The 144,179-nt window shown below is 38.5% G+C and overlaps 1 protein-coding gene across 1 annotated transcript in view; it reads right to left on the bottom strand.

Moving 5' to 3' along the window:
- The window catches only part of MTCH2 (mitochondrial carrier 2), a 1,452,460-nt gene extending 1,446,660 nt beyond the window's left edge, over nt 1-5,800 (bottom strand). The window contains exon 1 of the mRNA XM_044059351.1: nt 5,670-5,800. Within this exon, the coding sequence (XP_043915286.1) occupies nt 5,670-5,756 (87 nt within the window). The 5' untranslated portion in view covers nt 5,757-5,800. The remainder of the gene's footprint in view (nt 1-5,669) is intronic.
- Between the last annotated feature and the right edge of the window lie 138,379 nt (nt 5,801-144,179).

The following is a 144,179-nucleotide window of genomic DNA, read 5'->3' on the forward strand; positions in this document are numbered from 1 at the left end:
TCTAGGATTGGAGGGGAAAGGCTCCCATCAGGTGGCAGAGCTAGAAGGAGCTACAGAGGGGCTCTAATCCGGGAAAACAGGTTTCAGAATCATCACCCCCCCCCCTCCTCTCCATAAGCACTACCTCCGAGATGGAAGCCAGGGCTGAACTGTCCAATGCCGAGGCTCCAAGGAGCAGAGACGGGTCTGAAAACTTTGGAGTCAAATGCTGCACCTCTGATCCGACAGGCAGGGTTTGGATCTGAGAGCTCTCTGGATCAGAATGGACTGGAGGTCTCAGAGACAATGAAGAGGATTGCGACAAGGTCGTAATGGCATGGGAATACAAACAGAACTGTGGGGGGGTGACAGGAACAAGACAGAGAAAAAAGTTATTCAGTTATTAGTCAGAATAAGAGAAATGTAAAAGTTTCTCTTGTTTCCTTAGTTTATCTAAAACATAGCTTGAGAGAGATGGTAGACTACATCCAATAGCTAGAAGTGGCAAATGAGATCTGAAGTAATTTGGTAGGTGCCTTGTGAGTAAGGGAGAAGCTTGGGAGCTTTAACAATGGCAGAGTCGGATCCGACCGGCTGGATCCGAACCCACTTGTTGAGGATAGAATGAATATTGACATCAGATCAATGGTTAAGACTAGATATAACTTGTATAATAATTAATTAATATTTAGAGAAATTAAAAATAAGTTAGTACAATACAAACAGGAATTTCAACATGAAGTGGAAAAAAAAAACACTTATGACAAATTTACATAGACAGTCATAAGAGAGATACTGACTGAAGTAAGGAACCAAGTGAAGAAGGGGGAGCAACAAGATGCAAGGTGTGAATAGGTACTTGTTCATATTTAGAAACATTTTTTGCTTAAATTGTGCCATAATTCTTGAAGATAGAATGTTGCTGAGTGCTAGGTTCACACCTGCCTGGGACACAGTCAAAGTTCCATGATGTCTCTCTTCATATAGTCCAAGGAGCTATATTGCAAGTCGTGGACACAGGCACGAACTAGGACACAGTCGTACTTGCATTTGTTCAAGGACCAGAGTGCATGGATGATCAGATTCCTGGGACCACACAAGCAACCATCAATCTTCCCTTGCTCAGCCTGGTAAGAGATGCATCTGTATTGTCTTACAATGGAGTCACCTATAAATAGAAAGTTTGGTTGGGCAGATGCCTGCCTTACAGGCTCAGCATCTGTGACTTTGGGAATCCTTGTACTATGTGTTGAGCTAGGCTTAACTTGCAGTGTATGATGTGTATGCCTGTTTTGCATTTTGGAGATCTTTGAGGTTTAGGCAAGTAGAACCTCAGCATATGATGGGCTGTGTGTATTGTAATGGCCTTGGTAAGGTGTGGTGTATTGCTCACAATTTTGGTGTCCGAGTTTACCATGTGCATGATGTTTGCCTCCAAGGACATTAAAAATGTACATCACTCACATACTGTTACGTTGTTTTAGGAATTTAGGATATGATCATCACACAGCATAAGGCAATTCTTACAGTCTCAAGATAATCAAGCTGGCTACAGAAGTTGTGGGAAGTGGTGGCCCATGGTTTTGACAATAATGACCCGGTGGTGGAAGCAGGAATGACTATAACTGGAGTTTGGTTTGTTTAAGATACTGCTTGGGTGGACATTAGTAGTAAAGTGATTATGTCACATTATGAAAAAAATATTTGTCCCTAAATATGAACAAATACCTATTCATACCTTACATCTCTTTACTCCTCATTCTTCACTCATAGGAAGTTACGAGCCTATTGGCCTTGAGGCCCTTACACGCCTAGCCAAGAATTTAGTACATGTTCCAACAAATCAGCACCCTATGCCACTGTCCAGCAGGAACACAGGTGGAATCCCAGGGGTGTATTTTCTGTTCCCCATCCAGTTATTTGGTCAGGGGTGTACTGCAGCTATTTGAGCCTCAGATCTTGGTTTCTATGGCCGAATAGATTTTGCAGGTCTCTATGAGGAGAAAAGAATACCTGTGCAGAAAACCCATTCTAGACATCCAGTGGCAGCAATGCGCTGAGAGCACAGCACAGTGCAGATTTTTTCATAACTCAGGGCTCTGCATGCCTCTCAGAGTCTTGAGTAAAATACCTTGGATAAGGACAGCTCTGGGCAGATTACAGCAAACAAACTAGACAGGGATTCAATCTAAACCAAAAGTGAAGTTCTTTGACTTCAGAACCTGTTGCAAATCAACACTACCCTTTGTCCTATGACTCTGCACTACAGGTTAATGACCCCAGGTAGGTTTGAATTTCAGAAACTTTAACTGTTACAGTGGGGCAAGATAAAAAAAACTGTAATTAGTATGCAAACAGTGATGAGCAGCATTTTACTATATTAATGGGGATTTGTAAGGCTGTAACAATGTGGCAGTAGCAAATGTAACAAGCAAGGCACTGGGAATGCAGCATTAAATAGGCAGACTATACAACTCTAGCTGCAAAGCTGGAAGGGAAACAACTGTAGAAACACAAATTCTGCAGCAAAAATTAGAATACTGCTACTACTGCAATTCAACTACGTTCTAAGGCAACGGGTCAGGCAGATTTACCAATAACACTGCTTACGAAAAAATGCAAATCCTGCAGTAGTTCTCAATTTTCCCACACTAGCATGTAAAACTACGACAATGTTCCAGACAGAGTTCAAAAACAAAACAGATCTTTTACAAGTAATTCAACTAACAGAAGTGCAGTATGAAATATAAAAGATGCTCAGATCTTGCAGTAATTCACACTTTTTCACAACTGCAAAACTAGTTATAAGACTAAGGTCCCAGAACAAATTAAAAAAATATATAAAAGCAGATAACTTTTTGGCTAAAACACAGAAAAAGCACAAAAAAAAAACAGTATCAAAGTAGAATTGAAATTAATGCTTTTTTTCATCCCTTTTTGATTAAAGACTACTTTCTCAGAATTTAGGACTTTCCATGCTTCTCTGAGTTTGCGGGATTTTCATTTTACTATACATTTCTATACCAACTATTTATTAGCATGTAAACATAATAATATTGTCACTTTTGGATTACTATATTTTATTAAACCGCTTGCATCTCAGGCTACTGTGACCATCTAATGGTGGTGTGGGGTTAAAGAGGGATGTAGTTCCCCTCCCCAAGTGTATCTGCAAAGTCAATATTTTTAATTTATATATTTTTACATAACGGTTATTTGTATTACCAAGGCACCACGGGGGCATCCTGCACAAGCACAGTATGTGTTAGCTACACTGTCTAAAATATCCTGCTCATGCCAATAGCCAGATATCAAGGAGCATGCAAACACTGCGACATTAAAGACATTTAGCATCTAGGACCAGGGCTTGAATTTTAGGTTGAATGTTAGTGGCTTAAGGTTAGAGTTCTTAAATTGTGCATCCTCACTATACAAGAGAAGCTTGGTTATTAACACTACCTTTTTGGTACTTGCGTATTATTGCAACCACACTTTCTCACCAGCCCGTTGTTTGTATAACTGACTCCTTCCATGCTCCAGTTACACATTGCAGTTAGCAAATAATGGACTACGACTACAGTTACGGGCTTCTTCCATGTCATAAAATGCAATTTTTATTTCGTGCCCTCTTTCTGTCATCTTTTTATGGGGTAGAGTAATTCTAGCAAAGTGCCCGTGTTGCACACCTGAAATGCAGCAAATATATAACTGAAGTGAAATCGCTTTCTGACTTGCAGTGCAAATCTTTTAGTTTATTTCAGAAGTGACTTACTTCATACTTTTGATGTATTTCAGTTATATTTCTTATTGACGGGTCCTTCACAGTAAGCAACTATTGTTTACTGACATACTACTCCAGATGACTGCTCTAGGCATAGTATGAATGTGGGTTTCCTCAGTTTAAAGGGTACCCTGATTTACAGTCTCAATGGGAGTTGATTAGTAACGGTTATTACACTTTTTTAAAACCGGAATTGCAGAAGGAAAAACATTTCTAGTTAAATAGGATTATGTTCAGACGTTTTCAACAAACGCTTTCCTCAGTATAATCACAACCACCATCAACTGTCAAGCACATTGATTACACTGAAGGAGGCATTTGCCGAAACCGGTGTACGTTTATGTCAGACCATATTTGCAACGTGATTGCGATAATACACAAATACCACCTTTTCTAGTGGGAGTACTAGACACACACACACCTTTTACTTAATTTTCCACTTACTCCCATGAGTGGCATTCCAAAGAAAATTACAGAAACAAGCCATGCTTGGTCACTACAAGCAGCCAACACCATAGGACAGATGATTTGTACCTGCAAGGATTTCACTTTATTGTACACTTGTGTAATCTCAACTGTCATGCATGCAACACAATAAACTGTGCAAAATTATGCAGGGGTTATGGTTTTTACTTACACCCAAGATTTACCCCAGGAACAGACAGTACCATTCTAAATTCTGTGACTAAGACAGAAGGGAATTCACCAGTTCAAGTTCTTTTTTTTTAAACTTTGAACATCTGTGATCACCTTGTGCTACATGTATCCACTGCTATACTGTGCAGTTTGATATACTGGGTACAAAAAATCAGCATTATTTTTCTGTACCAAACTAACATTCAACCCTATGTATCCTTCTATCTTTTGTGGTGGGGATGTGCTATAAACAGAGCTTACATTTTTCTTAATTTACTGCAGAGATCAAATCTTTCTCATTTACTATAGCCTCAAGGGCAAAGTTCAACTAGTAATCTAGACTAAACAAAACTATCTAAACAAAATACACACAACATTTAAACTGCTAAAGAATCACTGAGGGCCAAGACTGAGCAGCTCTCAGAGTAAGTTATCCTACTTGTCCACAAATTCCAAATCTGCAACACACACTCATTCTACAATTCCATCTATTAACAAATGGGAAAACAGACTAAGAAAAAAAAATCACCTAGAACAAGGTAGGACCCCCCCCCCCCAAAAAAAAATAGTGCCTCAAATAGCACTCAAACAGATTTTGCTTGACACTGCAATAGTGAATGGCACAGGGAATACTGTCACCAGAAAATTTAGCTTTTTTAACTTTTAGAAGGATATCTTGCAAATCACTCCTTCAGTTTTTCTGCCTACTACTTAAAACATGTTGCTCGTGCAAAAGTCATGGTTCTGGCTCTGTGTTCAAAATAGTGGTATTTGGGGGATGAATTAATGCATTAAGACTTCCAACGTATAAGTCTCAAGGATCTTAAATACTACCTAATCTAATCCCCCGTCCATATATGCATGCAATATGTGGTGATCTTACTTAATGATTTAAAAAATGGACATTCTACTCCACTACACCATTATGTGGAAATACATTTATTTACACACCCCCCCCCCCCCCCGAATCCAACAGCATGGCTAAATTCCGTTACTTCATAATTGCAAAAAAGTTCGGTTGATGAATTAAAACGATTCAAATTTTTGAAAGTATGAAAAATCCAGTCAATAATATATTATCCCTCATAATGAGGTGCAATTCGGTGGCACGAGCAGAGGCATAAACATCAGAGACTGGTGGTCATTCCTTCATCTCAAATTCTATAAATTCCGTTTAAACTACCAGTCAACTCGTCATCCCATCAGAAATAGAGAAAGGGTAACATTCTGCTAGGAAGACGTAGGTTCATCTAGTCATGACCTAGTGCCATACCTGCACAAGCACCTTGACAAACATAAGAGGGTGGGAAACCACTGTGAGCGCTGAGCCCAGTAGGAGACTACCCGTCTCTGCCGACATGTTGAACCTGTTCCGCTCACGTGACCACCTCGCTGGGGTCACTATTCAAGGAGAAAGAGGGGTCACGTGATTGAGCTGATCGATGACGTCTTTGTTTTCAAATATGGTGGGAAGCATTAAATGACGTGTCTCATGTTTTTGTCTTCGTCCACAAAGAATGTGCTTTCGTTTTTTTTTTATCTTGTTAGTATTCTATAAAGTGGATTTAGTTCTGCTGCTTAAAATGTAAAAAAGATTGTGTGTATTACTCTTTTTATTGTGAAAAATAAGAAATTCGCCCAAGCAAACTTTTATTTTATTACAATTTGTTAGTCTGGATAGAACACCAATCCCAATTGACTATTTCAGGCTCAGCTTGGAAGACTACAGCAGATAAAAGATGTCAAAAGTTATTATTTTCAGATAGATGTATACATATCGATTGATGAACAATGAAGAATATTTTACATGGAAGAGACCAGTATAAATATAATTAAAAAGGCTGTCAGCATTCAAAGTCTTAAGTTGCATAATTGGAATCACTAACTACACAATAGGAAGAATGCAGAGTCCCTATAATCACAACTACGCTGGTAAAAGCTGCACTCTCTAAAGCCAAAAACAACATTCCAGGCTGCGTTTTACACGAACTTCAGAACAAACTGGCTCCCCATTTAAGCACTATGTTCAATAATAGCCTCGTATCAGAATTTGTGCCCACTGATGGCGCACAGCAACTGTTATCCCACTCCACAAAGGGGGAGCCACCACTGATCCTGGGAACTATCGACCTATGAGCCTGGTCTGCAAGGCCATGGAACTCATAAACAAAGACATTGGTAACCTCCAAAGTCTGGATCCCACCCAGTTTGGGTTTGTGAAAGGCAGATCATGCCTTCTGAACCTGATCGACTTCTTTGAGGCAGTCACCAAAGCCGTAGATGAGGGTAAGGTGGTTCACACAGCCTATCTTGACCTTGCCAAGGCTTTCAACACCATCCCACATTCTGGAATTGTAGCTAAACTCACTAAACTCGGTATAAATCCCTACGTCACAAGATAGGTTGCCAACTGACAAACACACACTGTAAAAGTTGCAGACTCCAAATCTGCCCTCAAAGCAGTGACAAGTGGAGTACCACAGGGTTCCGTCCTGGGACCTCTCCTGTTTGGTATCTACTTCTCTGAAGGACAGGCTAACACAGAAGGCCTCTGGCTAACGAAGTTCGTAGATGACTGCAAACTAGGAGCCTAGTCAAGTCCCCAAATGATGTAGACATCCTACAGAAGGGCTTCACTAAGACAGATGCCTGGTGTCAGAGCCATGGCCTCAAGCTCAATGCCAAAAAGTGCAGTGTCATCCCCTTTGGTAAAAACTCTGTGGCCATGAACTACCAAATAGGCAGCAATCTACTTAACAATGAATGTGTGATAAGAGACCTTGGGATCCAGGTGGACAGTAGTCTCTCCTTTGATAGTCACATCGCCACAGTAGTCAGGAAGACCTTCTACGTGGCACACCTCATCATAAAAGGATTCTCATCCAGGAAAAAAGAGGTCATTGTTCCCCTCTACTCGACACTCATTAGACCCATTATAGAGTACAACGCCCCTTTTGGAATGTACCTCACAAGACATCTGCAGCAGCTGGAAAGGCCACAGAAGTACCTCACAAAGAGGATTACTGGCCTCAAACAAATGCCCTACACTGACCGCCTCAAAAAACTCCAGCTTTACTCCATAGCATATTGCCTACTCCGTGGTGACCTCTGCCTAACATATAAAGCTATGTTAAACCCAGAGCTGTTGGACATGCTACACCTAAAGAAATACCAGTCCCTCCGAGCTACACACTCTAGAGACCTAAACCTTGTCACCACAATAAACAGGACATGCTGGAGGAATAGATTCCTGTCCCAGAGACTTCCCATACTCTGGAACAGGCTACCCATCTATGTCAAGCAAAGTTCTTCATTAGCACTCCAAGAAAAATCTTGATGAGTGGATGGGAAATAGGAAATACTCCCTGGGATCACTTCTATGTCTCTGCTGGACAGTGGCACAGGAAAATAACTTTCTTGGGTGGCGTAAGCCAGGGAACCTTGTTGGCTAGGCTTATGTAGGCCCTTGAGCCGATAGCCTAGTACCTACCTATGAACTGGTGTCTTGGAAGAGGGAAGGTAGAAAATATGGGAAGAAAGAACGCATTTTATTGGATTTGTCCATCTAGATTTAGTCAAAAAAAAAAGTTTTCAATGGAGACCCGGGTAGAAAAGCTTCCAACATGATTACAAACGTTTCTAAAAGGACATTCAGTAATATACACAAACATACTTACTAATGAGATTACATTTATGTGGAATAAAGTCAAACTATTACAATATAAAAGATACTTGTGCAATAGTAGACACTGAACATTTTAGTATTTGAAGAGGTGTATTAGTGGGTTTGTAAAACAGATACTAGGTCATGTAATTAGTGCTTGGAATTCAAAGAAATAGCAGCAAGGGAAGAAACTTGGTAGGGCAGAAGGCGATAATGAAGAACATTGGACTGAAACAGTATATCTGTGTGAAAGTTGTGTTATTGCAGAAATGTAGTTGTACACATGTATCCTACTGTCATAACATTTAAAATCACCATCGCTAAGACACTGTTTCAGTCCTCCAGTGTTCTCCATTATTGCCACCTGCTCTAGCCTTGTAAGTAAACAGGCACAGCTACAGAATTTGGACAGGAATTTCACACCCCTGAAAAGTAATGCAGTTAAGAAGGCATGCTGCACTCTAATGAAAGCAATAAAAAAGTTTAACAACATGAAACAATAAATTAAAAGACCACCACACACTTCTTATAAGCTGTTACACCAAGACAGTAACATAATCATACCCAGTATAAAAATGCTATCTCTCCACATATTTCCTACTTACCAAACAGTTTATGAAACTTGACATAGCTATCAAGTCCTCCATCTCCACACAGGAACACTACCCTTTAAAATGGGGAACAAATAGGAAAAATGTGGGACATTTAGTAAACTAACAACTACACATAGAATTCTCACAGCATTAACTGTTCCTTCACACTCACAAAAAGTTCACGAACTGATATGATTCAGTATTACTTGCCATAGATATTTATATAAACATTCTTAGCGATGATTGTATACCAGACACTTTCAATGTGGAACAACGTGCAAGATAGAAATTTTAAGACTCAAAATGAGCAGCGTTCCTCATAATGAAATACGGTTGCGGGTTGTGGTTGGTAGCCCCTGAAAGTAAACCTATTCTTCAAAATCTATACAAGCTAAAACTTCATCCCTTACCTACTCAACTGGCTTCCTTAATGAAGAGCTGTCACAAACAAAATATGTGATAAATAATCCTTACAAAAATATAAGCATCTTTTAGCAAACTATTACGTTTACAAAATACTGAAAATAATGTACTAAAATTAGTCCAGAAGTCACTGACTCCTGTATAAATTTAAATGATATGGGTTACCAGGATATCAACTAGCTTCCATGACATGCTTGGTGATAATGGAGAACACTGGACTGAGTGCAACCTGAGTTCATATTCATAGATGCAAGTTATGTTCAGTCCAGTGTTCTCCATTATTGCCAGGCAGAAAATGTTAATATTGTAGTTAAGAGGTGGTGTATAAAGCAGTTGCAATGATAATTATCTAAATGGCAATCATAAAGGTAAAATTAGAAGTACAGAGGTGGAAGTGAGCAGTACTGCAAAACTATGCATATGGCTGGAAGATGCTAGTAAAACTCTTCAGGTATTCATGAATACAGGTTGCAGGGCATAGGATTCTGAAAGAAGAGAAACCGATGATGTGGCAAGCTGAAGCGTTTCTTCCTGGGCCTCTGCTGAAACTAGGCTCTGTCCTAGTCTGACTTTCCTGGTCAAATAAACAAATGGCATTTATCCTGGAGATATACAGGACCATTTTGAAAAAAAAAATTCCCATTTCCCGCCTTTCTAAGCTAGAAAAGTCCAGTTTTCAGATATTTGCTGATACCTGGACTGTGTTTAAGCTTCTGTGTTGCCCATACCTTACTTGGATAGAAGGAAGTTTCTCTGTTCACCAGTGAGAGTGGGGAGCTTTGAACAGCCTACCTGTCCTTGGAGGAGTTGTTTCAGCCCAGAAATTGTAGTTTTATTGGCTATTTTGTGCGAATTTCTATCTCTTTCATCTTTCTGATATAAAAAATGCATTTGCGCAGGTTTGAGCATAGCGCAGCGGCAGTTAGCTAGGGTTAAACTATCCCAGGCTCCACAGAGTCTGCTCTTCAGTTTTTCCCTAAGTACTGGCCAGTTCTTCCAGTTTTAGCACTCAAATCAGCACTTTCAGACTAGCACTTGCTCTAAAACGTGACAGAAGCACTAATAAACTATAGTACTCGATCCCCAACATTTGTTTGAAGTAAACAGTCAAATTACTCTCCCCCACCAGCTTAACAAGAAAAAGTTCCTCAACCCATTCAGGCATGTCCAAGGGCCAGTTCCCAGTGTATTCTCCTGTTCACCTGATGAATCTGGACATCTTGAGGCAATGTCACAACTGCCTCATGTACACAGACAACCCTCTCCTCCTACCACATGACACCAAAATATGCAGGAGATGTACTTACACAGCCAAACTTGAGGCAAAGCTCTCTCCAGCCATGACTGGAATAGACAGTCAAGAGGAGAAGGTACCAACCTGCAACACCCCACTTACTACACATAGACCCACTGCAACTGCAAATCCACACATAGATACACAAAGACATACTCGGAGGCTCTAAATAAAAATCTGCGGAAACAACAGAGACCATCAAAGCAGACACGCAAGTAACCTCCACACACAAACACACCGCAACCAACACATAACCTCCAAAACCAGTGTGCCACACAACCACAGCCCATAAGGCATAACATCATTCCTAACACACTTGTAATAGGAGACTCCATAGTCAGGCACACTGATGTCCCACTCACCAAACTGGAGAAAGAAAAGGTTACTGCCAGCTGCTTGTCGGGTGCCAGAATCCGCCACATCACGCAGACACTCAGGACACTCCACAACAAGTACAAATATGACTCTGTCATTGTCCATGTTGGTGTGAATGACCTGAAACGTACCTCCATGGACAACATGAAAAGAGACATAGAAGAGCTTTCTGATCATGTAACCAAGGCAGGTATGACCCTAGCCCTGAGCAGCATCTTACCTTCACCAAGAATGATACCTCAGTACAAGGAAAAAATGATAAATTTCAACAATTGGCTAAGTTTCTGGTGTCATTCAAAGGGGATCCAGTATCTGTCTGCCTGGGATGACATGCTCGACAAGCCATGATGCTTCACCAAAGATGGCTTGCACCTGTCACCCCTGGGATTTAGGATACTGGCCAAGGCTCTTGCCACCCCCATAGTGCCTTTTTAAGGCAAGGCTCAAAAGACAAACCCACCACCGTAATAAGTACCAGTGACAAAAAACTGAGGGTAATGCTGCTCAATGCCAGGAGTTTAAACCTCAAAATGCACTCACTCAAGGCTCTTCTCAAAATGGAGAACATCGATATTTGTGCAGTAACTGAGACCTGGTTCAAGTTTCAAGAGAGCACCCCAGTGATTACAGGCTGCAACTCATACCACACATTTCGGCCACAAAACCTGGACCAAAACACCAAGGGAGAAGGCGTATCCGTATTCATCAAGGATAACCACACCTCCAGACTAGTTGCAAAGTATGATGCCTCAGAGATCATCCAAGTGCAACTGACAATGGACAAAACTTCAATCCAGATTGTAGCTTGCTATAGATCACCATCCCTGCCCCAAGACCCCCACTCTTCATTCCTTGAGGTACTGGAAAATAAGAGGCTCCAACCAAACACCCTAAAACTGGGTGATTTCAATTACCCAAACATCAACTGGGAAAACTACTCAAGTACTAATGCCTTTGCTCAATGCTTCCTGGAATATATTAACTCAAATGCCCTGGACCAGCTTATTAACACTCCCACAAGGGGCAACAATATACTGGACCTGGTCATCACCAACATGGGGGACAAGTGCTCCATACCCGAGGTAAATTCCTTGTTGATTAGATCAGACCATAAACTCATCACCCTCGATATCCACATACCACCCTCCCCCCTAAGGAAACCACAATGAAAAACTTGTCCAAAGCAAACTTTATGCTACTTAAGACGGAGGTGGCAAACTTCGTTACTCCCATACAGAATGACAGTTTGGTTGAATCTGCTGTAGCCTACACAAAAGCACTCTACAAGCACTTACATGAGTGCATGGACCATGCTATCCCGAACAAAACCAAGACCCATTCCTCCAAAAAAAGGAAACCAGTCTGGTGGACCCTGGCCATAAACAAACTCAATAATAGATGGAAGAAGTTATTACAAAAAGGAGTAAAAACCCAGGAATGGAGGAGCTCCTTGACCAACCTTAGCAAAAAGCTAAGATCCCTTATAAAATTCTAAGGCGAGCTTTGAAAGAAAAATCACAATGGATACCAAAGACAACCACAAAGCATTTTTTAGCTATGTCAAGAACCTAAATGGCAACTCTCAGATCTGCTCTGAGCTACAGCATAAAGGTTCAAAATTCACGGAACCAACTGATATTGCCAATATACTGGCAGATAGGTTCAGTGCAAACTTTACCCCACCCTCACCCCCTAAAGGGCCCATATCTATACCAGAAGATTGCGCTACCCCCCATAATCACAGACACCTAGGTGAAAATGGCACTTTCTAAAGCAAAAAACACAGCATCCATGGGACCAGACAGCATCCCAGCTGCATGTTACATGAACTCCAAAATTAACTAATCCCTCACCTAAATACCATGTTCAACAACAGCCTCACCTCAGGCTAGGTGCCCACTGAGTGGTGCATGGCAACATTGTCCCACTTCACAAGGGAGGAGCCACCACTGACCCTAGGAACTATCGCCCCATCAGCCAGACGAGCCTCTTATGCAAGGCCATGGAGTGCATCATCATGGAACTCATAAACAACAACATTGGGAACCTAAAAACCCTAGACCCTACCCAGTTTGGTTTCATAAAGGGCAGGTCATGCCTCCTAAACCTGGTTGACTTTTTCAAGACAGTCACCAAAGCAATCAATGAGGGAAAGGTGGTCCACACGGCATACCTTGACCTTGCAAAAGCCTTTGATACCATTCCCCACTCGGGAATTATAGACAAACTCACTAACCTAAATATAAACCCCCATGTTACAAGATGGGTTGCTAACTGGCTCACGGACAGCACCCATACAGTGAAAATAGGAAACGCTAGGTCCAATTCCAAACCTGTGACAAGTGGAGTACTCCAGGGCTCAGTCTTGGAACTTCTCCTGTTCGGTATTTACTTCCCTGAGGTACAAGCAAACACAGAGGGACTATGGCTAACAAAGTTCGCAGATGACTGCAAACTGGGTGCCATAACTGAGACTCCTGCTGACTTAGATATCCTTCAAAAGGGTCTCACTGAAACAGATACACAGTGCCAAAATCATGGCCTCAAGCTAAATACCAAAAAGTGCATTGTCATCCCCTTTGGGAAAAAACAAGTACCCACGAACTGCCACATAGGTGGCAGCTCACTTAACACGGAAAGTGTGATAAGAGACCTAGAGACCCAGGTGGATAGTAACCTCTCCTTCGATAACCACATCGCTAAAGTGGTTAAAAAATCCTTCTGCAATGCCCACCTCATCACAAAGGGGTTTGCATCTAGAAAAAAGGAAGTTATTGTCCCCCTCTACTCATCATTCATTAGACCCATTATTGAGTACAATGCCCCATTTGGGATGTACCTTACTAGATACCTGCAACAACTGGAGAGGCCTCAAAAATACCTCACCAAGAGGATAATAGGCCTAAAACAGATGCCCTATTCCACCAGACTAAAAAAACTTCAACTGTACTCAGTTGCATACCAGCTACTCAGAGGTGATCTCTGCCTGACATACAAGGCTATGTCAAACCCCGAATTGCTGGAAATGCTCCACCTAAGGAAAATCCAATCTTCCCAAGCTACATGCTCTAGGGACCTTAACCTGACCTCAACAATAAACAGGACTTGTTGGAGGGACAGATTCAAGTCCCACAGACTCCCCTTGCTCTGGAATAAGGTCCCCATACATGTGAGGCAGAGCTCCTCATTAGCGCTCTTCAAGAAGAATCTTGATGAATGGATGGGGAACAGGAAATTCACCCCGGGAATCATTTCTGTGGCCCTGCTCGACAGTGGTGCAGGTAACTAAACCACGCAGGAGGTGCAAGCCGAAACATTTTGGCTAGGCTTAATTATGCTCAAGGGCCAATAGCCTAGTACCTACCTATGAACCTTTGAACCAGATCCACTGATTTGATGGGGGAAGTTTTAGTTATGTTTTAAAAGAGTTTGCATTCTGAATGGATTTTACTGGTGGTGGGATGTGGTTCCATAGTTTATGTACACTCTTTGAATATAGAGTGTCACCTGCAGTATTAGATGATTCAGTTATAGTAATTAGTGATTTTTCCCTAAAATGTAGAATCCTATTGGGTGATTAATACTGTATGAAGTTGTTAAGGGCTGGGGAATTTTCTGACTTTTTGTATTGTAGCTAGCTAAGAGAGAGCTAGGTGGTGTACACAAGGAAATCATTTTATGTTGCACAACTTATAAGCAAGAGTATGGCATCCAGGTCCAAAAATGTCATTGTTCCATTGTACTCTGCCCTCATAAGACTGATCATTTAATACAGTGCCCTTTTTGGCATGTACCTGACCAAGCATATGCAACAACTGGAGTGTCCACAGAGGTTCCTCACAAAAAGAATGCATGGTTTAGAAAACAAGTCCTATGCAGACCACTTCAAAGCCTTGTTGCTGTTAGATATTATGAATTTAAGGCTAAAATTAATTATGTTCTAAATATGCTGAAAGAAAAAGCTTGCTTAAATGCAGAAACAGAGTTTAGTAATATGTGATCATACTAAATGACTGTGGCTTAAAAAAATAAGGAACTTGCTTATACACACATCAAGAAAGCTGAACTTCTTACAGACGTGACAAGAATGTAATCTGCTTTCACTGGACAACAGGACATGCTTTTCTAATCCACAAGGCGTTTCCTTGAAGACAGTTTACTTATCAGCATTTACAGAATCCACAAGGAATTTTCTTGAAGACAGTTTACAAGGCATTTTCTTGAAGACAGTTTACTTATCATCATTTGCACAAGAACAGATGTGTTAGCATTTGCGTCATCAATGAAGTATCTTTCCAAAACCAAGAGGGTGTGAGTTTAACTAAAATATGTATAAAAAGTCTGTATTAAATCTAGTTGTTAGGGGTATGGTAGGGATACATTTGGTGTCCTGAGGTAAATGTTATATCTCTCACATCATCTGTACTATATGAGAAGTAAAGTTGGAACAGTACTTTTAAGCTGAAACGTTTGTCCAGTTTGGTTTATTATAAAAGTTATTGGTTACTGCTCTTAAAGACAGAATCCAGCCAGCAAGACTGAGGGTCTTAAGAAGACTTCAAATCCCACAGCAAGAGCAAGCAGTAAGCAGCGGTGAGCAGAGAGAGAGAGCTCAATATAATTTTTCAATGCTCAAAATATATTTTTTCAATGGCGAGGCAGCTGAGTGACTAGCACCATATATTTTTTCAATGGCAAGCTAGCCTGCATCTGAACCTACACTCTGCATTCAACCACAGGGGGAGTGATGGTAAGCCCTGCAGAGGGTTACTTCAGTTAAATTGCAGTAACTAACATTTGTACGTATGTGTCAATTCTGAACAGAAGTATTCCAGTTTATGCAGCTTGCAGTAGTAAAGTTTTTTAGACATCTACATCCGGAGTGAGACAGAAGTTCCAGTCGCAGTGCCATAATTTCGCTAAAGAAAAGGGGGGTATCCACTAGCCCATCAGTCCACTGCCTGTTGTGCTTTCCCAGCTTCTCAAGTGACTTTGAAAAATTTCCAGCCATCTGCAACAACAGCCTGATCACCTCTTTTCTTGCTCGCTGGTAAGACTTTTTTCTATGTCACATTTTTTAGTATGGTTGCTATTTAGACAGTTTGGATGTTTAATTAGACAGTATGGATAGTAAATTGCAATGTTGGTATACACAGCACATTAGTAAATATAAAACCTTATTAGGGCAGGTTGATAGTAAGGCATTATGCAAATGTATTACAATATTTAACTGGTATCTCAAAGAAAACCATGTGAAATATGACAAATGTTTATTGTGTGATTCAACAAAAACTGCATTTTGTGTATTATGTCATAAAAAAGTATTACATGATGTTGCTAAAACAATAGACTGTGAAGACAGATCTGTTCATGATAAAGAATTAACTAAGGCTAAAGTGTTTTCATTATATTCAGATGTTAAACAGTTATGTCCTGTCCCCACATGTGAGTCAAATCAGTTACTGATAGAACCACTAGTACATTTTGTTACAAAAAAATGTAGTAAACTTCTAAAAAAGAGACACAATGTGTTCAGGAAGTTTAGGCAAGTTATACAAACATTTTTTCAAAAGTGCATAGGAGTTTCAGATTCAGCAGAACAGGTTCCTGAGACATATCAGGCAGACCATGAGGGGACTCTTAAACAACAGTTACAAGATGAAGAAAATAGATTAGCTGAACTGACAGAGACTGACTTCCTTCATACATTGGAAAAGAGTAGGAAACTACAGCTGATCTGTGCAAAAGAAATATATTTTATAATATGTTTGTGTTTTGAAAATGGTTAAGCTTACATGGTAGGATGATAGGATCTGACAAATCATTCTCAAATATTTTTAAAACTTCCATTCAATTAAAGCAATATATTTATCAGTACTAAGTAGAGCATATGACTGACATTCTCATAGCATAGTCAAAAGGTAAACAAAACAGTTCTTGTATATAAAAATTAAATAAAAATAGTTAATAAGAGTAATGATTTAAAGTCACAGGACTGACATGCATGTATTTTCTTTTTATACAACACACAAGAATATCAGGCAGACAACAGCAAATATAAATAATGTAAATATATAAATGTGTTTGTTAAGCTAATATCTATTTTTTTTTACATTTTTTTTATAATTGTATAGTAACACCACACCAAACAGTTAAAGTTCTGAATTTTAAAAAGAAATAAAATCACAGATGGTATTAGTCAAACAGTCTTTGTAAAATGAATGTCAGAACAGTTAAATAGTTAAATAAATAAATAAAAATACTGAAATCAAAAGTTAAAAAATATGTAAACTACTTTAGTTTGCATAGTTATGCAAATCACAAATATAATACTAAGTGTTTTATAACAGCATTTTACTAACAGATGATTAAAGGAAAAATGCTAAAAAGGGTTAACTGAAATAAAGCTAGCTCAGACCTTCCTAAACTGGATGAATAGTTACAGGAAATGTTGAAAAGATAAGATAAGAAACAAGACTGCTAGACAAGTGGCTTGAGTTTTTCTAAAAACTTATTATTTAAAACATAATTGTTAAAATGTTCACATGCAACACTATTTGGTAATTATAATAAAACATCACAATTGTGTATATATGTCACTGATAAAAAAAAAAAAAAAAAAAAAAAAAACTTGGTTACATCAAGTACAGCCAACAGATGGGTTATAGTATACATACAGTTTAAATAAAGTAGTCAGGAGGGTGCAAATAACTACTACTAGTAGAAGTAGACAGCAAAGGCAACAGAAAAGATGATCAAATCAGACAAAGGTCTATAGTTTGGTAACCTAATAAAATAAATGTATAACCAAAGTGTTGGGCTGGCATATAGCTGTCATTCTAGTTATTAAACACAGATTAAACCTGACAGGATAAGATATTTTACAAGTTGTTAATAGCTATCATAATGGTTATTGTATTGTTTAGTATTAAATTGTATTTACAACCTGTTAAACTGTAAAGTTATACAAGAGATGGTTTTAAAAAAAACAAGAGATGGCTTAAAATTGATTACAGCTATACAAGAGTAAAGATATGTAAAAAACTGAACAAGATTGGACACTATTTTTAATATGTTTTTGGCAAGACAATGTTGGTATAAAAAAGCATGAATATTTTTAATTGCTGAGTATGTAGTTTAAAATAACAGGACATATGCATTTGGTGCCAATTCCACTAGATATTTCTAAAGAGACATAAACATTTTCCAAGATTTTGCTTAATATTAATGCTATTAAATTTGTAAGATTAGACTAAATTTACTTTATAGTCTTTGTATGTACAAATACAGAAGAATTTAGTACAAATTAAATTAATGCCTAGCAATGAATATGTGTGAAAAACCATGTTTTAAAAAATTGGGTTCAGGACAGCTGCTAAATTGAAATGCATGAATAGCAAACAGACTGTGTAAATACATACTGAACAGAATACATTGTAATAAGTTTAAAAGTAATTTGTCAAGTTGTAATAACACTGGTTTTACCCCAGTAAAAGAATTGCTTTCAAATATTTATTATCTAAGCCCAGTTCAGTACTTTACCAAGATGTTAATGGGCAGTTCAAAGACATGAACACAATGTTATGGTTGAAATGACATTGAAACTGTATATTTTCAGTAGTGTATAAATGCTTGCAGTAGCACATGGTTCTTGTCACTAATAGTTAATTCAACAGTTGCAAGTTCTAAGTCATAAATTAAATTCTGTAATTGCAAAGGAATAAATTAATCAAATTAAACTAAAGCAGACACAGCTCATAACTGATAAAATAATTTCACAGAATGGTCTGCAAAAGAAAAAGTTGTTAAATACATTCAGTTTTGGTAGTAATACTTAATATCATTGTATTAACTATGTAAAATTGCATTTTGATCAAAAGAAGACTAAAAGTTTGTTTCTTGTGTTTTCTATATAATGTGATAAAAAATACATATCAGTATAAAATGTTTTGAGTATGTTTAAAAACAGAGGGAATTGTTAGATATTATGAATTTAAGGCTAAAATTAATTATGTTCTAAATATGCTGAAAGAAAAAGCTTGCTTAAATGCAGAAACAGAGTTTAGTAATATGTGATCAGCAACCATACTAAATGACTGTGGCTTAAAAAAATAAGGAACTTGCTTATAAGTGTATTACACACACATCAAGAAAGCTGAACTTCTTACAGATGTGACAAGAATGTAATCTGCTTTCACTGGACAACAGGACATGCTTTTCTAATCCACAAGGCGTTTCCTTGAAGACAGTTTACTTATCAGCATTTACAGAATCCACAAGGCATTTTCTTGAAGACAGTTTACAAGGTATTTTCTTGAAGACAGTTTACTTATCATCATTTGCACAAGAACAGATGTGTTAGCATTTGTGTCATCAATGAAGTATCTTTCCAAAAAAAAGAGGGTGTGAGTTTAACTAAAATATGTATAGTCTGTATTAAATCTAGTTGTTAGGGGTATGGTAGGGATATATTTGGTGTCCTGAGGTAAATGTTATATCTCTCACATCATCTGTACTATATGAGAAGTAAAGTTGGAACAGTACTTTTAAGCTGAAACGTTTGTCCAGTTTGGTTTATTATAAAAGTTATTGGTTACTGCTCTTAAAGACAGAATCCAGCCAGCAAGACTGAGGGTCTTAAGAAGACTTCAAATCCCACAGCAAGAGCAAGCAGTAAGCAGCAGAGAGAGAGAGCTCAATATAATTTTTCAGTTGCTATACTCATTCTTCTACAGACTGCTGAGATGCAGCCTATACCTGGTCTACAAAGTGTGCTCTGATACAGCTTTAATGGACTTGTTGCACATCCACAAACAGTATCAGAAACACCTGATTTTGGGACTTAAACCTCACCTGCAACATAAACAGGACATACTGGAGGGACTGGTATGGGTGTGAGAGGCTACACCGTCTCTAAAATAGAGTTCCCATCCAAGTTCTTCCCTGCCCTTATTCAAGTGAAACTTGGATCAGCGGATGGGGAATTCATACATTTACCACAAGTCCATACCTCTCATCTGTCCAGATTTTCACAGAATTTCCAGATTTTTGCCTCATATGTTTGGGCTGTTTCCTCCTAAAATTGTGGTTTTATGGCAAATCATTGAGGATTGAAGTCAGGAAATAATGACATACAGTTGAGTTTCAAACTTCATACCCACCAGAAAATACATGCTGATGCAAAACCTGTTATTCTGTCAACTTCCTATGTTTGTAAGAGCAATATTTAAAAAAAAAAGTCCCTATTCTTAGGGGGCCTTTGCACCCCCCCCCCAGTTATTTATGGCTTTGTCCAGATTTCTTGCTGTAAGAGGTTGAGAGGTATGCCCAGGTCTGGCACCTTTGTCTCTATTAGAGAGCGGAAGCTTATAAATGCTTGACCACTCTCATGCCTAAGTTCATATTTCCCCCTCCATAAAACCTAAGGGACCAATACCTTTCTAATATTTCTTGGAAAAGGGCTCTTTAAAGTTGTTAGCCTAAGTATTCTCCTTTGATCCTGTGTTGAAAGTTAAGGTTTTATTAATCAGTCCCTATACCTAGGTATTTGAAATGAATGATAGTTTCTAAGAGTAGTTGGTTGCTAAGCTGAATGATCCAGTCAGTGGGGATGGTGAAACAGTTTTTGTATGGTACTGAAGATGATAGATTTTGTCTTCTTGGAAATGAGTATAATTTTTTGAGTAGCCAGTTAGGAGAGAAAGATCTTCAAGTTTTGTTTTAATGGCAGATGGAGAAGGCTTGCCTCTGTAATGACCATGTCATCTGTGTATAGAATGATATTGAGCTGTGGGAGCCATGGTCAGGTGATTAATAAGTAGGGAGAAAATTAGAGGGATTCCCAGTGGGAGTGGGTGTGCATCAGGATTCAGATCTGAGCCCACTGCTGTTTATACTGGTGATGGATTACATTAGCAAACAAGTAGGAGGGAGCAGATCAACAAAGTTGCTATGTGCAGATGATGTGAAATTACAGGCAGACTCTGAGCAAGAACTTCAGCAAAGGCTGGGGAATGGAATGCAATACAAAAACTGAAGGCATAGTGGTAAAACTAAGTACATATATGACAGTTGCAATGGCAACAAATGGGGGAAATCAAAAGAAGCTGATAATTGAGATAGAAGAGAAATAGTGGAACAGGTTAACAGCTTCAAGTATCTGAGAGGGTTGTTTAAGGAGAAAGGAAGTCAGAATGAGGAGGTCAAAGCTAGAATCAGAGAGGCTATAGCCAACTGGCACAATGTGTTAGGGTAGTGTGTGACAGAAGAATGCCAAAGAAGCTGAAAAGTAAGGTGTATAAAATAGCGGTGTGACCAGTACTACTGTATGGTACAAAAACTTGGTGAAAGCAGAGCTATTGAGGAAGCCAGAGCTGATAGCAATGAAGTCCCTGAGATGTGTTGGAGGATGTATACTGTGGGACAGGCGAAGAAATGAGAACGTCAGCGTAGATGTCCAAGTAGCTCCAATTGCAGAGAAGGTCAACGAGAATAGATTACAGTAGTTTGGTCACATACGTAGGAAAGCAGAAGACAATTTGGTGAAGAAGATTTGGGACAGATAGGAAGAATACAAGAGGAAATGAGGAACTCCATCAAAGAGATAGAAGGACTGTATGAGAGAAGACCTTAGACAGTCAAGTATGACTGTCGAAGATGATAGGAGAGTGGGGTTGAACTGAGAGAGATGGCAATAGTTGACACAATACCCTAGCTTCTTGTAGAATATGGTAAAAATGGGGTTGTTGATGATGATGATGATGATGATGATGAAAAATAGAGGGAATAAGAGTATCTTTAAGGTTTTCCTTTGATTAGGGGTGGGGAATGAGGAAAGTAGGATCTAATTTAAACTTTAAAGCTTCTCCTGTCCAAAAACGTTTCTGGACCATGAAAGACAGTCATGGCTGATTCCAAACTAAGGGAGCTTAATATAATGTTTTATTTTATTTTATTTTACATTTGTTAACTGGGGCAGAGCATTGGTCTACTGGACTGTGTGCAGGCTCAACCCAGAAAATGATTTAAAGAAAAAAAAATCAAAGTTGTAGTTTACAGAGAAAAGGTTAGTAGTATAATTATCACCATAAATAGTGGTGGTAAGATATAAACAAGGTTACAATATGAAACATGGAGTTTGAGTTTGTGTTGCTGAATCACCAAATCAAAGGCTTTTGTCTGGTTTATGATGCTAGCATCTGTTAAAAAGTCCCTAGTCTATGTTCATAAGGATATCATTAGTGAAGGAGTATATGGCTGCCAGGGTACTACGGCCAACCCAGAAGCCATGCTGATGTGTGGAAACGGTACTGTATTTTTCTGTGTATTTTCTAAATTTGGTGAAGACTATTTTTTAAAAGATTTTACACAGAGCAGGTAGGATTAAAATTGGCCTAAAGTCATTAGACCCTTCAGGTTTTGATTGCTTAGGAATTGATTTTACTATGCTTTCTTCCTCAGTGTGGGCACTGTGCTAGAGGACAGATTATGGCTGCATAGATAGCAAGGGTCTATATTATGTTAATGAAAAGCCATTCCATCGAACAGCTTTTCATCGACCGTTAATAAGCAAAGTCCCATTCCAGCGAACAGCCAAATTAGCGCTGTAATGGGACTTCACGTTTTAGGGGTTGATGAAAAGCCGTTTGATAGAATGGCTTTTCTATAAGATAATATAGACCCGATAGCAAAGGGTGGGAAGTAAATGATCTTTGCATAGTACAATCAGCCACAGCAGAAGCTCATCTGAAACAGTGAGGACAATTGGTTTGATTGTTGTAATTTATTTATTTTTATTTTATTATTACTATTATTATTTTTTTTAAGTTGAAAATATTTTTTTCACCAGCAAAGGTCTACAGTTTGAGACAATATGTCTACAGGTGCAAGAATTTTTTAAATTCTTACATGTCGACATTTGTGTTAGATAACCAACTGAAGGTAAATCAATATTCTATATAGTTGTTATTATTCTCCTTAATGACTTGCATCCACAATCCTAGTCTCTGTCTCCAAAACTCCCCCATTATATCATCATCCTTTCCTACTTTGATATATAACCTGCTTGAATTATGTATATGAGATTTAATTGCATAGCTTTAAAACACCTTTTCAAATCAGGTAACTACAAATCACCTTGTTCTGTAGGCAGAATCATTTAATCCCACTTAACCCTTGCCATCTTCTCCTCCCAAATAAATTCCTTCAACTCTTTATAAATTGTCATTCTCAACATCTTCCTGGTTGATAAAAACATGATTTAACTTGAGTATAATACTATCTAATGTTGCAATACACAAAATATCACTGCATGCATGCTGATTAAACAAATGATTACAAACATAAATCCTCAAAACTAAACCAACTGCAAAACTAAACAAACAGTATCATTCTGTGACTGCTAACTCAAGTAAAAACAATAACAGATCACTAACAACGTCTGCACAGCTGTACTATGAGGGAAAAGGCATAAAGTGACCTAATGTATAGGGTTAGAGTTAAGGGCATGGATAAGGTAGGGTTAGGGTTACCACACATGTAAGGGTGGGCAAAAGGGCAAACCCCATTGAACTACCTTACTCACAGGTACTAATACTAATGCTACTCCTACCCTCAAAATTCAAAACTCCTCGAAAGAACATAAAATAAGAGTTTACACTTTATAGACCTTGTTCCTTCTCCTGACCATCACTGCTTAACACTAAAAAATGCAAATCTCTCTCTAGGAGGTTAGGGCCACTTCCATCCTGAATGCTAGGACATATAAATTATTAAATGATCATACTGTCTCCCACTTAAAAATCTCACCTCTCACTGAAGCAAATTTTGCTGTCTTAGAAATTCTGACCCTAACATCCTTATTAGGCTAACCATGTACCTTAACAATTTCTGAAAAAACATTCACAGAAATAGTACCTGAATACTGAAAAAATATCCCTCAGGACATTAGATCAACAACATTTCTCAATGGCATTAAACACCTGCTAAAAACACACCCAAATCATTTGTGTGTCATTGTTTTAATAATTATGGCTAAATTTAGTACCCAATAACTGTGTATTCTAAAATCACTCATTAGGTTCTGTACTGCCTCTTGCTACAAGGGACTTCTACCCATCCGTCAGCACACAGAATGGCTAGATACCTCACCTTACTTTTTATCACACCCCTTCTACCTCACTTTCTACAATACTCTACCTCTTCTCACCTCACTTTCATCAGAGAATGAAGAAAAGACTGGCTGAATATGAAACTGCTCAAGAAGAGATGCTTCAAAAAATAATAGAATTAGAGGACAGAGCACATAGTGAAAAGCCAAGATTTTCAGCTGTACCAGAGAATCTGGAAGGAACAGGCTGTATAATTTTATGAAAGCACAAATAAGCAATTGGACTTGTATTCCACAGCAGGACTTGTTAATTGAAAGGGAACATTGTGTGTATGCTCAAAACCTGGCTATGAGAAAGCAACCTAGACCTTTATTAGTAAAGATGCAATCCTACCAGCAGAAGGAGTTGATTCTGACAAAACTGTGGCAGAAGGACAAAGTACTAAAAGTGGGAGACAGCAGAGTATTTGTAGAGAATGATTACTCATTGTACACCAGGCAGATGGGGAGTAAATTTATTACACTATCCAGGGAATGTCGAGAAGTATGTGTGAGATTCAAACTGCTGTACCCAGCTACCTTCAAAATATTCTTTCCTGGAGGGACAAAATGGACAAAATCATGTTTTTATGAAGTACATGCTAAGGAGGAAATAGAAAACTTTGTCAAACAAAAAGTGAGCCTGGAAAGAGAAGGAGATTCTGCTTCTTGTTCTTCTGATAATAAAGACCACAGAAAGGCTGTGTCAATGAAACCTTTTCCAATGTTTAAATGGAGAATGCTGAAAAGAAGGAAGGGAGCACTAGAGTTGACTGTAAGAATCGAGAGTACATTGGAAATGAAGAAGAGACAGGATTTGGGAGATGGAGATGAACAGGAATACAACCAGTAACTTGGAAACTGACAAATGTGGGATTACAAAGCAATAATTATATTTGTAAAATATGGCAGAACAAGAAAATCTGGAAATAGTGGACTTTTTTGGACTTGTGTGGACTCTAAAGTATATGCCGTACTTCAAATCTTTAATGTTTGGTAAAATACTTAGGAGAGTGGTAAAAAGTGAGAAAGTTAACTGTAAGTAAAACAAATTTTAATATTACTGTTTTATAGTGTATGATTTTCTTTGCATGATATAAAGTAATGTTTTCTCATTTGTTTTTAAGTGTAATGGGGATAATATTGTAAACAGGTGCTCCTGTTTTTTTCTCTCTTCCTTCCTCTTTCTTTCTCCTTGTTCAGTTTTAAGAAATGTAAGCACTGCAATGTAAAGTAAAGTCTGGTTAAAAGAGCATGACAAAAGAAAAAATAATGTTCTTTTCTCATTTTTACATGGGGAAATAACTGGATTAAGGCCTTTAGTTTGAACTAGTAACAAGTTTTAAGAGAAAGTAACTAAATGAAAAAAGAATATTGAACATTATAAGGCTTTTTTAACACATACATGTATGCTTAGTAACAATTCTGTACCTGGTCCTCATGTCTCCAGGAGACAATCTAATAAAGAGAAATGGTTAAGATATAATGTTCTCTGAAAACATTCAAGTGTTTTACCAACTAGGAGAGCTATAAAGATAAGACAAAACTAGACAGCACTTTTTAGAAGCACAGGCTGCACCATGTGTCTTAGCATGACTAACCTTTCTTTTAGGTTAAGTCAAGTCAGTGAGTGCGGCTGTCAGTTTGGGGGTATGTTTTCTTATTAGTAGGGTAAAACTTCAATATTTGAAGATGTACATAGTACTGTGTGTTAGTATTACATTAATGGGTTTTAGGGGGTATTGGGTGTGTGTTTTTTGAGAGCTTTCAATACAAAAAGTTTTGTAAGATGCGACAGGCTGAAATGGATATGACAAGAAACAACTCTATAAAAGTTCAACCTGCCAGACAGTGTATGCATGTAGCACAATAGCTAGAACTAGACATTTAACAAAAAAAACTGTTATACATAAAAGGTGGAAATAATAACTTTTTAAAACAATGATGCTTTCTGTAATGTGTTTAAATATTAATGGTCTTACAGATAAATACAAAAAAGAAAGATTACAGAACTAGATTAAAAATGTAGACTACAAACACTTATGCTGCAGGAGACTCACTTGGAAAGAATGAACATGTGAATGATAAAGAAATGTTTCAGGATGGTTATTCAGTGGAATACCTGGGACAAAGGGAAAGAGGAGTACTCAGTAATTGCAAGGGGAGCTCCAACAGTGATAGAAAAGGATAAAAAGATAATAATGGTAGATATGTAGTACTAAGGGGCTGCTGGCAAGGGAGGAGGATTTCATTGGCATGTGTTTATATTCCACCTAAAATGGCTATAATGGAGCTTAAGAAAATTCTGGGAGAAATAATCAACTTTCATCAAGGAATATTAATTATATGTGGGGGCTGGAATTTGATTTGCCATGGTGAATATGTGTCTGGGGGGCCCAAAAGGGAAAGTCTAACAAAGGAGGGTAGACTTTTGAAGAAATTTATAAAAATATTTGGCATGGGAGATGTGAATTCAGTACTAGGAGTTTGGAGTGAATTTACATATTATTCCCAAGCTACAAAAACTGGGCTAGGCTAGACAGAATTTACATTTCACAGGAACATGTGCATTTAATTGAAGGTCTTGATATACACCCAATAGCTATTTCAGATCATGCTCTAATAATAATTAAATAAAAGCACAGGGTAATGAAATAAAAATGAGACACTGGTGCTTTCCCATCTATCTACCGAAAAGAGAGGAATTTAAGCAATGGGTAGTGGAAGTTCTTCAGGAGCAATTAGAAAAGATAGAATTTTTTTATGAAAATATAGCTAGGGAGTGGGATAAAATTAAAAGGCAGTTTAAAATAGGGTGGAAATAAAAGAAAGGGTAATATGGTTAAGAAGTAACAAGAATTATTTAGAGAGACTGACAAATGTTAAAGTATTGTAGAATAAGGGGAATCTCACAGAACAAGAAGAGAAACTACTGCAGAATGCTAAACAGAAAATAAAGGATTACCTAAATAATATGCATGAGTTTAGAATTATTGCTGTTAAGCAGGTGTTTTTTGATAATAACACAAGAGCACAAACAACTTTTAGCACAATAGCTCAGGCAACAGAAAGTAGAAAGGGCTGTCAACAAGCTTAGGGAGCCTATAACAAGGAAGGTAAAAACAGCTCCTGTAGAGATATGAGAAATATTTTGTAAATTCTATGAAAGTCTGTATAAAGCAAAGAAATATGGAAATCAAGAAAAGGTAGGAGGAGATGAGATAAAAATGGTGATGTATAACCAATCTACAGGAAAGTCCCAGGGAATAGATAGTATTTCTGTGGAAGTTTGGAAGCTAGGAGGGAAAAACTGCTAAAGATATGGAAAGTTTTGTTTAACAGTATTTTAAGAGGAGGAGAAGTACCAACATCCTGGAAGAAACTGGTGGTAGCTGTAATAGCTTGAGAGGGTAAAGGTCCAACAGATCCAGCTTCATACAGGCCCATTTCAAAACTAAACCATGATTATAAAGTGTTTATGTCTATAATGGATAAAAGAATGGCAAAAGTGGTTCCAAAATTGATAGATATGCATCAATGTGGTTTTGTGGAGGGGGGTAAGCATTTGATAACATTGACAGAACATTGATGATCCAGAGGGAAGCAGAATGTAAGAAAATACCACTGTTGTTGATGGGTCATGATGTAGAGAAAGCATTTGACAGAGTAAGCTGGGACTTTATGACCAGGGCAATAGACATTTGCATTCCTCTGATAAATTTATAAGGTTAATTAGGAGGATATATGAGGGATCAGAGGCAAAAATTTAAATCTGTGGGTTCCTTTTAAATAATTTCTGCTTGAGCAGACAAACCAGACTGGGGTTTCCTCTTTCCCCTTTGTTATTTGCATTATATTTAGAACTACTGGCAAAGAAAATAAGAGACTCAGAAACTCAAAGATATAATTGGTATGGCAGTCAAGAAAAGCTGGCTGAATTTGCAGATGATATTATTTTATACCTGAGAAAACCAGAAAAGGACATTACAGTTTTGTGGAACATTTTGAGACAGTTTCAGATCTTTTCCAAATGCAAAGCTAAAACAAAGGCAATAGTGGTAAATTATGTACTCACACATGAATTAGTTAGGGAAAATCCATATTTATGTGGATATGTTAAAATGTATTTAGGAGTATGGATTAAAAATGATTCCAGTGTGGCAGCTAAGGATATATGGGAAGAGACTAAACAAAAGATAATATAAACAGTGAGAAATTGGAAGCTCTTTTGTATGGATATGGATGGGAAAATACAAGAAGTTAAAATGCTTTTTAGTCCCTTTAGTCTTAAACACAGGTCAGGCATATTTTTATCAACCAGAGGAGAAGTTGTGGATAGCAGGTAATAAAGAGCTGAAGGATTTTATATGGGAGGGGAAGATGGCAAGAGTCAAGTGGGATAAGATGATTCTTCCAATAGAACAGGATAGAGTGGGATTACCCGATTTAAAGAGGTATTTAGAGCTACACAGTTAAGGCTCATATACATAGCACAAGCAGAAACATGTAATTCTAAGTGGAAAGGGATGATGATGAAACAGGGGGGGGGAGTTCAAGAAACAAAGAGAGACTGGGATTTTGAATGCCGATCTTTAAGGATAATAATAATCATACAGGATATTATATTCATAAAGTAGCAGAAATCATTCTAAGTACTAAGCCAACACAGGACTGGAGGAATGATATTCTGCTGATAGGAATGACTGCAAGTAGGGATACAGACAACAAGCAATAGGGGACTGGAATTTATTGGAGAAACTTGGCAAAGGAACCAAAGTACTGGGAGCAAATAACTAGAGAGGGAAAGGTAATAGGAAGACACCAAGAATTTATTTGGACTGCAGGTTAGAGATTGCCTTCCCTACCAAGGATTGACATCAGAGTATAGGCAAAGAGAAAAAAAATAGGGGGTCCTAAACAAAAGACCAGCACTGGTAGAGAGTTTAATATAATCTAGAACAGAAACTGCCATTAAAAAGGAATAATTATTAGAGCATATAAAATATTGTATGATAACTATAAGAATCAATCAGAGGAGGTTAGAAAGGATTTGGAAGAGAGACTGGATAAGCAATTCACAAAGAAACAATGGGGATATGTGTATGTCTCCCAAATATGCAGCAGAATCTAGAAGATTTATGATTTTTGCTTGGAAATGTTTACAGACATTTTTATACCCTAAGTAGACTCCAGAGAATTTTTCCTAAAGTAGACAACACATGATGAAGGTGTGGTGGGAAAGAAAGAGGTAACTGGGAATATATTTTCTGGGAATGTAATGAGTTGGAAGACTTTAAGATTCCTTGCAGACTGCTCTGTCAATGATGCCGGGTGAACAAGTTGGTTTAACTAGGGAAATGATTTTTCTTTTTGTTTCTCAGTTGTTTTTTATTGGAACTTTTAACAATAAAACATTAATATATGATAATAGACATATTATAAAACAAATATACGCATCTAAAAGAACCAAAATAAAGAACTAAAATAACAATTTACAATAGTGCCTACTATAAAACAAAGCTTTTTAAACAGAAAAAGAAATGAGAAAACAGTAGTTGTTAGTTAATTATTAAAATCTGTTCATCCAGCAGTTCTTTGATGTTCAACCACATATTATATGAAGAGGTGATTCTAGATGTTCTTGTCTTGATCGTGATACGTTCAAGATGACAAACTTCAGTTTCCAAGTGTACAAATTCCTTCATAGGAGGAGTAGTCTAATTCTTCCAGTTGTTGGTTATGACTTTTCTTGCTAATATTAAGATTCTCCATAGAAGAGGGAATTTTATTTTCATGATACAAGTGGGAATATGTGTATGAAATAAAATAAGAGATTTGGTCAGCATAAATTTATCATTAAAAACAAACTGTAAGACAGAATTCATATTATCCCAATATGTTTTAAAGTTTTATACAATCGTATAACATATGCTTCCAGTCAGCTTTAACATTTAGTTTACATCTCCAGCATCCTATGTATTTATTAAACATCAATTCAACTCTATGTGGTGTGATAAAGGCTCTATGTAAGAGCTTCCAAGAGAATATCCCCCACCTTAGTGATGAAGTAGATTGTTTTGAAGACTGGAGTATTAGTTTTTTTATCCTCTTCACTTGTGGGAGTGTTATTATTAACAAGTCTAAAATAATCCCAATAGCTTTCTCTGACATACTGTTTCTTTCTTAAGTACTTTATATATTTTAGCTAGAAATCCTTTTCTAATTATATTCTGGTGCAGAATAATGAGTAATTCGATGAATGTGGGGAAAGAATTTCTAACTATTGGTTGCATTAGATTAATCTTATGTTCAACCAGTTGTTTACAGTTTTGAATTTCTAACCCCATGTCTTTGCTTAACTCAGACTTATTAATGGTATGATCAACATTTTGTAACTCCCCATTGTCTAGTAATTGATATGGGTATAACAGGTTTTTGTCTTTAAATGTAGTCATGGTTGCTAAATTAAATGTATTAATACTACTTTGACTGTAGGCAACTGGAAATGCAAAGAAAATCCATGCTTTCTATTCAGGGTTCCTGAAAATGAAAATTTTAAAGGTGGTTGTTATCATATTAATATAATCAGACATAACTGGTTTGTTTTTGTTTTCTATAAAATAGTCTTTTACTAACTAATGAAATTTATTAGTAGCTATTTTAGTATGATATGATTTTTGTTAAGTTATTGAATTTACACCAAATACTTCTCTGGATATCTTTCCATTTGGCATTATAATTGTTATTTTATCAAGCAATTCTTGTCTTAATATAATTCTAAACCTGGAAGACCAATACCACCTGATGTCCAGTCTCTAATGTGATGGTTTAAAGGCAATCTAGGCTTATTAGAAAACATAAAAATCTCATAAACAAAGAATTATACTCTTTTATATTTTTGGGAGTGGGACAGATAAAGATTGTATTATATATGGAATTTAGGAAGGATAATCATCTTAATTAAGGAGAACCTTTCTTCTATAGTGAAAAAAATCCATTTAAAGAGTTTGTTTTATGGAATTTAAGTTATTATAATTAAGTGTTGTCATATGTTTAATATTATTTATATATTTATTATTATCATATATTATCTTTAAGTAAGTGATTTTACCATATTTCACAATGTATTTATGTAATTTCTTATATATTTTATTAATATTGTAATTAACAGGTAGTATTTTAGTCTTATTCTCATTAAAACTGAGTCCCAATTTCTTCTGGAATATTACTATTCTTGGAATACTGCAATAAGAGAAGAATTGGAATCAGTCAAAGTTAATAGGATGTCATCTGCAGATAATTGTATTTTGGGGATTAAATCATTATTTATTAGTATGCCTTTGATATTTTTATTTTATCTTATATAATTTGCAGATTATATATTTTCCATAACTACAGCAAAAAGGAATGGGGACAAGGGACACCTCTGTTTAGTACCCTTAATAATCATGATCGATTGGGAAGTATATGAGCCAATATTACTGTATGCAAAGGAGTTTTCATTGAGAAGTTTGATTAATTGTAAGAAATTGTTTGAAAAAATATATTCCTCCAATACTAATAGTAAGTACTCACAATTAACTGAATCAAATGCACTATTCTTATCCAGACTAACCAAAGTTAGTACTTGTTTTGACTTGTTAGTGTAGATCAATGTGTGTGTATGTACCTTTAAGAAGCTACCCAATGGCTTGCACAAGTGTATAAATACTGAGCACATGCGAGCCTGACTGCCATTTTGTAGTAAGCTGTTGAGATGTATGTATGTATGTAAGGTCTGTCTGTTAATCAGTTTGTTTATATTTTATGATGCTGCTATCCATCCTGATGTGTTTCTATGTAATGAAGCATCTAAATAACTACCCTACCTGCTTGTCATCCATGTTAGAGAGGGACAAGTGACATGGTGTCAGAAGAGGCATGTCTAAAAGAGCATGGTGTTAAAAGAAGCATGGCAAAATGACTTGTTGCCAAAAAGAGTTCCAGTTTCTTCAATTTGTGTCCAAGAGGCATGAGTTGGTATTGGAGGGGTATAGAGGAATAGATCATCCCTACTGCATGTATAATTCGCAAAACAGGTCAGAAACAAATTTCAGATGTTAAAACTTGCTGAAACAATTTCTTATTCACAAAATATGAAACGAGGCATACAGAACGCTCTAAACGATATTTGAATAAACCGATATGTTCAATATTGATAAAAATATTCTAATTGCTATGGAAAATGTTTGAAATATAGTGTGAATTGCATAAAATGAATAAAATAAGAGGAAACTACTGAATTTTCACTAAGCATGTATTTTTCATATTCATTAAAGATATCCAAGTTATCAGAAGTGTATAAAGTGTTTGCATGTTTGTGCAGTATTACAGTAAAGCTGTTTCACAAAATACAGCCATTTCAGAGCATATTTCATTAAGTACTCTATTTCGAAGAGTTTATTGTGCATTTGAATGTTATCCAAGCTGTGCTGTGAGAACAGCTTGCTCATACATAATTACAAGGGCCATATTTTCAGTGTGTTTGTGCATACTTTGTGGGCATGACAGATGGATTTCAAAAATCCAGTGCACTTAATGTTTGACAATAATATTGCAGAGAACTGGAGAGTGTTTGAGCAAGCATTTTCTGATAAAGATGACCATACAAAGTAATTTATTCTACTTAATTTAGCTGGGTCAGAAGACATTGAAAGGGAGTGTTCATTTGTGTATGCACCTGCTATCTTTGCTGGAGGTTGGAAAACTGTCATATTGTTGTACCGGCTGAGTCAAGGGAGGACCCTGAGTGCTTATAATGTAAATTTAGAGACACGCATAACCCCCAGACAAATGTTACAATGGAAAGACACATTTTATATAAGGGATCAAAAGCCTGGTGAAACTTTTGCAGCATATATAACTGATTTGAGGAGTAAGGCTAAAACATGCAGATTTGGTGATTTAAGGGATGAGTTGATAAAAGACAGACTTGTGTGTGGTGTTAAAGATAATGCTGTGAGAAAGAGTTTGCTTTGTGACAGTGATTTAATTTTGAATAAGGCCATTGAGATTTGTCAGATATACAAGCTCACAGAAAATTAGACAAATATGCTTACAAATGAGATGCATGCTTCCAGTAACTCCTACAGCTCATGTTGATAGTATTTAGCACTTGGTTAAAAGAAACAAGCCCAAGCACATGGCAGCAACTGTAGCCCCTGCAGCACCCATTGGTAAACCCCAGAACTTTCCAGCACATTCCAGAGTTCACACTGTCTCAGTGAAGCATAAGAGTGAGTCAGCAAACTCAAAATATGGGCCCCACTCACTTTCATTACCAACTGTCATAACTGTGGTGGAAATCATGAATCTAAAAGGGAAAAATGTTTAGCTTTGGTCAGCAATGTCACAAATGCAATAAGTGGAATCATTTCAAGAGGTTTTGTAAATCAAAAGGCCCACATTATTATATTAAAAGGGAACATTTCAAGAAACAAGTTGATCAATTAGAAAGCTGCAACCTTACTTTTTATGTTGATGGTGTGTCTGTGCTTCATGAAACAATCAATGCAGTAAATTTATGGGCAAAGAATGATGTATTTTGTACTGTTCGGATAAATGGAAAATCCACAGAGCTCAAAGCTGACATAGGTTCCAAGTGCAATGTTATGTCAGCAGAAATATTTGCTAGAGTGTGTCATAGGTTCATAGGTTCATAGGAAAGTACTAGGCTATCTGCCCAAGGGCATTTATAAGCCTAGCCAGAATGTGTTGGCTTTCACCACCCCCTTAGATTAGTTCCCTGTGCCTCTATCCAGCAGAGCCATCAGTTCCCTGTGCCACTGTCCAGCAGAGCCATTAGTTCTCTGCGCCACTGTCCAACAGAGCCAGTGCAGTAATTCCATGGTGAAAAGCTTGATTTGGCAAAGTGTGCAAAGCTTGGTGTTTATGGTGGGGAAGAAATTCAGACTGAAGGCACAGTAGTGCTTTCATGTTACTCTGCTGAGGAGAAGTTATGACTTGTTATTGTATGTGGTCTAGAGGCATATTCCAGTCATTATTAGGGCTCAGAGACAGTTTGAAAATGGGACTGCTTTCATTTAATAAGGAAGTCCATCAGGTTAGCTTAAAAGACCACTACTCTAATTTTGCCCAGTATATTTTTTCTACTTATGCTGTTCTTTTTGAAGACAAAGTAGGCAAGCTTCCAGTTGTGTACTCATTGAAGTTAGACCCAGATATCAGTCCACTTATCAGGCCAGTTCAGAAAACTCCAATAGCTATGCAGAACAGAGTCAAAGCCGAGTTAGATAAAATGGTGCGACAAGGTGTGATTTGTCCAGTTGATGAACCTACTGAATGTGTATCTTCCATGGTGCTAGCACATAAGAAAAGCTCAGATGACATCAGAGTATGTATTGATCCATGAGATTTGAACAAAGCACTAAAAAGACCTCATCATCCAATGTGCACAGTCAAAGAAGTCACAGCTCTGATGCCAAATGTCACTGTTTTTTCTGTCTTAGATGCAAAGAGTTTATTTTGGCAAATTCAGGTTGACAAGAAATCATCATTGCTAACTACTTTCAGTGCTCCATTTGGAAGGTACCAATTTTTGAGAATGCCATTTGGAATAAATTCTGCAAGTGAAGTCTTTCAATGTGCAATGGAGCAAATTGTTTCTGGGTATCCTTGTGCTACTATAGTAGATGACATACTAGCAGGAGGTAATGGTGAATCTGAGCATGATAGAAACCTCTGAAATTATCTGGAAAGAGCACGTCAAGTGAATCTTAAGCTCAACCCACAGAAATGCAAATTCAGGCTACAAGAGATTACTTATGTTGGTCATTTATTTACCAGTTCAGGCCTACAACCAGGTCCTTCTAAGCAAACAGCCATTTTCAAGATGCCAGCTCCAGACAATGTTCAAGCTTTGCAATGTTTTCTTGGCATGGTTAACTACCTAGGCAAGTTCATTCCAGACTTCAGCTAACCTTCAGCACCACTCAGAGAGCTGACATGTAAAGACGTATCATGGTTTTGGTTAGAAAAGCACCAAAGAACATTTGATGTCCTGAAACCGAAAATTGCTAGTTCACCAACTCTGAGATATTATAATGTTCACAAGCCAGTTATCTTTCATGTGACACTTCAAGATTTGGTCTAGGTGGAGTCATTCTACAAGAGGGTCAACCTGTTGCCTATGCATCGAGAACTCTTACCTAGACTGAAATGCAGTATGCTCAGATCGAGAAAGAGCTTTTGGCAATTGTGTTTGCATGTTCAAAGTTTCATGATTATGTTTAGGGTAGACCTATCCAGATCAAAACAGACTACCAGCCTCTAGTCACCTTCTTGAGAAAGCCTATGCATTCAGCTCCTGCCAGATTGCAACATATAATGTTGAGATCACAAAAGTATAATTTCACTCTTGACTACACGAAAGGCAAACTTCTTTATCTTGTTGATACATTATCTTGATTGCCCAGAAACACCACTGAATAGCATGAGAATGATAACCTTGATTTTGAAGTCATGGAAGTGAGAAATCTTTCTTCCACACATCTTAATGAGCTGAGAGATCACACAGCCACAGATCCAGTTTTACTAAGGCTCAACATGGGAAGAAACTGTTTTATTTTAGAGGCATAGATTGACATGAATATTTTATAATCTACATTTAATAATTAAATTGGTCTATATGAAGAACATTGTGTTCAGTTCTTCTCGGGTTTTAAAATTGGGGATATTGGGGTGTATTTCCAGGATGGTGGTACTTTGTAAGTCCTTTAAATATTGAAAATGCCTGTAGTAAAATACTCAAAGCAGCCTTAGTCATCATTTGTATAGTTCAGGTATTATACTGTCATTTCCAAGTGCCTTACTGGGTTTTAATTTAGTAATCTGAATTTTGAGTTTAGACATTGATATATGATTGTTAATTATTATTATTTGATCTTCTGACAGTCTATTTTCAGTATGTGTTTTTATAAATGTTTTAATTAGATCTTGTGTATCCATTGTTGGTTTGTGTTGATTAATCTTATTAAAATGAGATCTGAAAACATCCAGAATACCTTCTATTTCAGCAACCTTCTTTTTATTACTAGAGGAGTATAATTCTTAATTTGGTTAGATTTAATAATCATTTTTGTTCTAGTAAGCAATTTATGTATGGATTTAGGATTTATAGAATAATTAGTTATTTTAATCTTTTCTAAATTTATCATAGTTTTATTTTGTAAAATATCTAACTATTTACTGTTTAAGCTATGTATTTATTCTGTTATTATTTTCATTTTGACTATCTAATTTTAACCTATCAAATTTTCTGGTAAATCTATCAATTCTTTGTCCCATTGTTTCTTTTTTTATGCATAACAACTTGTAATTTTGTCAAAAAGGTATGCTTTTAAAGAGTCCCATACAAAAATCTCTGAGGTGTTACCTGTATGATTAATTTCAATCTTCTTCTTTGGCTTTTCCCGGTTAGGGGTTGCCACAGCGGAACTCCAGTCCGCTAATGATTGGCAGTTGATTTTTATGGTGCTGAGTTGCCAGCCCGATGCCCAACCTTCAGTGAAGGCACGCTCATTCACACATGTCTTTCAGAGGTCACTCGACCGTGGGGAGGACATGCAGACTCCACACAGAAGGCACTCCAGCCGAGAATCGAACAAGAGAACCTCTTGCTGTGAGGCAACAATGCTACCGCTGCACCACCGCGGCTTCCCAATTTCAATAAAAGTTTGAATTTCTTTTTTAAAGAATTCCTTAAAGTCTTTCATATTGGTTATATATGTAGGAATCCTTATAACTGGGATGTTGTTTCTAGAAATCATATAACTTCAGACATGATCATGTTATGATCCAACAGTGGGCAAGAGACTATTTTGATCTTATCTATTCTACTAGCGATCTCATTTGAAATATATACTTTATCTATTCATGATTGTATCCCATGCCTGTGTGAGAAATGCATAAAGAAGAGTGAGTGGGGGGCGTGGCCAAGGATGAACACAGGATAGCAGCAGATTTCTTCAGCTCCACCAATTTCATTACATTGACAGGAATTAATTACTTAAAAAATTAATTTTTGAAGTAATTTTCTTTCTAAATATGTTTGTTTTATATAGTTCTTGAACTATATCTAAAAAAGAAAGGAAATCTTAATAATATTCCTGTCAGAAATTACTTTGGAAATTTTCCTGTCAGTTTATCAGTCTGAAATGAGTTCCAGTAAGACAAATTCTCAAGACTCCAGCATCAAGAAAGAACTTCAGTCTCTGATAATTATAGTCCAGCAACTTACTGCTAAGATGGATAAAATGGATACTAAAATAGACACTTTCATAGAAAAAACTACAAAACAAATAGACTTGTTACATATGGACCTGCAACAACAGAAGATCCAGATGACAGGCATAGAAGAAGCTGTGAATGGCATGGAAAATAGAATACAAGAAGAGGAAATCAACATTGAGTTTCTGCTGAAACAAAATACACATTTACAAACAAAGCTGGATGACCTGGAAAATAGATCTAGGCGCAATAACATTAGGATTTTTGGACTGCCAGAAAATATTGAAGGTAACAATATTACTTCTTTTTAACAACATGGCTCCCTAAAACTTTAGATTTACCAGAAGCATTCTCTTTTGGTATCGAAAGAGCACATAGATCTATAGCTAATACTAACTCTAACAAAAACTATCCTAGATCAGTTATAGTTAGATTTCTATCATCTTTTGATAAAGAGATGGTTCTTAAATCTGCTTGGGCTAAAGCTCCTGTTAAGATTAATGAAACAACTGTGCGTTTTGACAATGACTATTCTTCCATGGTATTAGCTAAAAGAAAAGTTTTCTGCCACTAATAAGGGAGCTTAAAAAGAACAGTTTAAAACATACCTTCTGTTTCCTGCCAAGCTTAAAATCTTCCTTCCTGATGGTCCTAAAATTTTCGATGACTTAGACTCTGCTTTACTGTTTATCAAAAAAAATAAGATTTTGGAAAAATAGAAGAAATGGAATGGGCTAGTCCTTCGTTAAAGAGACTGGCAACTGAAACTTCGTGGAAGACTTCAGAGAAGAAGAAGAGACTAAAAACAAATGATTTGTACTATGTTTTTTCTCTCTCATCATTTTATTTTATTATTAATCTTTTAAATATAGTTCCTGCATTTCCAAGAAGCAACAAATATTTTGAAAAAGATTTAATCAAAGTTATTCTCTGTGTGCAAAGAAATGTTTTGTTTCATAACTAGTCAAAATATCTGGAGATTTAATGGCAAGCTGTGATTTAACTTGTTTCTCTTTCTGAAGAGGAAAAATAAGGTCAGTAATTTGATACATTTTTTTTTTCCTTTAAAAGTTTATATGTTCTTCAAATGCTATTCCTAATTATACTTTCTTGATTACACTGCTTATGCTTGTTTGTAAATAATCTGTCATGCTTTAACTAATAATAATTAGAACTAAATAATAGTAAATAATATGTTTTATTTTTAACTCTATTAATATAAACAGTAAGTAACATTCTATTGTATATACTTCTTATAGCTTTCTCTTACATTTTTTTTTCTGCCTTACACCCTTTTACTTTCTACTCTCTTTTCTTTTCTTTATTAATATATAGAAATGCTTTTGATCATATAGACACAGTAAATAATAAGATTTGCATAGGAGTTGAGTTGGGACAAAAATGTTGAGTTTTGTTACTTATTAATAATTTTGGGCTTGGTTTCACTTACATAGAGTCTGTAATAACCTGTAGAATGCATTGTGAAGGTTTTGTCATGTTTAGATGCATTTACAATGTTTGTCACTAGTTTTTAATAAGTTTCCCACCAAAATGTTAAGAGAGACAATCTGGGATGCAGGCTGTCTCATGCACAGTGTCCATGAGCTACTTCAAAAGCTTCAACTCTCAGAATTCTCACAGAGAAGCTGAAAGCAGCTAGTCTCACCTTTGACCTAGATATCACACTGACACATCACAGATACAAGAATGACACTACCTAATTATACTTTCTTGATTACACTGCTTATGCTTGTTTGTAAATAATCTGTCATGCTTTAACTAATAATAATTAGAACTAAATAATAGTAAATAATATGTTTTATTTTTAACTCTATTAATATAAACAGTAAGTAATATTCTATTGTATATACTTCTTATAGCTTTCTCTTACATTTTTTTTATTTCTGCCTTACACCCTTTTACTTTCTACTCTCTTTTTCTTTTCTTTATTAATATATAGAAATACTTTTGATCATATAGACACAGTAAATAATAAGATTCGCATAGGAGTTGAGTTGGGACAAAAATGTTGAGTTTTGTTACTTATTAATAATTTTGGGCTTGATTTCACTTACATAGAATCTGTAATAATCTGTAGAATGCATTGTGAAGGTTTTGTCATGTTCAGATGCATTTACACTGCTAAATGAATGTTTGTCACTAGTTTTTAATAAGTTTCATGCCAAAATGTTAAGAGAGACAATCTGGGATGTGGGCTGTCTCATGCACAGTGTCCATGAGCTACTTCAAAAGCTTCAACTCTCAGAATTCTCACAGAGAAGCTGAAAGCAGCTGGTCTCACCTTTGACCTAGATATCACACTGACACATCACAGATACAGGAATAGCAGATTAATAATATGTGTTAAAAACCTATGTCCCAAACATATACATTTCTATAACTCATTTAATTCATCTGATTGACAAGCATAAATAATTTTATAACTCTATACTGGAAGAAATTGTCATGTGATATATTTTAAAGCAGTAGTATAGCATGTTTGTAAAATCTGGTTACTAAAATGTGTTTGCTGTGCATTATTTTGTATAAAGCAGACAGATTTATTGAAGAGACAGCAATGTAAGATGGTGCTCAGTAAAGATACAACTCAGTGAGATCAGATATATATATATATATATATATATATATATATATGTATGTGTGTGTATGTGTGTGTGTGTATGTGTGTGTGTGTGTGTGTTTGTGTGTATGTGTGTGTGTGTGTGTGTGTGTGTGTGTGTGTGTGTGTGTGTGTGTGTGTGTGTGTGTGTGTGTGTGTGTGTGTGTGTGTTTGTGTGTGTGTATGCATGTATATATATATATATATATATATATATATATATATATATATGTGTATGTGTGTATATGTATATATGTATATATATATATATATATATATATATATATATATATATATATATATATATATATATATATATATATATATGTGTGTATGTGTGTGTATGTGTGTGTATGTAGATATGTATATAAATGTTTCTGAGAATCTGCTTAACTATGAAGTATGATTTATAACAATTTCTATGAATACAATATTTTATTCTATTGGCAATAATGAGTTTGAGTAAATGCTCATATACAAGCAATTCAAGGTTTTTTTGGAAGCTGTTAACTGTATTTACATGACAGAAAATAGATGCATCCTAATATATGTAATGTCTGAATCATATTAGCCAAAGTTTTTGATTTAAATGAATGTTAGAACTTATTTTTCTCTCCTCTTGATTTCTAACATCAAGATTATTTGAATGCTATTTGAATACAAGTGTTTTATATTATATGGATGTATATAGTAGTATGAACAGTTTTTAAAAAAAAAAAAAAAAAAAAAGTTTTATTTTAGTTTATATGATGCTGTTTTACCAAATGTGTAGTCTTGTCTTGCTAGATAATTGAATTGAAAACTGTTAACTTCAGTTAAATATAACTAGTATTAAATTGATAAGGTGGTAGCTGACGTACTGCTGCTTAGGGTAGGGGTTAACTTGAGTGGTAAATACTACTCTAAGTTGGAGTTTACAACTCCAGGCTGGATGCAAGGTTTAATCCTTACATTATTTTCACTTGTTCATTGTTATTTGTATATAGTTTTGACATCCACAATATATTTTGTACATTCATTGTCACTACAAACAAAATTGAATCCTATACGAAATCCCATAAGAGATTCAATAAATACAGCTATATTTAAAGGTACACCTAAAGGAGGAGATGTAACATTACTTATCTTGTTATTTGTTATTTTGATCATAAAATTCTTAAGTTTTAAAAATGCCAAATTACATCTTTAAAAGGAATTTCTTTAAACATTAATGGATTGAATAATCCATGTAAAAGGGCAAGCCTAATAAGATACATTAATTTACATAAGGCCAACTTAGTCTTCCTACAAGAAACCCATCTCTTGAAAAAAGATATTGATAAACTAGCCACAAACAAATATACAGTATTGGTTAGTTCAGAGCACACTCAGAAAAAAAGAGGAGTGGCTATTTTATGGAATAAAAGTATGCCCATTCCTAAAACCATTAAGTCTTATCAGGATGACAAAGGAATGTTTTGTATGGTTACAATACAAATTAATGGGAAGACTTACACTTTAATTAATGTATATTGGATACCTGGAATTGGTATTAATGCAGTGAAACATCATCTTGATAAGATCATATCATTCTCTATAGGAGATATTATTTTAGCTGGTGACTTTAATTGTATACTACATGAAAGTGATACTACCACTATAGGAAAGAGAAGAATTACATCTAATGCAAAACATTTAAAGGATTTTGCTAATTCTTATCATTTGAATGATATTAATAATCAGATAGATTCAAAATCATTACCATACACCTTTTTTCTAACAGATACAAAACTTATTCAAAAATAGATAGGGTCTTTATTTCTAACCAGATGGTAACAGATTTAATTAATTCCAAAATTATTTCATGTCCTATATCTGATCATAATTCAATTGTTTTGAATTCATGATAAAAAATACTCATAATGTTCAGATCAAAAGGATACCAGCATACTCAACTCAACTAAAAGACTATAAAGAATATATACTTTCAGAAGTAAAACATTTTTAGACATAAATAACACTCCTGAAGTCTCCATTGTTTATGTTTGGGATGCCTTAAAATCATATCTATATGGACAAAGTATCAGATGGTATAATAATAAAAGGAAATCTTGGGATAAGGAATTGTTAGATATTCAAAGTAAATTAGACTCTTATAAACATAATAATAAAGAAAATATTATGGACAAGAAAGTTATTGAAGAAATAAACAAACTAAATGAGAAATACAAAGAAATTTTAACTCATAAAGTTAAAATAACTTTAGAGAAATACAAGTTTTTGTCTTATTCAATAAGCCCCAAATACTTACATAGACTTAAAAATAAAACAAAAGGTTGAATAAACAAAACCATATCAAAGAAATCTTTTCTCCAAGGAAAAAGAAGAATGTTTCTAGTATACCAGAAATACTAGATGAATTTAGAAATCACTTTCACAAAATTAACCATAATAATATTAACATGGAACCTAAAGATAAAATAAAGGAGTTTATAACCATAAATATGAATAAAAAGCTTAATAAACAACAGATTAAACTATTGGACAAGAGTATTTCATATACAGAAGTTATTACACAAATAAATAAGCTTAAATCAAACAAAGCACCGGGTAATGATGGTACTATACCAGAGATATATAAAATCCTTTCTAAAAATACATATTCATTAATACATAAGGTTTTTATTTTGGCCCAAACTGAGTTAATAACCCCCATCTTGGCAATATACATTTATTTCACCAATTTTAAAACCTAATAAAGATCCAACTAGATGTTCTTCATATCGCCCATCTCATTACTTAATGTTGATTATAAAATGTTTATGAATATCTTTGCTGATAGATTGAAGACAATCATTCCCGGCATTATAGATATAGATCAGACAGGCTTCATTGTAAATAGAAATACTTTTGATAATATAAGAAGAACTTTAACATTAATAGATTTTGCAAATAGGAAAAAGAAAGATTTAACACTTATTAGTCTTGATATAAGTTCAGCATTTGATTCAGTAAGTTGGGACTATCTGTTTACCTTAATGAAGTGCACAAACTTCTCGGATGCATTTGTAAATCTAATTGAACATTTATACAAAGGAACGTTGGCTTATATTAAGGTAGGAACATATGTTTCACAAAAATACCCATTCTTAAAGGTACAAAACAAGGATGTCCACTTTCTCCACTATTATTCACTTTAGTAATGGAGCCTTGGGCTAATTTGATCAGAAACAGTACTGACATAGAGGGTTTTGAAATAGATGAAAATACAACATCCAAAATTCAACTTTTGCAGATGATGTTCTAATTACATCAGCAGGATCTAATTCTTCTATACAGTCTCTATTTGATAACATGATGAATTTTAAAAGTATTTCTGGTTTAATATTCAATGAAGAAAAACTAAAATACTACCTATATATACACGAAAAAATATTCTCATTAGTGATTTTACTAAATATGTACCCAATTCAGGTCAGATAACTTATTTAGGTATAATACTATCTAAAGATATTAAATCTATTATATATAATAATTATAATACCTGTTTTCTTAATATACAAAATCTTTTTAATACCTGGAATAATATGTTTTTTACTATGGAGGAGAGACTTACACTTATTAAAATGATAATATTCCCCAAGATTTTATACTTAATACAATCAATAATACTTCCACCTACAAAAATAATTATCAAGAAACTGAACACACTAATGTTAAATTTCTTATAGGCACCTAATAGACCTAGGAATGCATTAAAGAAACATACTAATAGCTGGTCTCAAGGGGGTATTTCTTTTCCAGACTTTAATTTATATACTATCTCTTCTATTGTAAAAGTTATTACTTTATTAATAGATCAGTCATATGTCACAAAATGGAAAGATTATTGGGAGCTAATTAGTATACACCATGAAAATCTCCTTAACACATAAAAATATGATTGTAAATAACTCCATGTTATGGTTACTAAAGGAATTTTGTACTTCACCTATTACACCTAAACATATGGTTTGTTACCCATTAAATATTATTATTAGTTATCGTAACTTTATATTCATGCACCCTAAGTATAGGGAATGGAATTGTATTGTATTTCCTATAATGTATACTCAGGGTATGCTTTTGTCATCTACTTCTGAAGGAACTCATTTAGCTATAGATAATGATCTAAAGTACTGGTATCAGTTGATATCTGATAATAAAGTTAAAAATCTAGATTTCTTAAAACAAGAATTTGATCTAAGAGAAACTTGCTGGTTAGAGGTTCAGACCTTTAGACAACATCTCATTAATAAAATAGATTTAATGTCTATAACTGTTAAAGAATCTATTCCAACACTGATTGATTACTTGATATTAAATTTACAACATAAAGTTTCTGATAAAGGTAAACTTTCATACATACATAAAGTTATCAGACAAGAAACTTTTACAGTGTAGATTCATACTGGAATTATTTCACTTCTATTAATGGGGACCCACCAAATCAACAAGATAAACAATATATATTGGAATCTGCTTATAGAACTACGTCTTCCATTGTCTGGAGACTTTATACATGGAAATTTTTACATAGATCTTTTTATACACCTTTGATGATGAATAAAATAAATAATAAAGATAATCTATGTAAGAGATGTAATGTAGAAATTAATGCTGACTGGGCTCATATGTTTTATGACTGTATAAAATTGAAAGAATACTGGAAGTCAATTAATGAATTTTTGCAGGCTCTTTTACAGATAATTTCATTATTTCTAAATCTCTTATATTATTCAACACACCTGTACCTCAAAGTGTTAAAAGGTTAAGCTTCCCTTGTTATGGTCTATTCTAGCAGTGGCTAGGAAAATAATAACTAGAAATTGGATTTCAGATACACCTCCTTCGTTCAATGAATTTAAAAATGTTATGAATATAGTGTGCCATATGGAAATAAACACAATTAGGACTAGAGCAAATAGAAAAACATCTTATTTTATTGTATGGGATAATTTACAAAATTTGTTAAAAAAAATTTTAATTTCAATAGCATGGTATTTTAGTTTAATTAATTGATCTGATTGTAGTGGATGTCTTTGTAAATACTTTAGTTGTTTTGTTGAATATTATAATAATACCTATTTTTAATTACTTGTATAAAATTGTTATGATATTTCTCTTATATGTTAAAACAATAAACCTGTTTTGAAAAAAAAAAAAAAAAAAGAAGAGTGAGTCTGGTACTGAAGACCCATTTATAGCTCTCATATAGGTCAGGGAACTCCATCAAAGCCTTGACTGAGGCAGGTTTCTTCCTTTAGTGGCTAGTGTTGGTATCCCTGTTAGATAAAACAGAATTAAAGTTGTTATTGTTTGTCTTTCGGCTTTTTCCCGGTAAGGGGTCGCCACAGTGGAACTCTGGTCCACTAATGATTGGCAGTAGATTTTTACGAAATGCCGAGGTGCCAGCTCGACGCCCAACCTTCAACGAAGGTATGCCCATTTACACACTCATGTCTTTCAAATGCTACCCAACCGCAGGGAGGACATGCAGACTCCACACAGAAGGCACTCCCAAGCCAAGCTGAGAATCGAACGGGAGAACCTCTTGCTGTGAAGTAACAACGTTACCAGAATTAAAGTGACATGCAAAAATGTTTCCCTTTGATATTTGTATTATTTCCCCATCTGTTGTTTAACTGTTTGTATTCCCAATCCAGATATCCAATAGACATTAATAAAAGTGTATAGTTTTCTTTGAATCTCTAAAGTGACTGTACAAAACATGCCTTTTTCATCACTAAATGTATTCAGGATTTTAGGTAGAGTCAACATTTTTTCCATAAAATAGCCACCTCTCTTCTCTTTTGTTTATAATGAAAGCTAGTCAATACAGATTAGTATTTAGTATTACATCTGTCCAAATCTTTTTTTATTAAATGTGTTTTCTGTAAAAAGATAACTTGGGAATGAAATATTTTTAAAAATTTGTATAAACCACCCCTTTTACAACCATTATTTAATCCATTAATATTAACTGATATGCATTTCAACTTGACCATACTACCGAAATAGGAAAAAATAAATATTACATATAATATCCTCATATATTTGTAAATAATATGGTACTGAAAAGCTATTATTATATCTAGTGAACTGCTTACTCATAGATATAAGATAATTGAGATTGTTAACTGTAAACTTTCTATCAAGAATAGTAGGCACCAAAAAATATATATATAATTTGTAAAGTATTATACATGCACTTGTTCTTTTCCATCCCCCCATGGAGTTTAAAACGTCTGGTTTAAATAGAAATCCTATTCAAACACTACTACGTACCCACAAATAAGCATCTAGCATCACTCTACTACTTCTAAAGTTATGATATATGAAAGCATCACTCTACTACTTCTAAAGTTATGATATATAAAAGTTCTAACTTATGTAACAAAATTAAAAGGAGTTAGTATATACATAATATTCAGATTACACACATTCATTTGCTTGTTATAACACGTATAAACTGTAATATATAGAAGATCTTTTAGTCATTTGGTTTTATTCTGTTTATAAGAGCCTGTATAGTATAATACATCTAATCATTTCTTTCAGTTCTGAGAAAAAAAGAGATTAACATAGATAAAAAAATATATATATAACATTGTTTCTAACAATGATGCTATATTACTAATATGCTATTATATTTTATTCATAATGTGATTAAATAATGTGGTTAACTATTTAAACTCACTTCTGACTACAAGACTGTACATGCTTGAATATTATGGCAGACACATATGATATTACAAAGAACATATAAACTTCTGTAAAAAATCTTTGTCTATTGTAAGGACTTGGATATACAATTATTTTTCAAAATATGTCTTTTCGATAAATGGGCTATCATATTCAGTAGAACATACTATGAGATATAAAACAGTAAAAGAGTAACTGTGATGTCTAACATAACTAATAATAAGTTCCCAAAATTGTATTTGTACTGAGGGATAGCATATGATCTGATGTTGTCAATCGTCATTCATTCTTGGTGAATGGCACTCGGTTCCGATCTTCGGAACTGGCTCGGCCGTTATACAACTTGCACTGCTCTGTCAGCAAGACGCGTCAGCTGTTGCTCTCAGCTAAGTCTTCTTTAAAACTTCTTTATTAAGCTAATTACTTGTTTCTTGCTATATATATATATATATATATATATATATATATATATATATATATTTATGCATTTATATAAACACATATTTTCTAGACTATACCTTAAAATTTCATCAGCTGTGAGTGTTTGAATTCCCTACCCCTAACCTCTGGTAATCTTTGTTACAATTGTTGGTAACCCCCTCTCCCACTTTTCTTACTGTTTGTGGTATTTCTTAGTACCATCATTGATACTTCCCTTCCTTCTTTTCTCCTATACCCTTTTGGTACTTCTCCACTACCATCACTGGTAGACCTTCCATCTTTACTTGGTGTATGTGTGTTGGTGTGTTTAGCTTATTACCTTTAGACACTAATTTTTAAAATGGCAGAAAAGCATAAAGGCACTTCTGGATTTAAAGACTGTGGGAGAAAGGTTCCCAATTCTGATGGGCATCTTTCATGTGCTTTTTGTCTAGGAGCTTCACATCTCAATCAAAATTGTGACATCTGCCAGGCCTTTAGTAACTGGGCCTTGGTTGATCATTGGAATAAGCTCATTTTGAAGTGGTTGTTGAAAACTACTTTTACTGAAGCTTTGTCCAAGTCTGATTCCCCTTCAAAATCAGACCCTCTTAAAAAGAAGAGCCACTTGGTACTTGTGTTCCCCATGGCACCAGTGGCACAAAAACATAAGGCTGTGATTCCGACTAACTCCACGGAACTGAAAGCAAAGGTATACTTCAAGAATCCTTGGCACCGACTACTGCTACTATGGAGCCTTCCAAACCAGCATCAGCACCGGCATCTTTAGTTTTGAGATCAGTGACAACTTCTCAAAGGGCACCACAGCAGGCTCTGCCCACCCCCTTGTTGCTGAAACTAGGTCTGAATCTTTTCCCAGGATGAAATGGTATTCACCTTCCATAGACCCCTTTGTGGGCCAGTGGCCCAGTCCTTTTCTAGAAGGACCTGAGTCTCCTTCAGGATTATCCATTCAATCCCCCAGGAGTCTCTCAAGGTAGACGTTGTGAGATTGGTGGATCAACTGTTGATGCCCAGAGGTATTCCTGCCCCTTCTCAGGCCCCCCTACCTCCTAGAGTTAAGATATCTTCTCCAAGGACTCCTACACTATCTCCTCCTCTGACTTTCACCAGAGCTTTAGAGCCCAGCACTTTGATCCCCCTGTACCAGCTGTTTTGGTGCCATTAGGCATCCCTACCTCGGCACCAGGTTTTGCTCTGACTTCTTTGGTTCCTTCCTAGGAAATGGCAGATTCTTGGGACCGAGACTCCACTGCTGGTTCTGAGGGTCTCGGACCGGCTCCTGTTTTTATGTGGAGCTGACCTTGGCTCATGGGACTTTGTTGTTTGTGGGTCCTTCCCCAGCTCCTTGCTTTGGAGGGCAGACTCACAGAGCAGGGTAGGACCTCGGTTCTGAGGTGGCCTTTCTTGGTTCCGGTCTCCCACTCCTCTTTGGAGGGTCCTGCTTTCCAGATTATGGAGAGAGCTTTACCCTCTGCAGGCTCTCAGCTGGTTCCTCCTACATCAGAATGTCACATAACCATATCTTCTGGTCCAGAGCTGACACCAGTCTCCATGATAGGACAGAAAGCACTGATGCTTCAAGTTACCCCTGTACAGGGCCCCTCTTCTTTGGAGTCTTCCTCAGAGATTCCCACTGATGAACCAGCTGTGCAAGAGGAAGCACCTATATTTCCTGGAAGAATCTGTCACCAAGGACATGGATTTCAATGGAGCAGAAGGTTCCCCCCCGGTCACCCCCTAAAGAAGATCCTCAAGCAGAGGGGTAACTGGAAGCCCCAAGACCCGACCTCAGAAGAATCCGTGTACTTGCAGGTGTTCAGTGCTGAACTATCTACTTCCTGGGTGACCCGACCCACTGACAATCTTATAAAGCTGATCACGCAGCGGGCTTGGAAGGCCCCTGACTCCATAGAGCCTATTCCCCAGACACTAGACAAAATTCTTTCTTTGCCAGAGGACCACCAGTATTGGATCAAGGCTTTAACAGTAGATGCCATGGTGGTGGTGGCTGCCACCAAGAAGGAATTTGCCAATGAGAGTCTTGCTGTACATCCTCCTAACTGGGAGTCTAGGATGATGGACAGATTTGGAAAATGGGTCTATGCTTCATTGACCTTTGCACTCAGGTCCTTGAACTTTATGGCACATTTTACTAGACTCCAGAGAGATCTGATTAAGGAGTTATTGGATACTCTCTCTGGAGCTGTGTCTAACGAGGTGCAGGATAAGGTCGGCTCTCAACTAGCCACCCTGGTGTCTATATTGAACTCATCCATACGACTTATTGCACATGCAGCCAAAGGCATGACCAGAGCAGCGGGTTCTGGTGTTGCCATAAGGTGCCATGCCTGAATGTGCTTGTGTGAATTCACGAAGCCTTCAAGTCTTCCTTCATTAATGCTACTTTTGACAGATCATCTTTATTCAGCCCCAAGGTGAAGGACACACTAGCCAGGTGTGAGAAGGATGGAAAGACCCTGTCTGCTGTGGCCATTTGTTTTTCTACCCCTCAGGGTTCCTACTGCAGAAATCATAGGAGTGGAAAGATGTAGTTCAGAAAGTCGCAGGGCCTTTTCCAGGACACACATGGCAGTGGCTCTCCTCAGGGCTGAGGGGGGATCTCAGATGGAAGACTCTGACTGTGAGGCAGAGGTGGTCTGCAAAACCAGGGTTCCAGAGACTCTTTCTCTGGACAACCCTACCACCACTCCTGAAAGGAAGCCCAATTGCTTACCTCTGGAAGCAGTCATTGGAAGACTCACTGCACTTGACAGCTTGGCAACAAATAACCTCCAATACTTGGTTGCAGAGAATCATTACCAGAGGCAGTCATATTCCTTTCACCCTTTTCTTGAGATCACTGAGAAAAATCCCCAATGTTCCTCCCAATCAGAGGGATCAAGCAACCACAGAAGTTCAAAACCTGCTTGAAAAAAGAGTCATTCAAGAAGTCCTATCAGACCAGATAGGATCTGGATTTTACTCCATGTTCCTTTTAGTGCCAAAGAAGACTGGAGACTGTAGACCGATATTGGACCTCGGCCTTCTGAACAAGTATGTTCAGCAGATAAAATTCCGGGTGGTCATGGTTCAGTCTCTTCTCCCTTTTCTAAGGGAAATGATTGGATGCGCTCAACAGACCTTCAAGATGTGTATTATCATATAAAGATAGACAAACACTCAAGAAGGTATCTCTACTTTTGGATAAGGGCCAGTCATTATCAGTTCAGAGTGCTGCCCTTTGCCCTGACCACAGCCCCCAGAGTGTTCACCAAATAAATGGCAGCAGTCATGGCTCACATGAGACCACATGGATTCCGGGTGTTTCCTTATTTAGATAACTGGCTCCTCATTGCCCCTACCAGGCATCTACTGCTTCAAGCCACAGACTTCATCATACACTTGTTCAGTGACCTGGGCATAACTGTCAACAATGAGAAGTCACAGCTGTCTCCCACTAAGGACCTAGAATTCATAAGAGCCCACCTCAACACAGTTTCATGTATAGCTTCTCTACCCTTTCAAAGGCTTCAAAAGATAAGGTCTTGAGTACAGCTCATTTTAATAAAAAACAAAGTGCCTGTTCTACTTGTCCTTCAAGCCCTAGGATCTATGGCAGTGGCCATCACCTTGGTTCCCTTGATGAGATTTCACATGAGGATACATAAATGGCTTGTGGCTTCCCAATGGTCTATTCTATCTCATCCAATGATTCAGCTGATCATAGTAACAGAACATTGCAAAAAGGATCTATCCTGGTGGATGCAGTCAGAAGAAATCCTAATGGGCCATTCCTTTGTTCCCCAGCTACCCAAGGCCATAGTGACCATGGACACCTCCCAGATGGGAGGTAGGCATTATCTTGGAAGAACAGTTCAAGGCACGTAGTCTCCACAAGAGGCCAACTTGCACATCAGTATCCTGGAAATGAGAACAGTGCTCCTAGCATTGCAAGCCTTTCAATCTGCTCTTCCTCTAGGAACAGTTGCGATTCAGTCAGACAACATGTCAGTGGTATGGTACATCAACAAACAGGGTGGAACCAAATCCTATCCCCTTTGTTGGGAAGATCTCAGAGTTTGGCAGTGGGTGATATCTTCCTACCACTTTCTTGTGACAACACATATCCTGGGGAGTTCCAATGTGATAGTGAACAAGCTGAGCAGACACATTCAACTGCCTCACGTGTGGTCTCTCAATCCCAAAGTGGCAAAGGAAATCTTTCTCCAATGTGCCCAGCCTTGCTGCAATTTATTTGCCTCCCATACAAACAAGTGCAGCAGCTACTTTGCCCTAATCCCCCTTCATGGGGAGTCCCTGAGAGATGGTCTCCTTCTCGATTGGCCCTCAGGTCTTCTTTTTGTGTTTCAACCATTTCCCCTAATATCCATCTTCCTAAAGAAAGCTCAAAGGTTGTGAAGCAAAGTGATTCTCATTGCTCTCTTCTGGCCCAGGCAAATTTGGTTCCCCTTTCTATGGCCTCACTTGATTCACCATCCGTGGATTCTGCACCCAGTTTCAGACCTGCTGTCTCACCTGCAGGGATTGGTGCATCCCGATCTATGCACTCTCAAGTTCACAGCTTGGTTCCTCCAATTCTGTTAGTCATCAGGCAGAATAATATAACTTCCCCCATACAAAATTTTTTTCTGGCCTCCCATAGACCTTCCACCAGGAGACTCTATTCCAGTAAATGGAAGAGATTTTCAATTTGGGCTTCCAAAAACAATTTAGACCCCTTTTTGGCACCTGTTGAAAAAGTTTTGGAATTTTTAGCCAACCTTTTTGACCAAGGAGCTTCTGCTTCCACCATTCAAGTTAATTTAGCAGCCATTTCTAATTTTCACAATGGATATGACGACCATTCTTTAATTTCCCATTGCCTATGCAAGGTCTTCTCAAAGGTGCCTTACGTCTAAAACCTCCATTCAAAGATCCCTCAGCTCCGTAAGATCTAACAATAGTTTTGCGATCTTTAGCACTACAGCCCTTTAAACCAGTAGCTACTTGCCATCTCAAATTCCTTTCCTGGAAAACTCTTTTTCTAGTAGCCATCATGTCTGCCAGAAGAGTCTCTGAGATCAAGGCATTGTGTGAAACCCCTGTATATCATTTTTCATAAAAACAGGGTGTCATTGAGAACTAACCCTTCCTTTCTTCCTAAGGTGGTTTCTGAATCCAATATTAATCAAACTATTGAGTTATCAGTTTTCACCACAACCATCGTCATAAACATATACATATCTATTACCCACATATGCAGAAAAAGTCAACCAAGCAAGGGGCTGACATCAACAGACATAAACAAGATCATCCTCCTTCTTTAAATTAATAGAACAGAATGTAATTTGAATAATATAACATCTTAGGATAAAAGTTGAATTGAAGAAATTAATTCTATAGTGTGCATGGTGCCACAGTACTATAAAATGTATTATATAACTTAAAAAGAGAAATACGGGTTTTACAAGTGTTGCCATAGTAATTTAAAAGTAACAGAGAGTGCAAGTTAATTTGCAAGTTAAAACCTTACTATTTTGCACTTAATTTGTGTGTTAAAATCAAGCATAAAACAACATTTTATCCAGTATGTTTTATACACACACACACACACACACACACACACACACACACACACACACACACACACACACACACACACACACAGAAGAACTCTGGATAAATTGTCTTCTGAGAGTAAAGGGTGGGAAAGAAACATACTATTAGAGCCTACCCTGTAAGAAGGAAATACCACTGTCAGTAAACAACTTTCATTCATGTTATACTGAGAAAGAAGGCCGTATAAGTGGTTAAAACAAACCCCCTCCCTGCTATTTAAAAACCTATGCTATAACACTTCTTGTTATCATTTTATTTTTTGTTATAGCTATGTGGTACACTGTCTCACTTTTTTTGTATATCTATCCTAGCAGGGAAGGGAAGAGCAAAATAATAGCTGATAGGTTTCAAAGTGAAACCCCAGTGTTAAAACACAGAACTTGTCTTCACTACTGTATTTCTCCTTTCCTAACACCTCCCCAATGAATAAACTGGCAACATACATCACAGATAAGACTATATATGTGTGTGTATATATATATATATATATATATATATATATATATATATTGGAAAAAAAGAAAACGGCTTCATGCACACTGCATACACCCATCATTTTTTATCACTATATTAGTAAAGAAGCACTCATAAACAGCACAACAGTCTGATATTTCTTAGAGAAAGCACATCCAAATCTCATACATACAGCACTTCCCTTATTCCAATCAACCGTGACGTGAATTATGAGTGAAAAGTTAATATCACCATAAACATTCAGTCCATTCACAACACACTTATTTAATGTACTGTGAGCAACTTGCTATTATGTTATATTATCCAATATGCTTATTATGAATATTCTGTAAAATCTAAATGTTTAGTATAATATGTTTTAGTTGTATAGTCTCATTGTATAAAATTGTAACCAAGTCTAATCTCTTAAGTGCCTGTATCACAAATGTCCAGTTGTTGTAGTCTCATTGTATAAATGTGTAACCAAGTCTTAAATGTAGAACTTTTTTCTCTGGGCCTTCACTGAAAATGGGTTTTTGTTATCCAGAAGGGCTATACTGGTAAACAAATGTCAAATAAAATAAATAAATAAATGAGCTATCATTTTAGGATTTGTGTGGTACATATATGAAGAAAGGAAACCAGGATATATATGTACAGAAAGTTTATTATTAAAGAATTAATTTCTTAATACTTATTAACCTAAGGCATATATTTAATATGGGAAATAGCATATAGAATATTAACATAGGAATATATATAAGAAAAGAAAAAGTGACATTTATTCACCTTAAAGAGAAGTGAATCTTTGTTTCCTTCCTTTCACATATACCTCCAGTAAGTGATTTGGTAAAATTTGTCATGGGAAAAGAATTTTGTTATTAAAACAGCTAACATCAATGCTATACTAAAGCTGAGAGTTATTTGTCCTTTAGCTTCTTTTTCTTTTCATTGGATTTCCAGGTAGTTACTTCTGCTTGTCTCTTCAAAGTATTATTGTTCCAGTGCATATCTTCAGTTTGGTCTAGACTTTTTGTTTGTTTCAAGAATGACATTGCAGAGTCTAGGTCTTCAAAGTGTCTAATTTCATCCGGAACAAATATTTTGAACCTGACGGGGAAGAGCAAATAAACCTTAAACTGTCTTTTCTTAAGTTCTTTTGTAAGTGGCAACAAATGTCTCCTTTTGCTCATTACAGCAGTGGAATGGTCATTATCAAATCTCATTAGTTTGTCATTCAGTTTAATTGGAGATTTAGACCAGACTGTTTTAAGTATTAGTTCATTGTCTTGAGATAAGAAGGACTTAACAATAACTGATCTCGGTGAAGAGTTAGTTTTTGATGAAGTAGAAACTAGACCTGTGTGATCTTTCTATACTATACAATATAACTTCAGATACATTCAGAGTCTTATGAATCCAGGCAGTAAGAAAGTTAGCCACCTTCTATATTTTCAGGCAGTCCAAAAATATGAATGTTATTTCTCCTGGATCTGTTCTCCAAGTCATCAGTTTTGTTTTTTAATAAGGTAGTCTGTGACAGTAGAAATTCAATGTTTACATCTTCGGATACTCTGCCTTCTATGTCATTTAGGGCATCTTCTATTCCAGATATCTGAGTTTTATGTTGTTTTAAAATCTCATCTATCTGTTCCATCTGTTGGTACATTTTTCTTTAAAGCTGTCAAGTTTGTTATCCATTCTGTCCATTTTTAAAGAAAGTTATTGTATGTCAGAAAGAACCATATTGGAGTACTTTCTTAAAAGGCAAGTCCTGAGAGATTGTCTTTGAATGACTCATTCTACAGCTACTGGTACAGATCTTTCAAATTAATAATTTGATAAGAAAAAAATCAAATATTTAGAATTTTTTAGATAATATCCTTCTGTGTAGTTTCAGGTAACTGATTTTGTTAAAAAATTGATTTAGAATACTATAAAAATAAAATTTCCCATCAGAAATAGAAATAGAGTAGCAGAGCAAGAAAACTGTGCTGCTAGCCTGTCAGTATCCTGGTCACGCCCCCTGGGAAATTATTTTTCTGAGCTATGATACAGATTTGGAATTGCCTATACATAGTAAAGCCTTGCTGAATCTAATTATGGTGGCTCCCAAAAAAAAAACAATTAGTAGAAAATGGAAATCAAAGTCTAAACCAAGTGTATTAGAAGTAATGAATAAAGAAACAACTAGAATTTGGTTCTTTAAAAAAGGGTAGGAGCAAATTACATAGGAAAAATGGAAATTGTGGAATCAGTTTATATAGCGGAGGAATGAGGTTTAAAATAACGCAGGACTTGAATGAGATATGTATTGTTTGATAATGATTGGGCAGATTATACGTGATGTATAATGTTTGCAACTAGTATTGGTTTGTGATGTAAAATGCTTGCCAGTGGGATTGTGTCAATATAGTTTTTCATTTATATAAATTTATGATTGCCTATATCATAAATGATAATTTAATAAAGTTGTTTCTTGTTAAAAAAAAAAAGAAAAGATTAGCATGCTCTAAAAAAAATTTGTGTTTATACTTAATACTTCCCTTTAATTTCACTGTACAATGTTGACATTTTACTGCTGGTTGGCGCAGGTCATGCTTAAAGAGGTTTTTGGACCAGTGCACTTACCCAGTTAACAAATGTATAAATCAGTAAATAAAATTGGATGGGTCTCGAAGATTTAATTTAAATACACATGCACAAGTGAAATACAATTTCTGTCCAGTCTAGCCCAGTTATTGTATTTTGGAGAATAACATATACATTCTACCCATCTTCTTGCTACTGAATTTAAGTAGGTTCATAGTTGAGTACCAGGCTAGCTACCCTTGCGGGCCATTTTAAGCCAAGCAAGTTTCCCTTTTTGTGCTCAAAATAACCTATCCATTTGGTTATAGACTGGCCTTATCCATTCCATGGTCAATAATTATATATCACCCCTAAGGAGAATAACTGGGGTTGTACCATAGATAATTTGAAGAGACACATGCATAAGATAAAGCATTTAGGAGCTGCCTTTTTGCATTAGTAGTACAGAGGCAGACCTGTGGTAAAATTTCTGTTTCCCATCCATAGATCTAAGTTGCACTTTAAAATGGACAGGAATGACCTTTGGTTTATGTGGATAGATAGTCGGTTCCACAGCAGTGGTATCCTCTGTGAGCTATACCTGTCCCTACAAACTGTTCTGCTGATGTTGCAGAAAGGATTTACTTTAGATCCCCTAGACTGAGTATTTATGATGCCATTTGACTTGTTTATTGGCATTAAATCCATCAATAATGGGTCAGAAGAGATACAGGTTACCTCTCAGCAGACTGTAGAATACTGAGTTTAGTGACAGGGCTTTGAATCGGTACATGTAGGACATGTTGTTTAAACCTTGTATCCTTTTAGTAAGGTATTTCTGTAGGTGTTCCAATTGTTGCATGTGTCTAGACAGATATATGCCAAAGGGGATGTTATATTTAAAGGCTTGCCTAATGAGGGCTGAGTAAAGACAGACAATAACATCCCCTGATCTAGAAAATCCCTTTGTTTATAAGCTGTGCAATACAGAATGACTTTCTTACAACAACAGACACATGTTAGCTAAATATTAGATCACTGTCCATATCAATTCCCAAATCCTAAACAACTGGGTCAGGTCTTAGGGGTGTATTGTCATTGTCGTAGTTCCCTGGGTTAGATGACTTCCCAAATGATACAGTAATGCATTTTTTGGCATTTAGTTTCAGTCCACAATTTTGACATCAGTTATTTATTTGAGACAAACCTTCCTGCAAGATGGCTAAGTCATTTTGGGATTCAATGACTGCTCCTAGCTTGCAGTCATCTGCAAACTTTGGCAGTCAGAGCCTTTTGGTATTAACGTTTACTTCAGAAAAGAAGAGGCCCAGCACAGAACCCTGGTTGACTCTACTGGTGATTGGTCTCTCTGTGGAGGTAGCTTCCCCTATTGTGATTATCTGTGTCCTGTCTGTGAGCCAGATGGAAATCCAGTCATGAGATAAGGGTTTGCTCCCAGTTTATTTAGCTTTTCTACTATGCCTGAGTGGAGAAATGTGTCAAAAGCTTTGAACAGGTCGAGGTATGCAATGTGCACCATTTGCCTTTATCTATTGCTTTGGTGACCTTTTCAAAAAAATCTACCAGGTTGAGTAAGCATGACCTTCCCTTGATGAATCCAGACTGAGATGGGTCCAGTATTTGGAGGTTCCCTACATCCTGACTGAATATTTTATTGTTAAGTCTTTCCATAGCTTTGCATATGAGGCTGGTCAGACCTAAAGTTCTGTAACTGCCTGGCTCTGTGGAAGTCCCTTCCTTATGTATAGGAATGACTGTACCTGTTTTCCATTCACTTGGTATAAAACCTGTATGGAGGCTGAGATTCAACAGTGTTGCTATGGGTGTGGTGAAATTGTGCTTTATGCTATTTAAGATGCAGCCAGGAATATTGTCAGGACCCATTAATGCAGTATTTTTAGCTTTTGATAGCACTTTTAGGGCTTGGTCTTGTGTTATAGGTGGAAGCAAGCCAGTTTCAAGTATACCTTGAGGGGCAGATGGAGGGGAGAGAGTGGTGAACTTAGAGCTAAATTTATCAGCCAGTAGTTTCTCTATATCTTCAGCGTCACTGCAGGTAACATCTTTTGCAGTCAGCTCAGCGCATTGCTGCATTGTGCTTTTGTAATTACGAACATAACTAAAAATTGCCTTGTAATTGTCTTTGGCTTAGTTGGTTATTTTAGCCTCAAACGTGGCTTTGATGGATTTTTTTAAGCCCCTGAGTTGTTTGTTTATTTCAGTGACAAGGGCTCTAACAATCTGGGAATCACTTTTCTAACTTTTGATCAAAATTATTTTCCTTTTATTTTAAAGCCTGTTGATTGCCTTGCACTCATTCCTATGGGACACATCCGCATATGTATAGATGTTTACATGCTGTATAGTGTGGTGGTATATATTTCTGCATATTAAGTGGAGCTAACTGGGTTTGGTTGGGATTTCAAGCCTGCCAATGGGGCACCTATCAGTAAGTAGTTTGTATTAGAAATTTCTGAAGGTACTTTCTGTGTACAGGATCTCTGGTTTCAGTTTTATTTCAAATGAGACTACTTTATGGTCAGACCTAACAAGTGATGAAGATATGGAAGAGGTGGTGCAAGATGCTTATTAGTAAGGACAAAATCCAAGATGTTATTCTCCTTTGTAGGTACTCCAACTAAATGTTTCAGACATTTACCTTGGCAATATCCAGGAATCTCTGTACATGTGTACTAGTGATGGTGTAGGTTTCCCAGTCTATAGTTTAGATCACCTAGGGAAATGGTATTGGGTTTAATACTGAGTGATTCTAGTTCTTGTAGATAGGCATTGTGACTTTCCTGTCATAGAGGAAGTTGTATAGATAGCTAATATATGGTATGGGACCTTTCTGATGGTTATTTGCACATGAAGAAGCTGTAGTGTATCATGCTGGTTTACTAGCCTTGATGTGAGTGTCTTCTGGATATAGATTGATACACCTCCAACTTTTTCCTCTCCTGCGCAGTAGCTGTTCTAAACATCTGGAAAGCATTATACCCCTGCACAGCTGGAGTGCTCCCCACTATTTTAAACCATATCTGAGTCACTACATGGAGCTCAATGTCTTCCAGTGTGAAAAGGGCTTGTAGGGAGTCAAGTTTCTTGTTCAGCCTCCTAGCATTGATCAGTGAAACCTTCATAGTTTTCTTTGCTTGTTTTTTTACATTGGTAGGTTCATCAGGTTGGTATTGCCTGAAAAAGGTACTATGATGGTGGACAATGTCTTTGGCAATTATCAGTACCCTAGAGGGGACAGATGCAGACCATCGATGGTGAAGAAATGTGGTCTGTCGATCATATAGTCCCAGGCTGACAAATATTGGATCCCCTTTGGATGACACCAAAAACTAAGCCAGTTGTTGAACTCAATTATTTTTTGCTCATATTGCGGCATCATCCTTGGAGAAGGTAGAATGCTGCTCAATGCTAGGATCATAACTGCCTTGCACACATAGTCTGACAGCTCCACCATGTCTGTCTTCATATAATTTAGGGAGGTATACCTCAAGTCATTGACACCTGCAGGAACTATGACAGAGTCATACTGATACTTGTTCAAGGACTTGAGTGCATGTGTGATCTGATGGATATTGGTACCAGACAAACAACTAAGTGTCACTCTTTCCTTGCTTAGCCTTGTAAAAGGCACATCTGTATGTCTTACAATGGTGTCACCTATAACAAGAATGTTTGGTTGGGTCAATGGCTGTCTTAAGGACTCAGCATCTGTGACTCTGGGACTCCTTGTGCAATGTGAGGGAAGTAGGCTTAATATACTGAGCGTGCTTTGTGTCTCTGTTGTGTTTTGGAATCTTTGAGGTTTAGGTAAGTTAATCTTTAGAACCTCAGCATATGATGGAGTATGTGTATTGTGATGACCTTGGAGAGGTGTGATGTGTGGTGTACTGCTGATGATTTTGGTGTCTGAGTTTACTGTGTATGAGAGTTTTGCCTCCAAAGATATTACATATGTACATCTCTCACACATTGTGTTATGTTGTTTGAGTAATAGATGATTGTCAGACAGTATGAAACACCTGTTACACTGTCTTAAGATACCTATCTAAATTGGGCTGGCTAGAGAAGCTGCAGGAAAGTGCTCATCCATGATACCGACATGAATGATCCTGGGGACTGGAGTAACTATAACTGCTTGGAGTTCAGTTTTGGAATAATGTTAGGGTGAGCTTGCTACTGAGCATTTAAATTTCAATATAAAAAACAACTAGCCTGGAAGCCTTCTGTCACCATCAAGAACCAGTAAACTAATTACAGTAAAAAGCACACTACTTTAATACTAAAATCAGTTCCAGCAGTATCAGTCCACTCAATATTACATCATTTTATCAAAAGCCTTTTCTTTTAGCCTAGTGAATAGCTTAAAGGGAAAGACTTTGCAAAATGATACTTGTTTGTTGTCAACAGCCAATAAATGGAAGAGGGAGGGAATTATGTTGCCAAATTATCATATGGAGCAGACAACAACAGATACACTGGGTTTAAGAACATAACTACAACAGGATGAGAGGGAGGGAAAAACAATTAGACTCTTCGCTCTGAGTCCACTGGCCTGATACTGCCCCAGTGCAAAGACAAGTCCTGAACTAACTAATTATTGACATAATGTGATGGTGTGAGGTATTGCCAGCTATGCCAGGAGAAGTAGCGTAGTGGATATGTAATAAATGTCAGCATAGACAGCTGGAGTTTTGTAAAAAATGATATGTCTTTTGTATATCAAACTGATTTATACAGATGCTTGTGTTGAAAAATGCATTTGTAAAGCTGCTTGTGTTAAAATATACCAACAGTTTGTCCTGTTGGACAGTAAAGAAATACACCTGTATGTCAGACTGTATTATAACTACTGAAATTAATATATTGTAAGAGAGGATACTGGAAGAGAAGAGGTTAATCTCAGTCCAGCCAACTTTGAAAAATAGTTTGAAATCAAATTACTTAATTTAGGCCATAAAGATTGTATCTTACAGTTCTGCTTTCAGCTAGAGATGAAATGTCTGTGAAAACAAGGACTAGGAATCCTTGTTGTATTGTCCATAGCAGTGAACTAATTGCTATCCTGGAGAGGTGGAAGTGTTGAAATAGTTTTATGGCTTCCAGATGCTATAACACATCTTAGCAAAGCTCTATCTGTGTGCATGGTAACACATGTGTGTGCAATTCTGATTCAGTTCATAGGTTCATAGGTTAGTACTAAGCTAACTGCCCTTGCGAGCCATTTTAAGCCTAGCCAATTATCCCTTGTGAGACTCAAACCCTGCACCTTGTGTTTGTAAGGCAAACACCTTAACCATTAGGCCACCCTCCCAACCCCTTTTCTAAAAATGGGGGTAGTACGGGACCCAGAAGTCAGATGACCAGATATATGTGATGTCATCCTGTAAGCCAGACTGAAATCAAGTTTTAATACTAGATGAGATTGAAGTCTCATGGCAGTCTGTTTTTGGAACCTGACAAAGAAGGACCCCTCACTTACTTCATCTTGCCTTGCTCTAGTAAGTGACCAGGGAATGGTAATTCTTAACGAAAGTCAAGAAAATATAGTGAGATTAGTAAAGTTCTCTTTTTCCTGTATCTATGTGAATCCATCTGTGTTATTTTAAAATTTCCTGTCATAGAAACTCTGGTGTTTATTGTAAATAGATATTTAGTATTTTGATGTCATGGAATATGACTCTGTCATTGTCCATGTTGGTGTGAATGACCTGAGCCGTACCTCCCTGGACTGCATGAAAAGAGACATGGAGGAGCTCTCTGATCACGTAGCCCAGGCCGGTATGACACTGACCCTGAGTAGCATCCTGCCCTCACTAAGAATGATACCACAGTACAGAGAAAAAATTATCAATTTCAACAATTGGCTAAGCTTCTGGCGTCATTCAAAGGGAATCCAGTGTCTGTCAGCATGGGATGACATGCTTGACAAGCCATGCTGCTTTGCTAGAGATGGCTTGTACCTGTCACCCTTAGGCTTTTGAATACTGGCCAAGGCTCTTGCCAACCCCATAGTGCCTTTTTTAGGCAAGGCTCAAAAGACAAACCCACCGCCATAAATAGCACAAGTAACAAAAAACTGAGGGTAATGCTGCTCAATGCCAGAAGTCTAATCCTCAAAATGTGCTCACTCGAGGCACTCCTCAGTATGGAGAAAATCGATATATGTGCAGTAACAGAAACCTGGTTTAAGGCTCCAGAGAGCACCCCAGCACTACCAGGCTACAACTCATACCATACATTTTGGCCACAAAACCTGGGCTGAAATACAAAAGATGGGGGAGTATCCATATTCATCAAGGATATCCATACCTCCAGGTTAGTGGCGCAGCATGATGCTTCAGAGATCATCCACGTGCAACTAACAACGGGCAAAACTGCTATTCAAATTATAGCTTGCTACAGTTAACCCACCATGTCCCAGGACCCCCACTCCGCATTCCTGGAAACACTGGGAAACATAAAGGTCCTACCAAACACACCGATATAGGGTGATTTCAATTACCCAAACATTAACTGGGAGAACTACTCAAGTACGAACTCCCTTGCCCAACATTTCCTAGAATTTATAAACTCAAATGCCCTGGATCAACTGGTCAACACCCCCACCAGCGGTGACAACATATTGGACCTGGTCATCACCAACATGGGCGACCAGTGTTCCACAGTGTAGGTCAACCCCTCACTGATTAGATATGGCCATAAACTAATCACTCTGGATATCCACATTCCACCACCACCCCCAGTCAAAAGCAAACTTCACATTACTTAAGACCGAGGTGGGAAGTTTCAAAGCCCCCATGCTAAAGGATAACGCTGTCCAAGCTGCAAAGTTCTTTACTAATGCACTGTACGGGCACCTACAAGAAGGCATGGATTGTGCTATCCCAAACAAAACCAAGACTCACTCCTCCAAGAAAAGGAAACCAGTCTGGTGGACCCCTGCTATAAAAAAGCTATACAATAGAAGGAGGAAACTAGTACAGAAAAGAGTAAAATCCCAAGAAGGGAAGACATCCCTGATCAGTATCAGGAAGAAACTACGTAGCCTCATAAAATCACCCAAGGCTAGCTTCGAAAGAAAAATTGCCATGGACTCCAAAGATAACCACAAGGCATTCTTTAGCTATGTCAAGAATCTACGTGGCAATTCTCAGATCTGCTCGGAGTTAGTGCAGAATGGTACAAAATATACTGAACTGACCGATATAGCCAACATCCTGGCAGACAGGTTCAGTGCAAACTTCACCCTCCTCTCATCCCCAAAAGGGACCACAACTATACCAGAAGAATGTAGTGCCCCTGAAATCACAGACACTCAGGTTAAAACAGCCCTCTCCAAAGCCCAAAACACAGCATCAATGGGACCAGATGGTATCCCAAGCTCTGTCCTACACGAGCTCAAAGATGAACTAAACCCTCACCTAAACACACTGTTTAAACTCAGCCTCTCCACAGGCTACATGCCCACAGAGTGGTGCACAGCAAAGGTTATTCCACTCCACAAAGGTGGAGCTACAACGGACCCCAGAAACTGTCACCCTATAAGCCTGACTAGCTTGGTCTGCAAAGCTATGGAGCACATCATCACAGATCTCATTAACAGGGACATTGGAAACCTCCAAACACTGGACCCAACCCAGTTCGGCTTTGTTAAGGGCAGATCATGCCTCCTAAACCTGGTGGACTTCTTTGAGACAGTTACCAAGGCTATAGACAAGGGAAAGGTGGTCCACACAGCCTACCTAGACCTCACAAAGGCTTTCGATGCCCTTCCCCATTCAGGTATTATAGACAAGTTCACCAGCCTGAACATAAACCCCTACATCACGAGATGGGTTGCCAACTGGCTCATGGACAGAACCCACATGGTAAGAGTTACAGGAGCTAGGTCTGACTCTAAACCGGTTGCAAGTGGCATTCCCCAGGGCTTAGTCCTAGGACCCCTCCTGTTCGGCATATACTTCTCAGAGGTACAGACAAGCATGGGAGGACTATGGCTGACCAAGTTCGCAGACGACTGCAAACTAGGGGCTATAATTGACTCTCCGGCTGACACAGACATCCTCCAAAAGGTTCTCACTGAGACAGATACCTGGTGTCAAAACCATGGCCTCGAGCTAAATGCCAAAAAGTGCATAGTCATCCCCTTTGGAAAAAACAAAGTACCCACAAACTACCACATAGGTGGTAGCCCCCTAAATACGGAAGACATAATAAGGGATCTGGGGACCCATGTAGATAGTAACCTCTCCTTTGATAATCACATTGCCAAAGTGGTTAGAAAATCCTTCTATGTGGCCCACCTAATCACAAAAGGGTTTGCATCCAGATCGAAAGAGGTCATTGGGTCCCTCTACGCATCACTCATCAGACCCATCATAGAGTACAATGCCCCATTTGGGATGTACCTTACAAGACACCTGCAACAACTGGAAAGACCACAGAAGTTCCTCACCAAGAGGATCATTGGCCTCAAGCAGATGCCCTACGCAGCTCGACTGAAGAAACTCCAGCTGTACTCGGTTGCATACCACCTATTCAGAGGTGATCTCTGCCTGACATACAAGGCCATGTCCAACCCGGAATTGATGGACATGCTCCACCTCACCACAACAATAAATAGGACATGCTGGAGGGATAGATTCCTGTCCCAAAGACTTCTCATGCTCTGGAACAAGATTCCAATCTACATTAGGCAGAGCTCTTCGCTAACCCTCTTCAAGAGAAACCTTGATGAGTGGATGGGAAACAGAAAGTTTACCCTAGGGATCACTTCAATGGCTTTGCTGGACAGAGGCACAGAGAACTAATCTAAGGGGGTGGTGAAAGCCAACACATTCTGGCTAGGCTTATAAATGACTTCGGGCAGATAGCCTAGTACCTACCTATGAACCTTTGAACCTATGTTCTTTTATTATTTATTACTGAATATATTTAACATTCTCATTGTGGCTGGTCCTTTAGAGAATATTTTAACATTTCAGAGTACTCACATCTATTTGGTGACTCTGTAGCCACTCTTGAAAGCCTTACTGTACTGGTGAAACATTAATATTAATTTCACTCAGTATAATTGGGTACCATTGTAAGAACCTCAGAAGAGCTGGCTTTGGAGTGTGTGGTGGCTGTGTAACTGCCTTATAGTCTGGGCAGAAGGGGGCATAGCTAGTAAATCTGTGCCAGACATTCCCAGATGTGTGTGTGTGTGTGTGTGTGTGTGTGTGTGTGTGTGTGTGTGTGTGTGTGTGTGTGTGTGTGTGTGTGTGTGTGTGTGTGTGTGTGTGTGTGTGTGTGTGTGTGTGTGTGTGTGTGTGTGTGTGTGTGTGTGTGTGTGTGTGTGTGTGTGTGTGTGAAAATCAAATCTCAAAGAGTGTGTGTGTGTGTGTGTGTGTGTGTGTGTGTGTGTGTGTGTGTGTGTGTGTGTGTGTGTGTGTGTGTGTGTGTGTCTGTTAGCTGCTTGGAGCAGGGACACACAGCACTGATTTCATAAAAAGAGAGTGGTGGAGGACTTGGCTTGGACACTTGGCTGAGAACTCAACTCTACAGCTGTGCCAGTGGAGAGACTTATTGGGGACCTGGAGAGAGAGAGAGAGAGAGACAGAGAGAGAAACCCAGATCATGGACTGAGTGTGTTCCCTGTGTGCTCTTAAGGGAAATTGTGCTTGATGCAGAGAACTGCATCTGGAAATACCATGTGCATCTATCTTTGTTCCAAGTGAACGTCCCCCACCTGTGTCAGTGCCTCAGTGGTGAGGATTCGGGTTCCTTGATTATTGGTGCAGAGGGGGATATTACACATACACTCCGTACACAAGAATGAAAACCAGAACTTAATAGCAACAAAGACCACTTAAACAGCAAAAATGCAGTGCAACTATATATATTGGAAAAACTAATATAGCTTAATGTATCAAGAAATGAAAACACTTATCTGTATTTCTCTGTCTAATAGAACAATCACAATGCAACAGTAATTTAAAACAAAATCACAACAAACAGCAACTTTGGAATTCTCAGATTCTTAGCTCTGAGCTGACTGGCCTGAAACTGCTCCTATGCAAAGACAAGTCCTGAACCAACCTGACATATACTCTGTACACAAGAATGAAACCAGGGCTTAATAATTTCTTTCTTTCTTTCTTTCTTTCTTTCTTTATTTATTTATTTATTTATTTATTTATTTGACATTTGTTTACCAGGAATGTCTGACTGAACAAAAGCCCTTTTCAGCAGAGGCCCGGGGAGAAAATTTCCAAACAAGTACAATTAGGTTATAACAATAGAGTTCACAACAGCAGACTTTACATCAAACGTGAGCACAGATAAGCAAATGGACACAAAAATAACTTATTACAGAAAAAAAAGAAATTACGGAGAGTGGATTATTGAAAGGAAACAAAAGGAAACATAAGATGTCAACGTACAGAAAAATATAGTAAAAGAAACAATAGTCTATTTACAGATTACAAGAGAACAATTAAAGAGTTTACACGTTACTATTTTACTTGATCAAAAATAGAACTAAGAGAAAGTATTAGTTGTTAAAATGGGGATGGAATGAGAGTTAGTGTAAAAATGGCAGTGATGTGAGTTAGGGGTCTGGTTTGCTCCAAACCTAGCTATTTTGTTGTAGGTGGTTTCAAGTTTAGTAAACAGGGAGGATTGTAGGTTAATTAAGATTTCAGAACAGTAGAGAAGGCTGGGGAGAAGATAAGCATAGGAAAGAGAGAGTCTAGAATCAGTTGTAAGGAATTCTTTACTTTGGTATAGTAAGCCAGGTTTTTGATGTGTTTTCTTTATGCAATGGTGGACATACAGGTAAGTTTCGACATTTGTAACTGTGTTGTTAAGAAAAGTGATGGTGAATGTAGGGTTAAGATGTATGAGGGTCTGTAGTTAGACAGTTTAGTAGAGTTACCTCCCTTGTGAATAGGTATGATAAAAAAATTTTCCAAAGTGAGAGTACAGTAGATTCCAGTAAGGAGTTATTGATGAGGATGGATAAGGGATAAGCTATGGAGTTAGCAGCTAGTTTAAGGAAGAATGGTGGCAGGTTATCCACAGATGGAAAGCAAGGCTTAATCTTAAGAAGAAGTTTTTTTTTTTATGTAGCTAGTGGGAACTACCTTCAGAGAGAAGGATTTGCCTTGGTTAGAAAGTTTGAGGGATCAGGGAGGTTTGAGGAGCTAGACTTCTGTGTATGTTTACTGATATTCAATAAAATAAGAGTTCCCCAAGGTGGCAGTTTCTAGGGGAGTGTTATTAGGACAGGGGTTATGTGTTGTGGGGTTGTCTGGGTGGAGAATGTGGTTAATAGTGTTCCAGAATTTTGGGGGGTTGGAGTGAGGGGTTATCTGAGGTTTTAAATAGAAGTTTTTTTTGTCAATATAGACCTGTTGTTTGGTGAAGTTACAAAGTTATTTATAAGTTTGGTAATGGAAGTGGGATTTAGTCTTACTCCAGAGTTTCCAGGCTTTGTCTATTTTGAGCATGAGTGAGCGACTAGATTGGGATAACCAGGGAGAACAAATAGATTTAACTCTAATTTTCATAAGAGGGGCCAGAAAATTGTGAATGTCTAGAAAAATGGAGTTAAATTTGTGTATAGCATCATCTAGAAGTAAGTATGTCAGAAACGACCAGTTAATGGAGGACAGAGTATTGTTAAATGTGTCAGGGTGGAAGTTAATGAGGCAAAGACATTCTTTAAATTTGTTAGGCCTAGGAAGGTAGGGGGGATCTTTGTATACAGATAAGGAAGTGGTCACTAATAGAATCAGGGAGAGATTTTGGGTGATGATAGAGTTTAGGATAGTACACTAGGATCCAGTCAATGATGGAAATGGTATTTGTTGGTTTATAAAAGTGGGTTGAAGAGGAGATCAGTTGAGAGAAGCCATGTAGGTTGATGCAGGAACTAGGACAGTTAGAGGTTATAGATAGCCAGTTAATGTTAACATCTCCTAGGAGAATGGATTCATTGGGGACATTCCTTGAGAACCAGGACAAGGACAGAATCTGCTCTAATATTGGAATATTGTCACCAGAAGGTACATATAATGCAGCTATTGTTAATGTTTTATGGCCATTTAGTTTGCAGTTGGCTATTAGGAGTTCAGCAGAATGAAACACGGGGGACAGTTGGATTTAGGGTAAAGATTAGGGTGTTTGGAGTATAGTATGGCAACTTCTCCACCTTTCTTGTTGGGTTTATCCAGGCAAAGGATGTTGTAGCCAGGGGGGAGAAATTCTGCATCTACAAATGTGAGGTTTAAGCCAGTTTTCTGTGAGAGTTAAATGTTGGGAGTGTACCTGTCCTTCCAAGCATGGAATTCACTGATTTTATTGAGAATGCTATGTATATTGAGTGAGAAAAAGGATAAATGCTTAGAGGGAGCAGTTGGATGAAGGGAGGCAGGTGGTGGAGTTTGTTTATTGAAAGTGCGGTTAGAGAGGGGGCCTGTATTTGGATGTATGTCATAAGAAAGGAATAAGGTATTGTGGGGGAATAGTAAAGTAGGAGATGTGTAAAGGTGAAATAGGCATTTATTTTTAGTTTCCATATGGAAATGTGGAAGAAAGGAAGCTTTGATTTTATACAGGAGTGAGTTGGTAGTAAGAAAAAGTGAGGGAGATACAGTAAATGTGTAATGTATTTGTAGATGAAGAAAGTTATGAGTAGAGGTAGACAAAGATGTGTGGGATTGACTGAAGTGTGATAAGAGGAGAGATAGGACATAAGAAGAAGAAGAAGAAGAGTAAGGAGAAGAGTGATAACACTGTGTGGTAGAGATAGAGTATTACAGATGTAGAGATTATGTGTGAGAAGGTGAAGAGAGTTAAGCGGGAAAATTAGGAAAAGGAGAACTGTGAACACAAACAGAAAGTTAGTGAATGTAAGTCAAGTGATATAACAAGAGATGAGGGGGAGAAAGATAGGAGAAGAATAGGAAAAGAGAGTAAGGTAGGTAAAAGGCTGAGAAGGGAGGGGGGTTCCAATAGAGTAAAGTGTGGAAGGAGGAAAAACTTTTATAGTGAGTGATTGAATGAAGTGTGTTAGAGGAGTGCAAAGGAGAAAAGTGAGAATAGCAGAGAGAGGGTTGATAGAGGAGTTGTTGAAGTGAGGGAAGGAAAAAGGAAAAGTGTGATTGGATAAGAGGAAAGGAACAAGAGGAGCTAAGAGGGAAGGGTTAAAACCTGCTAGTTATAAATTTAATGAATTTAGAGGTGGTTGGGAATGGGGGTAGGGTAGAAGAGTGGTGTGAGCCTGAGCAAAGCAAGGATGGAATGGGCTTGACCAGATCACAGCAGACTGCAACAAAAAAACAATGTAAGTAGCTGTAAGAAGTGGCTGAGAAAGCAGTTGATTGCCTTAGAAAATTAAAGGAGAATGGAGAGAAAGAAATGGAAGATATGAGAGAGAAGGGAAAGCCAAGAACAAAAACAGAAGAGATGAGAATGTAAGAACAGATTATGAGACAGTTAAACTAAGTGAAGAGAAAGGCTTATATGGCAAAGGGTTACTGGATAAGTAAGGAAAGGCTTAACAGAAAAGTTAGTGATGGGGTAAAGTATATAAGCTAGCAGTATAGAAGGAATGGAGAGAGACTGTGAGACAGGTATAGCAAATACAAAAAGGTAAGTTCTAAGCAGGAAAGAAAAATAACAGAAAGTAATTAAAGTACAATAAACAACAAAGCAGTAGAAACAGTGACTATTAAAATGCAGTACTATTATATATGAGTCTTCAATAAGTCCATACAAACATTTGCAGATAGGTTTATCAAATAAAACAATCACACTTCTGCAGATAAATTATCATGGAAATGACAAAAAATCTGCAGCACTCAGACATGAAGACTTAAAATAAAAAGTATATTAAATGCTGATATAAGTCTGCAAGTAAAAACACATTATAATAATAAATCAATAAATCATTGTGGAATATTATATCCTACTGAATAACTAATAAGAGCAGAAATACAAAGCTAGTGCAAAGGGTGGCCTAATGGTTAAGGTGTTTGTCTTACAAGCACAAGGTGCAGGGTTTGAGTCTCACAAGGGATAATTGGCTAGGCTTACAATGGCTTGCAAGGGCAGTTAGCTTAGTACTAACCTATGATTCCTATGATTCCTATGAAAATGCATGAAAAGCATATAAAATGGCTCTAGCAACCACCAGGACCCAGACAGGAAAGTACTGAAATATAAAGTGTAGAAAGAATAACAGTAATAACTGTTAAACCACTTAAACAGCAGTAATTTAGTGCAGCTGTGTACTGAAATCACTAATATGGGCTTAAAGAATTTAGCCAAACAGATACAAACTGTTAAAGTGAATTGAAAATCAGATCAATAAATGAAAACACTTATCTGTCTTTCTCTGTCTACTAGAACAATTACATTTTCCTTACCAAATGAGCTCATAAATTTCTTCATGAATATAACTTCTCTTGTTATATTTTTATATTTCTCCTTCAAGGCCTACTGATATATACTCACTACTGCAAATCAGGTTTTATTCCCCACCCAAAAAATTCAATGAAAACTTAGTATTTTTTCCCAAATTCTTCTAAGCTCTATAACCATATCAGTAGTTTTAGGTGGAATATAAATACATGTTAGCATAGACCTCTTCCTCTGCCAATAACCCCCTTGCTACAACAAATCTACCATTATTGTATTATTGTCCTGTCTTTCTCTTCTAGCACTACTGGGGCTCATCTTGCAATCAGTATCATTACTCTCATTTTCCTTTGTCCCTAATATTCTGCTGAATAGCCACCTTGAAATCCTCTTTGTTAAATGCACAAGTTAATTTCTATCTAAGTGCATCTCCTATAACACTGCTTCTTGCACTCTGTACTTCTTAATTTTGTTCTATATCCATTGCTTTTTGTCTGTACATGCAATATCTTTTGCTTTCCATGTTACATTTGACAAAATTGCCATTATGATAAAATTATTCCCACATATTATATATGACAGCTCTTATGAATATATGTTTCCATCTTGCAGCTTACATGAACACACTAACAAATGGCAAGCTGATCCTGTATATAGCTGCTTCTTCTAATCTGTATTTGAATCTATGTTATATGTCCCAGACTTTTTGCTTCAATAAAGCCTTCAAGAAAAATAAAAAAAAAACTAAACACATTTTCAACCCCAGTCCCCTTTTAATTAAAGCACACCTATATACACTTTCCAAAAGTAAAGTCTACCCCTCCAAGTAGGAGCAGTTGCTCCAAATTGATGGCTGCACTCACAGATATTACCTATTCTAAAGTTAAGGTTAACCATGATAAAATGCATGCTAGTGTCTGAATTTCTACTTATACACATTGCTATCTCTTATTATCTTATTTATTCCCATCCCAGATGTCAAATAAAATGTGCTTGCTTTCAGTAAACAACATCTTTTACTATGAACAAAAAGTACATTAGCTAACCTTACATAAATAAACTAAACCGCACACTGCTATATTTAATACATTAAACTACTAAGGCTGCTGGGGGTGATAACTGCTTGTACGACTATCCACTTACCACAGTTTCAAACTTCATATCTTAACAGAATTTTTATTTTCACTAAACTGCCAGCCAATATCCCTTTTACATTTATTTAATTATTTATTTACATTTGTTTACCGGGTAATGTCCAAATGGGCTGATAGCCTGTTTTCAGTGGAGACCTGGGGAGAAAAGCTCCACTAGTAATTGACTCAAGTAATTGACAGAAAAAAAACAGCAGTGAAAAGATATAACAGAATATAACATTCAGAGCACAAATACAGAAATATTTGCTGAAAGTTATAGGAAGGTTAGTAAAAATATACAGTCTAATATACAAATCTTGATAACAGGAACAAACAATTGTTTATGACTTGCTGACTCAGAGTAGAGTATAGGTTGGTATGAGTACAAAGTTGAGCTAGTCAGGGTAAGAGGTAAGAGACAACGTACTGTAAAAGATAATTACATTGTACTTTACATATTTCATTCAGAACAAACTGCTTGCCAATGTTCATTTAGAAGCTAATTATACTGTACCTTTTATTTTATATAGAACACATTGTTCAGACCCCTCATGATTATTTGCCTGCACCTACATAATGTTTATCTTCAGCCAAAAGCAGGGGGCAGGGAAAAAATGCAGTTAGGTTGCAAATACAAGAAAAAAATACAGTTTTCACATCTTTCATCATTTTCTCTTGTTTTTACGTCATTTACTTAAAAAATTTATAGCTTAAACTAAAAACATTAATCCAAACCCACTTCTACAGAAATAAGGGAAGACATACTCTTATAATTCACTGCATACTACTGTCAATACACATTTACATTCCCAACAACGAAGGTTTACAAAATTATATTAACATTAACTTTCTTCTTTCCAGGTTTTCTTGTCTTGTTGCAGTATAAAGCCTGGATACATTAAAATTAATAAACAGTACATTTGTACTTTAATATCACTGCCACATACAAATGTCACTAATAAACCCCACCTCATATTTAACATACCAATGATTGCATATTATCCAAAACTGCTTCACAAAATAACATGCAATTTACAGCAACAAATGTATATACAAACATTAATAATCACCTAAACTGTTTTACTAACATTTGTTTCTTCAGTCCATTCAGTGTCATTCTAAACTTTAATGACATAGAATGGACTTTATTCTTTATAGTGTCCCACCTATTTGACAGATTGAACAAACTTCTAGTTTTTCCCATCCATTTCTTCTTACTGAATCAAAGTGCACATCTCTAAACTGAATTTAATGAGAATGATGCTTTACATTTTTCTTACTTATTCAATAAGTTCAATTTGTTGCTGGCACTGTTCATAATCATAATGGTTTCCTAATGCCAGTCTCAGATACTTCTGATTCTTCTGGTCAGCTCCTGTGCTTCTTTATTACAATCAAGTATTTTTCTTCAGAACAATGGAAAAAGTTTCCTTGGCAAAGCCTCTTTCTGGACTTTCTTATTGACAGAAGACTGATAAATGGATTATCTTTCATTTTGCAGGCTCAGTGTCTCTCAGATAGTCTTATTTATTTTCCCAGTAGTCTTCCCTTTTTCTAAAACCATCTTTGATTCTCCAGAAAAAAAAATATTCTAGAAAATCTCACATCTGTCTGATATCATCCCCTGACTGTTGGGATAAGTTGTCTTCTCTTTTACCTGATGTACATTTTACACAGATACTCTGGTGTTCCCAATTTTTAATAATTTTCCTTTCTTCCACAGTTTTGTCAGGTACAACCCTTTCTTCTGGTATGATTGCATCCTTACTAATAAAAGTATTTGGTTGCTTTCTGATGATCAGAGTTGTGGCATACACACAATGTGCCCCATCAGTGATCAAATCTGGAACACCAGTCCAAATGTTTTGCTGTACTTTCATAAAACTAGTACAGTCCACTCCTTCCATTCTGTTTGGTATAGTAGGAAATCTCATGTTTTCTTTGTGTGCTCTGTTTTCTACCTTTACTGTTTTTAGAAATATTTATTTTTGAGACGCCTCATGCTCAGGCAGTTTCAGTCAATGATTCAGGCAGTTTTATCAGCTCTTCTGAATGATTATTTAAAACTGTTTTCCCCAACCTTTTGTAATTTGACTTTATATATTCCTCCAGTGTCTCACTTATTTTAAACACATTTGACAGGATTTGATTTATTTTTTTCCTCTCTTTTACCAGAAGCTATCTCATATATTAAGGCTGAAACATGAACTTTTTTGCTGAATAGTTGCAAGTTTCTTCTCATCATAACTTTTTCTTTTCTTATTGATTTTCCTAACTTTTTCCATATCTCTTCTCTTCTGGTATCCAGGCAGTGTGATTGCTAGTAACCAAATTTTAGCAAGATTGATAGTTTTCACTGTTTTTAACAATTTCTCAGTTTTTACACTAGGAAAGCTTTACTCAGTCTCTTACTCTGTCTTCTGTTCTGCTAACAGGGCTAGTTAACTGTGTGCTTGTTAAAAGTTGCTTTATCTGTAGAAGCTATTGCATTTACTCCTAGTGCTCCATTGCAGTCTTTGTAAGATTGTTTTTTGTTCTGTTCTGTTTTTTAAGAATGATTGTTTTCTGTTCTGCTAACAGGGCTTAGTTAACTGTGTGTTTGTTAAAAATTACTTTATCTGTACAAGCTATTGCATTTACTCCTAGTGCTCCATTACAGTGTTTTTTTAAGATTGTCTTCTGTTCTGCTTACAGGGCTTAACTGTGTTAGCTAATATTTGCTACTTCTGTGCAACCTACTGCATTTACTTTTAGTGCTCTGCTTTCATGACTTATTCAACTGGGAATACTGTTATTGCTACACTGGTTATTTCTTGTCTGTATTATACCTCACTTAAGTCTCTGTTTTTCTAGGGTTTTGCTAGGTCTGGTCTCTCATGTATTTTTTCTTACTTTCCTGGTCTAACATTTTGTATGCATTCCCCCTTATGTCTTGCAGCTTCTCCTGATGGGTTAAACACACTGTGGACATTCCCTGCCCAACAGACTCACCCAGCAAAATACCTTGTGAAGGAGTATAAATCTGCTTAAGTTACCTGCCTGAAGCAGCTCCAAATTCAAACTAAAAAGCACAGCTTTCTAAACTGCAGGTGTTTCTTCTATTGCAATTCATCCACACTCTGAATCTGTTTTTAAAAAGTATTACTACAGGGCAGATGAGCACACACACACAGGTTAGTTTTTCTGGTTGTAGTAACTTACTTTGGCCACCAGGCGGCATCACAATGCCAGCAGTCTACCACATTCCTTGCTGTTTTAATTAATAGTACCAATAGCTTTTAGTTTAATGTTGTTTTAACTTTCAATAGCTCCATTATATGTAGGTTTAATGTTGCCAAGCCACACTCTAGAGTGCCTCTAGTACATCTTCTGTTTCCTTTGTCTCCTGTTTTTAAACTTATATCTGCAACATGTCCATCTCTGGCTTGCTCTCATTCCCTCTTCAGCTCTGATTTCACAGTTGCTTCCTTTCTAATTGTTTCAGTGCTGTTTCACACTGCTGACCTGACCCTATCAGTACTGGTTCCAACCAGCTAGGCCACTGTGATATCCATCTCCAGTCTCTATTCCAACCCCTCCCCCAGTTTCTTTCACTTTGCTTTCCTTTCTGTGGTGCCATCTTTTACCACCCTGAACCACTCTAATCCTTTCCCTATACCACTGCTAGAATATCTCTTACCCCTTGCATACTTTCGTCTGAACTTACCTTACACTCCACTGATTGTTTTTCACAGTTGGCCTTGATTTTTCCTTCCTTGGCTCTACCCGCTCAGTTCGCACTACAGACTCACTCCACTACTCTACCCCCATATCCCACCCACCCCCAGTACCCCTACACTTATACTTAGCTAGTCACTCCCACCACCTCCACAGTCCAATCCAAACTATCCATCATACCTCCAAAATCGCCTCCCAGAGTTCACCCATTATGGTAAGCCTACCTTTCAAAGTTTACTGACAAACACAACTTATCCTGATAAACTACTAAACAATTAACCTAAATCATAATCTCTTACTCAAACTAACTTCACAACTTAACTCACTCCCTACTTCTACTCTAATAACCAACATCATGACCCTCCAATCTCTATCCCTACTTACTCAAATAATACTTCTAATTACCTTAACATACCTAAAGTATATCACCCAACCTACTAATGCAAACCACTACCCCCATTTCACACCACTACCCCATCCTCTACAAGGTACACATCTACTGTTACTCGTATATCTCCCAGTCTGTACCCCCTCAACCCAAGCATGCTCTTCCCCTATAGACTCCTACCTATCTCTAAAGATACTGTTCCCAACTACACTAGTCTAATGTCCACAAAACTCTCTACCTGTATACTACATCCCAAACAAACCAAACACCTCATCCATCATCTTATCTCTTTCCTTCTCTCCAGGGACATCCACCCAAACCCAGGCCCCTCTACCAGAGTGCATCCAACCCCCCAAGCAACAGGCAAATCCCTCCACTTCTCAGCTCTAAATGCTCAGAGCTTATGTAACAAAATTCCAAACCTTCATACCTGGCTTCTACATGGCCAGCCCATTGTTCATGTTGGTGTGAATGACCTGAGACATACCTCCCTGGACTACATGAAAAGATACATGGAAGAGCTCTCTGATCATGTAGCCCAGGCTGGTATGACCCTGACCCTGAGTAGAATCCTGCCCTCACCAAGAATGATACCTCAGTATAAAGAAAAAAAAAATGATCAATTTCAACAATTGGCTAAGCTTCTGGTGTCATTCAAAGGGGATCCAGTGTCTGTCAGCCTAGGACAACATGCTCGACAAGCCGCATTGCTTCGCAAGAGATGGCTTGCACCTGTCACCCCTAGGCTTTCGAGTACTGGCCAAGGCTCTTGCTGCCCCCATAGTGCCTTTTTTAGGCAAGGCTCAAAAGTCAAACTCAGCTCCGTAAACAGCACAATTAACAAAAAACTGAGGGTTATGCTACTCAATGCCAGGAGTTTAAATCTCAAAATGCAAGCACTCGAAGCACTCCTCAGTATGGAGAACGTCGACATCTGTGCTGTAACTGAAACCTGGTTCAAGGCTCCAGAGAGCACCCCAGCACTACCGGGCTACAACTCACACCACACGTTTTGGCCACAGAACATGGACCGAAACACAAAAGGAGGGGATGTATCCATATGCATCAAAGATACCTACACCTCCTGGTTAGTGATGCAGCATGATACCTCTGAGATCATCCATGTGCAACTGACATTGGGCAAATCTGAAATGCAAATTTTGGCCTGCTACAGATCACCCTCCATGACCCAGGACTACCACTCCACCTTTCTGGAGACACTGGAAAACATGAAGGTCCTACCAAACACCCTGATATTGGGCGATTTCAATTACCCTACCATTCACTGAGAAAACTACTCGAGTACAAATTCCCAGGCCCAGCGCTTCCTGGAATTCATCAACTCAAATGCCCTGGATCAGCTGGTAAACTCCCCTACCAGAGGTGAAAACATATTGGACCTGGTCATCACCAACATGGGCGACAGGTATTCCACACCGGAGGTCAACCCATCACTGGATATATCAGATCATAAACTAATCACTCTGGATGTCCACACCCCACCACCCCCCCCAACTAAGGAAACCACAGTAAAAAACTTTTCTAAAGCAAACTTCACCTTACTTATGATAGAGATAGTAAGTTTCACAGCCCCCACGCTAAAGGATAACACTGCCCAAGATGCAGAAACCTTTACAAATGCACTCTATGAGCACCTACAAGGATGCACGGATCGTGCCATCCCTAGCAAAATCAAGACTCACTCCTCTAAGACAAGGATACCAGTTTGGTGGACCCCTGCAATAAACAGGCTATGCAATAGAAGGAGGAGGAGGAAACTAGTTCAGAAAAAAAGCAAATCCCAAGAAGGAAAGACATCCCTGATCAGTATCAGTAAGAAACTGAGGTCCCTCATGAAATCATCCAAGGCTAACTTCGAAAGAAAAATGGCCAAGGATTCAAAAGATAACCACAAAGCCTTCTTTAGCTATGTTAAGCATCTAAGTGGCAACTCGCAGATATGCACTGAACTAGCGCAAAATAGCACAAAATATTCTGAACCTACTGATATTGTCAACATCCTGGCAGATAGATTCAGTGCAAACTTCACCTCCCTCTCACCTCCAAAAGGGCCCACAACAATATCTGAAAAGTGTAGTGTCCCAAAAATCACAGATGCACAGGTGAAAACAGCCCTTTCAAAAGCCAAAAACACAGCGTCAATGGGACCAGATGGTGTCCCAGGCTGCGTCTTGCACGAACTACAGAATGAACTAACCCCCCACCTAAACAGGCTGTTCAACCTCAGCCTCTCCACAGGCTATGTGCCCATAGAATGGCACCCATCAACGGTTATTCCTCTCCACAAAGGAGGGGCCACAACTGACCCTGATAACTATTTCCCCATAAGCCTGACTAGCCTGGTCTGCAAGGCTATAGAGCGCATCATCATGGAACTCATTAACAAAGACATTGGGAACCTCCAAACACTTGACCTGACCCAGTTCAGCTTTGTTAAGGGCAGATCATGCCTTCTAAACCTGGATGACTTCTTCGAGACAGTCACCAAGGCCATAGACGTGGGAAAGGTGGTTCACACAGCCTACCTTGACCTCGCCAAGGCTTTTGACACCATTTCCCACTTGGGCATTACAGAAAAACTCACCAGCTTGAACATAACCCCCTACGTCATGAGATGGGTTGCCAACTGGCTTACAGACAGAACTCACACTGTAAGAATAGCAGGCTCCAGGTCCGACTCTAAACCAGTCACAAGTGGTGTCCTGCAAGGCTCTGTCCTGGGACCTGTACTGTTCGGCATATACTTCTCAGAAGTACAGGAAAACACAGGAGGACTATGGCTAACCAAGTTTGCTGATGACTGCAAACTGGGAGCCATAACTGACTCTCTGGCTGACACGGACATCCTCCAAAAGGGCTTTACTGAGACATACACATGGTGTCAAAGTCATGGCCTCAAGCTAAATGCCAAAAAATGCATAGTCATCCCGTTTGGGAAAAGCAAAACACCCACAAATTACCACATAGGTGGCAGCCCCCTTAATACAGAAGAGGTAATAAGAGATCTGGGGACCCAGGTAGATAGTAATCTCTTCTTTGACAATCATATTGCCAAAGTAGTTAGGAAATCCTTCTATGTGGCCCATCTAATTACTAAAGGGTTCACATCTAGAAATAAAGAGGTTATAGTGCCCCTCTACTTGTCACTCATTAGACCCATCATAGAGTACAATGCCCCATTTGGGATGTACCTCACAAGACACTTCCAACAGCTGGAAAGACCACAAAAGTACCTCACCAAGAGGATTACTGGTCTCAAACATATGTCCTATGCAGCCCGACTGAAAAAACTCTGGCTGTACTCAGTGGCATATTTCTTACTCAGAGGTGATCTCTGCCTGACTTACAAAGCCATGTCCAACTCAGAATCGATGAACATGCTCCACCTAAAGAAATCCAAGTCACTGTGAGCCATGCGCTCTAGTGAACTAAACCTCGCCACAACAATAAATAGAACACGCTGGATGGATAGATTCCTGTCACAAAGACTCTGAAGAAGTTTCCATTTATTTGGAAATGAAAGCGCTTAACCTATGTTCATCTTTTATCGTGTATTAAACTTTTGTGGCATTATATACCTTGGACTGAAGAGTCTGATTTTGCTGACTTGGTGACGTTTTGTGGGACAGCCTTTATCGAGTCTGTTACGGGATTACACATTTTATTACTAGTTCAATTTCTCCCGTTTTTCCATCTTGTTCTTTACCAGTGACTTTCTTATGGATCTATCAGACAATCGAGGAGTCCCACAGCCCAGAAACGAGCAGACGTTGATCGGCGAACTTACAAGGCTGTTACAAGCCTTTAGCCAACCGGAAACCAGTACGCAGAGGTCGGATGACACCATTCCTTGCGCACAACCGGCGAGAGGTAGTGATGCTAATTCCGCTAGGAAGAACAGGAGAGACAAAGTAACCTGTGGAGGTCCAGGACGGCAGAATGGTGATTTGAACTCTTCATGAGAGGAGAATACTGGACATAATGACAACGTGTTTGTCAAATATGCAGACATTAACTTAACGGAATGGTTAAACAAGAGTTTTGGGTCTGTGGAACGACCCGAACAAGGACAAAAACAAAACGATACCTCCTACGTGGAGAAATGTAAGCTACTTAAAAAGTATATGTTAAAGTTTAAAAACTTAAATTTGGACAATTGGTTTTTAAATGAATGTTTGATTAGAAAACATGTCTCTAAGGGACTTAGGTTAAACAAATTTCCCAACGAAACTGTTGTGGGGTCAACGCTATATAATGACATTGTGGAAATTTTGAATGGTTGTGGTTTAGCCATTATTAAGGTCATGATTAACAATAATAACGTATTAATTGATGAACTGAGTGGTAAAATAGATAAAATCAATAAGGAAATTACTGACGACTTACTATTTACCATAAGGGAACACAAACATAACTACCTCAGGCTGTTTAATGATGTTGACAATATAGTAAAAAAGAACTATAAAAGGAAAATGGGTAAATTGGAGAGAGATGACTGGGCCTACCAACATGAACAAGTATATTTACTAACTCACAACTACAACCATAACAACAGTCATGGTGGACAAAACAACGGCTATGTTAGGGCTAGATTTCAAAAGGGTTTAACACGTTGGAATCAACCAGACACTAGGTCTAAACAATCTAGACCACACGAATACCCTAACAATAGGGGTGACATAGATTTAGATTCTGGAAATAGTTTAAGGGTGATTAACGAAAATGACAATGACATCCCTTTAGAACAGGATGGACCAAGGAGGTCCGAAAGAATACGGAACCTACACCCACACCCCACATATGCTCAGGTAATGAACCAGCATGTACAGAGATACTAGCAATTGACTCTTGTATTAGACATGACACACTTTTTCACTTAGCAAATGAGCACAATATTAGGGGAGAGGACAACGACAAAGTTGTTGATTTGAGCAATCAAAAATACACTGGTCAGGAATATTTTGTACCGGATAGTGAACAGCTTTTTGATCTTGAGATTGGTACACTGACTGTCACTCCTTACAATGAACAAAACCTAAACTTATGTTGTCCATTAAATGTAAGGGAAGATGTGACTGAGGACACTGGGATTTCAGACCCAGAGATTATTACATCCAACAATGACAACATTGTAGTTAGTCAACCAGGTTGTGAATTTTTTATATACAATTACACGGATATTAAAATTGAGAACAGACATTTTTCTCTATTTAAAAAGGGATTTTCTTTTGTACCAACTAGGAGGTTGGATATGGCAGAATTATTCTTAGATATAAAATTATTTACTAGGAAATTAAATTTAGAATATTTGGCAAAACAGAATGCTAATGTTAATTTCAACACCACTAACAACACTAAGGGTCATGTGAATGCTTTAACTAGAAGGAGTACATACAATCCTGGTTTACAGTGTGACATTAACAATTTTGAAAATGTTGTTATCAATGAGTTGAAAACGCTGGTACATCACAACAAACACTACAATGTTAAATTTAATTTGTCAGTAGAAGAACGTCTGACGTTGGAAGAATTTAGGGTTTTATACCCCGACATCAGGATCATGAAGCCTGACAAAGGGGGTGGTGTGGTTCTAATGAACAACTGGACCTATACTGCCAAAATGATGGACATTTTAAATGGATACGGTAGATACACTATTTCTTCCAGAAATGAGTTAAACATAGCCTATCAAAAGATAGACATGGTGATAGAAGATAATTTAACACAAGGTCTGATTGATGAGAAACTATATAGATTTTTCAAGGTGGAAAAACCTTTTTTATCAACAATGTTTGGTATTCCAAAAACTCATAAAGGGTTGTAAAATGTGGCAATGAGACCCATTGTAACATCTGAAGGTTCAAAAACGCAACCCTTGGCAATATACATAGATTCAAAACTGAAACCTTTTTATAAACTATATACCCACATTCTTATTGACTCGTGGGATCTACTAAAGAAGTTAAACCAATTGTCCTTTCAACCCCATTATGCATTTCTTACTATAGACGTTAGGGATCTTTTTTCTGTTATTCCGCACAGCACTGGACTAGATTGGTTTGAGTACATGTTAATTGAATTTAAGTTTTTGTCCAATAATGAATTTAGACTTATTCTTGAGAATATTGAATTGGTTTTAAAAAACAATTTCATTTATTTCCAGGATGAAATTTATTTACAAGTTGATGGTGTTGCAATGGGGGCAGCCTGTGCCCCCATTTTTGCTAATATTGTCATGCTTTTCTGGGAACTACATTACGTTTTTAAGTCACCTTTTATGACTAATATTATTCAATATTACCGCTTTTTAGATTACATACTAATTGTATGGGGAGGTACACAGGAAGAGGCCTTAGAGGCCATTCAGTATTTTAACGAATCCACTACATTTCTTCGTTTTACACATGAATTTAATAAGGATGAAATACACTTCCTAGACCTTACCATTAAGAAGGACTACAACAATAGTATATTTACATCCAGTATTTACAGGAAATCTTGTTTTTCAAATGCCTATCTTCATTATAACAGCAACCATCCTCCATTACAGAAGAAGAATATTGTTAAAGGGCAGATGGTTAGGGTGGCACGGATGACAACAAGATATGAGGAACTAACTAAGGAACTAGATTATGTACAAAAATTATTCCAGGAAAGAGGTTACCCCAATTCCATTATTTCTCCATTAAAGGAAGATATATTACAGGGATGGGGGACAAAATATGTTCCCTTACTAAATACGGAGAGAGTGAGTGAGGACACTATTACGGGAAACAACCTGGAGAACGTTGATTGTGTAACACCTAAAACAACTTCAGAAACCCCTTTTTTGGTTATGACATACAGTGCAAACACTAATTTAGTAAAAAAGGTCATTAATAGTACCTGGAATATGTTTAAGAGTATGCCTAACAGTGTAGGCATATTTGACAGATGTTTACGTTACAGTTTTAGAAAAGGGGCAAATTTAAAAACTATTTTTAAGAGAAAGTGGCAAGGGGAAGACAATAACAAAAGAAAGGGTACATTCCGTTGTGGCAAGTGCCATCAATGTGCATTTATGGTTAACACTGATGAAATTAAACTACCCACCATTAATTTTGTTTTAAAAGGAAAAGGTTACTGTACATGTTATACTAGTGGAGTAGTGTATTTAGCATACTGTACTGTCTGTTGGGCACATTACGTAGGGAAAACTGAGAGGCATTTGCGCCAAAGGGTATATGAACATACATATGACATTACCAGGAAGAAGGAAACCAATGCCATTTATAGGCATACCCTAAGCTGTGAACAGGCCACCTACAAATTCTGGGTTTTGGAAAAGGTGTCAAAAAATAGTAGAGGCGGTTATTGGGAGAACCAACTCAGTTATAGGGAGCTTATTTGGCAATTAAGACTTGATTCTAACACACCTCCTGGGTTGAATGACCACATGTCCCTTCTACCAGTTTTAAAACTGAGAGCCAACAAGATTAAAAGGAAAATACAAGATAAGACCTGAAATCATAGGAATATTTTAATCTATGATGAAAACATTTTAATATTTTAATTAATGATGGAATTTTATATACATTATGTATATTAGGTGTATTTACATTTACATTCAACCTAACTATTTATTTATTCAAGTATTTATTTAATTATTTATTCACATATTAAATACATACCTTTTAACAATTTCATATACCAATTTCATTTGATTCTACTATATTAATTTTCATACACTGTGTATTATATATATTATATATTATACATGTACATTTTTTACACAAATGAGTGGTCAATTAGACATTATACAGTTATGTGATTTATGAACTCATGCGACTTGTGATTTTGTACACAAATACAGTATAAGGTGTATATTGCAGTGTAATGAAAGGAAGTTAATACGTGAATAATACGTTTTTTAAGCTAACAACAACTATACTATCTTGTTACTTTAAAATTTACATTGTACGACTGATTAATTGGATCTGATAAATCAATTTATCAATTAATTGGATGATATATATATATATGTGTGTTACAGGATGTTGCTTTGTTCTGAAGAAGTTTCAGTTTATTTGGAAATGAAAGCGCTTAACCTATGTTCAGCTTTTATTAAACTTTTGTGGCATTATATACCTTGGACTGAAGAGTCTGATTTTGCTGACTTGGTGACATTTTGTGGGACAGCCTTTATCGAGTATGTTACGGGATTACACATTTTATTACAAAGACTCCCCATGCTTTGGAACAAAATTCCAAATTACATCAGGCAGAGCCCCTCACTAACACTCTTCAAGAGAAACCTTGACAAGTGGATGGGTAACATAAAATACACCCCCGGGATCACTTCATTGGCTCTGCTTGACAGAGGATCAGTTAATTAATCAATGGGGTGGAGAAAGTTGACACACTCTGGCTAGGCTTATAAATGCCCTCGGGCAGATAGCCTAATACCTACCTATGAGCCTATGAACCTAATATTCTCTCCATCTCAGAAACCTGGCTTAAGCCCCACATACAAGATTCTGAAATAACTCCTTCCAACTACCGCATGTTAAGGAATGATAGAACACAAAAAAGGGAGGTAGTGTAGCACTCCTGTACTCAGCATCCCTCTTAGTCACCCCCTATACCAAACCCTTTCCCAAATTTGGCAAGGCAGAAATAATATCAGCCCTACTCCACTTAAACAAGCAAAAACTCATATTTGTTCTCTCCCTCTATATTCCCCCTCGTGACAATATCAGTGTCATTCTAAACGTTAATGACATAGAATGGGCTTTATTCTTTATAGTGCCCCCCCCCCATTTGACAGATTGAACAAACTTCTAGTTTTTCCCATCCATTTCTTCTTACTGAATCAAAGTGCACATCTCTAAACTGAATCTAATGAGAATGTTGCTTTACAGTTTTCTCACTTATTCACTAAGTTCACTTTGTTGCTGGCACTCTTCATAATCATAATGGTTTCCTAATGCCACTCTCAGGTACTTCTGATTCTTCTGGTCAGCTCCTGTGCTTCTTTATTACAATCAAGTATTTTTCTTCGGAACAATGGAAAAAGTTTCCTTGGCAAAGCCTCTGTCTGGTCTTTCTTATTGACAGAAGACTGATAAATGGATTCTCTTTCATTTTGCAGGCTCACTGTCTCTCATATAGTCTTATTTATTTTCCCAGTAGTCTTCCCTTTTTCTAAAACCATCTTTGATTCTCCAGAAAAAATATTCTGGAAAATCTCACATCTGTATGATATCCCCTGACTGTTGGAATAAGTTGTCTTCTCTTTTACCTGGTGTACATTTTACACAAATACTCTGGCGTTCCCAATTTTTAATAATTTTCCTTTCTTCCACAGTTTTGTCAGGAACAGCCCTTTCTTCTGGTACGATTGCATCCTTACTAATAAAAGTATTGGTTGCTTTCTGATGATCAATCAAAGTTGTGGCATACACACAATGTACCCCATCAGTGATCATATCTGGAACACCAGTCCAAATGTTTTGCTGTACTTTCATAAAACTAGTACAGTCCACTCCTTCCATTCTGTTTGGTATAGTAGGAAATCTCATGTTTTCTTTGTGTGCTTTGTTTTCTACCTCTACTGTTTTTAGAAATATTTATTTATTTATTTATTTATTTACATTTGTTGACCGGGAGTGTCCGACTGGACGTAGGTCCATTTTCAGTGGAGGCCCGGGGAGAAAAGCTCCACAGTTAAAATAAACAGACAGTAATTACATTAGATTACATAGTGATTAACAATTTGGCATAGCAATTAATTACAAACATATTTACAGATGAAGAACATAGTACATCAGTAGACAACTAGAATCTTTATCTGCGAAGTACATAACAAACATTGACAAATGTTACAATAAGAAGCTCCTGCTGTATAATAAGTACTAGGCTTATGAGCATCTGAGCTTGCTATAATCAAGGTAGTTAGTGGGGTGGAAAGAAAGGTAGTGGTTGGATGGGGTGGGTGATATTAGAGTGGAAGTTGCAGGGGCATAGCCAGCATGTTTTTAGGTGCACTTTTAGTAAAGTTTTGAAGTGGGTGCATGATGGTATGGAGGTAATTGTGGGTGGGAGGGAGTTCCATAATTCGGCTATAGTGCAAGAGAATAGTGCTCCACCAGCAGAGTTATTGGCTTTAGTGATCTGCAAGTGATTTTTGTTGCTGGATCTTAGTGGTCTGGTGGTGCGATAGGGTTGGAGTAGATTCTGGAGGGATGGGACATTTAGTGGATGGTTTACTAGTTTGTGGGCAAGTGATAGTTGATACCATTGAAGGAGGTGAGGGAGTTCAAGCCAGCTCAGTTCAGCAAGTGAGAGACAGTGGTGACTACTGTAGGATGCCCCTGTGGCAAATTTGTCGATTTTGTTGTAGCAGGTCTCTAGCTTGTTTAGATCACATTGCCTTAGGTTGGTATCTATTGGAGAGGCATAAAGTAGGGTGGAGATAAGGTGGGAATTTGCTATTGAAATCTTTGCTGCTTTGGTGAGAAGTTGCTTATTTCTGTATAATGCTCCTAGTTTTTTGTGGTCTTTTTATGGTCATGGATATGTGAATGTCAAATTTTAGTTTATTGTCTATTTTCACTCCTAGCAATTTGGTGTGTACAGTTGGGTATGTAGTGGTGTTGTCTTTTGCTGTGATGTTAAAGTGAGAGTTGTTTTGAGTATGTTTGGTGGGTTGGAAGATGAGTAATTTAATTTTGTTTAGGTTGAATATTAATTGGGCATCGGATAACCAAGTTTCAACAGAGGAAAAGGCTTCCTGTGTGACTTTTTGCAGTTTGGGTAGGGATTGGGCTGAGCAGATGATGGTTGAGTCATCTGCATATTTTATGAGTGTGCCATGTTTGGTGACAGAGGCTAGATTATTGGTGAAAACAGAGAAGAGTAGGGGTCCAAGGATGGATCCTTGGGGAACCCCTAGGGAGACAGGTAGTTGGGGAGATATGTCATTTTGCCATACAACGGGTTGTTGGCGGAGAGACAGGTAACTCTGAAACCAGTTGGTGACTGATTGAGAGAAGGATAGTTTATTGAGGACAGAGATGAGTTGTTCATGTGGGACCATGTCAAATGCTTTAGATAGGTCTAGGAAAGTAGCAGAGGAGAGATAGCCATTGTTTTTATGCTGAAGGATAGTGTTAGTAAAGGAGAGTAAGGCAGTGGTGGTGCTATGGTTTGGTCGGAAACCATGCTGAGTATTGGAAAGGAGGTTGTTAGTAAGTAGGTAGTCTGAGACCTGAGAATGTATATATCTCTCTAGTATTTTGGAGAGTGGAGAGAGAATAGCTATGGGGCGGTAATTGGTTAATTCTGTGGAGGGGCCGCCTTTGTGGAGGGGAATTATATGTGATACTTTCCACAGTGTGGGAACGTAACTTTCTGAGAGAGATCATATAATCAAGATGGATACTGGGTAGGCCAGAGCATCAGCTGCGATTTGTAGGTATTCACTTGAGAGGTTGTCTGCTGCTAATTTGGTGGGCTTAAGTTTAGTTAAGAGTTTTTTTTTTATGTTGGGGGTAGGTACAGGAGAAAAAGAGAAGGCAGTGGGGAGATTACTAGTCGAAGGTGTGGGTTGGAGGGGAGGGGGGTTGTGTTGTTTAGCTAGTGATAGTATGGTTTGTGTGAAGTGTGTATTGAATGAGGTAGCAATATTTTCGGAAGAATGAGGGATGTTAGGAGGAGGGGTACTGACTTTACCTGGGTGGAGGATGGAGTTTATGGAGGACCAGAATTGTTTGGGGCTGTGTTGGGAGGAGTCTAGGGCAGACTGGTAGTATTGGAATTTGTCCTGTTTTATTAGCTTTTTAACCCTGTTGCATAGTTCTAGGAATTTCTGTCTAGTTGAGTGGGTTTTGGTTTTGCACCAGTGCTCCCAGGCTATATCCCTGTTTTTCATTTCTGACTTACTGGTTTTCTGTAGCCATGGGGAGGGTTGTGCTTTTGTTCTGGAAAGTCTTATGGGGGCATGGTAATTAAGGATGCTCAGGAAGGTAGTATTAAAAAATTCAACTGCATCTTCAAGACTGAGGTACTTTAGGGGATGCCAGTTACATTCTTTGAGGGATGAGATGAATGTGAGTGGGTTAAAGTTTAGTTTTTTACGTATTTGATGGTAGATGGTTTAGCTTGGTATAGGTATTTTTTGAGTAGGAATGTTGGGGAGTGATAACTGAGGCTACCTGTTATATATGACTGGGGGCTCTTACTGACTAGTATCCAATCCAGGGTAGTGTGCTTGCTGGAGTTTTTATTTATCCTGGTTGGCGACTGGACTAGTTGGGTGAAGCCATGAAGATTTATATGATGAGGTGGATTGTTGCCAGAACAGGATTGCCAGTCAATATTGAAATCACCTAAAATGATAGTTTCTTGGGGGAGATGGTGGGTAGACCAGCTGCGGAGGTTTTCTAGTGGAGGATGTTTTGGCCAGGTGGGAAGTAGCTCCAATTATGTTGATGGTTTTGTTTTGGTTTATTTTGAGGTTGGTATATATTATTTCTTCATGATTTTACGATCTGGATGTTTAGATTCTGTTTAAATATTATAGCTACACCGCCTCCTTTCTTGTTTAGCCGGTCTACTCTTAGTATGCCGTAAGGGAGTATTTGCTCACTGGTAATGTGAGGTTTTAGCCAGGTTTCTGTCAGGATGACTATATCTGGGGAGTACAAGTCTATGGTGGCATGGAGTTCATGGACTTTGTTGGATATACTTCTAATATTTAGGCTTAGTAGAAGGAAGTCACTTGGCTTTCTATTGGCTGTGATATGGGAGAAGTTGTTCTTTATGAGAAGCCTCATGCTCAGGCAGTTTCAGTCTATGATTCAGGCAGTTTTATCAGCTCTTCTGAATGATTATTTAAAGCTTTTTTCCCCAACCTTTTGTCATTTGACTTTATATATTCCTCCAGTGTCTCACTTATTTTAAACACATTTGACAGGATTTGATTTATTTTTTCCTCTATTTTACCAGAAGCTATCTTGTATATTAAGGCTGGAACATGAACTTTTTTGCTGAATAGTTGCAAGTTTCTTCTCATCATAACTTTTTCTTTTTTTGTTGATTTTCCTAACTTTTTCCAAATCTCTTCTCTTCTGGTATCCAGGCATTGTAATTGCTAGTAACCAAATTTTAGCAAGACTGATAGTTTTCACTGCTTTTAACAATTTCTCAGTTTTTACACTATGAAAGCTTTACTCAATCTCTTACTCTATTTTCTGTTCTGCTAACAGGGCTAGTTAACTGTGTGTTTGTTAAAAGTTGCTTTAGCTGTACAAGCTATTGCATTTACTCCTAGTGCTCCATTACAGTCTTTGTAAGATCGTTTTTTGTTCTGTTCTGTTTTTTAAGAATGTTTGTTTTCTGTTCTGCTAACAGGGCTTAGTTAACTGTGTGTTTGTTAAAAGTTACTTTAACTGTACAAGCTATTGCATTTACTCCTAGTGCTCCATTACAGTGTTTTTTTAAGATTGTCTTCTGTTCTGCTTACAGGGCTTAACTGTGTTAGCTAATATTTGCTACTTTTGTGCAACCTACTGCATTTACTTTTAGTGCTCTGCTTTCATGACTTAGTCAACTAGGAATATTGTTATTGCTACACTGGTTATTTCTTGTCTGTATTATACCTCACTTAAATCTCTGTTTTTCTTGGGTTTTACTAGGTCTGGTCTCTCATGTATCTTTTCTCACTTTCCTGGTCTAACCTTTTGTATGCATTCCCCCTTATGTCTTGCAGCTTCTCTTGACGGGTTAAACATGCTGTAGTCGTCCCCTGCCCAACATACTCGCCCAGCAAAATACCTTGTGAAAGAGTATAAATCTGCTTAAGTTACCTGCCTGAAGCAGCTCCAAATTCAAACTAAAAAGCAAAGCTTTCTAAACTGTAGGTGTTCCTTCTATTGCAATTTATCTACACTCTGAATCTGGTTTTAAAAAGTATTACTACAGGGCAGATGAGCATACACACGGGTTAGTTTTTCTGGTTGTAGTAACTTACTTTGGCCACCAGGCGGCATCACAATGCCAGCAGTCTACCACATTTCTTGCTGTTTTAACTAATAGTACAAATAGCTTTTAGTTTAATGTTGTTTTAACTTTCAATAGCTCCAGTATATGTAGGTTTAATGTTGCCTAGCCACACTCTAGAGTGCCCCTAGTACATCTTCTGTTTTCCTTTTTCTCCTGTTTTTAAACTTATATCTGCAACATTTCCATCTCTGGCTTGCTCTCATTCCCTCTTCAGCTCTGATTTCACAGTTACTTTCTTTCTAGTTGTTTCAGTGCTGTTTCACACTGCTGACCTGACCCTATCAGTACTGGTTCCAATTAGCTAGACCACTGTGATATCCATCTCCAGTCTCTATTCCAACCCCTCCCCCAGTTTCTTTCACTTTATTTTCTTTCCAACCCCTCCTCTGTAACTTTGCTTTCCTTCCTGTGGTGCCATCTTTTACCTCTCTGAACCACTCTAATCCCTTCCCTATATCACTTCTAGAATATCTCTTACCCCTTGCATAGTTTCATCTGAACTTACCTTACACTCCACTGACTGTTTTTCACAGTTGACCTTGATTCTTCCTTTCCTTGGCTCTACCTGCTCCGTTCACACTACAGGCTCACTCCAATCCCCTACCCTACCCCCATATCCCACCCACCCCAGTACCTCTAAACTTATATTTAGCTAGTCACTCCCACCACCTCCACAATCCAATCCAAACTACCCATCATACCCCCAAAATCTCCTCTCACAGTTAACCCATTATGGTAAGCCTACCTTTCAAAGTTTACTGCCAAACACAACTTATCCTGATAAACTACTAAACAATTAACCTAAACCATAATCTCTTACTCAAACTAACTTCACAACTTAACTCACCTCACACCCTACTTCTACTCTAATAATCAACAACATGACCCTCAAATCTCTATCCCTACTTACTCAAATAATACTTCTAATTACCTTAACTTACCTAAATTATATCACCCAACCTACTAATGCAAACCACTCCCCCATTTCATACCACTACCCCATCCTCTACAAGGTACATATCTACTGTTACTCGTACATCTCCTAGTCTCTACCCCCTCAACACTAGCATGCTCTTCCCCTATAGACTCCTACCTATTTCTAAAGACACTGTTCCCAACTACACTAGTCTAATGTCCACAAAACTCTCTACCTGTATACTACACCCCAAACAAACCAAACACCTCATCCTTCATCTTATCTCTATCCTTCTCTCCAGGGACATCCACCCAAACCCAGGCCCCTCTACCACACTGCATCCAACCCCAAGCAACAGGCAAACCCCTCCACTTCTCAGGTCTAAATGCTCAGAGCTTATGTAACAAAATTCCAAACCTTCATGCCTGGCTTCTACATGGCCAGCCTGATGTTCTCTCCATCTCAGAAACCTGGCTTAAGCCCCACATACAAGATTCTGAAATAACTCCTCCCAACTACCGCATGTTACGGAATGACAGAACACAAAAAAGGGAGGTGGTGTAGCACTCCTTTACTCAGTATCCCTCTTAGTCACCCCTATACCAAACCCTTTCCCAAATTTGGCAACACAGAAATAATACCAGCCCTACTCCACTTAAACAAGCATAAACTCATATTTGTTCTCTCCCTCTATATCCCCCCTGGTGACAATATCTCATACCTTGAAGATATTCTCCCCTGGGTTTCTACCAACATTACTCATGAAACCATAATCCTGTGGAACATGAACATAAACTGGGCCAAAATCCAATCTCCCACTAACTCACTCAATATTAACTTATATAACTTTACACAACTAACCAATTCCACTACCAGGCCTTCCAAGAACTCCATCACTGGAACTACAATAGACTGGATTCTAGTATCCCATCCTCACTATATCTCTGATAGTGGTATTCTCCCAGACCCATTAGCTGACCATTTCCCCACTTTGGCCAATGTTTCCCCTCTTCTATATAACAAACTCACACCTATATTTCCACTCATTGCCTAAAGAACTTCAATGCTGAAACCTTCTCAAATACACTAAAAAGCACAAACTGGAACCCATTAAAAACTCTTTCCCTAGATAATGCTCTATCCTATTTTAACTCTACTTTCACAGACCTGCTCAACTCCTTTGCCCCTCTAAAAACAAAATGTATAGAAAGTAGTCCTGTACCCTGGTTAACCACAAACACCTTGGCTACTATGCGACTCCGTGACAAAGCCTGGACATATTACCATAAAAATAAAACTACTATCGCCCAAAACAAATATAAAACACTACAAAATAAAGTAAAAAAACGTATTACCTTAGACCACAAAGCCTATTTCTCCACTCTCCAAACCAACCACACCACCAATCCCAAATTATTTTGGAAAGGAATCTCATATCTCCTCAACCCGGGAAAAAAAGAAAACCCTTGCCCCAACCCAGATGTCTCTGACATGGACTTGGCCACCCAATTTAACTCTTTCTTCATAGAGTCCATTAGCAAGCTAACATCAGCCTTCTCCAACACCTCTACAACCCCTCCTCAATGTACTCCCATCCCTTCCTCCCCTAGCATCCCTTACCCCCAACCTCCACCTTTCTCTATCAATCCCATCTCTATATGCACCATAAAAAAACTTCTCCTAAAATTAAAACCTGGTTCTAACGCCCCTGACGAAATTCCCCTCCTACTTCTTAAAAGTAGGCACAGAAGCCATTGCTATCCCTATCAGCATACTAATTAATTGGTCTAGCTCAGAAAGCCAGGTCCCCCAGCTCTGGAAGAAGGCCTTTATTATTCCTCTCCATAAAGGTGGCAATAATAATGACATCTCAAACTTTCACCCTATTGCCATACTATCCCCTATTTCTAAGCTACTTGAAAAGTGTGTATACCAACAACTCTTATCCTACCTCATCAGTAATCAGCTTCTTACCCCCACACAACATGGCTTTAGACCAGGTCATAGTACCTCCACTGCCCTCCTCTCCTTCCTAGAAACAATCAACAAAGCTCACGATTTTGGCCACTTCGTATCCACTCTTTTCCTCAACCTCTCTAAGGCATTTGACACTATTTCCCACAACGTCCTTCTTAACAAACTCTCTAAACTTAACCTATCCCCTTCCTCTACTCAGTGGTTCTAAAGCTATCTCACAAACAGGCAACAAGCAGTTAAATGGAAAAAAGCTACCTCACCTTCCTTAATACATCCACAGGCGTCCCCCAAGGTTCCATTCTAGGCCCCCCTACTATTCAACATATTCATAAATGATTTCTTCCAAGCCATTCCTAACTCCAGTCTCATGCAATATGCTGATGATTCTACTATAATCTGTTCCTCCCCTTCCATCACAACTCTAAACAATCTAACACAAGCTGCTTTCTCTTCCACTGAACAGTGGATACTCGACAACCATCAAGCCCTTAATGCAACCAAAACATAACTTATGTTATTCAATGCATCCAAAACCTCTTCCCTAGACAAACAATCATTCATAATTACCAGCAATAATAACAGCCCCCCCCGAACTAGTCTCTGACACAAAATTACTAGGAATTATCATTGACAATCAACTAAAATTTGATAAGCATCTACAAGCAAATATAAAAAACCCCATAAAAAATTAGGTATGCTTTACTGCCACAGTCGCTTTATCTCTCCCACCACCAGGATTATATTAGCTAATGCATACCTCATCCCATCCCTTTTATATGGTGCATCTATCCTAACCAGCCTACAATCTTCCCTCAAAATAAAATTCTCATCTTGTTATAACAAGATATCCAAATTTGCAGCAGGTCATAGAGCCTCTTCTCACCTCTGTAATTCCCTTCACCACCTAAGCTGGATAGAATTACCAAACTTCTCCACATATACCCAGCTCGTCCAAGCACGCAAACTCATTCATAACCCCTCTCTCTGCCCCTCCCTAGCAAATACCTTTGAAATGCATAAACCAGATAGACTCTTAAGATCCAATTCCCAAAACCTAATTAAATTGCATAAACCAACACATCCTGCTGGGAATCAATTGATGTCCTTCTTTCTTGCATGCCTCTGGAACTCTCTCCCTTCTCCCATCTGCACCACCAGCAGTCTCTCCTTGTTTAAAACCTTACTGCACTCGCACCTTACTTCATAACGGAAATGCTCTTGCTCTCATCCAACTTAATTCTATCACACTTTCTTCCTAACTTTCCAAACTTTGTTGCATCCTTACCTCATTGTAATTCCCTAAAAAAAAAAAAAAAAAAAAAAAAAAAAAAAATACTTACTGAATTAACCTGATGAACTTTTCCTAATGAAAATCTGTTATTCATGTATTATATAACATCTATTTGAATTGTGCAATATGGACTTGTACTATACAAAATATGTATTTAACATTTAATTGAAATGTATATTATGGATTTGTGCTCTTTCTGTACTATGTATTTCTCTGGAGCTTGTCTCCCCATGACTCCATTGAAAATGGGCTCCTTGTAGCCCAATGGACTATCCTGGAAAACAAACTGCAAATAAATAAAGAAAGAAAATAAATAAATACTCAGTCAGCAGCCATCTTGGAAGTCCAGTCATTCATACACAGTTTAAAGTCCAAATACAAAGCTACTTGTAGATGGTTTCTTAGGGGTAACAGTTTTTTTAGCAATAGTTTAGCCACTGTTCTCCATTTTGGATCTGGCATCTCTTGCATTTGCATTATAACCACTGACTTGGGTGGCGAAATCCAGGGTACCTTTTTGGCTAGGCTTATATAAGCCCTAGGGCCAATAGCCTAGTACCAACCTATGAACCTATAACTCTGATGAAGTTAGCTATGAAAGCACTGTTTTTGTTTCTAGTAGCACAGTCACAGACTGATGCTTGGGCTCTTTTGTGACTGGCTTAAAACCTCGATTTTGCTGGTGGTTAAAGGGGACATATCCTCCTCCCCTAGACTGTAGAGTTAGTAGAGGGCTTCTATTCTACTACTGTCTTTATTTTTCCATAGTTAACAGATTTTTATGGTTTATCTTTTCTGTCTTAATTTCTCTCACACATACAAACAGGGAGTTACATGTATATGTACACACACACACACACACACACACACACACACACACACACACACACACACACACACACACACACAAAATCACTCTCTCTCTCTCTCCCCTTCTCTGTCTACACTTTCTTTGTGATTCTGATTCTTCTTTGAATGGCTTTCAAGTGATTTTAAGCATTTCTCAGTCAGTTTAAAGAAGAAAGTGATTACCTTAATCTGCTAATCTTGTTAAAATCTGAATTGATCTCACAGGACTCCATTTTATGGTTTTGACCTAACTAGAAGAAGAAGAAGTTTATGCAGTACTCTTCAAGTGCAATTTGTATAACATAGTTTTGCCTACTACATTTATTGGCGGATGTGAGAGAGAGTGGGGTTGCCACACCCTTACTTCATCTGATGATCAGAAATTTTTTGTTAAACTCTTTATTTGAATTTTTATTACATATACAGACAAATTTCTCCAGAGTTAAACTAGAATACTAGTGGTAGTCAGACAACAAGAACTGCAGGAAGCCTGTGCCAATGCTAGTGATGTATAGTAGTCAGACAGAAGAGAGAACTGATTGTGATAGCCACATATGGGTATTTCATGGCACATATTTCAGTAATGTCACAGGAGCAATAACAGCATTTTTCCTTGCAGGGTAATAGTTTTATCTGGCTGGGGCAAAGGAAACAGAAAACTCTCACTTGTGAAGATTATAGGCTCATAGGTTCATAGGTAGGCACTAGGCTAACAGCCCAAGGGCCTACGTAAGCCTAGCCAGCAAGGTACCATAGCTTATGCCACCCAAGAAAGTTATTTTCCTGTGCCACTGTCCAGCAGAGACACAGAAGTGATCCCCGGGGTGTATTTCCTATTTCCCATCCACTCATCAAGATTTTTCTTGAAGAGTGCTAATGAACTTTGCTTGACATAGATGGGTAGCTTGTTCCAGAGTATAGGAAGTCTCTGGGACAGGAATCCATCTCTCCAGCATGTCCTGTTTATTGTGGTGACAAGGTTTAGGTCCCTAGAGCATGTAGCTTGGAGGGATTGGGATTTTTTTAGGTGTAGCATGTCCAACAGCTCTGGATTTGACATAGCTTTATATGTTAGGCAGAGATCACCTTGGAGTAGGCGATATGCTACGGAGTAAAGCTGGGGTTTTTTGAGGTGGTCAGTATAGGGCATTTGTTTGCGGCCAGTAATCCTCTTTGTGAGGCACTTCTGTGGCCTTTCCAGCTGCTGCACATGTCTTGTGTGGTACATTCCAAAAGGGGCGTTGTACTCTATAATGGGTCTAATGAGTGACGAGTAGAGGGGAACAATGACCTCTTTTTTCCTGGATGAGAACCCTTTTATGATGAGGTGTGCCACGTAGAAGAACTTCCTGACTACTGTGGCGATGTGACTATCAAAGGAGAGACTACTGTCCACCTGGGTCCCAAGGTCTCTTATCAGGCATTTGGTGTTAAGTAGATTCCTGCCTATGTGGTAGTTCATGGGTACAGAGTTTTTACCAAAGGGGATGACACTGCACTTTTTGGCATTGAGCTTGAGGCCATGGCTCTGACACCAGGCATTTGTCTCAGTGAGGCCCTTCTGTAGGATGTCCACATCATTTGGGGACTTGACTATGGCTCCTAGTTTGCAGTCATTTGTGAACTTCATCAGCCAGAGGCCTTCTGTGTTAGCCTGTATTTCAAAAAGTAGATACCAAACAGTAGAGGTCCCAGGACGGAACCCTGTGGCACTCCACTTGTCACTGCCTTGAGGTCAGATTTGGAGTCTGCAACTTTTACAGTGTGGGTTCTGTCAGTGAGCCACTTGGCAACCCATCTTGTGACATAGGGATTTATACCTAGTTTAGTGAGTTTAGCTATAATTCCAGAATGGGGGATGGTGTCAAAAGCCTTGGTGAGGTTAAGATAGGTTGTGTGAACCACCTTACCCCCATCCACGGCTTTGTTGACTGCCTCAAAGAAGTCAATCAGTTTCAGGAGGCGTGATCTGCCTTTCGCAAACCCAAACTGGGTGGGATACAGAGTTTGGAGTTTACCAATGTCTTTGTTTATGAGTTCCATGATTATACATTCCATGGCCTTGCAGACCAGGCTCGTCAGGCTAATAGGTCGATAGTTCCCGGGATCAGTGGTGGCTCCCCCTTTGTGGAGTGGGATGATTGCTATGCACCATCCAGTGGGCACAAAGCCTGATGCAAGGCTATTATTTAACATGGTGCTTAAAGGAGTACCGCACCCGCAGACTCAAAAAACATGTTTAAAACATCATGGCATGTTGTTTCCTAAACTTTAACAGCACTCTGGGATTATTTACAGGATTTTAAATATTTTTATATGTAATTCCAGACTCTGACCACCTGGAGGCTGGCATATTGACGTGGTTTGGATAAATCAGGTTGCCATTCAGTATCACAGAAATCATTGTTTGGCTCAAAAATGTTACATCATGCAGGACTCCGTTTGCCTAAAGTTCCTGTCATTTCATAGATGTTGCATGTGTACAAAGTAATATCCAAAGAAAGTTCCGTGCTATAGCCAAAGTCCCACCAGACAATGAAATACAGAATCCAAAAAGAAAGAATGGCAGGACACTGCTGGAATTACTCCTTCTTTTATTAAAACACACAAAATAGCCAAGGATAAGCGCTTTTGGGTAAACAACCCTTCATCAGATAAAGAGAACAAACATTGCCAACATTTTGGTCATTTGGACATTTGGTCCTTGAGACCCGAAATTATTTTTCACCTACAGTAGTAATATAGGTGATATAAAAAATATAGTTTATAAGAATTGGAATATTCTGAGGAGTGATAACAAATTGAGGAGCTTTATTGGGACCAGACCTAGTTTTGGTTATAGGAGAAACAAAAACCTGAAAGATATTTTGTGTAATGAGAAAATCATAACCACATTGAATTTTTTCAAGGATAGAGCTGGCAGTGTCCCCTGTGGCTTTTGTAAAGCATGCCCCCTTATTAATAAGGATACAGCTTTTATACATCCTGTTAGTGGTAAGATATATAATTTTAAAGCCAGAGCCACTTGTAGGACCAACAACCTGGTTTATTTGGCTGAATGCATGCAGTGTTCTGGGTTCTATGTGGGAAAAAAACAACAACATGTTTAAAGTTAGGGTGTTGCAACATCTGTCTAGCATAAGGAATAAGGACATACACAATGCCCTTTACAGACACATAGAATTGAACCCCACACACACTTTCAGGTTTAGGGCAGTGGTTAATGTGAAGTTAAATAATAGGGGAGGGGACATAAAGCTTTTAACAGAATCTTTAGAGTCAAAATGGATATTGGAGCTAATGGCTCATAGGAGCCCAGGGATGAATGACATAGTACCTCTGAAGCCCGCCCTACAAAAAAGGCGGGTGGTTTACTGACTGTTCATTGGCTGATTTTTAGTTTAAAATGTTGGCAATGTTTGTTCTCTTTATCTGATGAAGGGTTGTTTACCCAAAAGCGCTTATCCTTGGCTATTTTGTGTGTTTTAATAAAAGAAGGAGTAATTCCAGCAGTGTCCTGCCATTCTTTCTTTTTGGAATGTGTACAAAGTACTGAGTAAAAATAGAACAGTGTAAGTAACATTCCCTGCTGCTGGATGACTACTTAAAACAGAAACAGTGCAAATGCCACAGAACATACTCAAAGTGCTGTTTACTGCTGCCTTTTTTTCTAATTTAGTTTAAATGGCACTAATTTATGAGACAATGAATTCCAGTCCATTTACTTCTCCCCTCCCCCATAACACTTAGCTTCCCTAGCTGTCAAAGTCCTGAGGGTAATTTGACCTGGTAATTCCACTGATTGGCAGATCTCCGCAGGGTGCTTGACTCATGTCATTTAATCTTTGCTCTAGCGTTTCCTTTGTTAGAGGGGACATTTTTTTGCTGCAGTATAACCATGGCCTTACTTGACTGCAATCACATCTAGTAAGGTCTTGCACCAAGGAGCTAAAGAATAAAACATTTATACTATTAACCAGTTTAGATCTTTATTGATTTAAGTGTTAAGGTATCACTTCATGCTTCCACCTTGTTAAAATTTGAGATTTACATGTGCAAAGTGTGTTGGTATGCAGTGTTTGCCTTCATATGTTTTTACTCCACTGGTTGGTTTGCAAAAAAAAAAAAAAACTTTTGCAGTGTCCCTGGATTTGTCTTTGTACATACAAACCACATTGCTATATTTTCCCTTTCCTTTTTCTTGTTTCCAGAAGTCACTTATAACAAAGTAAAAATGTTATTGATTTTTTTTTTAAATAAAGGACATCAAGGTTAACGTACCTTGAATCAGATGATGGATGCCACTGCAAAGAATCACTGTTGAAATATTTGTGCATGGACAAAATCCCTTACTAAATCTATTTGCCAGCCTCCAGTTCAATTGGTGCTATGGCTTTAATATATTGGTGTATTTGCTCATGCCTTCCAAATATCTCCACCATTACATACCAGTTTTGCAGTGTAGTAACCACCGGACATGCCAATACACCTTTAGCCATCAATATGCAGCTACTCCTGTTCATGTTAGTATTTGAATTCATTTTCAGACATAAGGTGTGGAAGCTGCACTGAATAATTCTAGGTGCTTGTTCAGGTTTCACATGGTGCTTGCTTAGAGCTACTCTCATGTTAAGCCACTATGAATATGTTGTACTGCCACCTCTGATACCAGGGTAATGTTTTAATCTTTCTATTCCCACACTGCACACTAGCAGTATCTGGTGCAAATACAACAGAGAAGTATGCAAGTGATACACCACCTAAGCATCACTTGCCGTGCAGAATGTACAAGTATGCATACCAAATTTCTGTGTTTCTAAACATCATTGTTACTACACTACTACTGAATAAAATGAACAGCACTCAGGCTGGGGGAAGGACAAGGGAGCCATGACATCACAGAATGGGTGGGTCTCATTATTGTAGTTAGAATCAGATGACTGCTGTGGTGATGTCACTTTGGGGGAGGGAACTGATTAAATTAAAAAAAAAAAAAAAGTACCTGCACTGCCTGGCCTCGATGATGTCAGTAATTGGGCGACTCCAGCAAGCTTTATTCAAACGTGAGAGAATCATTTTGTAAGTGAAACTATCACAGTATGAGAAGGTAGGCTTCTGTTACAGAAGTAAGGGGAATTATAAAAATTGTAAATGCTTTATTGTTGCTTTACAGAGGGCAATGTAAATAGGGAGGAAAAGGGCCATGAAGTTGAGGAATACATTAGAGAAACCTATTGTACTCCTTTAAGTGGGGAGCCAGTTCATTCTGAAGTTCGTGTAAAACGCAGCCTGGGATGTTGTCCGGTCCCATGGATGCTGTGTTTTTGGCTTTAGAGAGTGCAGCTTTTACCTGCGTAGTTGTGATTACAGGGATTCTGCGTTCTTCTTGTATAGGTATGGGCCCTTTAGGAGGTGAGAGGGGGGTAAAGTTAGTACTGAACCGATCTGCCAGGATGTTGGCAATATCAGTTGGTTCTGTAATTTTCATGAGTTTGTGCTGTAACTCAGAGCAGATCTGGGTGTTGCCATCTAGATTCTTGACATAGCTATAGAATGCTTTGTGGTTGTCCTTGGATTTAGTGGTGATTTTGTTTTCGTAGCTAGCTTTGGAGGATCTTATAAGAGATCTCAGTTTTTACTGAGGCTGACCAGGGAGCTCCTCCACTCATGGGATTTTACTCTCTTTTGCAACAGTTTCTTCCTTCTGTTGTACAGTTTGTTTATGGCAGGGGATCACCAGATTGGCTTCCTTTTTATGGAGGATAGCGTCTTGGTTCTGTTTGGGATAGCACGATCCATGCACTCGTGTAAGTGCTTATAAAGTGCATTTCTGTAGGATTCAGCAGTTGTAACTGTATTGTCCATCTGCATGGGTGTCATTTTCCCTATTTGTCTGAAGTCCTTGTTTCTGTTGGCTTAGCACCTCTTTTGTCTAGGCACTATGCTTAGGTTTTGGATAAAAATCTGGTAACGAAGGAATTATTGTGAGTAATTCAGAAAACACCTTAGACATGAAGAAAGGACTACTCTTCCTGAATATTGTGTGTTTATGGAAGATAGGGTAAACCCACTGCACACAAGATCCTACAACCTGAAGCTTCTTATGGTTGAAGTAGCTGCTAATAGGAAGAGAGTGTGTAGATGTGAAGATGAGCATTTTAATTCACCTGTGTTGACAAGTTTAAAAGAAAGCAAAATAAAAATTTATTTGACAAAATTTCAATTCCATATCAGGCAAATAGGATGTCAGGGATAACACAGATGGAAGGGACCTGTAGACTGCATTTGAAGAAATACGAGGTTTCTGTGAGATAAAGACAGAGATGGCTCATGGTTGCATTCTGACAAAGAACTAGGCCAGACATTGCCTACACAGGTCTGACAGCTATTGAAGAAATTCAGGTATGGAGCAGGAAATGGGTCTGCCCCATTCTTTTCACACCACTGTAAGGCTCTTGACTATTTTGATAATTATAATTAGATGGCCTCTTTGTCCTTTTGACAATACAACAACATGGTGATTGTGATGCCCCTACACTCATCCATTAATCAAGGATCCTCAATCCTCACAACTAATACCAGCGAGGGATGTGCACATTGGGAGGATGACAAGTACACACACAGTAAAGTGCAATTTCCCTTAAGAGCACACACAGATCACAGTCAGTCTAGGGCTGGTTTCTGCCTCTCTCTCCACATCTCCAGTAAGACTCCCCACTGGTACAGCTATAGGGTTAAGAACTCAGCCAAGTGGTCAAACCAAAACCTCCAGCACCCTCTCTGTCCAACCAGTGCTTCATGTCCCTGCCCAAGGAGCTGACACACACACACTTTGAGATTTGATTTATATACAAACACACAGACACGCCTGGTAAAGGCTGGCACAGGTTCACTAGCTATGCCCCCTTCTGCCCAGACTATAAGGTAGAAATAAATGCCACCAACTACTCTTTATCAGCTACTATAAGGCCCTTCCTAAAAGGGAGACCAATTATACTGTGCAATGTTACTATTATCCAAATGATGTGTGACCCACAGCAAGGTTATTTAAGAGTGGCCTGTACAGTGCCACCAAATACATATGCAAGTACTCTATAAGCTTAAATATCTCTAAACAAACCATCCACAATTAAAAGGTTTAAATATATTTAATAATAAATAATAAAAGCACAAGACAATACTCAATAACTCAGCATAGTGACAACAGAGTTCAGAATCACATGAAATACTTTAAAACAACATTGCAGGACAGTCTCAAATAAATACAGAAAACATCTAAACTAATCTTTACTGTATTCCTATATATATCTAAGAGATACTATGCCCTAAAAGACTTACAGAGACAGGCAAATACAGATGAGAAATGCTGATGAGAGAATGTTTCTAGGTCCAAACACAAATACAAAATGCCCAGACTTTCTCTAAGAGATAGTTCTTAAATTAATAATACACATTACTGCTGGGTTAGCTGGATGACATCACTATTCAACACCTCTGCCTTTAGTTCCCATGCTAAGAAAAACTTAAAATTTAGCACCTGTGTGTCAAAAATACTTATCTTTTAGAAGTTTGCCTGGAATTGGAAGTCGTAAAACGGTTATATACTTTTACCTTTGAAACCTGTAATTATTTCTGTTTCCAGACAATAGCAATAATTTCTAGCTGCAGACATTCTGCCTCCTAGCTGAAACTAAGAGATACCACAGTCATAAACAATTTCAACATATTTTCTTAGAGTTTGCAAGTTAACTCTGTTATTTTCTAGTAGGGTACACTGTGGCTACATTCTTGAAGCTCAGCACATAACATACAATTTTCTTACATTTGTAAGACAAGCATGCAAAACATATTACTATTGACAAATAACATAAAATTATTTACAAAATTCCAGCTAGCTGGGCTGGCAGCCTTCACAGTGATAATTGAGAACACTGGACCACACAGTTTAAGTGCTGATCCAATATCACAGTGATGTAGTTACTCATGTAGAGAGTTGTCTGTTGCTCAGTGACCATATGCAGTTTTTTTCCTTATAAGTATGCACAGTCCTTTGTTACTTTTATTTAGATAGAGACTAGATGGGTGCATATGTAGACAGATAAATATGATGAGATAGATAAACAGGTTGATAGACTCATACATTATAGTAGATAGAGAGACAGATAGGCAGACATCAGAGATCATCATTTCCATTTGTAAAGCTAGGGGGCTAATGCCCCCATTTAACTTCCTGCTCATTGTATGCTTTAAAGATAGAAGAAAGATTAAGGGGGACACCATCCCTCCCTCTTGCAGATGGCATTAACAGAAAAAAGCATACAAATTGAAAAAACCCAGTAAACTAAACTGTGTGTTTAGCTGCCAATAAACTACTACTCTAGCCTCCAGTAGCTATTGAAATAATGTAGCAGCTGTCAAATTATACTACTGTCATGCCGTTTTAACAGGTAAAGTGAAACATTAAAAGGCACTACTGTTTTCTAATAACTGGCTACACTTTTGGTGTCATTCAAAGGGGATCCAGTGTCTGTCAGCCTGGGATGACATGCTCGACAAGCCACGCTGCTTCGCTAGAGATGGCTTGCACCTGTCACCCTTAGGCTTTCGAATACTGGCCAAGGCTTTTGCCACCCCTATAGTGCCTTTTTTTAGGCAAGGCTCAAAAGACAAACCCACCGCCTTAAATAGCACAAGTAACAAAAAACTGAGGGTAATGCTACTTAATGCCAGAAGTCTGAATCTCAAAATGCATGCACTCGAGGTACTCCTCTGTATGGAGAAAATCGATATATGTGCAGTAATAGAAACCTGGTTTAAGGATCCAGAGAGCACCCCAGCACTACCAGGCTACAACTCATGCCATACATTTCGGCCACAAAACCTGGACCGAAATACAAAAGGTGGGGGCGTATCCATATTCATCAAGGATACCAACACCTCCAGGTTAGTGGCACAGCACAATGCTTCAGAGATCATCCACGTGCAACTAACAATGGGCAGAACTGCAATTCAAATGGAGCTTGCTACAGATCACCCACCATGTCCCAGGACCCCCATTCTGCATTTCTGGAAACACTGGGAAACATAAAGGTCCTACCAAACACCCTGATATTGGGTGATTTCAATTACCCAAACATTAACTGGGAGAACTACTCAAGTACTAACTCCCTTGCCCAACATTTCCTAGAATTTATAAACTCAAATGCCCTGGATCAACTGGTCAACACCCCCACCAGAGGTGACAGCATATTGGACCTGGACATCACCAACATGGGCGACCAGTGTTCCACACTGGAGGTCAACCCCTTGCTGGTTAGATATGACCATAAACTAATCACTCTGGATATCCACATTCCTCCCCCACCCCTGGTCAAAGTAACCACCAGGAAAAACTTTTCAAAAGCAAACTTTATGTTACTTAAGACCGAGGTGGAAAGTTTCAAATCCCCCATGCTAAAGAATAACGCTGCCCATGCTGCAAAATCCTTTACTAATGCACTCTATGAGCACCTACAATAATGCATGGATCGTGCTATCCCATGCAAAACCAAGACTCACTCCTCCAATAAAAGGAAACCAGTCTGGTGGACCCCTGCCATAAACAAGCTATACAATAGAAGGAGGAAACTAGTACAGAAAAGAGTAAAATCCCAAGAGGGGTAGACATCCCTGATCAGTATCAGCAAGAAACTATGATCCCTCATAAAATCATCCAAGGTTAGCTTCAAAAGAAAAATTGCCAAGGACTCCAAAGATAACCACAAGGCATTCTTTAGCTATGTCAAGAATCTAAGTGGCAATTCCCAGATCTGCTCGGAGTTAGTGCAGAATGGCACAAAATACACTGAACCGACTGATATTGCCAACATCCTGGCAGATAGGTTCAGTGCAAACTTCACTCCCCTTTCACCCACAAAAGGGCCCATAACCATACCAGAAGAATGTAGTGCCCCGGAAATCACAGACACTCAGGTTAAAACAGCCCTCTCCAAAGCCAAAAACACAGCATCAGTGGGACCAGATGGTGTCCCAGGCTGCATCCTACATGAGCTCAAAGATGAACTAACCCCTCGTCTAAACACACTGTTCAAACTCAGCCTCTTCACAGGCTATGTGCCCATAGAGTGGCACACAGCAACGGTTATCCCACTCCACAAAGGTGGAGCCACAACAGACCCCAGGAACTATCACCCTATAAGCCTGACTAGCTTGGTCTGCAAAGCTATGGAGTGCATCATCATGGATCTCATTAACAGAGACATTGTGAACCTCCAAACACTAGACCCTATCCAGTTCAGCTTTGTTAAGGGCAGATCATGCCTCCTAAACCTGGTGGACTTCTTTGAGACAGTTACCAAGGCTATAGACGAGGGAAAGGTGGTCCACACAGCCTACCTAGATCTCGCAAAGGCCTTCAACACCATTCCCCATTCTGGTATTATAGACAAGCTCACCAGCCTGAACATAAACCCCTATGTCATAAGATGGGTTGCCAACTGGCTCACGGACAAAACCCACATGGTAAGAGTTGCAGGAGCTAGGTCTGACTCTAAACCGGTAAGAAGTGGTGTTCACCAGGGCTCAGTCCTAGGACCCCTCCTGTTTGGCATATACTTCTCAGAGGTACAGGCAAGCACAGGAGGACTATGGCTGACCAAGTTCACAGACGACTGCAAACTAGGAGCTATAATTGACTCTCAGGCTGACACAGACATCCTCCAAAAGGGTCTCACTGAGACAGATACCTGGTGTCAAAACCATGGCCTCATGCTAAATGCCAAAAAGTGCATAGTCACCCCCTTTGGAAAAAAACAAAGTACCCACAAATTATCACATAGGTGGTAGCCACCTAAATACGGAAGACGAAGTAAGGGATCTGGGGACCCAAGTAGATAGCAATCTCTCCTTTGATAATCACATTTCCAAAGTGGTTAGAAAATCCTTCTATGTGGCCCACCTAATCAGAAAAGGGTTTGCATCCCGAATAAAAGAGGTCATTGTGCCCCTCTGCGCATCACTCATCAGACCCATCATAGAGTACAATGCCCCATTTGGGATGTACCTTACAAGACACCTGCAACAGCTGGAAAGACCACAGAAGTACCTCACCAAGAGGATCACTGGCCTCAGACAGATGCCCTATGCAGCTCGACTGAAGAAACTCCAGCTGTACTCGGTTGCATACCACCTACTCAGAGGTGATCTCTGCTTGACATACAAGGCCATGTCCAACCCAGAATTGATGGACATGCTCCACCTAAAGAAAATCATATCCCCTCGAGCCACATGCTCTAGGGATCTAAACCTCACCACAACAATAAATAAGATGTGTGGGAGGTATAGATTTCTATCCCAGAGACTTCCCATGCTCTGGAACAAGATTCCAATATAAATTAGGCAGAGCTCCTCACTAACACTCTTCAAGAGAAACCTTGATGAGTGGATGAGAAACAGGAAGTTTACCCCGGGGATCACTTCAGTGGCTCTGCTGGACAGAGGCACAGGGAACTAATCTAAGGGGATGGCGAAAGCCAACACATTCCGGCTAGGCTTATAAATGCCTTTAGGCAGATAGGCTAGTACCTACCTATGAACCTATGAAATAAGTGGCTGTGGGTATCAGCATATCATCAGTCTGGCTGTGACCTTGAGGCACTTGAGGCTGTGGTGCCATGTGTTTTCCTGTCCTACTCAGTGAGAAGCTTGCATTGTAGAGGAAAAGTACTGGACTTCTCAGCTGTTAGAATCAGCTGTGTGAATCAGCCTTCTCTTGGCCAGTTTGGAGTTATAAGTATCAACTATGTTCTTTTGTCTTCGTATAGTTTGGAATGAGTTGATGGTATATACAGAAGACATTGGAACCACCTGATTGAGAATGTTTGTTGGCAGTGCCCCTCTGTATGACATCTTGGAGAAAGAGATTCAGATCTGATGATTTTTTTGAGATGCAGATAGATTTGTTCTTTGACAGACCAAATTCATTATGATGTCCACAAGGGTGATGCTGCACTGCATTATTCTGAGAAAAGGAATCTGACAAGGTCCTCTGGGTAAGGACACCAGCTGTTCATTGCTGTACTTTGTATTTCATTGACTGACCCCAGAGCATCATGGTTGTCGTGTATTGTGGGTAAGAATGGGTTGTCCCTGTTGGATGTGCCACATCACACTCATGCTGTCTGTCACAATTGGAACAGTCCCTGGATTCACTTTAGCACTGACTAGAAAGGAAGTATGACATACGTGACAGTAGATATTTCCTTCAGGATGATGTGTTTCTATTACTCCATGGTCCAGCAACCCTCAACTCAAAAACAGCTGAATGTGGGGTCAAAGATATAGGATAATGCATCTGTTAAGGGGGGACATGGCTCGTGGAATGAGTACACTGATTCTGCAAGCTAAAGTACGACTAATAATTTGTCATGTACTGTGTGGGATTTGGTACCAAGCTGACAAAAAAGTCAAACAACTACATATAACTCCTTCCGGGGAGGGAGTTCTTATTAGACTGCCTGCAAATGACTCATAAATGTAACTATTTTTTTTTTTATCAAGGGCTAACTAGTCCACAACCTCTTGCTTAAGTCTATTGCCTACTTTGCTAGTTTAATACAGTTACCCCTTCACTGTCTGCTAGCATATCAAGAATGTAGACTTACCATGGGATTAAGAGATTTCTGTTTATAAATATTTAAGTCTGTAAATAGTCTTGAGCTAAAGATCATAACCAGTCAGTAAATTACACACAGGTTATCTTTTACACTTGTTTACACAGTTAGGCTATTTTTTTCTGTGTTTAAAGATGAGTTAAAAATCTAGTAGCTCTCTGTTGAAGACTTTAAGGATTGTAACCATGTATCACAGAGCTGTTTCCATTGCCTGTTAGTACTTTTCACATTATTTGACATCTTTAGTTACCATTTAACTGCGTATTGTTGAAAACCGAACTTAGTACCTCCTATGTACAATGTTTGTAATTTTGCGATTTCCTGTTTGTATCAAATCTATGTTATTCTATGGCTTGCATGGGGGTTATGGCTGTAGGGGATGTTTGGACCAGTCCATCCACCAAGTAAACAAACAGTAAATAAATTAATACATAAATAAATTTAAAAATACATAAATATACATTCTCTATCTCTGGTGCTTGTTGTAAGGTGTCACTGTTCTTAAACATGTAGAAATAAATTCCTCATTAACTATATTTTGTCATAAGGGAGAGATTCCACAGTTTTTTATATCCAGAATTGCCTCTAGGAATTAATGTTGTTGTGAAGGGCTAATAATGGATGTCTGTGCTCTCAGTGAGATCCCAAAGCTCAGGGACCATTGCAAACTTAGGTTAGGATTCTGCTGAAGTTCCAAGACTAATGGAGTGTGAATCAAGTTATAAAAGCTGTACAAAATATGTATTTTTCTAGTAAAGGTGCAGTGAAGATGAGAAATATGAAAGTGCAGTATAGCCATTTATTTGTGTAAGGATACAACAAAACTGTCACGTAAATAATGTGAAAGACTATCTGGAAAACTATAAAACGTATTTTTTACTGTAAAAGGCAGAAAATCTAAAATATAAAAATGTACAAACATCTGTAATATGATTTTCTGTAGAAAAACCACACACACACACACACACACACACACACACACACACACACACACACACACACACACACACACACACACACACACTCATAAGCACATCAGCAAGAAGGCTTTCTGCTTCTTATCAACTTTTTGCTGTCACTAAATTCCTAATGAACTTTCCAGAAAGTATATTTAATTGTATTTATTGTTATGTATTTTATTTGTATTAGTTTACTTGAGCAGTCTACCGATCAGTGCTGACCTATTTCAAGCATAGACCACGTGAAAAGTAGGACATTTCGTAAAACAAAACAAAAAAAACAGAAATTCACAATTACAGAGTAATTCACAGTAATTATAATTGAACAACAATGTGCATAGAATGTAATGTTAAGAGGGCAAATTACTCATACAATGTGTAATATAAATTTTGATTTATTCCATGATACCCACCCAGAGTTTAAATAGAGTAGCCCTCTTCTCAGAGAATCCATCAGTAGTATTTTTCTTCTATTGGTTGTTGGGAATTCATGCCTAATAACCGTCTGCTACCATACATCTGTGAGTTCATTTTAGTTAGCTCCTTGCTATTCATATTCTACATTTTCTAGGCAGCAGTAGTCAGGTTCTAGCAATTGTTTTAGCTAAAGTTACTTTCAGAATTAGTCAGCTCATTAGACTAATGGTGTCTTCTATTTGGACTAAGTTCTCTGTATTGTAGTGAACAGGCTGGGGAATAACGTAGAAATGTTAAACACGTTACTGTCTTTCTTTCCTGCACTGGATTGGAGATGCTTTATATATTTGCATTTTGCTTGCACTTATCAAACACAACATCAAGTTTACTGCTGATGCATTTGCTATTTTTTATATTAAGGTCATGAGCTTGTATCCATTCACTGGGGTCTATATTAGAACATCGAAGTTTCAAAACTTTGAATGTTCTAATATCGAACTCTATTCAGCGAAAGCTGAAAATATCGAAGTAACAGAAAACCAAATTTTTTCCTAGGGAAAGAATTCGGTTGTCAGTTTCTGTTGCTTCAGTATTTTCAGCGCTGTGGTGGAAAGTTATGGGTCAGGTTCAGGTAAGTGTGCTACTGAGTGCGGGTTAGGTTAGTTAGGGTTAGGGTGCAGGTTAGGTATGTGTGCGATTGTGTGGATGTGAGGGTTAGGGTGGGTTAGGTGAGTTAGGGTTAGGGCGTGGGTTAGGTATGTGTGCGATTGTGTGGACGTGAGGGTTAGGGCGGGTTAGGTGAGTTAGGGTTAGGGCATGGGTCAGGTAAGTGTGCAATTGTGTGGATGTGAGGGTTAGGGTGGGTTAGGTGAGTTAGGGTTAGGGCGCGGGCGAGGTGAGTGTGCGATAGTGACGGACCTTAGGGTTAGGGTTTGGGTTAAGGTAAGTGGATAGTTAGTGGTGTGATTACAGTTTAGTGTAGGATTAGGTGTTAGATTTTAGGTGTATGTGTGTGGATTGTTGTTTGTTTGGTGTGCTTGTGTTGTGTGTATGTGTTTTGGAAGAGGAAATTTTTTCCCTAGGAAACAAATCGCTGTTCTGTATGTTCGATGTTTTCAGCTTTCGCTGAATAGGGTTCGATATTAGAACATTAGAAGTTTTGAAAGTTCGATGTTCTAATATAGATCCCATTCACTGTACGTATTCCATTGTTTTTTTGTTTTGTTTTGTTTTCACTTAGTTCATAAATAATTGACAATATACCAAAGATCACATTTCACTCTTACTCTACACATGTAACTTCATCTTTTGCTTACTCAGCACTACTGAACGTGTTTGCTTTCTTTACTTTTACAGTACCTCATTCTTTCTTTATCAAACTGTTAGCCTTCTTGCACTTAACTTTAAAATTTTCTAGTCAAGGGTCAAAGCACTTGGCAATGAAGGTCTGTCCATGGTACCTGGTTGAAAAGCCACCCTCACAGTAAGTTTGTGTAATACAGAGTTCATATAATAAATGTAATAGCCATCTTATTATGCTTATGATATTTTGACTTGCAAATTTAAAATGTTAAGAAGGTTAAGCTTTTTAATGAGTAGCTTATGGTGAACACAAATTATGATGTTTATAGTACTAGTTTTGCTTATGAAGACATATCAAAACTTTCCTACTGGCCTCAGTTAAAGGAAAACCCCACCTTAGAACTCAAAAAACATATTTTTTTTCATTGTATCTTTGTTTTTGAGCTAGTTTAATACATCAAAAATACCCCAAGTGCTTCTTTTACAATTTTAATGTTTCCTCTCAAAATAGCAGATGATGGGGCCTGCCTTGGTAATGTGGTCTTACTTTCTTGCTTTCCTTCCTTCTTCCCAGAATACATTTCAAGTCTCCTTTATATGACTCATGCCAGACATAAGGAAGTGGTGCTGTTTTCTCGTGCCATTAAAATATAATGGCAGGACTGTGAAGCTCTGTCATCTAAACACATCTGTAAAAGAGCTGCTTCTCTGTTTACCTGACTGAGCCTCATTTATCTGTCTGTTAATGCTTGTTCTATGCTATAAATAGCTGTTAGCCACTTGCAGCAAAAGAAAGAAGATAAAAAACATTTTTTTTTTGTAACTGGAGTCTTCTGTAGTCCTAACAAGCTTGATAAACCCTCCCCCACACTCAAGCTGAGGTGTGAAAAATCTCACTGCAGTAAATAATCCTTGCTGTACATTTTCAAGAGACAAGTAGTAGGACTCTAAACTTAGTCTGTCTGCTACTTCCCAATGCCTTCAGTGGGAGGATTTTTCTCTTTCATGAATGATGCAGACTTAAAATGTGCTTTACTAGTTCCTCAATTATTTCTGTCATGTTCCCCTTCCTTTTTTCTATTTCATATTTATTTATACTTTGGTAACCAGGAAAGTGAACTGGTCCCAGGACCCTTTTCAGCCACAACATAAGTTACACTGGCAAAGATAATAACAATTGTTAAATGCACATATCAATACAAAGAAAAAAATACTGACAGAAAGACATTGACCAAGATTGCATGTGGAACACATAGCCAATGTGTGACAGTGACCAAGTAAATCATTGAGCAACATTTACTAGAATGTATACGTTAATAATGCTTAACTATACTATGTTGTTTATTATAAATAATTAATTGTATGCACACATATTGCACACACACGCATACGCATATAGTGTGTGTGTGTGCATTTCTGTATATGTGTATGTATATAAAGTACATGTGTACAAAAGTGTGTGTGTGTGTGTGTGTGTGTGTGTGTGTGTGCGTGCGTGCGTGCGTGCGTGCGTGCGTGTGTGTGTGTGTGTGTGTGTGTGTGTGTGTGTGTGTGTGTGCATTTAAACACAGTTTACTTTTGATTTCCTTTTCTTAGTGTTCTTAATGCAAGGGCACATAGTAAATGTATGTTAAAGTCAATTCAGCTGTATATTATGGTTCCTCTCTGACACCTACCATTAAGGAAACCACGGTAAAAAAATTTTCCAAAGCAAACTTCATGCTTCTTAAGACAGAAGTGGCGAACGTCACAACACCCATGCAGATGGACAATACAGTTAAGACTGCTGAATCCTACACAAATGCACTCTATAAGCACTTACACAAGTGCATAGATCATGCTATCCCAAACAGAACCAAGACGTTATCCTCCAAATAAAGGAAGCCAATCTGGTGGTCCTCTGCCATAAACAAACTCTACGACAGAAGGAAGAAACTGTTGCAAAAGAGAGTAAAATCCCATGATTGGAGGAGCTCTCTGGTCAGCCTCAGTAAGAAGCTGAGATCCCTTATAAGATCCTCCAAAGCTAGCTATGAAAACAAAATCCCCACTGAGTCTAAGGGCAACCACAAAGCATTCTATAGCTATGTCAAGAATCTCAATGGCAACACCCAGATCTGCTCTGAGTTACAGCACAAAGGCACAAAAATGACAGAACCAACTGATATTGCCAACATCCTGGCAGATAGGTTCAGTGCTAACTTTACCCCCTCACCCCCTAAAGGGCCCATATCTATACAGGATGAATGCAGAGTCCCTGTAATCACAACTACGCAGGTAAAAGCTGCACTCTCTAAAACCAAAAACACAGCATCCATGGGACCGGACAACATTTTACACAAACTTCAGAATGAACTGGCTCCCCACCGAATCACCATGTTCAATCATAGTCTCACGTCAGGCTTTGTGCCCACTGAATGGTACACAGCAACAGTTATCCCACTCCACAAAGGGGGAGCCACCACTGATCCTGGGAACTATCGCCCTATTAGCCTGACGAGCCTGGTCTGTAACGCCATGGAACGTATCATCATGGAACTCATAAACAAAGACATTGGTAGCCTCCAAACTCTGGACCCCACCCAATTCAGGTTTGTGAAAGGCAGATCATGCTTTCTGAACCTGATCAACTTCTTTGAGGCAGTCACCAAAGCCATAGACGAGGGTAAGGTGGTTCACACAGCTTATCTTGACCTCGCCAAGGCTTTCAACACCATCCCCCGTTCTGGAATTATAGCCAAACTCACTAAACTAGGTATAAATCCCTACAAGATGGATTGCCAACTGGCTCACTGACAGAACCCACACTGTAAAAGTTGCAGACTCCAAATCTGACTTCAAACCACTGACAAGTGGAGTACCACAGGGATCAGTCCTGGGACCACTCATGTTTGTTATCTACTTCTCTGAAATACAGGCGAACACAGAAGGCCTCTGGCTAACGAAGTTCATAGATGGCTGCAAACTAGCAGCCATAGTCAAGTCCCCAAATGATGTGGTCACCCTACAGAAGGGCCTCACTGAAACAGATGCCTGGTGTCAGAGGCATGGCATTGTTATCCTGTTTGGTAAATACTCTGTACCCATGAACTACCACATAAACAGCTGTCTACTTAACGCCGAACGTGTGATAAGAGACCTTGGGACCCAGGTGGACAGTAGTCTCTCCTTTGATAATCACATCGCCACAGTAGTCAGGAAATCCTTCTATGTGGCACACCTCATCACAAAAGGGTTCTCATCCAGGAAAAAAGAGGTCATTGTTCCCCTCTACTCGACACTCATTAGACCCATGATAGAGTACAATGCCCCTTTTGGAATGTACCCCACAAGACATCTGCAGCAGCTGGAAAGGCTATAGAAGTACCTCATAAAAAGGATTACTGGCCTCAAACAGATGCCTTACACTGACCATCTCAAAAAACTCCAGCTTTACTCTGTAGCATATCGCCTACTCTGAGGAGATCTCTGCCTAACACATAAAGCTATGCTAAACCCAGAGCTGTTGGACATGCTGCACCTAAAGAAATCCCAATCCCTCCAAGCTACACACTCTAGGGACCTTAACCTTGTCACCACAATAAACAGGACATGCTGAAGGGATAGATTCCTGTCCCAGTGACTTCCTATACTCTGGAACAAGCTACCCATCTATGTCGAGCAAAGTTCATTAGCACTCTTCAAGAAAAATCTTGATGAGTGGATGGGAAATAGGAACTACACCCCGGGGAATGGGCAACATTAGGAAATTTGACATTTTCCCCACTGTACTGTGATCTTGGAGTTGGTATATATATATATATATATATATATATATATATATATATATATATATATATATATATATATATATATATATATATATATATATATATATATATATATATCAGATTCTTTAATAAAATCATCCTGGTCAGACATCATTCTGGCCAATCTCACATACTGACCCTTGACAAGGGATTTTTTCTGATGCAGAGGGTGGCAACTCTCAAAATGCAACAAAGAGTTAGAATAGGTAGGTTTTCTATAAAGATGCGAAGTAAACCTACCCTTAAAGTGATCTTTCTTAATAGTAACATCCAGATAATACAAGGTGTCAAGGTCCTTGGTCATGGTAAATTTCAAAAAGTTGGTGATGTTGTTGATGTAAACAAAGAACCTATTCAGGTCATCTTCGCTCCCATGCCAAAATAAGACCATATCATCCAGGTACCATCCATATAGTACCCACATGTCCTTGAATTCAGAGTTCATTATGTAGAGGTCTCCCCACTGTGCTAATACAATGTTAGCAAATGACAGTGCGCAACATGCGCCCATTGCCACCCCCTGCACCTGCTTGAATAAATGCCCCTCAAAAGTGATAAAATTGTTGTCCAGAACCATTTCCATCCAGGACCTGATAGTAAGGATAGTGTCATGGTTCAATGTACTGTTTAAGCATAAATAGTAATAGAACCATTCTAGTCCAACATCATGGGGTATTACTGAGAAGAGGTCACAGATGTCAATGGTGACCAAGATCAAGTTCTCATGGTACATACTGTTCTTGACTTTAGACAGAAAGTCCCAGGAGTCCTTGATCACCAGGTCTCTGTTATCGAGGCTGTGCTTAACAGTGTTGTCAATATATTTTGCCAAACTGAAGGTTTTAGAAGCTTTTGCATCAACGATTGGTCATGGGGGGGGGGGGGGGTCAGAGATACTCTTATGTATTTTAGGGATTCCAAAAATGGTAGGAATCCTAGGACACACACATCCATGATAACAATACCTCCCCCCTTATCCGGTTTCATAATCCTGATTTCATCATTCCCCAAAATATTACGGAGCAGTGTAGTTTATTGCCTAGTTAAATTATTAGCCCCATTTTTGTCAATGAGGTTTTTTGGTGATCCTCTTCATATATTTATATATATATATATATATATATATATATATATATATATATATATATATAAGTAGGGGTTTGGGGGCAGATTGACAGATATTGAAATCACTGCAGTACACATGGGTTCCACCAGAGACAGGTGTTATTGCTTTGCCTTGGTTCACATTTTACAGAGTCAACAGGCCACTTAGGGGTAGGGCTAGGTTTAGGATTAGGGTTAGGGCTAACCCTATTCCTAACACTAACCATAAAACTAACTGTAGCCCTGTAAATTGTGGACCAAGGCAAAGTAATAAAATCTGTTTCCAACAGAAAACAGATAGGTATTTCTTAATGAACATTTCTGTGTTACAGTAAATTACTACACAATATCAGGATAAATCAGAGACAGTTGAGAGGCATGCATGCCACATAACAACCTTCTGTCTTAATGCATAAATCTGTATTAATAAACAGCTCATTGCTAACATTGTACACCGCATATTCCATTAGTAGTAGTTCCAGTTACGGTGCTGTTTCTATACCATTATTGAACTGTGGTGCCTCCTTGAGCTAACATGCCAAATACCCAATGAATATTCATGAGACCATTGAAGACATTACCATGAATATTCATTCAATATTCAAACACGTCATGGGGTGTTGAGTGGTGGGTGGGGTTTGGGGAGGACTTGCTACTGCGCATCTCGGGAGGTACTGTTCTACAACAATACCTTAGTTTTCGATGAATTAATATAGACCTGGCCAGTGACACCACTAATAAAAAGCAGAATTCATAAGGATGTTTCCTGGCAAATAAAAGTTCCACTGTTAAAAACTGAGGTAGCATGATTTTTTCTGGACATAAAGCAGCTACTGTGGCAGATTCACATACTTGAATTTCTAGTTACTAGAATTACCATTAGTCAGCAGTCTACAGCTTATCCAACTGCTGAGCTCTTAAAGTTATTTCAGTTTTGCAGGCACATGCTCATCCTTTGTCTGTCTTCCATATTCTCACATGTCCCCTGCATTTCCCACACTCCCTGCATCATAAGGAAAATGCCGGTTACCTTCTTTCCTAACAAATTTACACATGTAAACATTAGGTGGAAGTAGTTAAGAGGAATCCAGGGACTATTCTCCAGCCTAACCAAATAGTTACTACTGCAGGTCTTTAACTGACTGCCTCTGCATGTGGCTTTCCCTAAACATTGGTCAGCAGTAGATCAGATGATGTGTCATAGTCACAGACATAATTAAGACTACCAGTCAATGGTAGTTAATCTCTGTTTTCTTAGTAAATACAACTGATGCATTCTTCAGGTCCTAAGCCATCAGCAAAGTACATTACATTTTACTTAATTTGAAAGCATTTATCTTAATGCAGCCAGAGAATGAATGACCAGTCACCCTCTTCATATTTCAAATAGGCATTATGAGCACAGAGACTCAGATATCAGTGGTGCCAGTAACTAGACTATTAGACTGATGACACACTACAGGAATATGGCTGAACAGCTTGAACTGTGCAAGTCATCAAGGTCATCAGTCAGAGAAAACCAGTCACTCCATCTGAAATGCCAACACCAACTTGTGAGTCCCATTAGAATCATAGTACAAGGGAAGTACATCCCATGTTTGATGGCTGTATCTGCCCCCAGGGTATTTTGGGATGATTACCCTAGATGTTTAAATAGAAATTATAACAGGTTCTGAAGCTGGGTTCTTATATAAATGCTGCTGTTCTTCGTGTACCTGTTGAAATCTGTCTCAGACTGGTTTCTTATAAGCCAGATGCTGGGAATCTGGTTTCATGGAAGTACAGTACAGCGCATCTTCAAAGCCTCCCACGAGAAAGAGAATAACCAAGGACGCAGGTTATTTATTTCTCAATAGTTCAGAGGGGACAGCTCCTTACTAATTCATCATATTAAATGTATATCCACAAAGGTGACATTATAGAGGAGAGCCTGTGTAAATAGTATCTTGAGAATTGGGGGGAGCTATTTTGTTTGGGTATACCACATCTCCTGATTCCCCTCTAAATGTGAAGAGTTCAGCATGGTAGGTGACCATTCCCCTTTTTTTATTTCCTGTCAACCCCAGGGACCAAAAAATCCAGATCAGAGATCGGTATCTAAGTGGATCTCTGCACTACAGTGAAGTCTTTCTATGCAAATTTTCTGAAGTCAGAATTCGATAACATCAGCTGCTCAGGGGTCATACACTCCTTTTCTGATGCACACTAGTGGACTAATCATCAGACAGCTGAGTAACTAACACAGCAGCATGCAACTCTGTCTCATAGAGGGGAACCAGGGCCTAGGAAGACTCTCTTTCAAGACTGGATAAGTTCCAATGAGCTTCCAGTGTAAACAAATGATAACTGATGTGTGGCTGGGCAGTGACCTTGCTAAGAAAATGAAATCTTGAATCTGAGACCGATGTTTCCAGTACCAACATCATAACTGAGTTCATAGCTAAAGGTTCCTTGACTAAATGAACTATTCCACTCAAAGCATCATTTGAAACAACTTGGCTTGAGCCTAAGCAGAAGAGTCAGAAGAAGTAGCTTCCTGTATTTAGAAAGGATGAATCAGATTCATGGGAATCTGTCCTTGTTTGGCAACAGTCCCCATATATTTAGATATGTTTTTAAATTTTGCCATTTTTATTTCTCTCTCTCTCTCTTTCTCTTGGTGAAATTAGCAAATGAATGGTCTATGAAGGCTCCTATGCTAAAGGAGTGGCAGACATCCTCTCTCCAGAAGTATTGCGTTTCCACTGCTCAGTAATGTTTCTAAAGTTTTTAGCTTATTTTAAGATTTTTGCTAAAAATAGTAAAACCTTCATAGGTTCATAAATAGGTACTAGGCAATTGGTTTCCAGACCCATATTCAAAAGTTCCCCCACCCTTGAGGAGCACAGCTTGAGACAGACTAGGGAGAATTTGAGGCTAACTAGGGACCAGACTCAATAAAGCTTACACTAAGTGTATGCTAAGTGCACACGATATGTATTCAATAAAATTCTTATCATGTTTTTTGTGCTTTCTAGTCACCTAGAAAGATTACACTAAGTGTACAAGTAGTCTACACGTTGTGGAAACCATTATGAATCCCTGACAATATTTAAAGTTGCAAGAATATCAGTAGGAAAACTAAAATTATGAGAAAGAAGGTGTGAGTTATGTCTGTGTTGTCTGTTCACTCAGAACAGTGTACACTTAGTTTAGGCTTTATTGAATCTGGCCGTAGGGTGACCTTAAAGTGGCATGTGTGCTACTCTGCTTGACATGTAGAGGACGTTTGTTGCAGAGGTGGGGCTTATGTTGGAATATGAATCTTTCACATGTGTGTCATAGGTATCTGTTTTTTTAAGGTTTAGGTGCTTTAACTGCGTATCTGTGGAACCATTTTTTCTGTGTATGATTAGGAGGTCAAGGAGGAGCAGGTCATTCATGGTTCAGATTGCTTGATACAGATCACTACAGAGTAGTCTATAACAGACATAGTATATGGAGAGGGCTGCCAGGTTGTCAAAATATCCGAGGGTCTTGAGGCCATTGATCTTTTTACTCAAAAATCTCTGAGGTCTCTCAAGTTGAGTAATGTTTGACAAAGTCATGACAAAAAGTCACTGCATTCAATAACTTGTCTGATAAGAGATGACTAAAGGTGAATTGGCACCTGTTACCCTAACCACATGGGTTCTGCCAGACAACCAGTTAGCTATCCACTGCACAGCATATGGAAATATTAAGATTTTACATGTCCGTCAATATTACCTGCATAGTAACAATGTCAAATGCTTTGGTCAGGTCCAGATATGCTGCATCTGTACATAACCACTGACTGCTGCTTCAGTAACTTTTTAAAATAAATTAAAATGGTTAACAAGGCAGGATCTGCCTTTGAGAAAATTGAATTGATGAGGGTCCAGGGTTAAGAGATTTCAAACTCCAGATTAATGAAATCTAAAATAATATGTTCCAATATTCAATGTTTGGTAAGAAACAAACACAGAGCTTCAGCAGAGACATTGTGAGTTTGCTGGCTGTTACTAAGGCCTAAAAACCCTATCTCCAAATCAACGATTAATAAGTTTTTTGTAATATATAGAGACTAGAGGTCTTCTTAATCTCTACAGGGAGATCGTTCTCCAGTTTCCCACCCCTGTGGTGAAAACAGCTTTTCTCCAGAGAAGAGTGCCACACTGACATATTTACATAAAAAAAACACTTATTTGTAGTACCCTGACTCTGCTGAATGAATCTGTGATAATAAGATATGCTATCTATTTAATAAAGAAGACTGCAATACAAGGTGAAGTGTCACTGTCCCATTAAGATTTGTAATACAGTGAAAATACAACAATATGGTCACTAATTAATTCCAGATCTCAGATTAGGTTAATTGTTTTTCTTTAATAAGTAGCATTAAATCAAACTTCAGATTAAAAGTAGACAGAAAGCTGAATTTACAAGATAACAATGACAAGTTATTAAAAGATAAATATAAGCAACTTTTGTCTTACACAAGGTTAGTTTGTTACAAATTTATAAATATTGAAAAAATACGAACAGCAGTCACCAAACTTCAAACAGGATAAAAATAACAATATATTACAACAGCATTTTAATGCACTATAAAGTTTAATAATTTGATTTATGTTAAACGTCATATGTATTTTTGTGTATTTCTTATGATTTTGAGTAATTTGATACAGTACTGTCTTTTTAAGAAACTGTTTAAGCTTTGTATAGTAGGTAGGTGTTTTGTAATGTAACTGTATTTGCAGTATAAAAGCAGTATGGGTAGAATTTTTGAACAACTCTGAAGAAGCCTTTGGATTTATTGGCGAAAGCGCTTAGTTGTTCGATCAGCAATAAACGGTTTACTTTACCGGTTTCGGTATTTATCTTTTGTTATTTTTATCCTGTTTGAAGTTTGGTGACTGCTGTTCATATTTTTTCATTGTTTTTAAACCGTGCCAGATTTTGTTCACCGCTGAATTGCTTTGGTTCATGTTTTTCATTCGGAATTATTTCATCTAATAACTTTTGATTTTTATCAACACCTACCACAAAAAAGCATTTTCAATTCAATATCGAGTGTGGGAACATTAGTGTTTGGTGTATCTTCATCATCTGTCCATTGGTGAATCTTGGTTACATTTACGGACTTTAAGGCAACCACAATGGAAGGACTGCTGACTCAAGTACTAGAGTCTATAAAGAAACTGACGACAATGTTGGCAAGTGAAAGGGCTCATGCCTCGGATCCTAGAGAACCTATTTTGTCAAATACACAGGCAGAGCTATTCACCATGCATTCACCCATTAATTTGGACAATTTGAGAGCCGGGGAGCCTATTGATGACAATGGAAGGGCAACAGGAAGAGAATTCAACTCGTGGTTCGGAGTACCGGAATGTGACCTGGGGCGAAGGCCTGAAAGACTTGTCGAAACACCGACGTGGAATCAGCAACTCTCTTCTTTTGAGAAACTGTGTTTCAAGTATAGATCACTACAATTGGATAATTTGTTCTTGAAGAAATCCTTGGATTTAAAACAAGTTCCCAAAGGTTTGTGGCTGTGGAAACTTCCGATGGGAATCTACAGTGGGGCTACAGCTTATCGTGAGTTGATTGCCATTTTCGATAAGGCAGGTTTTGAAATGATAGACATTATAGTTAAAAATAATGATATTAAGCTAAAAGAGTTACAGGATGAGATTTTTAAATTGAATAATAGCATTGTGAATGATATATTGTTTACACCCTATCATGATAAATACAAGAAAGTGTTGCACGATGTAGACAAATTTGTAGGTAAAAATGTTATTACTAAACAGCGCAAAATTTTACGAGATACAGAAGAATATAAATGTAATAAGGCATATCCAGATGTAGTGAATAAGGGTTCCTATGTTATTGAAGGAACCAACTTAAGGAATGTTGCCAGGGGGATTCCCAATAATAACATGGGGCATTACAATATGGATACCACTAGGGATAATATACAGGATGGGTCAGAGTTTTTTTTACAGGAAGAGCCCCCTTGAAGGTCCGAACATTTGAAAAATCAGGCCAACCGGAATCCACAGAATCAAGCACAGGGGTGGAATCAGAGTGGCAATCACTTCCAAGGGAAGTCCTGGAACAACAGGCAGTCCAAGAGGTGGAGGTGAATGGCCACTCAAATTCCTGATTGGATATTACTGACTGTGAGCTATGGTCAGATGAATTTGGGTTGGTCTGTAAGAAGGTAGAACAGGAAGGTTTCACTATTTACAATTATTCTGATATGGATTTGAGCGATGAATATTTTACTCTTTGAAAAAGGGTATGTCTTTTGTTCCAATTTCTCATTTGGATGTTGCTAGAACCTTGTTAAATTTAAACACTAGACAAATGAACTTAAAGATGTTTTTTAAGGATAGAAGTGTTCAACATTTAGAATGTAAGTCCCTTACACGTAAAAGTATTTTTGTACCTCCAAACAATGTTGAAATTGATATGTTTGAGAGATTGTGTGAAAAACGGATTCGTGCATTGGCTGTCAATAACAATAACAATAACAACAACCAAAGCATAAATAAAAGTAAATGTAGATATAACACAACAAAGGATGAAAATCAGTTACTGTGGTCTTTGGCCACAGATAAGAATCTTAGAATTATAACCCCCGATAAAAGAGGGGGTATAGTTATCATGCATCATATCGACTATGTTGCCAGGATGGAGCAGATATTGAATGAAGAGTTAACATATGTAAGGGCATCAAGGCACGAACTGAACAGGGCATACTCTTGGATAGATATAATTTTATCACAAGAGTATTTAGAAGAACACATTAGTGAAAAAGAAAAACAATTCCTAACGGTGGAAAAATGGGTTTTACCAACAGTTTTTGGCATCCCTAAAACTAATAAATCTATCACTGATCCACCTTTTAGGCCAATTGTTTCAGCAAGGGGTTCTAAAACTGAACCCCTATCAGCCTGGATTGACAATAAGTTGAAACATCTGTAAAACAAAGCTGACCACATTGTAAAGGACTCTTGGCATTGTTTGAGCAGGCTGGCTAGATTTAGGAACACGGATGAATTTAAGTATAGTTTCCTGACAATTGACGTTGTCAATTTTTTCTCAGTAATCCCACATGAAAGGGGTACTGAAATGTTCCGGAACAGTATTGTTAGTTTGGGGGTTTCAGACATGGTATTAGTTGGACTACTGGTTGGTTTTATGGGGATTGTTTTGAAAAACTATTTTCTCATATTTGAAGGGGAAATTTTTCACCAAAAAGCCGGTGTGGCAATGGGGGCCAAATGTGCCCCCCATTTTTGCCAACCTTGTGTTACTAGACTGGGAAAATGAGTTTATTTTAAAAACACATTACAATGAAAGAATTTTGTCCTACAGCAGATTCCTGGACGACATCCTCATTTTGTGGAAGGGGGATGAGCAGGAAGCTTGTCAATTTGTTGATTATCTTAATGGGACCACCAATTTTTTTGAAATTCACCAGCACTTGGGACAAAAATCACATTAATTATTTAGATATTAGTTTATCAAATAATGTTGAGAGTTTACAGAGTACTATATATATAGGAAGGCTTCCTATTCAAATACTCTGTTGCATTTTACCAGTAACCATCCACATTTTCAAAAACAAAGTGTTGTCAAAGGACAAATGGTACGGGTGTCAAGACTCATCAGTAACGACAAAGTTTTCCATACAGAAATTTACAACCTTATAGAAATATTCCTGGAAAGGGGTTACCCTTTAAAATTATTAATAAACATTAAAAAAGAAGTTATTAAGAAAAGGGAATTAACCTTTGTACTGATTTTATTGTCTGATTGGCAGCCTAAAAATAAAGGTTTGACCCACGACAGTAGCAAGACCAATGCTATGATTTGGGAATATAATGACAGTAGTCCAATGGTAGTTGACATTGTTAACCAATGTTGGGAACTGTGTTTCCAACTGGAGATGTTAGCCATTCTTGGAAAAAAAACCTCAGGTAGTTTTTAGTAGGGGGAGGAATGTCAAAAACATTCTGGAAATGAAAATAAACAATTTAGTGTATAAATCTTGCATGTCCAAATGTGGAAATTGTAATTTCTGTAGGTATATAAATGATGGACCCTATGTTTATATTCAAGGGTATGATATTTCCATTCAATGCCTGGGTAGATGTAATCACAGTACTACATATGTGGTGTATGTGGCTACTTGTTTATCCTGTCCCAGCTTCTATGTGGGTAAAACCATCCGGAGGTTAAGGGACAGGATAAGTGAACATGCCAGGGCTATTAAGAACAAGGACATCCATAATGCTCTTTATATACACTCAGAGAAATGTATTAATTTTACAAAGTTTGTGTTTTTTGTTATAGACAGGGTTTCCATGAATGAACGAGGGGGTGATATGAATTTGATGTTGGAATGTAAGGAATCCCTCTGGCAATTGAGGTTAAATGCATCTATGGACCCTGGTCTGAATGATTTTATTTCCATCAAGCCATTTTTAAAAATTAGGCATAATCAAATTGCTTAAATACAATATACAAAATATATTACAACAGCATTTTAATGCACTATAAAGTTTAATAATTTGATTTATGTTAAACATCATATAAATCAATGTATTTTTGTGTATTTCTTATGATTTTGAGTAATTTGATACAGTACTGTCTTTTTAAGAAACTGTTTAAGCTTTGTATGGTGGGTAGGTGTTTTGTATTGTAATTGTATTTGCAGTATAAAAGCAGTATGGGTAGAATTTTTGAACAACTCTGAAGAAGCTTTTGGATTTATTGGCGAAAGCGCTTAGTTGTTCGATCAGCAATAAACGGTTTACTTTACCGGTTTCGGTATTTGTCTTTTGTTAACTTTATAAATATATTACTAGAAATGGTTGTATTAACAATCAGTGTCAAAATAGGAAGTGCACCATGTATGTAGATTGCACAGTTTTAAAGGAAACGGCCTTTGATTTAATGAGGAAAAGTAATACACCAAGAGGCATACAAGAAGGGGCCATGTTTGTCAGGACAGAATAAAGGGTATTTGGGCCCCATGTAGGAAGTCAACTATATGTAGAAGGGGATTAGCTTTTGTAATGTCAAGGACATGTTGGGCATGATGACCACTGGTAATCCCCCAATGTATAGGTTTTGGGATTAATGGGAATTTCAGCTGAGGCATTAATATGGCCATCATAGTCAGTAGGATACATAGAGGGTGCTGTATGGCCAGCTATGAAATGGTAATTAATCTTATTTAGTAGGAGCTGGACATTAAAATTTCAAATTTAGAGTTCCATGGAAAAGCCATATTAAAAAGGGTGTAGACCATCTTGGCAAAGAAGGAGGGTTTTGAGACATCTTGTCTCAAACTGACAAATACTGGATCACAATAGAATAACAATATTTGAAGTCTATTATTTTGCTTTTGAAACTTGGCATCATTCTGGATGGGGAAAATACCAGTCAAGACCAGTGTCTTTCCTGCCTTGGATGCATGCATAGCAAAGCCAATCATGTCCTTCTGCAGGTACCTCCATATAGAATTCCCAAAGTCATTCACCCCACATGGTCCATTACCAGATCATAATCATATTTGCCAGAATGGAGGTATCTAAGTGCCCTTGTTACATCCCAGATCCCAGTTCTGGAAAGACAGCTAGTTGTCATCACCCTGTTCTTATGCAACCTGACAGTAGAATTACTTGTTACTACAATATTACTATGGGTGGATACAGTCTTGGTGGGCCTTAAGGGCTTGCAGTCCTTACCCTTGTGACTGTTAGATGTACCCTTACTGGCTACGTGCATGGGAGTGAAGGTGGAAGTGCTGCTATGTGAACTAATGTGTGAGATTTTGAGATTTCTTGACATCTCTTATCCCTTAGTCTGTCTGGGAAACTTAGGAAGCGCTCTGTTAAAAAACTCAGTGTAACTTGAAGTGGAGGTGCTGTGAGTTTGTGTGTGTGTGTGTGTGTGTGTGTGTGTGTGTGTGTGTGTGTGTGTGTGTGTGTGTGTGTGTTGTGACTACCAAACTGCTTTTGACATGAGAGAGTGGTCATTGAGTTGAAGTGAATACTTTAACTTCTGATATACTAAATCATTGTGAAGTACCAATAAAAGGTTTTTAGCAAGGGATGAGGCAGTTGCCACACTGTCACAATGTATCCAGGGTATCAGACTGGCTACAGAAGCTACAAAGAGCTGACTTGAGATTCCATATTGGCCAGTACATTTGAAGTAGTATGAGAAAACAGGATAGCTTAATAACATGCTGTTGATACAAGACAGAACAGTATAATGGATTGGACTAGAAAATGATGGTAATATGGGGTGTGGCTACAGGATCCAAGAATATGAGATGTAGCTTTGGATATAACAACTAGTAAATTATGGACCATATAAATAATAGTGATAGTATTCAAAAGTGCAAAAAATTTAAAAGTAATAGTGAAGTAATTAGTAACAAGCAACACATTTAAGTCAGATAATCTTATCAAACAGTTTCAAGTTCAGTAACTGACAGTAAAACCTTCAATGTGTATAACAATGAAACAGTCAGTATGAGCAGCAATGCAGTAATAGCAATGACCAAAAGTGAGAAGTGCAAACAGTAGCTGAAATAATAGGCTGCTTTGGTGTCTACCTACCTAGTAGAAGCAAAAGTAGCAAAAACAGTTTAAAACAAATGGGTCCAGGAACAGTTACTGTACAACAAGAGCTACAGATACTTTGACCAAATTATTCCAAGTGTGGCAATGAGCAGCAAATAATGTAACTCAATGGCTCCAGGTGGAGTAACAATGGAGTAGTATCTGCAGGTAGTATAATCCAATGGATCCAGGTGGAGTCACTACTGAGCAATAGCTACAAGTAGTATAACCCAATGGATCCAGGTGCAGTAACTGTGGAGCAGGGCTACAGGTAGTGTAACCCAGTGGATCCAGTCACATTAACTGTGCAGCAGTAGCTACATGTAGTGTAACCTACTGGATCCAGGTACAGTAACTGTCTAGCAGTAACTATACATGGTGCGACCCAATAGATAAAGGTGTAGTAACCGTGGAGCTTTAGCTACATACATTGCAGGTACAGTGATTGTGGAGCAGTAGCTACAAATAGTGCAACCCAATGGATCCAGATGCAGTAACTGCAGAGCAGTAGCTACAGACAGTGCATCCTAATGGACCCAGGTGCAGTAATTGTGGAGGATTAGCTACAGATTGTGTAATCCAATGGATCCAGGTGCAGTAATTGTGGAGGAGTAGCTACAAATTGTGTAACCTTATGGATCCAGGTGAAGTAACTGTGGAGGAGTAGCTACAGATTGTGTAATCCAATGGATCCAGGTGCAGTAACTGTGGAGGAGTAGCTACAGCTTGTGTAATCCAATGGATCCAGGTGCAGTAATTGTGGAGAAGTATCTCCATCATGGGTTTTCAAGAAGCAAAAGATCCATTGCAAATGATAGTCTTTATGGAGAATCTGCCTCCCACATAAATGTTTGTTGGAATTGTTTTCCCAGGGACGTTATTAGACACTGGAGACATAGAATAGCTAATGCAAATATATAGGACAATAACAAGCAAAATCAACAATTAACAACTTCAGAGAAACATATTTTACTTACTGTGTTCAGATCTGCAAGGAAATGGCCATCATACTGATGACATGGGGCAGGAAGGCATAAGTTACATTCTCTTCCACTGCTAGGCATCTGTCTTACAGCTCCAGCATGGAGGGTGGTAACTTCACACTTCCAGTGATGTCTGACTATGTTCAACATTTGTCATGAAGACTACTGACAGCCTGTGACTTAATCTCATTTGTGTTATGGATGTCCTGCAGCAATGCTCCTTGTTATGGACATCTACCTTTATATCACTATGTAACACATAATATTTTTGTGTCTTTGTAGTATGTAGTTACCTGCATCCAACTAGGTACCAGTATCGGGGACATACCTATATTCTCTGTTTTATTCTCAGAAGTGTAACTTGCACTTACCTGTGTCCATGGTGCATGGTGTGGTTGGAGTCATACTACTCTGTAACACAGAATACCTCTAAATCTGGGACAGCCAAGATGGCTGCACACTGAGTAATAGTTTAATTTTAGCTCTTCCAGTGTGAAAAACAGAAACTCAGAAAAGAGAGCCAATAATTTTTTCTTTTTCAGTAAATGTCAGTTACTGGCTAATGAGTGCACTTGTCTGGATGCCAGAAAAGAAGAAATTTAGAGAAGCTGAAAGAAAATCAACTACAAAAGGTAAGGAGAAAACAATGACTGGGAAGAATCCTGCAGCTGCTCAGCAAAAAGCATCTCAAGCTTCAGCTTTGGTGCAAGACATGACTTCCAGTAATCTAGAGGAAAAAAATATGTCAAATGTGCTCAGATCTGAATAAAATAAACAAAAACACCAGTATATAACAAAAGACTAGAAAAATGGAATAATCTTTAAACAGATATACAGATAAACCTGTAAAACTGCAAAAATCAGAGGTCAAAATGAAGAAAAGGCTGGCTGAGAATAAGACTGCTCAAGAAGAGATGTTTTAAAATGGCAGAATTAGAGGGCACAGCACATAGGAAAAACCTGAGATTTTCTGCTGTACCAGAGAGACTGGAAGTAACAGACTGTATTAATTTTATAAAATGTACAAATCAGCAAATGGACTGGTATTTCACAGTAGGAGCTGTTATCTGAAAGAGCACATTGTGTGTATGCTGCAAACCAAGCCATGAGAAGGCAGCCAAGACCTCTAAAAGTACAGGTGCAATCCGACCAGCAGAAAAAGTTGATTTTGACAAAACTGTTAAAAGTTGGAGACAGCAGAAAGTTTGTAGAAAATGATTACTCACTGCACACTAGGCAGAAGAGGAGTACATTTATTCCAGCAATAAGGAAATGTTGAGAGATAGGTGTGAGATTCACACTAAGCTATCTTCAATTTTTTTTCCTGGATGGTCAAAGTAATTTTTTGATGCAGAACATGGTATGGAGGAAATACAAAGGTTTGTCCAACAAAAAGTGAGCTATCAAACAGGAGGGGTCTCTGCTTCTTATTCTTCTGATAATAAAGTTCATAGAGAGACAATGCCAGTGAAACCTTTTCCAATGTTCCAAAGAAAAAGGCTTGAGAGACAGAGAAGAGCACACGTATTGACTAGAAAACACAGAGTACATTGTAAATGAACCAGAGACTGGAGTTAGGAGATGGAGATTAACAGGATGAAAACCAGTAACTCTGAAATTAATGAAAAATGTAGCATAACAAAACATCAATCACCTTTGGGAAATATGGCAGAACAAAAACTTGGAAATATTGGACTTTTTGACTTCGACAAACTTGTGGGGGACTCCAAAGAATATTACAGAGGGGGAAGAGGAAGGAAAGGGGTAACTGTAAGTAAAACATTTTTGTTCTTGTATTTTTATACTGCAGGTTATATAGTAAATAATTTTAGTTATTGTTGTATGTTATAGGGATACTAAAATAAACAGGTGCCCTTTTTTCTTTCTTTCTTCTTTAGTTTTAAAAATGTAGGCACTGCAATGGAAAAAGAGAAGAAAGCCTGGACAAAACCATATTCAAGTTAATAGGCTGCAATCCAGGTTGTAAAAGTATAGAGAGTCATGATATAAGTAAAACTGATATGCTTTTTTAATTTTGCATAGGGGAATGACTGGATTAAGGCCCTTGGCGTGATCTAACAGCATGTTTTAAGGGGAAGCAAGAAAATAAAAGAACACTGAATGTAATGAAAAGTTTTCCTTTAGTAAATAAATGTTCACAGTACAACATGAGAAGCTTGTAGGTAAACGCAACTGTGTATCTGGTTCTTGTGTTTCAGTGGGGACAATCTGATAAGATGGCAATAAAAACAGAATACTTTTTTCTTTCACTGGCTAAAACGTAATGTTTTCTGAAAGCACTCAAGTTGTTTTCTATATCTTGAAGCAGACTAAAGATAACTTAGTGTAAGTAGAAGCACAGGCTGTACCATGTGTCTTAGATGCACACATTCAGAACTGAAAAAGGTCCAGAAGGAACTGAATGCCCTTAGGAACCAGGATAACATGTGCATCTAGAAAGTGAAAATGGAAGAAGAAAATGAGCCCCCTGGCAGGAGGGCAAGAAAGGCATAGGGCAAGAAGTAGAGCAGAGGAGGTAGAGGGAGGGAGCAAATACTGCAACAGTGAAGAGAAGGACATCTATTGTTATGGTAAGACTTTACACAACTGTACTATGTCCTTCCATATCACTGTTGCAGTATTCTTTACATAAGGGAGACTATAAGAGCTCAAGAGGAAGCCTGGGAGGAGGAAGGCCAGGAAGATACCTCTACAAACTCATGCAAGACCGCTCTGGAAAAACCTGCCCCGGCACTGGAAATAAGATCCAACTTGTAATCCTTAGTGAAAGTATGAACAGAGGACAAGTAGCAGCCTCAAGGAAGGAATTGGTATCCAGACCTTTGAAAAAAGCACTAGAAGAGGCAACAGCCCTAGTAGAATGTGCCTTTACCGACTAGGAAAGACATTGTCCATGAAAAGAGTAACAACAAAAAAATGGCCTTAGAAATCCAGGAAGAGTTGGTTTGCTTAGAGACAGCCAAACCCAAAGTTCTGGGATGCAATGAAACAAAAAGCTGCTCAGATTTGCAAATAACCTTAGTTTTATCCAAATAATATCTGAGCTGTCTATGCATATCCAAGGTGTAAAGAACCTTCTCACTGGCAGACTGCAGAGAAGGAAAAAAGGAAGGAACTTGATTATAATGAATAAGGGACAATTCATTGACCACCTTGGGCATAAAAGAAGGATTAGTATTTAGAGACACCCTGCCTCTGTGGTAAATGAAGAAAGGAGGAATAGCTATGAGAGATTGAAGTTCAAACACTCTCTTGGTTGAAGTGAGGGCCAAAAGAACAGTCTTCCAAGTACAACACACTAAGGAAGCTGAAAAAGCAGGCTCAAAAGTAGCCCAAAGTCAAATTTTCAAGTAGAAAACTGAGGTCCCAGGAAAGTGGAATAGTCTTCCTGGGAGATCTGATATGAAGGATGCCTTTAAGAAATTGCTTGACCTCAAATCCAGAGGCCAAAGTGGATTCAAGGGAAGATAAGCAGACATTGCTGACAGGTGAGCTTTAACTAAAGAATACGCCAACCCAACATGGAACAGATCACTCAAATAAGAGAGGACCAGAGGAAGCTCCACAGATAGGGGATCCTGATGGCACCAGACAGAAAATCACTTCCATTTGGACATATATGATTTCATGGTAGTGGGTCTGATTGCTTCCTGTAGAACCCAGAGCACATCCTCAGAAAAAAGATACCTAAAAGGGATCAAAACTTGTCAACCATAGTGTCATTTGAAGAGTGGATAAGTGAGGATGGGTAAGGCATCCCTTGTCTTGTGTGAGAAGATCCACCCAGTGAGGTAACTTGTGGTGATTGCCCCTGGCCAAGTGAGAAAAAAGGGGGAACTAATGCTGTCTGGGCTGAAAGTAGGTCACTAGAAATATTTTGGGAGAGTCATGTCTTGTGCAAGACTTGTGGTAATGGAGGAAGGGGAGGGAATGCATACAGAAATATCTCCTTCCAATACAGGGCATCTACTTTCCAAGCCAGAGGACTTGGGACTCTAGAACAGAAGGGAGAAGTATTCTTTTCAGAGTGGAAGTAAAAAGATGTACCCAAGGAATACCCTACTGATAGACAATATCCCGGAAGCATCCATTCATGAGCTTGTGCACTGGACCTGCTCAAGGAATCTGACACTAGGTTGTGCTCTGAGGGAATGCAAACTGCCTGAAGAGTCACTTTATATAATAGATATTTTCCAGACACAAAGAGCTAATCTGCAAAGAAGACAGTACCTTGTGCTAATGACAAAATAAAGGACTACCTGGATAATATGCACGAGTTTAGAAAGATTGTTGTTAAGCAACATTTTTTGTTTTGATAACTCCAGAGCACAAAAGCTTTTAGCATAAAGGTTTAGGGAACAGACAGGGTTGTTGCCAAGCTTAGTGAGCCTATAACAAGGAAGATACCAGAGATCCTGTAGAGATATTAGAAATATTTTGGAAATTTTATGAAAAACTGTATAAAGCAGAGAAACATGGAAATCAACAAGAAGTACAAATGGAAATGTTTATACAATAATTAAATATGCCACGGTTAGAGGCAGATGAGGCTCAATTATTAATAGTCAGGATAAGAGGAGATTAAGATAAAAATGGTGATGTATAACCAATCCGCAAGAAAGTCTCCAGGAATAGACAGTATTCCAGTCAAAGTCTTGAGGCTAGGTGGGAAGAAAATGATAAATGATCTGGAAGGTTTTGTTTAACAATATTTTTAAAGGAGAATCACCTACATCCTGGAAGAAAGCTGTGGTGACTGTAATACCTAAAGATGGTAAAGAACCATCAGATCCAGCTTCATATAAGCCAATTTTGATTCTAAACCATGATTCTAAAGTGGTCATGTCTATAATGGCTAAAAGAATGGGAAAGTTGATGCTAAAACCGATAGATATGGATCAATGTAGTTTTGTGGAGGGAAGGCAACATTTTACAATATTAATAGAACAATGATGATCTAGAGGGAAGCAGAGTGTATGAAAATGCTACTGTTGTTCATGGGTCTTGATGCAGAGAAAGCATTCGACAGAAGTAAGCTGAGATGTTATGAGTAGGGCAATGAAAGCATTTGCATTCCCTGACACAATAAGGTTAATTATGAGGGTATATAAGGGATTGGAGGCAAAAATTAAAGTGTGGGTGTTCCTCTCTTATAAGTTCTGTTTGAACAGAGGAACCAAGCAGAGATGTCCTCTTTCCCCTTTATCTAGTTTATATTTGAACCACTGGCAAAACAAATAACAGACTCAGAAATTCAAGGATACAATTGGCACGGTAATCAAGAAACGTTGGGCTTATTTGCAGAAGATATTACTTTGTACCTGATAAAACCAGAAAAGATGTCAGTGTTGTGGAACATTCTGAGACAGTTTCAAGTCTTTTTGGGATATAAAATTAATGAAGATAAAACAGGCAATTGCTGTAAACTATGTACCCACAAATGAATTGGTTCAGCAATACCCATATTTATGGGGACATGCTCACATGAAGTACTTAGGAGTATGGGTTAAAAGGATTCTGTTCTGGCAGCTGAGGATATGTGGGAAGAGACTAAATAAAACATCATACAAAAACTGAGAAATTGGGAGTTCTGTCTTATGGATGTTGATAACAAGATACAATCAGTGAAAATGTTTTAGTCCCTTTAGTTTTAAACACAGGTCAGGCATATTTTTATCAACCAGAGAAGAAGTTGTGGATAACAATTAAATAAAGGGTTGAATGATTTTATCTGGGAGGGAAGAGGGTAAGAGTAAAGTGGGACAAGTTGATTCTTCTAATAGAACAAGGTGGTTTGTGATTACCTGATTTAAAGGGGTACTTCAGAGCTACACAGTTCATAGAATCATAGGAGGTTACTAGGCTAATGGCCCAGGGGCGCTTACAAGCCTAGCCAAGAGTTTATCCCCAAAAAGAAACCTCAGTCAGCACCTGTTGCCCCTGTCAATGAGTGACAGAGGTGGAACCCCTGGGACAAATTTGTTGTTTCTCATCCACTCATCAGGGCTGCACTTGAAGAGGGTCAGTGAGGTGCTCTGTTTGACGTGTATAGAAAGTCTTTTCCAAAGACGGGGCAGGCTCTGGGAGACAAACCTGTCTCTCCAGCAGGTTTTGTTGATGTCCCATATTAGATTCAGGCTTTTTGAGCAGGCAGTACATGAGGAGTTAGATTTACGAATATGGAGTATCTGTAGTAGGGCAGGGTCTGAGATTGCCTTGTAGGTGAGACACAGATCACCCCTGAGCAATCTATATGATACTGAGCAGACTGGTAGTGATTTGAACATGTCTGCATGGGACAGGTGTTGGAGGCTATGGGTTCTCTTTGTGAGGTATTTCAGTGACCTTTCCAGTTGGTGCAGATGTTTGGAGGAGTACATCCCAAACAGGGCACTGTACTCAATTATTGGTCTAATGAGGGAGGAATATAGAGAGGTAATAACCTCCTTTTTTCTGGATGCATTCACTTTACTTATGACATGAACCAAGTAAAAGGCTTTTCTGACCACTGGTGCTACATGATGTTCGAATGTGAGATTGTTGTCAAACTGAGTACCCAGGTCTCCACCTCAGGTTGTGTGCTTAGGAGGTTGCCGTTGATGTGGTAATCAGTAAGGGTCATATTTTTGCCAAATGGTATAATGGTAGTTAGGGCTCTTATACATAGCAAAAGCAGAAAGCTATAATTTAAAATGGAAAGGGATAATGTTGAAATGGGGGAAGCTTAAGAAATAAGGAGAGACTGGGATTTTGGATGCAGATCTTTAAGGAGAATAACAATAACCATACATTATATTACATTCATAAAGTAGCACACGGTATCCTACAATTTAAGCCAACATGGGAATGGAGAAAGGACATTCTGCTGATAATGTAAATGTGGTTAGGGGTACAGAGAATAGGCAAGACAGCGCTGGAATTAACTGTTGAAAACTGTCAAAGTAAGCAATGTATTGGGAGCAAATAATTAGAGAGGGAAAGGTAATACAATGGGATGAAGACAAGAATAGATTTGGACTGCAGGGTACAGATTGCCTTCCCTATCAAGGATTGATATCAGAGTATAGGCAAAAAGAAAGGAATAGGGGGATCCGAAGTGGAAGAACAGTATTGCAAATTATTTTTAGAATATTCTGGAACAGAAGCTGCTGTTTAAAAATTGATAATTAGTAAGGTATATAAAATACTACATAGCTATAGGAATCAATCAGAGGAGGTTAAAAAGGATTGGGAAGAGAGACTGGCTAAGCAATTCACAAAGAAACAATGAGTGCTTATATGTTGTTTGTCTTTCAGCTTTTTTCCGATAAGGGATCACCACAGCAGAACTCCGGTCCGCTAATGATTGGCAGTAGATTTTTTTTTTTTACCAAACGCCGAGGTGCCAGCTTGACGCCCAACCTTCAACGAAGGCATGCACATTTACGCACGCATGTCTTTCGAACGCTACCCAACCACGGGGAGGACATGCAGACTCCACACAGAAGGCACTTCCAAGCCAAGCCGAGAATCAATTGGGAGTGAGGTAACAACGCTACCGCTGTATCACCGCTGAATGAGTGCTAATGTATGGCTCCTAAATACGCAACAAAGTCTAGAAGATCTAGGATTTTTGCTTGGAAGTATTTGCATAAGTATTTTTATACCTCAGGCAGACTGCAAAGAATTTTTCCTCAGGTAGAATGCAAATGTTGGGGAAGAAAGAGATAACTTGGAACATAATTTTAGCAGTGTAATGAGTTGGAAAACTTTAAAAATTCCCTGCAGGCTACTTTGTCAGATGTAATAGGTGAGTAAACTGGTGTAACTAAGGAAATTATTGTTTGAGGAGTGAAACAGAATCAGAATTGCCTAGACATAGTAAGGTCTTCCTGAGTTTAATAAAACGATTACTAGAAAATGGAAGTCACTAGTCTAAACCAATCATACTAAAAGTAGTTAATATAGTAACAAAGATAAAAGAACTTGAAGTGGGATGTTTGGAAAAGGGTAGGAGCAAATTACATAAAAATGGAAATTATGGGAACAATACATGCAGAATAATGTTTTAGAGAAGGAATGAGGTTCAATGGAAGGCAGGAAATCAATGGGCTATGTAATATTCAACAGACAATGACTGTAAAGAAGATTATATATGATAGATAATGTTTTCAACTGAAAATACGTCAATATAGTTTGTTTTCATTTATATAAATGTATGATTGTCTATGTTATAAGTGATAATTCAATAAAGATGTTTATTGTTTAAAAACTGTGTCTAAATGTTTCTTGCTTATTAGTGCTGCAGTGATGTAGTTCAGTTACATACAATATACCACATGCATTGTGTGCAAGGCCGGTCTGAAACCCACCCGTAAATCACTTGCACGGGGTGTAGAACCTTTTGGGTTTTCACTTGAGGTGTATCCAACTCAATTCCTAAAAGTGCACACTCAACAATGAGTACTTTAAATACTGTAAACACAGATGATTACAGCACTGGAATTTGTCATTTCTCAAAATGAATCTGAAGCATGTTACTATTATTCATTTGACCCTTAAAAACATTTTCATGTCATCATGCTTGTAACGTTAAAAAGGTAATTTTGTTCCTTATCATAACTCCAGATCTTCTAGCTGTGTTGTCAATAAGACAGTGTATAATGAAATCCTTCCATTGGGCATCTGCATTCTGGCTTTGAATTCAAAAGCAGTTTTTGTCTTGACGTCACTCCTCTTCTTTGAACTGATATCAACACATCAATGGAATGGCATCTGTAAGATAAGGCAGCATATCCCTCCTCCTCAGTTGTTTTATAACCTAAAAAATGAAGCTGATTAAGAACTGGGGGGACAGCATCCTTCCTACAGGGACTAGATACAGACCAAGGGGTCAAATGGTGGGAGTCTTGATTGCTGACTGAACACCCTTAGGAGATTTGGAGTAATAATAAGGTATGTAAAAATTTATCTTCAGTGGAAGAGATCAGTCAGCACTTCAAGATGTAATGAACAAGTAACAAGTAGTATCATTACAGCTGTCAAATCTACTTCTGTGATCTCCTAAACAAGCAGCCATCAAGCACTGCTGTCCCAAATCTCATTAACACCCTGGATACTACTTCTGGAGTGTAATGTTTCATAAAAGTGTGAAGGATGGACCAGTTTACTATAGCACAGATGTTCAGCTTAGACAGGCCTGACACAGGCAGCTTAGGCAGCAACACCTCTAGCTGACTGAGGCCTAACAGGAAGAGGCTTGTTTGTGATAACAATGTACACTGCTGCTCCTATGCCTAGCAGATATGGCCTGCTTCAAGAGTGACTCACCCTTCCTGACCTTGGCAAAGGCAACAAATAATGGCTTATTTTTCCTGAACACAGCTGTCCTAGGCAAATACTGATTGACAGCCATTAAAACATCTAATTTGCTCAATAAACACGCACTGGGATGAGCTTTATTCAGGAAATATACTGGCAACTCTATTAAGTGACTTTGTGTAAATTCAGAAGCCACTTTAGGTAGAAACTGTGGGAGAATAATTATAAAGAAGCATAAAAGGCCTTCTTCCCAGAGAACCTGAAACATAGGTATTCTCCCGGTCTAAGTGTGAAGACTGGTAGAGAAGGGGTGAAGGCTGCCAGCCTAGTCAAATAGAATTTGATACATAATTCTGGCATTTGTAAATATAAATATAAAATACAGGCTTGTTTCTTAAATGAAGAAAACACTGTAAAATGTGAACTTCAAGATTGTAGCAACATTGCCATCTGCTGTAAGGAAATATAAGCCAAGCATTTCAAATGTTCTTTTTAATTAAAATTATGTTTTGTATGTCCTTTGATGTTAGAATTTGGAGTCAAAGAGTCTGGAGTAAGCATCCTGCCTATTGTTTTAAGGCTAACGTTAATGACCAGAATTTAGATGTGGAATGTCCTTTATTGCTCTAATTGTAAAATAATGTAAATGCAGTTTCGGTGTGGCCTGGGAACCAAGAAAGTGTAAACAAATGATGCAATGTTTTATCAGAACTGCAGTTTCAATTTAAACAGTGAGAATCAGAAATTATTAAGCATTTTTGTCTTGATATCCATCTCATCAGCACTCTGCCTGTGTCTTAAGCAAGCTATTTCAGAAGTATGTTTTCTTGTAGAAATAGCTAGGACATTAGAAGAAAGTTAGACTGAGTTTTTCTGTTATGTCAGGTACTATGGAATTATTTTAAGTTTCTGTGTGATCTCTGAACTCTTGAGTAGCATTGTATTGCAGTAGTATTGTCTTGTGTCTTTATTATTAAATATTTTTAAATGCTTTTCAACTGTGGCTGGTTTGTGCAGAGATAAGTTAGCTCTAGAGTACATTGCATAATTACAGAGTTTACTGTCTAAGCCTCTCCTATAGCTTTAACCCTGGGCTATACTACCAATTGGATAGTAATATTGCACAGTAATAATTGGGCACCCTTTTAAGGGCCTTTGGGGAGCTGATAATTATTAGCTGGTGGTGGTGGCAGTAATTACTACCGTATAGTCTGGGTAAAGGGGCACAGCTGGAGAATCTGTGTCAGCCTTTCACAGTAGTGTCTGTGAAGTTGTATAAATACTTATCTCAAAGTGTGTGTGTGTGTGTGTGTGTGTGTGTGTGTGTGTGTGTGTGTGTGTGTGTGTGTGTGTGTCAGCTACCTGGGCAGGGACATGAAGCACTGGTGGGACAGAGAGGGTACTGGAGGTTAGCTTGCCAGCTAGGCTGAGATCTGGACCCTATAGCTGTGCCAGTGGGGAGTCTTATTGGGGACCTGGGGAGCAAGGAAGCAACCAGCCCTAGACTGACTGTGACCTCTGTGTGCACTTAAAGGAAATTGTACATTACTGTGGGTATTTGTTATCCTTTCTCCTATATGAGATGTCCTCTCTGGTGTTAGTGGTGAGGATTGAGGCCCCTTGATTGCTGGGCCAGGGCATGGGCGTCACGTGTGGTTTGCAGTGGTGGGATCCACTTCACATTTGTGGTGGCGGTGGATATCCACATCACATATTAATTATTTGGTAAATACTAATTGGCTTGTAGTGGTGTGGGTAGAGTGAATCCTGCAGCTTATGTACAGCAGTCTCTGGAGGTGTTTTGTACTCTAAATCAGCCACGCAGTGAATACTCAGAGTTCAGATCACAATTGTTTTATTTCTTTTGTTAGCTTAGTTAGTCAGGGTGAGCAGGCAGCATATCAGCAGAGGAGTATGGAAAGCTGACAAGGAGCCAGCTGGAGGAGATGTGCCAGGCTAGGGGACTGGTGCATGGAAACCTAAGGCAAACCTGATTGCAGCCTTGGTTACAGCTGCATCAGAAAACAGCATCCAGGAGGACAATCAGACTGGCAGTGGAGATACAATATCCTCGGAGAATGGACAGCTCAACCTTTCTGTGAAGGCCAATCAGACTGGCAGTGGAGATACAGTATCCTCAGAGAAAGGACAGCTCAACCTTTCTACAGTTGACTTAAAAATCCAGCTGGAGCTAAAGATACTTAAGTTGGAGGCCAGGCATTTGGAGATAGAGGACGAGGAAAAGGAGTGTCAGATGAGGCATGAGAGGGAAATGCTGACTCTTCGCCAGAGTCATGGAGGTAATGGGGAAGGGAGTAACTGGACCCCAGAAGCACAACAGGTCAGTAAATTTCTTACGCAGTTTAAAGAGGGGGATAATTTTGATAGTTTCATTTATATGTCTGAGAGGGTATGCAGACAGTATAGTGTTGACCAAAGGCTCTGTGTACAGTTCCTGACTCCCTTACTCCATGGGAAAGCTGTAACTTATTTATCAAAAATGCCTAACTCTGTTTGTTTTGATTATACAGCTGTAAAAAAATGTCTTTTTGAATGTTTTAATCTAACACCTGAAATGTAAAGGAAAAAGTTTTGTGAGCATAGACGCAAGGCAGATGAAAGTGTGTGTGAATATGTTGCTGAACTGAGCACTTATTATCATAGCCGGGTGAGTGGATGTCAGGTCACCACTTTTGAAGGAATGACAGACCTTTTGGTGAGGGAACAAGCCCTTAACACTTTACCTGAGGACATGAGGATATGGTTAGCTGATAGACAATGTGCTACTTCAGATGAGTTGGGGGAGAAGGGAGACCTATACCTGGCCAGCAGGGCTGCCCTGCACAGGAAGGGGACCCCCAGTACTGCTCATGGGTCTAAAGGAACCCATGGTGGGAAGCACAGACTTCCCCAACAGAATCTGCCAGTAGCAGGGGAAGCAACTAGTCCAGGTACACGTCGAGGAGCAAGGGTTAAATGTTTTGAATGCAACCAGTGGGGCCATGTGGCATACAAGTGTCCACGGAGACAAGGTGGGGAACCAAAGGTGAGGGAGCCAGTAAGTGGGAAAGACAAAATGCCAATAGTAGGTTGTCTTGAGACAACAGGGGTACTAAACTACCATCCTGCAGATGTCCTGAGAGGGAAGGATTTGGATGAGGCAGTACCATGTACTTATGCAGTTACACGCGGTCAGGCTAGGAGACAAGCATGTGGGTCTGGTAGCCTGGGGGAGACCCAGACAGACTGATACTTGCAGCCAGGACTGGTGAGTTGGTTACTTCAGGGAGGGAGCTACGCTGTAGCAGTGAGACTGAAGGTGAGCCACAGCTGCTTGTGGGTACTGATGCTCCCTTGAACAGGGTAACTGCAAAGGTAGAGGTGAGTAGTAGTACCCAGGCTGACAGTAAGGTACCGCTGTCAGAGGATGGCAGACTTCCTGTAGAAGGGGAGCTGGGAAGGGTTACAAGGAGAGAGTTGAGATAGGCTCAGCTCTCAGACCCTACATTGCAAGGCCTGAGGCAGGTAGCTAGGGAGGCACCTGATTCTCAAGGGAATGGGGAATCTGTATACTGGGACAAAGGGTTACTATACAGAGAGTGGATCCCTGAGGGAGGGCTAGAAGCTGAGAGAGTACAGCAGTTGGTAGTGCCTAGAGCCTACCATCTGGCACTTCTAACCATAGCCCATGATATTCCCTTTGCAGGTCATATGGGCATAAAACATACAAAGAGGCATATTATGCAGAACTTCTATTCGCCTGGAATTTCCAGAGATGTAACAGGGTACTGCAGGACCTGTGAGCAGTGCCAAAAGGTAAGCAAGGCAGGAGACCAGGTGAGAGCCCCCTTAATGCCTTTGCCTGTGATTGAGGAGCCATTTCAGGGGGTAGCTATGGATATTGTGGGTCCTCTGAATACCCCAAGTTCTACAGGGAAAAAGTATATCCTAGTGGTAGTGGATTATGCTACATGATACCCTGAGGCAGTGGCTTTGCCCTCCATTGAGGCAGAGAAGGTGGCAAATGCTTTGTTAGAGATTTTTCAGCAGGGTGGGTTTCCCAAAAGAAATACTGTATGACAGAGGTGCTGATTTTATGTCAGACCTGCTGGCTTGCCTGTGAAAGTCCTGTGGGGTAAAGCACATGAAGACCACCCCCTACCATCCCCAGACTAATGGTCTTGTTGAGAGGTTAAACTCTACAATCAAGTCCATGCTATGGGCATTTGCAGATCTGTTTAAGAGTTGTTTGCTTACAGAAAGGTTCCACAGGAATCCACAGGTTTTTCATCCTTTGAGTTGCTGTATGGGCATAGGGTGAGGGGACCTCTAGATTTAATTCAAGATGAGTGGGAAGGTAGTGCGAATCTCACAAGGAGTCTGTTGTGGCATACGTCCTAAACCTCAGGGCAAGGCTCAGGGAACTCATGGGCTTGACCCAGGAGAACCTGGCAGAAGCCCAACTACAGAAAAAGGTGTGGTATGACAGGAATGCGCAAGCTAGAGAGTATGCTGTGGGGCAGCAGGTAATGGCTCTCATTTCTGTCAGACACAACAAGCTGCAAGCAGCTTGGAAGGGACCCTACCAGGTGGTAAGAAAGGTAAGTGATGTTAACAACATGGTGGAACTGCTAGGCAGATGGCAGGGGCACAAACTGTACCATGTTAACATGATGAAACCTTACCATGATAGGGAAGCCCTTGTGCTGAGCATTCACAGTGGATTGCAGGAGGAGTCTGAGGGAGATCTGGGGACTGATCATTTCAGTGAGGCTCGGGCTGACACCTCAGTGGAAGGGGTAGCAATGTCCCAGCAGCTATCCCCTACCCAGGTTCGAGAGATCCGAGCAATGTTGCAGGAGTTTGGGGACATGTTCACTGAGAAACCAGGGTGCACCCACCTGGTGCAGCACCAGGTGGATACAGGACCCCAACGGCCTATCAGGTAGTCCCCTTATAGGGTGCCCGAGAGAGTCAAAAAGACACTGAGGGAGGAGGTACAGGAGGTGTTGGAACTAGGGTTGATTCAAGAGTCCAACAGTCCCTGGGGCTCCCCAGTGGTGCTGGTGCCAAAAGCAGGATGGTAGCACCAGGTTCTGTGTGGACTACAGAAAATTAAATAGTTACACAGAGTTGGATGCTTACCCCATGCTTAGGACACATGAGGCCCTAGATCAGCTGGGTGGGGCTAAGTATCTCACAACCACTAATCTTACCAAGGGTTACTGGCAGGTGCCCTTGACTCCCAGTGCTAGAGAGAAGTCAGCCTTTGTGACTCCTTTTGGCTTGTAAGAGTTCACAAAGATGCCCTTTGGGTTGAAGAATGCCACAGCAACTTTCCAGAGGCTAGTGGATAATATCCTAGCAGGATCAGGAGGGTTTGCCCTTGCTTACCTAGATGATATTGCCATCTACAGCCATTCCTGGCCAGAGCACCTTTAGCATATCAGGGAGGTGCTGGTGAGACTACAGAAGGCAGGGTTGACCATTAAGCTGAGCAAATGTCAGGTGGGTATGCCAGAGGTCTCCTACCTAGGACATAGAGTGGGGAGTGGTAAGATAAGGCCAGAACCTGCCAAAGTGGAAGCCATTCAGGCATGGCCTGCACCTGTTAGTAAAAAGCAGGTGAGGGCATTTTTAGGGACAGCAGGGTACTATAGAAAGTTAGTTCCTAGTTATAGTACCATAGCTGCTCCCCTCACAGACCTGACATGACAAGGAAGTACAGGCCAGATAAGGTAGTGTGGACCCCAGCAAGTGAGCAGGCATTCCAGAAGCTTAAAGAAGCTTTGGGAGGACCCCCTGTGTTAGCCAGTACAGATTACAGCAAAGAATTTGTTGTGCAGGTGGATGCTTCGAACCATGGGGTGGGAGCTGTACATAGCCAGATTTCTTCAGAGGGAGAAGAGCACCCAGTGGTTTATCTCAGTCGTAGGCTCCAACCCAGGGAGGAATGCTATGCAGCTGTAGAAAATGAATGTCTAGCCATAGTGTGGGCACTGCAGAAACTTCAGCCTTATCTGTATGGAAGAAAATTCACTGTAATGACAGATCACAACCCCCTAACATGGTTAAACAGAGCCAGTCAGCAAAATGCCAAGTTGCTAAGATGGAGCCTGGGGTTGCAAGCATTTGATATGTCAGTACAGCACCACAGTGGGAGTAGCAATGCCAATGCAGATGGGCTCTCAAGACAGGGAATGGGGTAGGTATACTCAGATAGACCTAACCCTCTCAAGCGGCGTTCATCAAGGGTCACTTGAAAAACTAGCTTGAGTTCTCCAGGGGGGAGAGAGGTGAAGACTGGTAGAGTAGGGGTGAAGGCTGCCAGCCTAGTCAAATAGAATTTGATACATAATTCTGGCATTTGTAAATATAAATATAAAATACAGGCTTGTTTCTTAAATGAAAGAAACACTATAAAATGTGAACTTCAAGATTGTAGCAACATTGCCATCTGCTGTAAGGAAAACTAAGCCAAGCATTTCAAATGTTCTTTGAAATTAAAATTATGTTTTGTATGTCCTTTGATGGTAGAATTTGGAGTCGACGAGTCTGGAGTAAGCATCCTGCCTATTGTTTTAAGGCTAAAGTTAATGACCAGAATTTACATATGGAATGTCCTTTATTGCTCCAAGTGTAAAATAATGTAAATGCAGTTTCGGTGTGGCCTGGGAACCAATAAAGTGTAAACAAATGATGTAATGTTTTATCAGAACTGCAGTTTCAATTTAAACAGTGAGAACCAGAAATTATTAAGCACTTTTTTCTTGATATCCATCTCATCAGCACTCTGCCTGTGTCTTCAGTAAGTTATTTCAGAAGTATGTTTTCTTGTAGTAATAGCTAGGAAATTAGAAGAAAGTTAGACTAAGGGTTTTTCTGTTATGTCAAAACTGTACTACGGAATTATTTTATGTTTCTGTGTGATCTCTGAACTCTTTAGTAGCATTGTATTGTAATAGTATTGTCTTGTGTCTTTATTATTTATTATTACATATTTTTAAATGCTTTTCAACTGTGGCTGGTTTGTGTAGAGATAAGTTAGCTCTAGAGTACATTGCATATTCATAGAGTTTACTGTCTACGCCTCTCCTATAGCTTTAACCCTGGGCTATACTACCAATTGGATAATAATATTGCACAGTAATAATTGGGCACCCTTTTAAGGGCCTTTGGGTAGCTGATAATTATTAGCTGGTGGTGGCAGTAATTACTACTGTATAGTCTGGGTAAGAGGGGCACAGCTGGAGAATCTGCATCAGCCTTTCCCAGGAGTGTCTGTGAAGTTGTATAAATACTTATCTCAAAGTGTGTGTGTGTGTGTGTGTGTGTGTGTGTGTGTGTGTGTGTGTGTGTGTGTGTGTGTGTATATGTGTGTCAGCTACCTGGGCAGACACAAAGCACTTGTGGGACAGAGAGGATACTGGAGGTTAGCTTGCCAGCTAGGCTGAGATCTGGACCCTATAGCTGTGCCAGTGGGGAGTCTTATTGGGCACCTGGGGAGCAAGGGAGCAACCAGCCCCCAGACTGACTGTGATCTCTGTGTGCACTTAAGGGAAATTGTACTTTACTGTGGGTATTTGTTATCCTTTATCCTATATGAGACGTCCTCTCTGGTGTTAGTGGTGAGGATTGAGGCTACTTGATTGCTGGGCCAGGGCACGGGTGTCACACTAAATGTTAACCACCATGGAAAAAAACAGCTATGTATGTATACATGTATTTATTTATTATTTTTCTTTTCTTCTCTTTAGCTTATACTGTACACTTGTACACATGTAAATATGTAAATAACAATGTAAATAACAGTAGTCTGAAGACATTGTAATCTGTAGCAAAACATCTTTTTGTTATTGGGATGTTCCAAAATTACTAAGTGCAATATGTTCTACTTTATTATTCAAGTTAATCTGTATTACTGCTATGGTCCTCTCCTTGCTGTAGCTGATCCATTGAGGTCAGGGCTCTACCCCAATCAACGAATTAAACATAAAATATAATACATTTTCCAGGTCAGGAGCAAATGCCACAGGAGGACACGAATTAAAAGAGAGGTGCTGTCAGTCTTTCCAGGACAAAATTCAAGTCTCGTGGTGGAGGAGGGATGTACAGATCGGCAGAGATGAAGAATACTTCTAAGAAAGGTCTTTGCCACTTCCTGCTGTGCTACTGCTTTGTCAGCAACAGGATTATTAAACACTGAAACAAAGTAAAACACAGGACAAAGACAGCAATGAGTCTACTACTGAAGAAAATTTGCATTTAAAATGGTTAAGGCCCTTAGCTACACAAAGACAGCAATGAGTCTACTACTCAAGAACATTTGCAGTTAAAAGGGCTAAGGCCCTTAGCCACTGTCCACAGAGCAAAACACTTTCACTTTGATATATAAGTTGACCTGAAGGCCACTATATTGGCAGCAAGACACATGATGAAACTTCACAAGACACATCCTACTTAGCAACTGCCCTTGTATAAAGAGCCAGGTATGCATTTACATCATCACTAGGTTTGGATGTAGTGTGCCACTCAGGTGATATGTAAGGATGTTTTGTCAGAAACATAT

The sequence above is a fragment of the Protopterus annectens genome, chromosome 17.part0 (assembly GCF_019279795.1).
Source record: "Protopterus annectens isolate FY-2018-M chromosome 17.part0, PAN1.0, whole genome shotgun sequence".
Lineage (NCBI taxonomy): Eukaryota > Metazoa > Chordata > Ceratodontiformes > Protopteridae > Protopterus > Protopterus annectens.